General features: G+C 44.4%; 14 protein-coding genes and 1 pseudogene across 20 annotated transcripts in view; 2 read left to right on the top strand and 13 right to left on the bottom strand.

Moving 5' to 3' along the window:
- Nucleotides 1–4495, bottom strand: part of sntb2 (syntrophin, beta 2) — a 12193-nt gene extending 7698 nt beyond the window's left edge. Inside the window, exon 1 of the mRNA XM_083666354.1 lies at nucleotides 3606–4495. Coding sequence (XP_083522480.1) covers nucleotides 3606–4335 — 730 coding nt within the window. The 5' untranslated portion in view covers nucleotides 4336–4495. The remainder of the gene's footprint in view (nucleotides 1–3605) is intronic.
- A 1845-nt stretch (nucleotides 4496–6340) lies between these two features.
- Nucleotides 6341–19933, bottom strand: spire2 (spire-type actin nucleation factor 2; the record flags this gene model as incomplete). Its single annotated transcript, XM_083666351.1, has 15 exons — nucleotides 6341–6692; nucleotides 8637–8734; nucleotides 9625–9652; nucleotides 9904–9971; nucleotides 10157–10294; nucleotides 10523–10650; nucleotides 11727–11949; nucleotides 12096–12262; nucleotides 12559–12679; nucleotides 12841–12927; nucleotides 13192–13356; nucleotides 13611–13691; nucleotides 13920–14312; nucleotides 14566–14615; nucleotides 19627–19933. 15 exons carry the CDS (start codon nucleotides 19931–19933, stop codon nucleotides 6428–6430), a joined length of 2319 nt encoding a protein of 772 aa, XP_083522477.1. The 3' UTR covers nucleotides 6341–6427.
- A 2799-nt stretch (nucleotides 19934–22732) lies between these two features.
- Nucleotides 22733–24200, bottom strand: chst6 (carbohydrate sulfotransferase 6; the record flags this gene model as incomplete). Its single annotated transcript, XM_083666027.1, has 1 exon — nucleotides 22733–24200. One exon carries the CDS (start codon nucleotides 24198–24200, stop codon nucleotides 23007–23009), a length of 1194 nt encoding a protein of 397 aa, XP_083522153.1. The 3' UTR covers nucleotides 22733–23006.
- An 8727-nt stretch (nucleotides 24201–32927) lies between these two features.
- tmem231 (transmembrane protein 231) lies at nucleotides 32928–36483 on the bottom strand. Its single transcript, XM_083667395.1, has 7 exons — nucleotides 36064–36483; nucleotides 35716–35882; nucleotides 35447–35575; nucleotides 34896–35039; nucleotides 34057–34138; nucleotides 33722–33827; nucleotides 32928–33395 (listed from the first exon to the last, which is right to left on the bottom strand). The coding sequence occupies exons 1-7, from the start codon at nucleotides 36200–36202 to the stop codon at nucleotides 33233–33235; spliced, it is 930 nt and encodes a 309-aa protein (XP_083523521.1). The 5' UTR covers nucleotides 36203–36483; the 3' UTR covers nucleotides 32928–33232.
- A 130-nt stretch (nucleotides 36484–36613) lies between these two features.
- gabarapl2 (GABA(A) receptor-associated protein like 2) lies at nucleotides 36614–40994 on the top strand. Its single transcript, XM_083666148.1, has 4 exons — nucleotides 36614–36806; nucleotides 37747–37802; nucleotides 38798–38970; nucleotides 40443–40994. Exons 1-4 carry the CDS (start codon nucleotides 36773–36775, stop codon nucleotides 40534–40536), a joined length of 357 nt encoding a protein of 118 aa, XP_083522274.1. The 5' UTR covers nucleotides 36614–36772; the 3' UTR covers nucleotides 40537–40994.
- Nucleotides 40995–41100: 106 nt separating this feature from the next.
- Nucleotides 41101–47640, bottom strand: adat1 (adenosine deaminase tRNA specific 1; the record flags this gene model as incomplete). The annotated part of the gene is made up of 10 exons (XM_083666147.1): nucleotides 41101–42413; nucleotides 43769–43855; nucleotides 44149–44248; nucleotides 44966–45111; nucleotides 45666–45930; nucleotides 46017–46385; nucleotides 46765–46895; nucleotides 47083–47137; nucleotides 47293–47361; nucleotides 47499–47640. The coding sequence occupies 10 exons, from the start codon at nucleotides 47638–47640 to the stop codon at nucleotides 42281–42283; spliced, it is 1497 nt and encodes a 498-aa protein (XP_083522273.1). The 3' UTR covers nucleotides 41101–42280.
- A 2226-nt stretch (nucleotides 47641–49866) lies between these two features.
- On the bottom strand, nucleotides 49867–75852 carry wwp2 (WW domain containing E3 ubiquitin protein ligase 2). 2 transcript variants are annotated; one of them, XM_083666846.1, is made up of 24 exons: nucleotides 75799–75852; nucleotides 74692–74773; nucleotides 73758–73914; nucleotides 73109–73230; nucleotides 72569–72706; nucleotides 69739–69817; nucleotides 68306–68475; nucleotides 67422–67653; nucleotides 67196–67285; nucleotides 64822–64996; nucleotides 61171–61225; nucleotides 58863–58944; nucleotides 57709–57837; nucleotides 56546–56624; nucleotides 56244–56315; nucleotides 55765–55853; nucleotides 53830–53989; nucleotides 52617–52750; nucleotides 52221–52361; nucleotides 51966–52086; nucleotides 51596–51700; nucleotides 51386–51482; nucleotides 51140–51212; nucleotides 49867–50927 (listed from the first exon to the last, which is right to left on the bottom strand). In XM_083666846.1, exons 2-24 carry the CDS (start codon nucleotides 74759–74761, stop codon nucleotides 50828–50830), a joined length of 2670 nt encoding a protein of 889 aa, XP_083522972.1. In that variant the 5' UTR covers nucleotides 74762–74773; nucleotides 75799–75852; the 3' UTR covers nucleotides 49867–50827. The 2 variants fall into 2 exon arrangements, with proteins under 2 accessions (XP_083522972.1, XP_083522973.1); XM_083666847.1 differs by lacking the exon at nucleotides 57709–57837.
- A 618-nt stretch (nucleotides 75853–76470) lies between these two features.
- LOC310802191 (diacylglycerol O-acyltransferase 1-like) lies at nucleotides 76471–78357 on the bottom strand (annotated as a pseudogene). Its single transcript has 7 exons — nucleotides 78344–78357; nucleotides 78144–78230; nucleotides 78035–78075; nucleotides 77852–77925; nucleotides 77640–77695; nucleotides 77415–77556; nucleotides 76471–76508 (listed from the first exon to the last, which is right to left on the bottom strand). The product of its transcript is annotated as a diacylglycerol O-acyltransferase 1-like (transcript).
- A 99-nt stretch (nucleotides 78358–78456) lies between these two features.
- On the bottom strand, nucleotides 78457–81372 carry polr2c (RNA polymerase II subunit C). The gene is made up of 9 exons (XM_083667422.1): nucleotides 81237–81372; nucleotides 80780–80829; nucleotides 80567–80635; nucleotides 80399–80451; nucleotides 80144–80272; nucleotides 79909–79960; nucleotides 79604–79772; nucleotides 79384–79458; nucleotides 78457–79090 (listed from the first exon to the last, which is right to left on the bottom strand). The coding sequence occupies exons 1-9, from the start codon at nucleotides 81320–81322 to the stop codon at nucleotides 78946–78948; spliced, it is 828 nt and encodes a 275-aa protein (XP_083523548.1). The 5' UTR covers nucleotides 81323–81372; the 3' UTR covers nucleotides 78457–78945.
- A 352-nt stretch (nucleotides 81373–81724) lies between these two features.
- Nucleotides 81725–85356, bottom strand: coq9 (coenzyme Q9 homolog). The gene is made up of 9 exons (XM_083665778.1): nucleotides 85261–85356; nucleotides 84382–84634; nucleotides 84122–84257; nucleotides 83844–83983; nucleotides 83580–83664; nucleotides 83116–83220; nucleotides 82629–82784; nucleotides 82401–82454; nucleotides 81725–82118 (listed from the first exon to the last, which is right to left on the bottom strand). The coding sequence occupies exons 1-9, from the start codon at nucleotides 85316–85318 to the stop codon at nucleotides 82083–82085; spliced, it is 1023 nt and encodes a 340-aa protein (XP_083521904.1). The 5' UTR covers nucleotides 85319–85356; the 3' UTR covers nucleotides 81725–82082.
- An 842-nt stretch (nucleotides 85357–86198) lies between these two features.
- ciapin1 (cytokine induced apoptosis inhibitor 1) lies at nucleotides 86199–91076 on the top strand. Of its 3 annotated transcripts, none has more exons than XM_083665955.1 (10): nucleotides 86199–86245; nucleotides 86411–86506; nucleotides 87279–87441; nucleotides 87598–87741; nucleotides 87973–88052; nucleotides 88537–88705; nucleotides 88823–88899; nucleotides 89215–89333; nucleotides 89506–89593; nucleotides 90484–91076. In XM_083665955.1, exons 2-10 carry the CDS (start codon nucleotides 86504–86506, stop codon nucleotides 90592–90594), a joined length of 954 nt encoding a protein of 317 aa, XP_083522081.1. In that variant the 5' UTR covers nucleotides 86199–86245; nucleotides 86411–86503; the 3' UTR covers nucleotides 90595–91076. The 3 variants fall into 3 exon arrangements, with proteins under 3 accessions (XP_083522081.1, XP_083522079.1, XP_083522080.1); XM_083665953.1 differs by having other exon boundaries at nucleotides 87270–87441; XM_083665954.1 differs by having other exon boundaries at nucleotides 86230–86272; nucleotides 87270–87441.
- A 73-nt stretch (nucleotides 91077–91149) lies between these two features.
- prmt7 (protein arginine methyltransferase 7) lies at nucleotides 91150–97306 on the bottom strand. The gene is made up of 17 exons (XM_083666641.1): nucleotides 97088–97306; nucleotides 96569–96605; nucleotides 96181–96330; nucleotides 95832–95940; nucleotides 95584–95696; nucleotides 95212–95447; nucleotides 94827–95007; nucleotides 94420–94547; nucleotides 94138–94270; nucleotides 93809–93892; nucleotides 93626–93673; nucleotides 93450–93539; nucleotides 93055–93216; nucleotides 92332–92406; nucleotides 92012–92172; nucleotides 91757–91853; nucleotides 91150–91512 (listed from the first exon to the last, which is right to left on the bottom strand). The coding sequence occupies exons 1-17, from the start codon at nucleotides 97180–97182 to the stop codon at nucleotides 91354–91356; spliced, it is 2058 nt and encodes a 685-aa protein (XP_083522767.1). The 5' UTR covers nucleotides 97183–97306; the 3' UTR covers nucleotides 91150–91353.
- Nucleotides 97307–97505: 199 nt separating this feature from the next.
- On the bottom strand, nucleotides 97506–104275 carry exoc3l1 (exocyst complex component 3-like 1). The gene is made up of 13 exons (XM_083665973.1): nucleotides 104097–104275; nucleotides 103241–103416; nucleotides 102691–102910; nucleotides 101979–102418; nucleotides 101382–101671; nucleotides 101122–101239; nucleotides 100566–100691; nucleotides 100135–100235; nucleotides 99821–99937; nucleotides 99391–99661; nucleotides 98934–99092; nucleotides 98597–98733; nucleotides 97506–98136 (listed from the first exon to the last, which is right to left on the bottom strand). The coding sequence occupies exons 1-13, from the start codon at nucleotides 104134–104136 to the stop codon at nucleotides 97950–97952; spliced, it is 2382 nt and encodes a 793-aa protein (XP_083522099.1). The 5' UTR covers nucleotides 104137–104275; the 3' UTR covers nucleotides 97506–97949.
- A 2262-nt stretch (nucleotides 104276–106537) lies between these two features.
- anln2 (anillin, actin binding protein 2) lies at nucleotides 106538–117896 on the bottom strand. The gene is made up of 24 exons (XM_083666484.1): nucleotides 117826–117896; nucleotides 117046–117167; nucleotides 116673–116852; nucleotides 116245–116331; nucleotides 115694–115872; nucleotides 115417–115509; nucleotides 114468–114588; nucleotides 112466–112572; nucleotides 112214–112423; nucleotides 111812–111912; nucleotides 111210–111351; nucleotides 110939–111074; nucleotides 110554–110733; nucleotides 110214–110340; nucleotides 110032–110080; nucleotides 109881–109934; nucleotides 109621–109653; nucleotides 109454–109475; nucleotides 109172–109278; nucleotides 108580–108633; nucleotides 108238–108324; nucleotides 108042–108149; nucleotides 107727–107872; nucleotides 106538–107392 (listed from the first exon to the last, which is right to left on the bottom strand). Exons 2-24 carry the CDS (start codon nucleotides 117137–117139, stop codon nucleotides 107242–107244), a joined length of 2568 nt encoding a protein of 855 aa, XP_083522610.1. The 5' UTR covers nucleotides 117140–117167; nucleotides 117826–117896; the 3' UTR covers nucleotides 106538–107241.
- A 2979-nt stretch (nucleotides 117897–120875) lies between these two features.
- The window catches only part of LOC310802475 (septin-7-like), a 24387-nt gene continuing 10262 nt past the window's right edge, over nucleotides 120876–135000 (bottom strand). For 2 of the 3 annotated variants that reach the window (XM_083666852.1, XM_083666853.1), the window contains exons 3-13: nucleotides 134098–134204; nucleotides 131414–131514; nucleotides 131021–131155; nucleotides 128791–128908; nucleotides 128559–128651; nucleotides 127630–127726; nucleotides 124688–124739; nucleotides 124310–124435; nucleotides 123784–123919; nucleotides 123517–123662; nucleotides 120876–123203 (exon numbers count right to left, since the gene is read on the bottom strand). In XM_083666852.1, coding sequence (XP_083522978.1) covers nucleotides 123164–123203; nucleotides 123517–123662; nucleotides 123784–123919; nucleotides 124310–124435; nucleotides 124688–124739; nucleotides 127630–127726; nucleotides 128559–128651; nucleotides 128791–128908; nucleotides 131021–131155; nucleotides 131414–131514; nucleotides 134098–134204 — 1151 coding nt within the window. In that variant the 3' untranslated portion in view covers nucleotides 120876–123163. The remainder of the gene's footprint in view (nucleotides 123204–123516; nucleotides 123663–123783; nucleotides 123920–124309; nucleotides 124436–124687; nucleotides 124740–127629; nucleotides 127727–128558; nucleotides 128652–128790; nucleotides 128909–131020; nucleotides 131156–131413; nucleotides 131515–134097; nucleotides 134205–135000) is intronic. The other variant, XM_083666854.1, reaches the window with a different exon arrangement.

The following is a 135000-nucleotide window of genomic DNA, read 5'->3' as shown; positions in this document are numbered from 1 at the left end:
AAACTGATTACAAGTATTGTAATCTGAGTGGTGAAACCAATATGCACACAAATACCATCAAATAAAAGCTGAAAATCTCTACTTTCACCTCATAGTAATTGTTTGATTTTCGAACTTTTGGAGTGTAGAGCCAAAAGAAGAAAATTTGCTTGCTTCACAGTCCCATTACTTACGCAAGGGCACTGTATGACAGACTCTACAGCGGAAGAGAGAGGATGTTTGTTTTACAGCCTTGTTTTACACTATTGAACCTGATTGACTCCTTTTCATTCTGAATGAAGCATTGAGGCTATTGTTACAGATGTTGTTACAGATACTGCAACAAACATATATTCTCTTGAACTAAACCAAGAGAACATATCTCGTGATCATGGAGTGAAAGGTTTCTCATGTACTTGTTTCCAGAAGTGTCTCAGTCTCTGTCCCACTCTGAAGCTGTTTAAAGATCTCATTATGACTGTCAGGTTTGTCACTCAGCTCCACTTCTGCTTTTAATTAGGCCAGCACACACAGGACAGAGTTTGTGTGTGTGTGTGTGTGTGTGTGTGTGTGTGTGTGTGTGTGTGTGTGTGTGTGTGTGTGTGGGAAAAGGGAGGGGGGTCCCTAGAGGTGCCATCCAACATAGCCAACTCATCTCCTTCTCGCCATCCCTCTCAGCCCACAGCGACACCAGGGAATTAAGAGAGGAGGAAAGAGAGGAATCTGTCTCCAACTCATACTTGGCTGTAGGAAGAGTTGTGGTTCAAACTCATACACACATACTCGTACCCCCTCCCCATTGTGGTGTGATAGCATAGCATGCATCCATTTACCCTCTCTCTCTACTTGTAGTCGTCATACGGTCTTATGGCTTTAAATGCTGAGGTTACACCCCAGACTCTTACCACTGTTTTTCTACTGACCAAAAATCCCCCTGTGGTTCGTCCAACTCCATGCTGCTCTACCCCCACTCTCTCTCTGTCGCCGCTCTCCTTTCTCTCTCACTCCCTCCCTCTCTCGCCACTCTCCTTTCACTCTCCCTCCCTCTCTCTTCTCACTCTCTCTCCCCACTCTCCTTTCTCTCTCTCCCTCTATCTTTCTTTCTCTTTTGCGCTCTCTCTCTCTCCCCACTCTACTTTCTCTCTCCCTCTTTCTTTCTTACTTTCTCTTTTGCCCTCTCTCCCTCCCTCTTTCTTTCTATTTTGCTCTCACATAGCACTGACTAAAAACTTTGAGAGAAACTAAACAATGGCCAAGCAGGCCACAAACCTGCAAAGAAAAGTTATCAAGGACGGGAAGAAGAAGGAGTCTTAAGTTGACAAATGGCAAGGCCCACTTTACATTTTTTCTTCTTCTCTGTCTCTCTCTCTCTCTGTCTCTCTCTTCCCCCTCCCTCCCCCTGCCCTGTGTGCTGCCAGACCCCTAATGAGAACAGTGTGTCAGACTCCCCACATGGGGAGGGGGTTAGAGGGGGTTGGATGGTTGTTGGGGTTTGTTCTATTCCACTCTGGAGAGGCTCCGTCTGTTGTCCCTCTAAAACACACACGCACGCACACACGCACGCACGCACGCACGCACGCACGCACGCACACACACACACCACAACACACACACACACACACACACACACACACACACCACAACATAACACATTTGCTTCACCTTCAATCATACAAATACACACCTGACCCCTCCTATCCTTGTTTTTTACCCTGGATCACAAAAGGAGGGGATGACAAACGTATGTTTATATTCTGTATGCAACCCTTCCATCTGTATCATAATCACATACTGTACACATGCTGCTAACACTCTTCCTCTGATGCGTCATGTAAACACATGTCTGAGGTTTACTCTGTTTACACAGACATAAACATACAGTCCTTGAAAGATGGGTGAAAGAGAGAGAGGGAATTTGCGTGATATTTTAGGTGTCAACCTGACACTGGACTTGTTTATCTGGGCTATGGGGAAGCTTTGCAGACTTGAGTCATGTTACACTGGAGAAACCAGTGAAATGTTCAATGGTCAGAATGTTTTGGCTTGTGAACAAAAGAAAAGAACTGTCCCCTAATCAGGGCTGTCCTCATTTTATCAATGGCCTCTTTGTCTCTTTTTATTCCTCCACTCGCCCAAACAATGGTCTCATCCTCAGCCCACCGATGACCATGCAAACTCAATAGGACAAACATAGTCGATGACAGACGTTATTCAGTCATTACATAAGGCCATGCTCATGTGACAACTTTCATCTAATAACTGCTAAATAACGTAGTGATGATATTCTTCATATTAGTGAGAAATGCAACATCCATATTATTGTGTATATAGTAGGTGCCAGTAGGATGATGTTACCCCTAGACACTAGTCTTAATGGTTAATTTTAGGATTTGGAGAAGATAAGATGGTCCTAGATCTGTGTCTAAGGGCAACTTCACCCTGAAGTGAGAAGCTGTGCGAGTCTTGGAATAGCCATCTGATCTGACGCAAGTCCTGGACGCAACTGGGGTCAAGAATGTGAGGTGACTAATGGCCAAATAATCTAGGCTTTATGTTTTGTGTACATGCGACAGTGGTCTGGAAATTCAAACCTCATTCCGACCTTATGTCTGTCTGTGGTAAAGCCTATATGGGAGACAGACAGAATGTAGAGGGATTGGAATGGGGGTCAGTTTACAAACACCACAACTCACTTCTTGTCAGACTAACAAACAATGACAAGCATCTGGCACATTCCTACATCAAAATCCCAGGTTTGTCTCAGAGGAAAGGAAGAGATTATAGACTCTTATTTTACTATGGTGTCAAAGAGAAGGTTGACAAGAACTTGAAAGTAGACTACCACCTTATTCTATTCTGGGTCTAGTACACATACCTTATTTGACTTGCTAAATGAGACAAACTGCCTCACATAGCAACTCTCAATTCTACCTTATTAAGTATTCACAGGTCCATTCCAAAACATTAACCACACCATGCTTTTCACCAGTGACCAGTTGTTTCCAATCCCTGGGGCTCTACACCATACCCTACTACACCAAATTAGCCTGACTCTTATCTAAATCAAAGGAGCACATATGTGATTACTCAGTTATACAATGACCTCTTATCTAAGAACACAACCTGATACAATATTGCTAATTCTGTTACCACTGTGGTTACTTTCCTGTTTACAGTAATGATAGACTTGATAACGTTGACCCCGCCCCCTTTATAAACCCATCAACAGTTGTGGAGTGTGTGGATTAGTTACATTTTATATACAGTTGTTACATTGTAATTATCTCTGCTGCTGTCTGTGTTTCAAAATCATGATGTTCATATTTATGTGGGCTGGTGCATCGACAACGAATTGTCAAAAGGAGGCTGAGCGTCTAGGAAAGTTCATCATGCTGACTAGGCAATCTGTTCACCAGTTTTCTCATCTTTAGGCCACTGCAAACCTTGGCCTATAAACTACCCTTCTATTACCTGACAGCTGAATGCAAGCTATCACATGTAAACCCGTATAATTATGAATGATTGGTAGAATTAAGCTCGACAATAGTAGAGCCTGGGTTGTTTACTAATAGGCAACTGTCAGCCCTGGCCTTTGCAAATCCCCGCTATCGCGTTGGCGAACTTACCCTCAAGCGTAACCTCTTTTCCGGCCTTTTTAAGAGCCTGCACCGCTAGATCATGCGTAGCGTCCCTGAGGTCATTCCCGTTGACAGATAGGATAGCATCGCCGACCCGGAGAGCCCGACTCTGGTCAGCTGCGAGTCCAGGGAAGATCTTGGATATGAGGATGGGCATTCGGTTTTCCCGACCCCCCTTGATGCTGATACCCAAACCGCCAGACTCTTGTTTAACAACTCGAACTTTACGCACCGCTTCCGATGCGCCGGATTCCAAATTAATGGGAGTTTCGCCATGCCTGGAGCTGAAACTAGACCCAGGACTACCGTAACTGGAACCCGGGCTGCCAAAATCAGAGTTCGTACCGTTATCACGATTGTATTTGCCCGAGCCAGGGCTATTTAACCCGAAGTTGCCGTCGTAGTGACCCCGGCTGATGCCCCCGCGCGCTGGGCTACCGCTTCGTCCGAGCGCACCGTGGTTCGGATGTTGCTCTTGGTTCGAGTTTTGGACACGGTTCGAATTCCCCGATGCGAAACCCGGGTCGTTTCCGTTCGACATTCCATTTCGCAGGCCCGCGGAGGAGTTGTAATCCAAATTGTTCCCTTGCACGCTTATCTCTGCTTCGGCCGCTAAAGTGAAAGTCTCGCGGGTCAATTCGGCCGCCACTCGAATCCAACGGTCCCGGAGCAGAAGGTCCAGTTGACCGTTTTTGTCCGCTCGTGTCCAGACAGCCATCCTGGTACTCCGGGGCGGGTTTCAGACTAAACTCATGATGAACTTTTTCCTCTTTTTCAGAGTGCGTACAAGCACTACACTACATTGACACACCCACTTACGCACAGATTGCGGGAAACGAGAAAAAAATCCAAAAAGAGAGGAAAGGAAGGAAACAACTGCCTCTGATGGGCTGTCTTGTTATTGAGCACCCTGGAGCCTATGGCTGGAGCGCGCTATAGCGGGCTGTCTGGAGAGTAACAACTCGGACAGAGACAACCAATGAATGCGTCGGTTTGTGGATTACTTATTCATGACAGAGGCGGGGTTTGCAGGGAAATAGCTGGCATAGAGTTATACTGTATGTCTGTCTTCTGAGGGCCATGCATTCATTGGCTGTCTCTGTCTTCCGGCTCATACAAGAATTGTAATACACTGTGTAATAGTCTCGCAATGGCCTAGTAATAGCCTTGTGAGGAACTTCCTCTGCTGCCCCCTGATATCCTGTCAGACCATGGCTGTATATTAAAGCTTTATAAAGCTTTACAATTTTTCACAGGTGACCCCATATGCATGGTCAGCAATGTCTTCCCTATAGTTCAAGGCTGGAGTGAGGGCCTTTGGAGTGAATGAATGAATATATAATGTATCCTTCCCTTTTAATCTCCTCATATTATATGTGAAGTCGTTTACCCTATATGCACCATGAGAAGGTCAAAGGTCACAAGTAGGCTATGTTGTGTTTAATTAATCTCTGTCTTTTGTTGCATGGTCTTAGTTTAGGTAAATCAAGAGCTATCACAGCATGGTGAGTTCCTAGTAGCCTAATTTAGCATACATCCAGGGAAAGCATTCACATGACCAGCAAATGTTAAGAACTCATCCACATCATAGGATTTCATTTTTGGAAGTAGATTTATTGCAGTTGAGGTTTACTGAGTGTTTACAAAACCAGAACAGATCAGACACACGAACAGGACAGGACCTTGGTTGAGAGTGAAAGAGGGGTTTAAGACTCAGACGTCACCCGAAAGCAGAGATATGAGGAGGCTGGGGTCCACTCAATGGGGTACAGATGGTACAGGTCAGGTGGGTTCCATTCAGAACCACTCCTCCTCACCCAGGCCAGAGCTGATAGGCAAGATTCAAACCCGGTTCTCTAACATGGAAGACCCAAATATAAGGTCAGAGGGCTACACTTGAGTTTACATGTCTCAGACAGGAATACCCATCAGAAGTGGGTAATTCCAAATCACCTTCACTACACTGACCCATACTGGTCCTCTTGGACCCGTTTACATTCAGACAGTCGGACAGTATTATCATCACCATGCCTCATATGGTTGGATCACAGAGACTTTCAAAGGACATTTTCAAACTCGAGGTACTTTATTTATAGACTAACAATTCAAACTATGTCCATTAGGAATACTTCTGCTATGCAGCCTGTCTTGGAGTCATTTCAATGTGCTACTACTGCTAGTGTTTCGGACGAGGACGAGGTGTGTTTACATTTCAGATGTGTTATGTTGTTATAAGAGTAAAGTACATTCATAACTAAAACAAGGCAAACAAGGAGCTAAAATGTTTAGCTTTACCCACAACTTTGCTCCTATCCCCTCCCAGCATCCCTACCTCCTCTCTCACAGTCTCACCTCTCCTCTCTCATCTGTCACTTCTTTCCCATTTTTTACTACGACCCTTTGCTCTTCTCTCTTTGTTTCGCTTCTACTATTTTCTTGCCCTTCTGTTCTCCCTCCTCTCTTCTTTCTCTCCTCTCTCTCCTGTCCTCTCTCTTTCCATCTCATGTGTGCAACAGGGCGTGAAGTCATAGGTGTGAATGATAAGGCAGACATTGGGTTGTTCCTGGGGCCACGTCCTCCTATGAACCTCTACATAGAGGAGGGGGGAGGAACAACCCCTAACAAGCACTTCAGCTAGGGGAGGGAGGGGGAGAGAGGTGGGGAAGGGCGGTACTTGCAGGCTGGGGGGTGTGGGGATGGGGGGGGGGGGTTGTTCAGGGGGTGTTTACTATACAATGAGCTAGTGCAGAGCAGGAACAACCCCTGTTAAGGTGCTGGGGGAGGCGGGGGTAAACCATCATTCAGTCTATTCACTTGTTCTTCCTCCTAACAGTGGGCGGCTGTGGTGATGATGCATAGGGCTGGGGGTGGGGCTGGATGTGTGGGTGGGGTTTGGGCGTGGCGCTCTCCTTCTTGGGCGTGTTGTTGAGGATGTCCAGGCTGCGGCGGCTGGAGGAGATGACGTCAGCGACGAACTTGGTGCAGTCTGCGCAGACGTCGCGCAGACTGCAGCCGTGGGTGTAGAGGTGTGGGAACTCCTCCTCAACGGAACGTCGGGAGAGGCTGCGCAAAGACCTGGGGAGAGGGAGTGACATAATCAGTTCTAGTCACTACAAAGCCATGCTACAAAGGACAGAGATCTGTGAAAAGGTGGTTATCACTAGATGGCCATGTTACAAAGCATAAAACTGTCTATGATGTCAGAATTTTAGATTTTAACTATATTTCTTAATTAAAGGGTAGGATTAGGATTAAGGGTTTTGGGCCAGATAGTAACTGTAGGCACGACATAAAAGATCTGCATCAGCATGAAGAAGGAATGATATTAAAGACAGACTGCAGGGTGATGGAGAGGAAGTGTAATTATTATATAATGGGTGCTTAGAGGGCTGGGTGAAGCGTAGTCATTACATAACAAACACTGACAGATCTGGAGAGGAGGAAGTGGGGGGGGGGGGCAATGATTGGATTGAGCATGTGATTAATTCGCTATTGGTTGGTGTAAGCAAAGACAAGATTGCCTCTACTTAGGTTGGGACAGTTCCAGTTGGGACAGTTCCAGTTCATTAAGAAACTATAATAGATATACAGACAGATATACAGACAGACAGATATTATAGACAGTGCCCTGCGTAAGTAATGGGACAGTGAAGCATTGTTTCTTCTTTCGGCTCTACACTCCTCCAAAAGTTTGAATTCGAAATCAAACTATGAGGTTAAAGTAGAGATTCTCATCTTTTATTTGATGGTATTTGTGTACATACTGGTTTCACCATTCAAAAATTACACCACTTTTTATGCATTGTCCCCCTATTTCAGGGTACCCAAAAGTAATGGGACAAATGTCCAAATTAAGCACTCATGTTTAGTATTTCGTGGACAATCCTTTGCATGCAATAACTGCCTTTGCATCCTGAAGACTGCAACCCACTGACCCCACCAGACACCAGGTATCTTCTATGATGATATTCTGCCAGACCTGTACTGCAGCCATCTTTAGTTGTTATTAGTTTTTAGGTCTTTTTGCCTAAAATCTTATCATCAGGAAATGAAATGCATGTTCAATTGGATTTAAATCTGAAGATTGACTTGGCCAGTCAAAACCTTTCTACTTTTTGGCCCTGAAAAACTCTAGTTGCTATGGCAGTATGTTTTGGGTCATTGTTTTACTGTATCATGTAGAGCCATCCAATGAATTTAGAGGCATTTGCTTGCACTCGAGCAGACAAGATGTTTCTGTACACCTCAGACTACATTCTGCTGCTGCTGTCAATCATCAATCATCAATCATCAATTCATGTTTCACAGATGAGGTGGTGTGGGGTCAATTTTGGGCAGATCCTTTTTTCTCAAAACGTATATTATAATATTATAATATTCATATTTTTCAGACCTCTGCAGGCTTTTTTGGTACGTTTTAGCAAACTGAAACCTGACCATCCTTTTTGAGGATAACTCGTGGTTTTCACCCTGTAGTGAAGTGTCTGTAGTTTGGTTGGTGATGTATTCAGCGGATGGTAGTCTCTTCCTGATCTGTGGGACAGTTGTTTTGGGGTTTTTCTTAATTATGGTGAGCAATCTTCAGTCATCCACTCCAGATTTTTCAACCTAATAATGGCTTCATTGACTTTCATTGACAACTCTTTGGTCCTCATGTTGACAGACACCAATAGCAGACTACAAAGGCAAATCCAAAGCCTAGAATAAATACTACACATTGACAGCTCATTTATACCTGCACAAATGATGTGACGGAACACATCTGAATTAACAGAAACACCCGTCAAGCCAATTGTCCCATTACTTTTGGGTACCCTAAAATAGGGGGACTATGCATACAAAATGTTGAATGGTGAAACCAATACGTACACAAACACCATAAAATAAAAGCTGAGAATCTCTACTTTAACCACAGAGTAATTGTTTGATTTAAAATCCAAACTTTTGGAGTGTAGAGCCAAAAGAAGAAATGCTTCACTGTCCCATTTCTTACGCAGGGCACTGTATATACAGACTTACTTGTAGACCTCACTCTTGCGGCCGTGGCTCTTTGGGCTGCTGTGAAAGCCCACAGTGTATACTGGTATATGGGCCATCTTCTTAGAGGGAATCTTCATCTGAGGCAGAGGGAGAATAGTGGGGTAAGGATGTGCATGGGTGGGGAGGAGTATGTACAGTATTTCAAAGAACTGAGACAGATTCTATTACAGTAACAGGAGTAAAGAGGAAATGGTAAACATGATGTGATTAGGAACAATGAGAAAAGACAGAGCTGCATACAAGGGTAGAACCCACAGTTACAAAACATTAAACCCAGATATAGAACCACACAGAACCACACAGAACCACACAGAACCACAATCCTTCATGATACAGAACCATAGATCAAAACATCTAGGAACTACAAGCTCACCCAACTCCAAACCCACACTGAACAGAAACAGAAACACACAAATACAAACACACACACACACACACACACACACACACACACACACACACACACACACACACACACACACACACACACACACACACAGCACAGAACTGCACAACATAGAACCACAGACACAAATAGCTCAGAACCACAACATACACACATCACAAAACCACATACAGTAGAACACAGAATCAAACTCACACAGCTCAGACCCATCATCCTACAAAAACATGGAACCACAGCACAGAAGAACCACAATCTCACAAATCAGAATTACAAACAAACACAGCCTAGAACCTCAAACCTACATTGCACAGATTCACAAATCCACATGGTCTGGTGACTGAGGCACAGACCAAAATAATAATTGACAGAATTAATTAAAAGCACAGAAATATCAGCCATGGGTTAGGGTTAGAATATGAATATGTTAGCCTCAAATATTTTGTTCTAAAATTATACTATTTATACCATACAGACCACATTAGCCAAAGCACTGAATACATACAGTACACTCAAAAACATGAATAAGCAATTTCACAATGACAAAGAGAGAGAAGGCAGTACCTTTGCACTGCACGTTCCACAGACAGACCTGGGGGAGACAGAACTCCATTAGAATAACTTCTAGGGGCGCTCATGAGTAAAACATGGTCCCGGGGGGGGGGGGGGGGGGTATTGTTGTCTCACACTGTAAATTGTGTTTTGTTGACCTACATTAATCCAAACGCACATAACATGCAGCACAAGAAGAATGTTGTTATTTCACCTAGACCTTCTACCTGGTTATGAAGCACATACATTATACTGTAGGTACCTGTACATACTGTAGAGTGTCTCTCTCACCTTTTACAGAGCAAGCAGGTGGATGGCCAGGAAAAGAGGGGGAACTTAATTCTGCAGCAACAGCACACCTGAGAGAAACACACACACAGACACACACACACAGACACACACACACACACACACACACACACACACACACACACACACACACACACACACACACACACACACACACACAGTCAGAATCACACTCAAAAGGAACATGAGGCATTGAGAGATCATTATCAGAAGATGTGATCATCTCTGCCTGTACCTTGCCTCTCTTCAGGTTGTTATACAGTTCTTTGCTCTGCAGGTACTTCTCCATCTCTGCTTTCACCAGCACGCGACGCACGTTGATGACCTCATCCACTGTTAAGGCAAGACTCTCCACTGGGTGACTGAACTCCTCCTGTACACAGAGAGAGGTATAGGGGGAGAGGAGGGAGTGGGGAGAGATGGGTTGGAAGATAACACTTGTCAGGTCAGGTAGAGGGGCCAGCAGTGAGGAGAGGTTATCTGTGTGTGGTGGCTATTATTGTGTAGTTGACATTTTACCGTGACATTTAAAAGTGAATACCTAGTCATTTCTGTACTGTAAAATAAAGTGCTCCCAAAAAGATGATTGCTGTTCACTCACCATCCACTGGTGCTTACTGCCAGTCTGTGAGCTGGAGGCAGTCTCCGTCCCCTCCGTAGTCTCATCTACTGAGCTGAGGGAGCAGCGGGCAGGAGAGGGGGGCACCCAGCCTGGCACAGGGAGGGAGGCTGGGGGAGGGAAGGGGGGGGGGGGAAAGAAGAGAGAGAAGGGGAGGCAGAGGAGAGAGCAGAAAGAGGAGGGATGATGGAGAGACAGAGGAGAGAGAGTAGAAGGAGGAGGGAGGATGGAGAGACAGAGGAAAGAGAATCATAGATTTGGAACACTTGTTAAGCAGTTCACAATTGATCTGCAGTGAATATGATACAAGCTGAGTTTTTTCTTTGACTTCCAACAGAGGAACTGAATTTGGTTCAGAGGAAATAACGTAGGTAGCCTGCAGGGGGAAAGTCTATGAGGACAACAAACAGGATTTTGAATCGAGTCTACTACCAGTAAACAACAACAACACATCCATAATTTGGATCAGCTGCCTATGACATTATTGTAAGTTCTGTGATAAACAAGCATTGACATCCCCCTAGTGCTGGAAGAGTGAACTACAACTGACCACTCTTGTTTTTGTTCTCTACTGCAGCGGCAGTAGGCAACATACAGTATCTCCCCCATCGGACAAAATAAGTGGCACAAGCAGGTTGGGATTGCAAAAAAGGATCCATTAGCTGTTGTCTTCCTAATATTTGACTGAGTTAGCCTCTATCAATACATCTCCATAAATTGATTAGTATCCCTCACAAACCATTACAATGAGGTTATATACCAGCGGTAATTCCATTCAACCTGTGCAACAAATCATTGTAAGCAGTTTACACAGTGGACCGACACACATCATGTGTGATTAATGGTACTCTATGTGGCTTTTATCATTCAGTAAGATATAAACACCAGAATAAATCATGGACTCATCATATATGAAAAGAGTGAAAGCATAACCTGTATGCTATGAACTTTAATTGCAAAAGAGATGCAGTATCAGATGAATAAAATCTGCAGTCAGTGTCTCCCCCTGCTGACCAAGAGCTGAAACTACATGAGGAGACTCAGGGACACACAGACACAGACACACACAGATACACAGACACAGACACAGACACACAGACAGACACACACACACACATACACACACACACACACACACACACACACACACACACACACACACACACACACACACACACATACTGACCTCGGTGCGTGGGTGGCATCCCGGCCCCTGTCAGCGTACGTGACCACGGTCTCTCCCCCCTCCGCAGGACAACCCCTCCCAGATGGGCGGACTCTGACAGCGAGGGGAGGAGTTCCCCCCTGAGATCAGCCAAGTCATGCTCAGAGAAGGAACGGTCTCGTTTGATGGGTGTGGGAGAACTCTCAACCCGGCGAAGCTCCCCGCTGTCTGGAGAGTCTTCGTCCTGCAGCAGCAACAGGTTGGAGGTGACTACTTGTGTGAGAGGCTGTAGTCTGCTTATGCATGTCGTAGTTATTCCTCAAATTACAATTTTCATTGATATGGCACAAATGATTCTCTTCCGTGTCTGGGTCAAGCACTAGCCCTCACCTCAAAAATATTCATCTCCTCCATCTCTTGCAGAGTAGGGGCTTTGAGTAGAACCCGTGGACGAGAGGGCTGGCGGGACCCTGCCTCCGACATTGACAGGTCAATGCAGGAAGTAGATTTGAAGTCACATGGGCAGGTGTGTGCCAGACAGGGCAGAGAGCCAAACGCTGGAGGATGAGAACCAACACACGACACTGAGCACATAAAAACAGTTAGAAGAACTGCCACTTAACACACAACACAAACATGAATGTTTGGGGGGATTCAAAAAGATTCCACAGATGGAGTGTAGAAATGCCAAGAAGATAACACATGAAAGTATCATACAACACTGATTTTCAATGTAGTACTCAATGGGAAAAAAAACTCAATGGGATGCTAATAATATGAACACTATGTGCTGCAGCCCCTATAGTATACACACAGCTCTCAATAATGAAACCAGTGTGAGGGATTTCCCTACATCTGTTGGAGCCAGGCGGGTCCACAGGCCTCAGTTTGCGCTCCTGTTTGATCCCAGCCAGGACACGCTCATGGAGGGACTGCTGCTCCTGGGGCGGAGGGCGCAGGTTGCGCTCAGACACCTAGCAGGGGAGGATAAAGAGAAAACATGAGGTAGAAATTCCCAAATAGAATTCCCTATTGACACGAATACGGTACTTAAATATTTACGCAACTCCAAAACACTTTGTTTTAATATGAATGTGTTTAGAGAGCTAAATGGCTAACAGCTAACTCCACTCACTGGTTTGAGTGGAGGCCGAGACCTGATGAAGTCCAGTATCAGCTCATGGGCATTTCTCTTCACTCGTGAAGGGATGTCACCATCCACCTTGACATGAGAGAGAGACGGGGTGGGAGTGTGATATGTAAGCATTTATGCACGTCAGGGTATGCAAGAACAAAACATGCTGATCACTGTTAGGCATAGCTATTACTGTATAAGCCAAGCTGAGGCAATAAATAACGTGTGTCTCACCTGACATTCTATTCCTCATAGAATAGAGGCTCAGGTCAAAATACTGCACTATAAAGGGAGAGTGTGTCATATGAGATTTGCTGCCCAAAGAATGACTTGTTTGGTTTCTCAGCTCACCATGACTTTGCGTAGCTGGAACTTGCGTAAGCGGATGTCCTGCATGAGCATCTCAAAGGGAGTGAGGCTGAACTCAGTGGGCAGAGGGTTGAATGGCTGCTCCTGGACCTTCTTCAACTTCACCCCCTGTCTCAGCTCCTTCATCAGTGCCACCCATAAACGGGCCTGGAGCACACACACACAAACACACACAAACACACACACACATACACACACACACACACACACACACACACACACACGCACGCACACACACACACACACACACACACACACAGTCACTAACACACACAATCACTAACACACACAAACCCATCTTCTGGCTCATTCACATCCAGTATTCCTTCATTAAACCAATGAGCACATCTCTCTCCTTCAGTGTAGAGGAGAGCTTCAGTTTATGTTGAAATGCCTCTCACCCAGTCTGTGTGTTTCAGTGCATCCAGCTCAGTCGTCGATCTATCTTCCTGAGGATCTTCTGTTCTAATCTTCTTCAGCATCTATAGAGAAAGAGATAACATAACTTAAAAGTTATGTTAAAGTCAACTAAGTGTTCTCGGTTTTTACAAATGAGTGCTCTGTAATCTCTCACAAGTCTTACTGTATATTGTTTTGTATACTGTAATATGTTTTTTACATGACATAATAAAGATAATCAATGAAATACAGTAAAGTTCAATCAATCATCTCTGATATACATTATAGTAACATATCAGGATCACACACACCTCCTTGGCATCTTGTATTTTAGTCAGGAAGGTCTGCAGCTCCAGAGTTTCGACAAACAAGGCGTGGCACACTGCCTGGTAGTGTTCTGGTGCCAGGGCAGGGTTGGACAGCCGGGAGGCACAGAGTGCCATCACCTGGTGGAACGTACACACAGGCCTCATGACCCCCTCTTCCTCCCCCTTCTCTTCCTCCTCCTCTTCCTCCTCCTCCTGACCACTATAGCCCTCGTCCATAGTTCCGTTGCCCCCGGTGCTGTCTGCCTCCTGGGCATGGTCGCCCCCCGCCATGCGCTCGATAAGACTCTCCAGCTGAGGGGTCAGCTCTCGCTCCTCGCTATCATCCAATCCCCAGTCCAGCGCCTGGTAGATGGCCACGCCTAGAGACTGCACCAGCTGGGGGGACAGAATAAGGCAGAATAGGATCAAATAGGATAGGATAGGATAGAATACAACAACTGTATTGCTAACTAGGAATGGGCATGGTTATTTGAATAATCGAATATCCAAACTGATAGGTTAGTAATGAATCTTGTGAGTATTTTGAAAGGCTAGGGTTAGGATTAGGATTAGGGCTAGGGTTAGGATTAGGGCTGTAGCTAGGGTGGTCTGTGTAGTGCAGGTTGGAATGAGTGGTTCACAAACTCACCTGGCGCTCTGCGGTGGCTCGGAGTGGAGGTCCGCCGGTGTCATCTTCATCTACAAAGAAAAGAGACAAGGCATACTGTACAGCTGCATAACCACAGGAACAAACATTTTCATACCCAACACTATTCTTTAGCTCTCCTGTCCATCTGTCTCACACATCTGTGACAGCCTACACTGATCTAATAAATGAGGTGATGACAGCTTACACCTGATCATAAAAGCCTACTTTTTAGAAAAAACAACAATTTTAGAAAAAACAACATTGTATTAACATTTTTGGTTGTATCGTTGTATATCGGTCATGACAAAAAATGGTATGGTGCAGAAATGTCTAAATAAAACATTGTATAAACGTATGGAAAAAGATGTTGATTCATTGTCTTGTGCCAACCATAGAGAGACGATGGAAAATAACTGTGGGACAATGTTAAAACCAAATGTTGCACAGTAGAATGTGGTAAAATGATCATACCATGTTGAGTTATGGTTGTCATTTGATTGGCATGATCCAATGTTGTAACATTGTTTATCATTGGTTGAAAATACAGGTTTTCAGAAAATTAGCATTTGATGGTCATCACACAACATTGTGACAAGGTTTCATGTGGACTGTAAAGGAAAGTTTTCTACAGGTTATTATTTGACAGTCATGATCCAATATTGTAACAAGGTTGCCCATTGATTCCTAACCAAAGGGAAGCAAAAAATAACACTTCATTACATGTATAGAACTTGATGCTTTACTTAAAATTGACATCAACTATATGAGTACTTTGTCCATGAACTAAGATTGAATAAATACTGTTCTTTAAGACTTAATTTGGGATTTAATCTCACAATCTTGTGGTTTGTAGTACATTGTTCTGTCCACAATGTCACTAGTCCACTGCTGCAACACAAGAGTTATAATGGGGTTCAGATTGTGCATCTGAAAAATTAGACTTGGGATAATACTTTCATTGAGATTGTAAAGACATTCCGAAACATTCCGACATTCCGAAACATAAAAGTATAACATTTGTAAGAAGAAAAGGTTTTCCTGTTGTAATAACCTTTTCAGCATGGTCTAGACTTTATCCTATCCTTTGCTATGCTCTTTTACTACTTTTATCTCTTTTGAAATAAATAGTCATTGTTTTGAATGTTTTCATTCTAGTTCTGTTTCTAACGTCATGCGCATGGAGTGTCTCGCATCGTTACATTATCCCATTATTGATGTAGGCGATGTATCATGTTCATTTTTTAAACTCCTTAACATTTGTGAGCCTAATGGAGGTGTATAATCTATGTTTCTGGAAAATAAACAATTTGATTTATTGTATAGTAATATGTGTTTATTATAAAACTTAAAATATCAAACAAAAATAAACATAAAATATATATAACTATACATTTTAGTAATGGGCAAGTAACATTAACAACGTTAAATAATGTATACACTATTATCACACTTTGAGGATTAAGAAATCCTCAGTATGTAATAGAATAGAATTAGACCCCACCAACATTAGACAACTATGCAGAAAACACTGAAGCTGTTGAAATAGATCTGTATAAATCAATTCAAACAATGGTTAGAGTGTAGATTAACTGAAACACTAAATAACATTGCTCAGGCCAATTTATAGAAAAGTGCAGATGTGTGGTCTTCCCAAAATGTAGTAATAAGGGTGTAGTTTAAAATCAGCACTGGCCTGGTGGCGTACAAAGTACAGCAATGCAATATTGCAAATGCAAAAGTAAAAATGTAATCCTGATTGTGAAATGCCAAATGTAATCCTGATTGTAAAAGATGCCAATGACACAATATAGGGGGTGGGGGGGGACTAGAACAGATAAAAAGAAATACAAAAAAGTATTAAGTATCCATTTGGTTAAGAAGTTCAAGTTACATCAATATTAGACTTTTGACGTTAGTTAGAGATCTAAACAGGATAAGACATTATGATACATTGTAGAAAATACTGATAAACGAGCACTCCCCCCTGGTCCTTTCATTAAGCTTGGTCTTGTTTTTCATTTCAGTGTCATTTTATATTCCATATAGCTCAGGTCCTGCAGTCACAACTCAGCAGGCCTGCAATGGCTCAGCTTTGTGTGTGTGTGTGTGTGTCTGTGAGTGTGTGTGTGTGTGTGTGTGTGTGTGTGTGTGTGTGTGTGTGTGTGTGTGTGTGTGTGTGTGTGTGTGTGTGTGTGTGTGTGTGTGAGTGCGTGAGTGCGTTGTGTGTGTTCAGAGGAGAGCTTGGCTCAGATGTCAGTAACCACCCCCGGGAGACCAGGAAACTCCTAGTTCAGCAGTGCTGCAGAGGAACCTGAGAGTGGAGAGACTGAGGCCTGGGTGAGGGGGTCAGAGCTGCTCATCTGGCCACAACAAAGCACTGCTGGGTTGGAACCGGAGAGCAGAGCTAGGTCCAGAACAAGGCTATAGGCCCAGACACACAAAGATCCTGCCTCCTGAATAAAGCTTCAGGGTTGACAAAGAGGCTGCTTGACACAGTAGACCAGTTGTACAGTAGTAGCATTCTCTCTCAGGGGGGTGAGGATGTCTCTAGTCAAGCCCCCATAGAAACAGGAGGATAATTGAGCCTTTCTGGACCAGTTAGACAGGTTTGATTCATGGGCGAACAGGGTCAGATAACGAACAACTGTGTTTTTTCCACAGAACATGTACAGGAAAGACAGGGCCCTCTATCTCTGATCTGATATTAGTTTTTTCTCTACAACACAGTGTTGTTCACATTTCATCTGCCTTTTGGTGTCACTGTGATAATTACCCCCTACGCTTTGAAGATGGACCTTGCCATCTGTTGCCATGGAAATAGGCAACTTTAAAGAAACAGAGTGGGAGGAAAAAGAGACAGGGAGATGCAGTGCAAAGAACAACAGAGAGAACTAGAGGGAACAGAGAAGAGAGAGAGAGAGAGATTGAGGGGGGGGGGGAGAAAGAGAGAAAAAAGATAAATAATGAACAAGACTTCAGACCAAACACAAACTGCATTATCTAGAGAGTCTCTGCAATCTACATATAGACATCAACTTCCTGGTGGTGACCTCACCCAACAACCAACAACACTCACTGTTAGATAGTGACCTTTGTAACATTGACCTTTAGCCAAATACATACATTGGGGGTGGGCCAAAACAATGTATATATGTATTCAGTATCAGTATTCAGATTCAACTTAATTCTCCATTAAGCTGTAAAGAAAACCCATAGCATGCCATCTACTCTCGTGTAGCCATACCTCCAAATCACGTTGTTGTCATGCCTCCTTTGAGGTCTGGAGAATTTTAGATTATCTGATCTGGTTTGGATTGAACTGGACAGAGTGATGGGAGAATGTGCTGGCAATTTCATTGGATGTCACATTCCAAGAATCCTCCCCCTCCATGCCTGTAGAATGGTTGCTTGTTGTTGTGTGCGTGGTCCTTTTCGACCGGGTAGGACTATTTTGCAGCAAGGTGTTGCGTATGCTAGCTTGCAACATTGAAGAAAATGGAAGAAAATGTAAGGAAAAGCTTAGTTGTTTTTTGGAGCTCTGCCCAAGCAAGGTATTTGACTGGTTAAACGTGTCACATGGCATCACTCATTTCAAACAGGTTTCCACTCCTTTTTAACTCATTTCTGCAGAAGAATTCCCCAAGCTTTCTAAACTTGAAAAGCCTCGTCTCAACAATCTACATGCTATCAAGAGGCATATTGAGAGGCCAAAAGCTACTCTAAACTGCAGTCAATGTAGTACAAGCCTAAAGGGTTAACAAAATGACCATTACTTATTCAAGCACTCATTTAATTGAAGGGCCTGGGGTGAGGAATTATGTATATATCTACTCTAGACAGATGGACAATGAAAATGTGATGAAACACTAGGCTACTAAAAGTCTAGCTACCAAGATCTGCATGTGCTTTGACCAGCTGAAACTATTGTTGTCCTGCATTATTCTGGGACCTGGATAACTTCTGTCATGCCATGATCTGGGACCTAGCTAACTTGTCCCACTTATAAACTGCATCAATAATGCATGATCATTTGGTGATTAGCAATGACACAACTGTAGGGTACAATAAACATACAGTAAAGTCTTCTGCAGTGCTCATAAAATCTATCATGTTTTGTTTATGACCCAACAAGTACAGAAACAAAAACACCAAGGACACAAGACCCCACTTCCCTCTATAGTAAACAGACCATAGGCTAACCACAACAACATCCACAGTAAACCTGTATCGAGCACTGACAGGCTTTTAATGAGTGAGACTTTCATTATCATTGCAGGCCAAGTGATGTTGTTGGTGTGGGTGACATACATCCTTTGTTTCTGGTTCACTTTTATTATTAGACCTACCTCCATAACACACAGCACCGAAATGGAGTAGAAATCATCATAAAATAAGGTATCATAACCCTGTTCTAGGCTTGGTCAACCTACATGTTGTAATACTTATCACCCATTACTATCTCTATAGGCCTACCTCTCCCACTTTATCTTATCATGTCAAACTGTGAAATGACTCCAGACCATAGGTCAGTTATTCATTATTTCCGTTAGCACCAACTCCGGCCGACTGGCGCTGTGGGGCCCGCAGTGAGCTTCGAACACGCATGTTCTTGGCATCCAGTGTAGCATATTAACCGAGCAGCTTATGAATGAATTAAGAAGATAAAACAACTGCGTAATAGCGCCCACCTCTGAAGTAAACCTAAACCTTATGCGTCTAGCAGATACAAGGGGAAATTGCGCCATGAATAATTGATCATTTACCGGCATAATCCACCCATGTTTGGGGAGGGAGTGCGACAAACGCATTTATGAAGTCTCTATTACTGTCTCTACTCAATCAATAAGACATCTAAATATATAGACCACATTATATCCATACATATATGCTCTAGATAAGTTGATGATAATTTCATATGAATTGGATCTGAATTAATATAGTATAGTCTAGGACAGTCAGGAAGTTGCGGAGATAAATAAGATAAGATAACAGAGAGCTCTCTCTCTCTCTCTCTCTCTCTCTCGCTCTCTCTCTCTCTCTCTCTCTCTCTCTCTCTCCTACCGTTGTTGCAGGGCTCCTGCTGGAGGGATACCGTCCCGTCTCTTAGCAGGAGTATAGAGGACGGGTCCTTCACCCGGGACAGTCCACCGCCGGTCACTGTGTCCGGGCGCGGCAGCCTTAGCCCCCTGCAGCATTGATAACACACGGCCCAAGCCTGCTCCTCGTTGATGGGCTGCTCGTAGGATTTCAGCACTTCCTCGAGAGACAGTTCCCTCGGGTCGGTGAGGTCACGCGCCTCTGCCCGGTCCGTGGGAGCGGACACTCTTGAATCTCCATCCTTGGCGCTTCTGTTTGTTGATCTGGCCATGGCTGCGGTACCGATGAGCCCATTCTTCACTCCGAGGGCTCCGGGGCCATTATCCGCTCACTCTGGTCTGGTTGCCCAACAGCAGCACAGCACGCCGACTCAACTGTCGCAGCTGCGAGTTACCATAACAGCGAATGAAAGCGATCTTTGATCTGCAGAGGAATGTCAATCAGCAGCAAGAAAAGGAGAGGCGGGAGGAGGAGATCAGACCTCTCGCCTGAGTGGCGCAATCCTCGCTGCTGCTGGATACCTGCAAGCCGACTGCAAGGAGAAAAGGGACAAACTTGTTGACAATGTTCAATCATCTACCCAGACATGTTAAACGGTGGTGAGTAGAGAGACAAAACCGGAGCGAATATAATTATTGAAAGAATAGACCTCACGCTCAGGTTGAGTTGGACAGCCTGGTCCCAGCTTCTGGGGCTCCACTGCAGCGCATCCCCTGTGCTCCGCCCCTGTCTCGCGCAGGCAGGAGCATCATCCAACCCACAAATAATACTGAACCCACAAATCAATCACAGTATAGTGCGACCTCAATGATATGAATGTTAGTCCTCCCATGCGCAGCATGTTATAAAAGGTACCCCTCTTCAGAGTAAATAATAATTCCAGGAGAAGTTAAACACAATCCTTCTTTTCACTTTTCTTTTTTTTTTAACAAAACAGGGTGAAATTCTACACTCCACTGAAAAGCCTAGCCGATACAATTTCTCCTCCTCAATTTCTTCTCCTCCTCTAAGCCACCATTACTGGTTTAAATAAAAAAATACATTGAAATCCAAAAGGCCTGTTCTGGTTTAGAACAGTATATTGTGTCATCATTACATTAGCATGTGTGGGTTTTACATGATTCCAAGCACACAAGTTTCATGTCAAAAGGAAACCATACCCATCAATGCTAGAATATGCTGTTGATATATTTGTTGTTTAGGTTTAGGTGGTGAGGTGAGAACCCACCAAAATTCACTTGATATTGGGGGAAATTAGGGCTGAGATTCTGTAGCCTATCATAAAAATGTCCATTATTGATTTACCTGTATGAGTCTAATGGTACAAACAATTCAGCCAGCAGATGGCGTACTTGTATAACATATTCACTACCATTTGGGCTTCATGTGCACAACTTTGTACCCTTTGACAGAACAAGCAAATCACATTATCATTTAGATTTTTAACTAGGGCAAACGGTAACCACAGACTATTTTCTCAGTGAAAAGAAGGATCTACCATTATCAATCAACATATTTAGTCCATCACCAATTAGCTAATTATATAGTAAATATTTGAAGCAATATATAGCAATATCATGAAGACAAAGAGTAACAAAGTACATGCAAGGGACACAGGACAATCAAATATTTATTGCAGATGAATCAATGTGTCAACAAGAATCTATCTAGATATCACCAGTACCTTAAAAATCAAAAAGTCTCTGCATAATAAAATAAAATCATCTGGTTATAAGACAATTACATTGGGGAAAATCAAGACAGTCCATCAGCATACTGTAAGCAATTGACATTGTCATTTGTCTAATACTAAGTACAGTAAAGCCAAGTCTAGGCGAGCAACAGTAATCAAGTGGTTGCATATGGAAGACTAACGTCATTGTAATCAAACATACATAGATGATGATTCCTTCACATTACACTGGGAGCCATATTGATTTCTTTCAAGCAGCGGTCTAAAACAAAATTCGTGGTCAGTATGTGCATGATTTGTTCGAGCACTAACACATCTGATTTAACTTATCAAGGTTTGATTGCAGACCATGATGAGTTGATTATCTTAGTGCTAGGCTTGCATAAGAATACACACACAAACAGACCCTCCAGGTCTTGAGTTTTAGACCAATAAGGCACTGCGTGGATTTAGCAGCACGCGTTTTTCATTTAGGCAAATCTGCCGTTCTACACACTGTGAGTCAACACTGTCTGTCACCTTAAAGTACCAGTTAACAACTTGAGAAGTAGTGTGGGGCATTTATGAGGACATCTTACAGTACATTTACAATACTTCATTGACATTCAACATTCCAACCTCTGTATGTAAAACAAGGAGCAGGGTGCATACTTCATATAAAGATAAAAGATTTGTTAAACATAACAAAGTTATAACGTGTCTCATTCTTAACAATGTTGTGTCAGCAAGTTTTCTATTTCTATGATGTGATGTTGTTAGTATAGTCTCTATATTGTTGATCACGAATAAACTCATGGTATGAAACAAAGCCACCGATCAATACTCATAATTCCTACTGTACTTTACCCTGACAAAATACTAACTTTTATAGGAACTGATTTAGATGATTCAAAAGAAGGGTGAAGTACCTGATTATACAATATTATATAGAACAATTTAACTCAAAAGATCATGTCCATAGAAAACCACATACACAATTGCAAACCTGCTGACACGCACACATGCGGGCACACACACGCACGCACACTGGCAAGCACGCTTGAAGTGTTTCATCTGGTGAAGGAACAACATGCTTATGTCTGAGAGCTCATCATCAGTCTTCAATGATGGACGGCGACAGCAGGATTTCTTCCAATCCAGAAAACCATTACAGAGAGGATCACAAATACTCTGGCTCCATGCTTACCAGTATGTATAGGTTGTAAATCAATGTGATTTAAGACGTCCTGCTGCCTAACTCTTCCATCCCCAGCTAGGCTCCAGAACTGTGTGTGCTTTACCCAACTCCTAAGACCAGCTGGATAGACAATCAAGGTTAAATCATAAAAGTTATCTCTGGGATCTGGAACCATCCCTCCCCCAGCCACTTTTCCAGTATGACATATGACAAGATTAAGAATATAGACAATAATAAACACATCATAACCATTGATCAATCAATCCCTGTAAACATAAATAAAAGCAGATCTAGATCTGTATTATTGACATCATGCATTATCTCCCAAGCAATACTCGACTCTAGCTCTTTGATCTCTGTTCCCAAGGGCTAGGTCAACACCCCCTTGTTGGTTTATGATTATTATTGTTCTCATACCCATACATAGGTTTGAGTGGGACCTCTTGGTCTCTGAAAACAATCAAGTCGCTAGGCCTACTCGTCATTTGGCTTGTCTGTTTTGGAGGGGAGCCAGCTGAAGTGATATCGTTCCTGGGGCGCCAGGAGATCCACGTCGAGTTTCTTCTGCTCTTTCTCACTGTCTACAGTCTTGTAGCCTAGCAACGACATTGCGCCTTTACACACTTCCTGGATACGCTTCACCTTGTCGTGGGATAGCGTCATACGCCAGGCCTGCGAGACTTCGGCAGCGTCCCGCGAGGTGATCTGGAACGCCTCCTTCCTGGTGCCTATCCCCTTCCCGTGAGTGACCTTATAGATCCACTTCTGCAGGTTCTCTGTCATATCCAGCCCCACAAACGTATACATCTCGTTGATCTTTTTCAGCGGGTCTCTAACCATGTCCTCGTAGCGTACCATCTTGTAGCGCCCTCGTAGGAAGTCGGGCGGCTTCAGCAAGGCCCTCTCATGGATGCGGATGTGGCTGCGGCAGATCTCCTGCATGACGCGAAACTGCGTGTCGGGCACCTCTGTCTCCCCCTGCTCCAGGACCAGGGCGTTGTCCTTTAGCAGTGAAGCGCTCGACCCTTGCCTGGAGCGGGCTACGGCTCGTGGGTCCCGGACCAGGTGGATGATGCGCAGGTCCAGGGTGGGGTCCTGTAGTAGGGGGTAGAGGGGCTCCAGTTCAAAGAAGCGCACTTCCTTCAGAACCACGTGGCTGTAGGTGCGGCAGGCCTCTTCCACCCCCTGCAGGCCGCGCGCGTCGCAGCGCCGCGCGCACTCTGACTCATTGCTGAACAGGTGGCGTGGTGTGAGTGGGCAGGCGGGCGGGGAGCACAGGGCACGACTGTGGCTCCACATGAACAGGTGCGACACGTTGTGCTGGTCCGGCGTGTAGGCGTCCATGACGGACATGTCGCAATGGAAGACGCTACGCACCAAGTCCCTCACTGCCATGCGTAACGCCCGGGCGCCGGGCTTCCGTAGCGTTTTCCACACGTGCCAGGCGGGCTCCATCAGGTAGAACACGGACGGGTGCTGGCTGAACACCTGGCCCAGGAAAGAGGAGCCCGAACGCCATGATGACAGCAGGAGCACATGGACCTTGCCCTGCACAGGGGGGGGGCTGTTGGGGAGGAGCCTAACGTACCATCCGAACAGCAGCACCAAGGCCACGCTCAGCAAGAGCACCTGGAACACCACAGAAGAAGTCAGTCTGCAGCGCGGCATGCTGCTTCAGGACTGCTTCAGGGCTTCACTCTCTCTCTGGCTGTCTGTGTGCTGCAGGGAAGGGATAGGGATAGGAAAGAGAGAGGGGGTGGGAGAAGGGTGGTGGAGGAGAGAAAGACAGAAAGAGGGTTAGGAGGAGTGAGAGAGAGGGGAGGTTGAAGAGAGAGAGAGAGAGAGACACAGAGACACAGAGAGAAAGCGTTAGAGAGAGATGGAGGGGGTGGGAGGCAAACGTTATTCAGCTAATGGATTACATGTGTGTTCCTGCTGAGCCCCTATAGAAGCTCTTGTATATAGGAGAATCACTGGAGAGGAGCCCTTGATTTGCAGTGTGCGAAATACAACTGGGGAACAAACATTCTATAGGCAAGCAGTTGCGTAATGGTTTCCATCTGAAATTGGAGATGAAGCCTTCTTTAGCTCTTTACTTCAGCCTAATAGTGGGGCACCAACCCTTACAAGCTCATTATTCGACAGAGAGACATTAGAGAGGAATTGACTATAACCAGTAGATCTATCCAATGAAACACTCGGATGATTTAAAGTAAAAACAAGCTTTTACTGTAACACAACTGCAATGATTCACTGGTCAATAGAAACCTCAAACAGATGAATACAATTATCATTATGACACCAACAAGTTGTGCACAAGAACTTGTGCAGACAAACTGTATCTAATATTGCACATTAAAAACCCCAAAACATGAGATTATCAATAAAGTTACAATGCATTTTGGTTTTTTTGCTATCAGAACATGCATATGAGTTACTAAACATAGAGATAATTACAAGCTAGATCTGGTACAGGGGAGGCTGGTGATCTACAATGACCATAAGAACTCTATTAGAACACACTGTAGATACAGTAGCAATGCATACAGAGCTGGACTATAGCAATCGACTACAACATCTCTTTGAAGTGCTCTCTCCATCCCATATACAGTATCTTACTGACCCACACCACTATAAGAGAGGGGGGGGTGGCAGTTTATGTGCGCATGTGAGTGAGAGAGACAGACAGACAGACAGACAGACAGACAGACAGACAGACAGACAGACAGACAGAAAGACAGAGGGAGAGAGAAAGAGAGGAACATTCAGAGGGATAGGAAAGTCTACTCTTCCTACAGCCTTCCGTAACGACAGATTGCAAAGAGGCATATCATCATTTTTGTGATTATTGAACAAGCCTCAACAAGTTCTCTCTCTCATCCATACACAAACCAGAACACATATACCATATCTCCTTAGGCACTACATTAGAGCAGCTCTACCGGGTATGAATTAGGCAATGCATTGTATTTGGGAGAACACTTTCCAACTGAGTGTAGATAGCATGGTGAAAATGGTAAACATTTTCACCACTGTAATCTAGTTATAACCAAAAAAATGTAACAGTAAACTCAGGAGGAAGTAATCTCTTTTGTCCTAGAACTACAACTATGCACAATAAACTATTATGTTGCACTGGGAAGTTATGTTACTCTGAAAATAAAAGGGTTAATCGAAGATGGACTAGTTTTGCCTGTTTCATTTCATATGATATTTATGAATGCCATTTAATCATACTGACTTCCTCCTTCTGCCAGAACCTAAAGAGCACCGGTCTCAAATGACTATCAGGTTCAAGCTGAGATAAAGTAACCAGAAATATGGTCAATTATTTACTGAAGAACAATAATCCAGAGAGAACTAATATCTGAATTGATGTAAACTAGCTAAACTGCTAAATGGGACAGGTCTCTGAAATCAAAATTCAATGGTATGGCTCCTTATAGAGATTGTTCAGGGGGACAGACAACATGAGACACAGAATGTCTTGTAGGCTGATACTGTAGAACAGATCATTCGAAGAAGATATACTGTAACTACAATAAAAGTTCATCAAGTATTATTCATAACAAGATATATAACATGATAGCTTTACAATAGTGATCATAAAGTTGACAGACATATATATATATATATATATATATATATATATATATAGAGAGAGAGAGAGAGAGAGAGAGAGAGAGAGAGAGAGAGAGCACAGTGGATGCTAGTTCTAAAGGGGTCGGATAACTGTCGAATACAGATCGCTAAAGGACTCTGTAGGCGACACGGTGCGTGTTGTGCCTGATTGCTATGCGTGCGTAATATGGTCTACCTGCATTTTCATAAATGTTACCATTCGGCTGGTAACAATGAAATAAAGCAGGATAACGTCAATAAATACAAGCAGACAGAAAACTGCCAGATTATTCAAACTCCGATCTGTGTCGCACGGACACATAACGAGGGTCGCCAAAGAAGGGCTCTTGGCGGAGGAGCTGGTCAGTCGGTCCCCCGGTGTTTTTGCCGTTATGTCTTACCTCCTTGGGTCTGTGTTGCCGGGCGACGAGACCGCAGTGTGCGTTGAGAGCTCGGAAAATAAAATGATTTATCACATTCCTGATCTTCAGAAGAACATCCACACTATCCCCTGTTTCTCAGTTTGTGTACAGAGAGTTTTGAGACGTGGCCATGAGAGTTGCGACTGGCAGCAGTGGGATGGGCGGGGGAGAACGAGGGTCAGACAGAGGGGTGGCATTGCAGGCGGGACCTGAAGCCTCTCTCAAGTAGACTTTCATGGTCGGGGAGCTAAGCACTTTTGGAAAATGGGAGTGCGTAAAGCGGCGTATTCATATTACGCCCAACTAGTGTCGTTTTATGATTACAGCTAATTTATGAGGAAATGGAAAATAATAATATTAAAAATCACTCTTCAAAATAATAGTATATTTTTTTACAGTCAAATATAGCCAATATAATCGCCTTCATTAAAATATCATCAAATAGAACACAATATAATAGATAAGAGCACAATAGAATATTTGTGACGCTTTGTTGCCAATCAATCAAGGTTGTAATCCACCTTGACAAAGGATACAGCTGGTTCCTGCAGCGCTGAGACTGACATCCTGCTCTGGTCAACACTGAGGGTGAATAATGGCTAAAGAGAGTTAGCAGAACATAACAGGCTATTGTTTATTATTCCACTAGTTAAATATTTCTCAACTACACTCATAACGTTTCCCAGCATACGGATGCATATCACACTGACCCAACCTTGTACGACGTCAAGTTTATTGACGACGTCATGAAAGGTATAGAAGAGCACTTTCATGGTTGAAGAAATGTGCTCTGCTCTGGACTGAGTAGAGTTTTACTGAGCTACAGTGGACGCGACTGTTACAGAACCGGTATGCTGTAGTGACTGCCAAACTTAATGAGCTAATTCACTGGTGCTAGACCAGAACTCAGTACTCAGGAAGAATGACAGTATGTTTGTGCTCATACACAGACACAGACACCCACAGACACACCCACAGACACACACACACACACACGCACGCACACACACACACACACACACACACACACACACACACACACAGAGAAAGACACAGAGAGAGAGAGAGAGAGAGAGAGAGAGAGAGAGAGAGAGAGAAAAGAAAGTGGCATTGTTTCTGAGGTAGAATCCAGGGACCAGAAAGACTCCAGGCCAATTGGCCATGTACAGTGTTCACTACTGAACAAGACCAGATGCCTATTATAATAGGATGTACAAGGTTGTATGAGTCAGTTGGACATGAGGGGGGACACATTTTGGTAGGCGGGTCCGGGGGCATGCCCCATAGGAAGATATTGTCTTAGTAAGCTTATGATGTGAGTTGGCTTATGATGCTGCTGAAACTGAGGCTGACAATAGCAGTGTGGAGACCTTTCAAAAATAAAAATCAGGCTATGAAACCGGCGACCTTGTTGAAGTCCTTGAAGTTCTATGCATTATAATCATATTATTATTTAGGGGGCAATTTTGCCTGCTTCTAACATTGAGGGGGACATGGCCCTCCTGTTTCCAACACCCTTGATACTATATGATACAAGACGCTAGTTACAACCACTTCTTCAAAAGTAGCAAATTTACATTATGTTGGTCATTCAATTTAGGGTTAATCTATTTATTTTGTTATGATAAATGCACACTCAATCACTAATCTCTAAACTTTAGATAGCCCTAAATACAACCCAACGTCATTCTGATGATGATGTTACAACTTTGCCCCTGGAGGAGGTTAACCAGCAGGCTACTGAATTTATTCATCAGTCAGGTGTGCTGATCTACCCCTGCGGTTAGGTGGACTTAATCAGTCACACATTACCAGGTAAGGTCAGCACCTGCGGAAGTCCTTAGAACTGTAAACGTACAATATTTCCTCTACAATAAAAATAAAACCCATAAACGCTGACATATAATCTGTTATTACGTACAATGCTTTTACATGAAATCGTCTTTGTTCTTCCTCACTGTTACGACTCAGCTGTGTCTAGGGTAAAGGGAAGTACGTAACAGATTTGACCAACTAAAGGCAGGAATCTTGAGCGCGTTGGTGTGAAATAAAGGAGACCAGACCAGGATGGAGTGAACTGAAATAGTGGTATTCAAGATTCAAGATTCAAGATTCAAAGTGTTTATTATCATATGCACAGTAGAAAACATGTTTCACTGTACAACGAAATTCTTGCTTTGCTGTCCGCAGAATGCCAACCAATGTAAAATATACAATACTAAAGAATATACAATATATACTAAACAAATGTTCAAGACAGCAAAATTTAAGGCATAAAATAAAATAGCAGCAATAATAATAATAAAACAGTGCAAATGTAGCAGTGCAATTATGCAAACTGGAAAGTTCAGTTATTGAGGTAGTACGGTCATATTAATCTCCTATGGGTTGTTTAGGAGTCTGATGGCAGTGGGAAAGAAGGAGTTCTTCAGTCGGGTGGTCCTGCATTTAACACTTCTGTACCTCCGGCCTGAGGGTAGAAGTGTGAACAGTCCGAGCTGGGGGTGGGTGGGGTCCTTGAGGATGGAGGCGGCTCTCCTGTGGACTCTGCGGACTCTGTATATTGTAAATAGTAGGGGGGGGGGGGTGTATGGGCAGTGTACACACAACACAACAGACACACACAACACTAGCAGCCCACAGGCTGGGGGGGACACGGATGTTGCCAAAGAAAAGAAAGTAACAAAAATCTAGGAGGGTTAGGAGAGGCTACTAACTGATCCTAACTAAACATCCAAACTCAAAATACCTCTCTGACTAACTAACTACTCTGACCAAGGACATCAAAATGTACATGGTTGGCAACCACCCCTTTCCTAGTGTATCTATACAATAGTTCCACCTACGTGTGAGAGTATAGAGGCCTCTGTCTTACCTGCCCCAGGGCCTGGACCATATAAACAACTACCACACACAATCAAGGTAGGGGGAAACAAGTGTCAGTGGGGATACACACATCAAAGTGTACAACAAAGCATGAGCTCAGGAAGAGAGCGACTGGCATGAAACACACAGCTTAAATACTAAATGAAGGGAGTTGATTGGGGTTGGACTGGGATGGCAGGTGATTAGGAGGATTGGCAGCAGGTGCAGAAAATGGGAGTGGTGATGTCGCCCTATAAAGAAAGAGGGAAAACAGAACAGACAAACCTACGTGGAACGTAACACTCACAAGCCTTGAGACATACTTATTATTATTATTATTATTAGGTGGGCTTGCTTCAGCAAGTCCAACTATTGTTCTTTGACATACAGTCACGGCCAAAAATATTGGCACCCCTGCACTTCTTTCAGATAATGCACCACTTCTCCAAGAACATTTTTGCAATTACAAATGCTTTGGTATTCACATGTTTATTTATTTTGTTTGCGTTAGAACAAAAAGCGAAATCATTCCACATAGAACTCCAAAAATGGACTGGACAAAATTATTGACACCCTCAACTTAATATTTGGTAGCAGTAACCCCTTGAAGAAATAACTGAAATCAATCGCTTCCTGTAACCATGAATGAGTTTCTTACACCTCTCTACTGGAATTTTGGACCACTCTTCTTTTGCCAACTGCTCCAGGTCTCTCAGTTTTGAAGGGTGCCTTCTCCCAACTGCTGTTTTGAGATGTCTCCACAGGTTTTCTATGGGATTTAGATCTGGACAAAGTATGCTTTGGGTCATTGTCCTGCTGGAAGACCCATGACCTCTGACGCAGACCCAGGATAGTGCGAGCTGACACTGTTGTACCCTGTGTCTGCAGGTCAGCTTGAATTTGTTTGGAAGTTGATTGAGGTTCTTTATCCACCATTCGAACAATCCTTTGTCGCAATCTTTCATCAATTTTTCTCTTCCGTCCACATCCACGGAGGTTAGCAGTACTTTGTTGAAGCACATTTGGCAGTGATTACAGCCTCAAGTCTTCTTGGGTATGACACTACTTGGCACATCTGTATTTGGGGAGTTTCTCCCATTCTTCTCTGCAGATCCTCTCGAGCTCTGTCAGGTTGGATGGGGAGCGACGGTGCACAGCTATTTTTAGGGCTCTCCAGAGATGTTAGATCGGGTTCAAGTCCGGGCTCTGGCTGGGTCACTCAAGGACATTCAGAGACTTGTCCTGAAGCTACTCCTGCGTTGTCTTGGCTGTGTGCTTCGGATCGTTGTCCTGTTGGAAGGTGAACCTTCGCCCCAGTCTGAGGTCCTGAGCGCTCTGGAGCAGATTTTCATCAAGGATCTCTCTGTACTTTGCTCTGTTCATCTTTCCCTCAAAATGAGTCGTCTCCCAGTCCCTGCCGCTAAAAACATTGCCACAGCAGCATGCTGCCACCACCATGGTTCACCGTAGGGATGGTATTGGCCAGGTGATGAGCGGTGCCTGGTTTCCTCCAGACATGACGCTTGGCATTCAGGCTAAAGAGTTCAATCTTGGTTTCATCAGACCAGAGAATCTTGTTTCTCATGGTCTGAGAGTCCTTCAGGTGCCTTTTGGCAAACTCCAAGCGGGCTGTCATGTGCTTTTTACTGAGGAGTAGCTTCCATCTGGCCACTCTACCATAAAGGCCTGATTGGTGGAGTGCTGAAGAGATGGTTGTCCTTCTGGAAGGTTCTCCCATCTCCACAGAGGAACTCTGGAGCTCTGTCAGAGTGACCACTGGGTTCTTGGTCACCTCCCTGACGATGGCCCTTCTCCCCCTATTGCTCAGTTAAGCCAGGTGGCCAGCTCTAGGAAGAGTCTTGGTGGTTCCAAACCTTTTCCATTTAAGAATGATGGAGACTACTATGTTCTTGGGGACCTTCAATACTGCAGAAATGTTTTTGTACCCTTCCCCAGATCTGTGCCTCGACACAATCCTGTCTTGGAGCTCTACGGACAATTCCTTCGACCTCATGGCCTGTTTTCTTTGCTCTGACATGCACTGTCAACTGTGGGACCTTATATAGACAGTTGTGTGCTGTCCCAAATCATGTCCAATCAATTGAATTTACCACAGGTGGACTCCAATCAAGTCGTAGAAACATCTCAAAGATGATCAATGGAAACAGGATGCACCTGAGCTCAATTTCGAGTGTCATAGCAAAGGGTTTGAATACTTATGGAAATGGTGATATTTCAGTTTTTTTTTTTTAAGAAATTAGCTAATTTCTAAAAACCTGTTTTCGCTTTGTCATTATGGGGTATTGTGTGTAGATTGATGAGGAAAAAATTAATTGAATCCATTTTAGAATAAGACTGTAACATAACAAAATGTGGAAAAAGTTAAGGAGTCTGAATACTATCCATCCAACCAACCAAACCATCTCTAACTTTATCCACTTCCATAATAAGACTATCTCACTTTCTTTTAACTACGCAGCAAATCTATCTCTATCGAAACATCTTTAAACTTTTTCCACTACCAAAATAAGACTTTGCAAGCTGGATTTTCTTTTTCTAGTTTTATTCTCAATTTACCTAAATTATTGCACGCTCACAAGAGGCCCACTCCTGCTTGAGGCCCCAGGCAATTGCCTAGGTTTGCCTTATGGTAAGTCCACCAGTGCACAATGTTATGTAAGCTGGTCCTTTAACTTTAATGCAGATGCACCTCTAATAGGATCAATTAGAAACTACTTTTGGCAAGTAGATAGTGGTCGTCTTGGGCCATGAGTAAACCATCTCAGCAACAGCTTTTAACAATAACGTGTAGAATATCCTGAAAAAATAAATAATGAATAAAAATATATTAAATGAAGTATGTTTGCATTCCTGTCTAAAATTAACAGTTTGGTTAATTATTGCAACTAAGTATGCACACGGAAGGGTAGCACAGTTAATACATAATCCAATCTCAGAATTAACATTGAATCCAATAACCAAACTATACCTCATTTTGAGAGAAAGTGTGAATAACTGTGCTACACTTCAGTTTGTATACTTAGTTGCATTGCTGTCCCTCAATTATGTGTATTTAGTTGCTAACCATAACTTCATATAATGAAGGCCAAGATAGGGTATGCCATTCTGTCCCAAGTCTAAAAGTAAAAGCCTGAAGCACATGGGCCTCCTTGCTTGGTGGTTGACCTGCTGAGTAACTGAGTTCCATGGTAACATACCAACATGGTAACATGTCCCCCTCAACCTTAAAGTATATCATCTACATCTGAGAAAATTGTATTTAGTATACCTTTTTCCGCTTGGGACTGATCTATGACCACAGTGCAATCTGTTCATTAATGCTGTACTTCCACCCCTCACACTGTGTTCTTATACTCCCAATCTCCACCATCTCCACTATTATACATTCTGAGGATGAAGAGATGAAGAGACAAAATGTACAAATGTATAAAATGTATTAACCACAAAATAATATAGTCAATAGCTATGTACAGTACAAAATAAAACTGATTAAACAACCAAATACATTGCTTTTCTACATTCACAAATAATCACAACTATATTTTCGATTGTGTGACATAACTCAAAATCAATTATTCCATAACAGTTCATAAACACAACAGGTATACAATTATTATTAAATTAAGTAATGTATGTTTGTTTTATGGATACAGTTTGTGTAGAGATTATTTAAATGTCCATGCAAAGGGGAAGAATATTTGCTTGTGTGGTCACATTTGTTTTTCTAATTCCCACCCATGACTATGGTCTATTAAGGACAGGTCTATTGAGTCAGGCGTGGTGTGGTTTCAGGAGTGGGATGCAAACGGTTTGCAACACCTGGTTCTGAAACACAAACATCTGAATCCGGTTAAAGACCCAGAGGAAAATGAGTAACACACTGACGTACTGGATCCAGGCAAGCTTAATTGTCTCCCAGAACCCCGGCCGATAGGTGGAGAGGATTAGTTAAGGAAACAATGCATCGCTCTTTTGTTACACTTTATCAATAAATATTTGCACTATACTCTGTCTTTATCCATCTAGCAACAAAGTTTTCACTGTGGCAAAAGTTTATATTGACTTTCCAAACCATAAAACAAAGACATTGTACAACTGGTTCGGTAGCACCATCCACAGTGTATATGTGGAAGAGCGAATAATATTCAAATGATTCTCAGTAATATTCTAATGATTCTCAGTAATATTCAAATGATTCTCAGTAATATTCTAATGATTCTCAGTACATGTGCATACATATGTACACACAATAAAGGATATCTGATAATCTCCACAGGATAGCGGATCTGTGCATTGATCTTGAAGGGAGACCCAGCAGCTCTTCCTACGGTCCATACTGGACTTGGACAGGACACAACTGTTGTCACTGTGGGGGAGAGAGTGACAGTGACAGTGACAGTGATAGGAGCAGACACACTGTGGGGGTTGTCAGGACAAAACCTGAGAAATTACTGGGACAGTTGTCTTTCAATTGACCACACACACACACACACACACACACACACACACACACACACACACACACACACACACACACACAGTTGTATGATGACCAATGAAAAGAACATCACATAAATAACATGATATCCACTCACAGTTTCTATCCTGATAGGTTCCAATGATGTTAGCAAGATCATACGCGCTTACAAATGGACTGGATCCGTCTATAACTGAGACCTAGAGACAAGAGTCACAAAGAGAGATCACTGATATAACTTAACATTTCCACTTCCAATAGGGAAATATAACATCCACTGACGTTAGGTGTATCACTGTCAAGTCAGGTGCAGGTGCACTGAAATATGATACAAATGTTAGACCTGTTTATAGAAGATTCAGTCTGGGCGCAATGTGTGGAGGTGTTGCCATTCCCTCTCCCCTTTTTATTTATTTTATCCCCTGAAAGTTGTGTAGTAGCCACACCATTAAAGTTTGGAGTCTGAAAGCACTGAGGTTGCATTGTCTGCTGTTTGTATCAACTTGAGGACCTTTGATATCCCACGGCCTCCCAAAATATTGATCCTGATGGGAGTGCTTATGCTCAAGTAATCTCTGCAGTGGTGTGGCAAAGTGATGAAGCTCTAAGCGTATTTGCTTTGGCGTGCAGATGGAGAGGGTAGTTGCCCCAAACCACTTTAATCACAGTCAGATTATTTTTCATTACATTAATGGTAATGTTAGGATTTCGGGTGTAGGGTAATCTGATGAGCTTTGGTTGAGGGCAACCTCTATCCTGAGTGACACAGTATGTTGTGTCTGTGAGTTGGGGAAAGAGAGAGGGAGGGAGAGAGAGAGAGAGTGAGAGAAATGACAGACAAACAAAGAGGGAAATTACAGACAAAGTGAGCGACCGAGTGAGACATTAAGACAGATAAAGTGCGAAATTAATAAAGAGAGAGAGACATTTAGGCAGAGAGAGAGGCTGTGCTCTCACATTGTACACAGTGTACAGGCCACGGTGAGGAAGAGGAGTTCTCTGCTGTAGCCTCAGATCTCCACTGATGAACAGCTGAGCACCAGGAACTGAAGAGGAGTGCTGGATGAAGGCCAGAGTCTGCATCACCACTGTGGACATCCTCTGGAAACAACAAGCACAGAGACATAAGAGAGATATGAGGGTGAATGAGGCAGTCAGAGGAACTATATGGACCAGTCTAGGAGGGGTTGATCCTGGAGAGCTACAGGATGTGCACATCAGGGATGTAGTGGAGGGTAAGCGCATGTTAACGCTTTAAAAAAAAAAAAAAGGGTTTATCCACCTTTTAGAACATTTTCTACTAGGCCTACTAAATCCTTGGTACATGAGTTTGATCCAACCCTACACTGACACACTTGATTAAGCTCATTCATGTCCTGATGAGCAGTTGATTAGTAGAATCATCAGGTGTATTAGAGCTGGGCTGGAACGAAAGCAGCTACACAGCCTGTAGCTCTCCAGGAGCAGCGTCACCCCCTGCTACAGTGAAGGGAGAGGGAGGGACATACAAACAGCTGGTAGGAGAAGGTGAGGAGGAGCTGGATGTTGTACACCTGTTCATCAGCCCTCAATGGTAGTTCTAGCCGGAAGTTCAGACGGTCCAACTTCCCGTCCCCATTCTGGTCTTCCTCTCGCACCTGCACACATTCAACAACAACATCAGAGATCAGATCGCGTTTTAAATGAGACATAGGAACTTTTGTTAACAGGACAAGAGACTGGTGTGAGTGGTCCCTTTAAATGACCTAAGTCAAGTACCCTGAAACTTAATTATTACCGAGATAGAAGGAATCCTGAGGTTATTCCCTTGCAGGTTGTTGAAATGTGGAAAGGTGCTCCATGCAACATAATCGCCATTGGTGCTAGTGGCTGCTATTATGATGGTCTGGTACTGGAACCGTACTATGGGCTGCTCCTCATACGTGCTCCTCTGCACCCAGAATCCTGTAATAAAGCAGCATAGGAAGATATAGAGAAGGAAAATTAGACAACATTGTAAAATATATTTTTAAAGGTTACATCCCAGGGATGCTGAACTGACATGTCATGAAATGTGCTGAGCTGAGAAGGTGCAATCAGTCTTCACTGAACATAAAAGAATTCAACCACAGTTTAACATTAATACCTTGGCTCCTGTAAGCAACCAGAAGGGGTGGGATGTATGTGAGGCACAAGACCATAAGAATAAACAATGTGGCTTTAGTGCAAACGCTGGTTTTGTACCGAATTAAAGCCGGGTGAGAATAGACTTCATAAAAAGCCATTGCAAGAGAGTAAAAAAGGACTTGCTCCCTCAAAGAAGCAAGTGGTTAGTCGGCTAAATATGATCAGATAGCTACTAGCTAAGTGGCTAGCATCGATTCCTACACAGAAGATTAGTAGGGCTTGCAGGAGATCCAAAACACAAGTCAGCCGTAGAAAAGCAATAGGCGGTTATCAGTTTCCGAGTTGAAATAACTTTTAAGAGGTCCATCGGAGAAACAAAATAGATTGCTTGACTTCGAATTCTCTAAAAAGGTCGCGCCACATTTCCCTCTTGATAGCTACTTCCTGTAGTTTGGCGTCTGGAGGTTACCATGGCTGCCGCTGGTTTCATGGCAACAAATCGTTGTCGAACGTCTGTTCCCCCTGCGTGCCCTTCGAAATGGTATGACCAGCCAGTGACATCACCTCGCTGGACTAGTCGAGTGTTCGATGCCTCCGGTTACATTGTTGACGTTTTAGTTTTTACATTTTCTTGTTTTTTTAGCTACATAAAATCGACAAAAACGTGCGTATTTACACGTTCATCGGTTCATTTCAGCGTCACGTCATTGCGCGAGGATTCAGCAAACATGAAATGGATGTTTAAGGAGGATCATTCCCTCGGTAAAGGGATTTTAATTGTTATGTCACAGGTTTTATTGACATAGCATTTCCTGTATACTTTCACAGATGTTACTTTCTGTTTAGGGTTTGCAATGTCAGGCCTCTTGATTCAGGATCGCAAGCACATATTGCTTGTAGATTCCTTAGATAATAGTTGAGCTGCCCATGTTTAGATTATGGATCTTGCACGGCAGCCTATATTTATGCGAATATGATGCATTATCAATTATTTGCTCACATACTGGCCACACTGATTTTGAGGAACTGAAATGGTGCATGACTGATGCTCCTTGTAGCCTATGTGCAACAATATGTTGAAGGCATGTAAGAAAGTATGGTCACATTAACTCAAACAATTATAAGCCAGGTTCATTAGGCCTATATCTCAACCTGAATATTAAGCCTAGTATAATGTATTTTGAGGTAGAGACATGTCATCTACTATGTTTTCATCTACTATACACCTAAATTGACTTATGTCATCATCAAGGAAAGTTCTGCTGTGATATTTCTAGGGCTCTATTTTTAATAGAGCTGTAATCTAGGCTAATTAAAGGGACAGCATTGAACCTCTATGGAATTATCTCACCTAGTGGTATGACATGGCACGATTATACGAGCATACCTCAGTGTCCGGCCGTTGAAGAGCAGTAGCCCCAGCTCTCTTGTACATCTAACACCAAAACGTACAGCCGTCTAGATCGGTTAAATGTCTGAAACATGAGTTTAAACCTCACAGACACTTGTGTTGAGTTATTTATTGCATTCCTGCTTTCACAAGGAACACTTAGAACAGTGTGTTCCCCCACATGTCTTTGGGGGATAGGCCTACCTCCAGAAAACTACTCCTATAGTATATACAGTAGCTTATACTCCAATAAATCACAGCACACTATACTCTCAGGGGATCTCATGCTCATTGTACTCCTCTCTTCCGCAGAACACAGATGTGTGGAGTCCGCCAAAATACGCAACAAATATCCTGACAGAGTACCGGTGAGTGAGTAACAGGGATATGTAAGGAAGAAGTGAGTGAGGGGAGGGAGAGGTAAAGATGGAGTGACTGACTGTTTGTCTGTTTATCTGAGAGGAAGCCTATAGTACTGACAGGATACTGGAGAGTGAGTGACAGGGAGAGAGGTAAAAATGGAGAGAGAGAAGGGAAGGGAAGGTAACGAGAGAGAGAGAGGGAGGGAGGGAGGGAGGGAGGGAGGGAGGGAGGGGAAGAAAGAGATGGAGTGAGTCTTTGTCTGTGAAGCCCATACCAACCATACTGACAGAGCCACGTTGCCAGACACTTGACACTGTGCTTCCTGTAGGCTAACTGTAGATCTGTGTTGTTCCTCATAAACAGAAGCCCTGTAGGTTTCCTGATATGACTCTCCCAGTGACCCAGTTGTGTTGAAGTCCGCCTGCAGTCCATGCTGATACAGTTGATTGGCTCGAAATTTCAAGACAATGACAAACTGTGGTTTTTAACACAAAATAACACTTTGCAAGCGAACAAAGTTTCTTCTGGAACTTATTTATTTAGTTGGTAAATAATATCACACTGTGTGACTCTCTTGTTTGGTAACACCATTTTAGTTAGCAACTGTGCTAATTGACTGCAGTCCTTAAGAGCTAACATTATTTTGCTAAATTCAGCCATTTCAGTAAGCACTCCAGTTACAGCAAACGTCAATATACAAGTTGATTCATTCAGAAAAATCCATATGTATATATTTTGCTCTGGAAAAACCCAATTACACTGATTTTCTTTAATTCCGGAATGTGAAGCTGGTGCATTGTCAAGGAATATGTGCCGATACAGATATTTCTATAAAAGGTCAATATCGGCCGATAATACTGGTGCTCCGATATATCTGTCAAGCTCTACTATATTGTCTCACGACTATGAGCTGGATGAAGATCAGGTTGGATAGATCAACAAAAATTGCATTCAGCACAGATTGTGTGTCTGTGTCTAATGAAGTGTGTATGCTTCTCAGGTGATCGTGGAGAAAGTGTCAGGCTCACAGATAGTGGACATCGATAAGAGGAAGTACCTGGTTCCCTCTGACATCACAGTGGCCCAGTTCATGTGGATCATCAGGAAGCGCATCCAGCTGCCCTCAGAGAAAGCCATCTTCCTCTTTGTTGACAAGACTGTCCCCCAGTCGAGGTGAGAGCAGTTTTTCATAAGACTAGGGCTTATGAAACCACATCAAAGAATCCATCACTCTCACAACAATTTTTATTGTTGTTTTTACTGACTGTGCTTTTGTTTTACTTTTTATTTATCTATCTATTGTTGTTCTCTCCATGGAATATAGTGTCTTTGAGTACTGAGAAAATCCTTATACAAAATAAAAGCATTATTATAGGGCAGGGATTCAATCCAGCCCTATAATGGCATTCTGGACTTTTTTTAATTTATTTTTTTAATATGTTTTTAGGGCATTTCTGCTTCATTGGGATAGAGACAGTAGAGATTGACAGGAAGGATGGGTGAGAGAGAGGAGGGATGACATGCAAGATATGTTGAGGGTCGGAATCGAACCAGGGACCTTGTGATTATGCAGTATGCACTTTAGTGTGCTATGCCACTAAGCGCCCCGGACTACCAGTTTCTAAATTATTTTTACAAATCAAACACACATGTAAGCGCAATGTGGAGAGCTGCTATCTGTAATGTCAATTCCTGGCCTATGTCACCTATGGATTTATTGTGTTTTTCTCTCGATCTGCCCCAGTTATGCAATTAGGTGTAACAGCATCCTGACTCTTGGACTATTGCAGTCATATCAGGTGTAACTCCCATGTTACTATAGTCTAGTTCATGTCCTTGTGGTTATTATTGGACAATACTTTGTCATTTCTTATAGACTGTTGTGATCATGCCTTACACTATACAGTATATTTCTGTGTAAGCATGTACAGATCTGTGTGTGTATGTGTGCACGCTCGCTTGTCAGTTGCATTTGTGTGTGTCCATCTCTGTAACTAAAGACCAGGAACATATGGTTTCCATCTGTGCGAAAGAAAGCGTAGCCACACCTGTCTCCTCTTTCACTTAATCACTCCTACAAATCTATACCTCAATCACACTCTACCTGGGAATCTATCTTAAACATAACCCATCAAATACAGTCACCTGCTTACGCATCGTCCAGGTAGACCATACACCTACAGTATGGCCTGTTCAGAAGGGACCCTAACGTCATAGAATATTCAGATAGAAATGTATTGTGTAGAACAGGTATGAGTGTCATGTTGAATAGGGAATCATCTGTCAGCTCTATACATTCCATTTCTATCTGCAATCTTGTTACACATTTCTCACTTAATACTCCCCTGATTATGGAGTTTGACTGATTGGATAGGCCCTGAAATCATACACTAAAAGCCTCTTTCTTTATGAAACAGATCTATCTATTCCCGAGACAATACCAGTGTTTGGTTATGTTTTCTAACATATCACAATAGAATCAGGTGTCTCTGAGTTCCTGGATGTGAATTGTGCTTGTGTGTGGAGATGCATGAATGAATGAAAGATCAGAATTCATGGTGAAAAGGTGTCTCTATTCTGTACTATGTATGAACATTGTGGGTAATGTATACTCAACATCTATGATCTGTGTCTTTGTGTTTCAGTCTGACAATGGGACAGCTGTATGAGAAGGAGAAAGACGAGGATGGCTTCCTGTATGTGGCGTACAGCGGTGAAAACACCTTTGGTTTCTACTAGGCCTCTGCACAACTCTGGGTTTACACTACTTTTCCATCTCACCCCCACCTGCCTCCACTCCCTCCATGCCACCCCATCACCCTGCATCTCTTTTAGACAAGCTTGATTGTACCATATAGAAAAAAATGTTTGGAAGCAAGAATCCCCTTCGCATTAATCATGTTATGAATGCATTTGTATGGCCTGTATCACTCATATCATATTGTATTGAGACTATAAATTGTAAATTTGATTACTTTTAAGTGAAATAAAACACCCTGTTTGGGAATGTTATGGCAGTATTATTAGTAGTGTAAAATATTAATTTCAGCTGTGATATACACAGTAATGTGTTTTTAATTTATCTATGTTGTTTGTTTTCTTTATTATCTAATAAGGTTATATACAGTATGAAGAATTTTGAATATTTGAAAGGTGAGGTAGCTGGATGACCTAACCAATAAAAACACATAAAATGCCTCATTCTTGCTTCACTTATTAAAAACATAAAACATTTGATTTAACATTCATAGATACATATCTGAAAGACAAATGTAGGAACAAACACACCATAACCCAGACCTCCGAATACATTGGAAGTGAGACAAATATACAGGAATGGAGTGATACAAGTGAACTAGAAAAAGAAGTTCCAGAAGAAACGGTTTGGACGATAGATAGATAGATTTGCTGGGTAGCTGAAAGAAAGTGAGACCATAGGATGGACTGATAAAACATGGTCTGAGCGTATCATATAGGCAAATAGAAGAGAGAAGGTTAGATACAGTGCAGTCTTCTTTTAGCTTTATACTCCCAACAGTTTGGATTTAAAATCAAATAATGACTATGGGATCAAATAAGAGATTCTCAGCTTTAATTCAATGGGTTTTTTTCCAGATTGGGTTCACCATTTAGAAAGTACAACATTTTTTAAACATACTCTCCTTATTTCAGGGCTCCCAAAGTATTGGAAAAATCTGATAATGTCCAAATAAAGTACTCATGTTTAGTATTTGGTCGACAATCGTTGACTTCATGCAATAACTGGCTGAAGTCTGCAACCCATTGACTCCACCAGACGCTGGGTATATTTTCTGGTGATGCTCTGCAAGGCCAGTCTTCAGTTGTTGTTTGCTTTGAGGTCTTTTTGCCTAAAATCTTATCATCAGAAAGTTAAATGCATGTTCAATTGGATTTAAATCTGAAGATTGACTTGGGCACTCTAAAACTTTCCACTTTTTGGCCTGAAACTCCCTAGTTGCTATGGCAGTATGTTTGGGGTAATTGTCTTGCTGTATGTATGTATTTGCTCGTACTTCAGCAGACAAGATGTTTCTGATGTTTCACTTCAGAATTTATTCTGCTGCTGCCGTCAGCAGTTCCATCATCAAGACAAGTGAACCGGTTCCAGTGGCAGCCAAAGGATTGTCGACCAAGCCTTAACACCCCCTTCACCATATTTCACAGATGAGGTGGTATGCCAGGGATTTTGCCAGTTCCTTTTTTCTCCACACCTCACATCACTCTGGTACATGTTTGTCTCATCTGCCCACAATACCTTTTTCCAGAACTCTGCAAGCTTTTAGGTACTTTTTAGCAAACTGTAATCGGGTTAACATCTGCCCATCTGGTTTTTGTTGCTAACTTGTGGTGTACACCTTGCAGTCACACCATCCAGTCTTGCTGTGTCTATCCCTCCAGTTAGGCTGTGTGTCAGTGGAAGAGCAACAGTGTGTGTGTCTGTGTGTGAGTGAGAGTCTGCGTGTCAGTGAAACAGCAGCAGGTTGCGGTCATTGCACAGCCACAAAGGGAAGGCCTGAGAGCGTAGCTGCAGCCAAGCCTGCTGGTAAGACTGGGCCGCCTGCTTGTAATCCCAGTATGTCTGCAGCTTCTTCCCCCTGTAAACACACACACACACACACACACACACACACACACACACACACACACACACACACACACACACACACACACACACACACACACACACAGACAAATATGGTGTCAGTCCATTGTCTTACGACAGGTGGTGTCAGTCCTACGTGACACTCGGGAGCCTCAACCGACGCTTTTTGATGAGTGGGTGTCAGCCATAAATAATTCACTTGTCATTGTTATCACAGGCCAGGTGGTGTGTTGTGGTAAGGTCGGGTGAGGTGAGGTGAAGAGAAGTGAAGTAAAGTGAGGGAGACTGATCCTAGACTAAGATGACCAATGAATGTGTAATGTAAAAAGGCCCAAATTTACAACTGTCCAGAGCCTGTCTTTCTGGGGTCTGTTCCTAGACTAGAGGAAATGAGGGATTCCTGGGTGAGGACATGGCCCTGCGGTCCCTCTGCTCTGTCTCTGATCTAATCCGCCCATCTGAATAACCATATTGCTGAGACCTATCTGGTTTGGAATCCAGTCCCCCCACCCGACATTGCACATTTGCACTCTCTCTCTCTCACACACACACACATATTTTGTATGTGAGTGTTCACAATCGAATTATCAGGCAACTTGAGCCTCTCAGACACGAGAAAGCTCTTATGAGGCAGAGTTATGCCGCTGACAAATAAATCACAACTCCCAATTGTTTTCAGCATTTCACCAAAACAGGAGAGACTTGTTTGGTCCTGTATTACCGAAATGGATAAGTACGTGTAGGACATAATAGTTTCCTCGCCATCTTTACTATCCTAGTTGAATAATCCCTGCTATTATATGAGAGGACACAGAGGCTGAGAGGTAAATTAGGGGATCTCAAGGGGGAGGGGAGAGGCAGGATCAGGTTATCAGCAGCACAGCTGAGGAACAGAGGTAGTCTGTTCCTCTGGGAGTGGATTCATTCACTCACACACTATGTGATCTTTTACATATGCTATGGACGTCCATCCATCAATCTATGAAAAGCATCAATCTATGAGAAGCATTGTTGTACAAGACAATAATACAATATTGTATTGTTGGTAATGTTCTTCAGCTCTCCCTTCTCTATCGGATACCAGAGCTATAACACAGAGTTAGGCAAACTACCGTTTATGTAATTGGCACCCAAAGTTCTAATTGTCACTCAGTGGAATTTCATTATTGGTTGGTGCTAACGAAGGTTAAGTCAAGCATCAGGCATATTTTCTTTACTTTTCCAACCAGTTAACATGTGTAAAACCTCAACATTTTGCTTACTAAGTTGTCAAAATATTCAGTGACTGTTGCAGCATAAGTGCAGAGTTTGCCAAACTCTGAAGACTATAATAGACAATCCTATTACCTGAGTGATTCGGGAAGCTGGGATTGATCAGTGGCAGCCTGCAGAGACAGGAAGGAATGGAAGAGTTCTATTTTACAGATCAGAGACCTGGAGAGAGAGGGAGGCAGACAGCTGTCAATCAAAAGCTCTGACTCAAACAAAATACACAGGGGAGGTAATGGTAGAAATGCAAGGTGATGTACTGTAGTAGTCTTTTTCTTGAGGTTGAGTGAATAGATTCTGATTGTGAATAGTAGCCATTTATTGAGATTAAAGATGATGGTGACTGACAGGGTGAATAAGTGAATATGTATAAATGTATTGGGAAAAGAGCTGAATTATTTATCGATCGATTAGATATGATAATAAATATGGGAGTTTCAAGTCTGGTCTAATGTTACCTTGCCTTAGCTGTGCCCAGAGCCTTCTTAGTCACCCCATGTTTGTAGCCATTAACAGTGACATCTAGTGGTTGATCAGACACAGCGCACCAGCTGATAGCTAAAACAGATATAGATGACATTTACTTTATGTCTGGATCTGCAATGAAACCATGACACACACACACACACACACACACACACACACACACACACACACACACACACACACACACACACACACACACACACACACACACACACACACACACACACACACACACACACACACACACACACACACACACACACACACACCCCATGTAGGCTGAGAAAGATTTAGGATGGATGAGGAGAAAGAGAGAGAGAAGGAGGTAAAGGTATTAGGAGAGAGAGAGAGCGCAGGAGGTAAACGTGTTAGGATAGACAGAGAGCAGGAGGTAAATGTGATAGGAGAGAGAGAGAGAGAGAGAGAGAGAGCACAGGAGGTAAAAGTGGGAGGGGGCATGAGTTGAAAGGGTTAGGAGAGAGAGAGAGAACATGAAGCAAAAAGGTTAGGATAGAGAGAATGCGCAGACAAGGAAGAGAGAAAATATGAGAGAATGTGCACAGGCTATGAAGAAAGAAAAGAGAATACTGTGGCTAGGTGAGGGACATTTAATTTATTCAAAGAAAGTGAAGGTGGGCTGAGGTGTGAATACAAATTAAATGTGTGAATTGAAAACAAATAGCCCATTGTTTTCCATGAGGATTTCTACAATCACAAATTTTAATTTGTGTATTAACTTCATGCATTGATCTAAAGTTTAAGGAATGGATCCCTAACCCTGGTTCCTACCTGCCCCACAGGGTGAGACCCGTCCCTGGCCAGGCTGGTGTCTGGCCTCTGTCTGGGCCTGGCTGTGGGGGAACTCCAGGCTGGACTGTAGGAGGTCTGGAGGGTGAACTGTGAAGCCAGCAAGCAGCTCTGACACATGGGAACACCTAGAGAAAAAGGCAGACATCACTCACATACACATTTAGTCAAACTTGTTCAGAGAAGGCTACTATAACATCCCATATTTTCTTCTCTCTCTCTCTCTCCCTCCCTCCCTCCCTCCCTCCAGATGTTGGTCAACCGAACCACTGACCTGGCGGTTCACACAAACGTTACACTAACAACGCCTGCCAGCTGAATAGCCAAACAGGATATTGACAACATGGTGGGATGTCAAAGAGTAAAATCCCTTACATTCAACCCTAGCTGACCCTCTGTATTTATTCGCTCTCCTTACAACCCCTCTGGAGTAGTCAGTGAGGCCATGATAAACTGTGTTCAACATATTTAGTGCTTTAAATTGTCAACCAATTTCCTAGCAATTCAATTTATCATAGTTTCTCATCATTACCACACATACATTTCCCCTTGCTTTGTTCGACCTCCAAAGTCTTCCTTTCCATATCTTTTTTGAACGTTCCATTCATGTGACCACAGAGATAGACACAGTTCTATACTGTAATATAATAATACAGTAATTATCTCGATGCCAGTTTCTCACCTGGTGACCAGAGCTCTCTCCATAGCCTGCTGGTTATATGGACACCTCCCTACCACCACTGCACTGAAGTAGATTGCCCCCTGCAGGTAGTGGGAGAGCAGCGCACCCTGAAACCCCAATACTCCCCAGCGGGCTAGCTTGTCACTGCAGGAGAGGGAGAGAGTGGGCTCCCCTCGGCCGGGCTTCACTCTGAGGACCCCAGGGGTGTGGTACCCTGACCCAGGCTGGAGGGAGTCCGCTGGGCCCCCAGGTACACACTTAGCACCTGTCAAATCAAATTGAATTCAAAGTGCATTTAAAATATGAGTAAACAGTAGACATTAGCATGCATAAATCAGTATTCATATGCACCTGTCCTGTGAATGTCTGAGGCCTGTGCTGTCACAACATTGTCCTGATGTTTTAACTCGATGTTGGTCAGTCCAGCCTCCCCCACTGGCCCTGGGCCTGCTGTTAGAGGCTGTGTTGTACTGTCATTAGCATTTCCACCAGAGAGTCCTCTCTGTCCAGGATCTCCAAACTGTGGCTCTCTCTCTTCTCCTATCTCCTGCCCCTCTAATCGAAGAAGCTTCCTGGTCCTGTCACTCTTTTTTTCTGCTCTGCGTTTTCGGTTTCTGCCCTCTAGTTCTTCATTGGGTCCTTCAAGGACCTCCTCCAACTTGACTGGCCGGCAGGGTTGGGACTGGCTGTCAGTCATGGGAATGATGGAGGCATCCCCACCTGGACAAACATTGGCAATATACTGATTCAATAAGCAAAACGATAAAACTGCATACACATATGTACACTATATACGTACACCATGTACCTTCAATCTTGGGTGATTCACAAAAGACTTCAAGCAACCAAAGCCTACATGTATAAGAGGTCTAGACAAAAATGTAGCCAATCACTTTTCTATTTAGATTCTTGGCATCATGTTAATGCTGATCTGCTGCAACTAACTAGGTCTCCTCTCTTTGAACTGCGTGATGAAATACAGGCTGACAAGCTGATCTGCCTACACTGGTCAATAACCCACACACAAGCTGATCTGCCTACATACAGGTAAATAAGATGATCCACCTACATACAGGACAGGTAAACAATCCACACTCACATGGTGTGTGACTGGTGAAAAACAGGAAGGAGACTCCAGGCTTCACACTCCACTTCCCCCTCTGGTCCCCCTGACAGAACACTGAGCTGTCCTCCCCACACACTGCCCTCTGCAGCTGCTCAGTTAGATACCTGCATATAGAAAGGGTATCATATGATTATGGGGAAAATCTGCAGGCACTGAGCTCAACATCGCTTGGAGACTCTCACACATGAAGAATGTTGAGCAATACACAGAAAACGACAAAATACACAATGCTCAACATCACACAGACAGATAGCTAGAAGCGCGCACACGCACACACACACAAGTTCTCACCTAATACAGCCCCTCCTGGCAATGACTTCTGCGTGGCTGTCATTAAGTACATCCCCTAAAGGAGAGGGACAGAGATATAACATTCTAAACGTATACAATATTACATTCATCTAAGTGATCTTACGCTATTGTCTGTCTGTCTCTATGTGTGTGTGTGTGTGTGTGTGTGTGTGTGTGTGTGTGTGTATACGTATGTGTGTGGCTACAAACCCTTTGTGCTCATGGCTGAGCGTCCAATACATTTGGTGCCAGTCCCCAAAGACACCACCAGCTTCTCAACTATGGAGGAGAGTTCAAATAAAACTTTATTGTAGGATATCGATTGATTCTGATTGGAATTTCATGGAACATAACCTATTTCATATTTTGCTAATAATAGCATGAATTAGGGAACAATAAAACGTAATTAATGACACCTGTATCTCGGTTCGGGGACACGGACACTTTTACAACAGCTGCCAGCAGCGTCCACTCTCTACCCGGCTCAGGCTTGCCTCTCTTGGGCAACTCGCTGAAGCGGTGGTAGCACAGCCGGGATATCTCATCAGCGGTCCACATACTGTATTGTATCTAGCAAGTAGCAATCGGAGAGTGTTAAACCAAGTAGCCTGTGAATTGAAGTACATAGAACGGTTATAAACAGTATGTATTGCAACTCCCATTCATTGAGAATATGATGGTAAATGTTCAAGCTAATTCATGTGCAAGGCCACGAGAAATAACATCCGGTTCAGAATTTCTTTTCACTATCACAATAAGAGTGTCCTAGGTGACAGTACGGTAATCCGAGGATGAATCAAAACAATTGAAATTGTATGAAGGCAAGTTTGATTTTGTCTGATTGATAAGTAAAAAGGCATCAAAGATTGCTCAGACAAATTAAGACCATTGAGAAAGCTTTTGTCACAGCAATAGTTAAAATGTTGGTACGGGCATGGGCCAGTGCAGAGGCGTCATGCTCAAAGGGGGCACAGTGGCACCTGCCCCCTCAGATTTTTCTGAATCTTTTCTTTTTAATTCTTTTTTTTTTTTATTTGTAACTTTTTTTCTGATGTTAAATGAATTACTTAACTTAATTTTTAAGCACAAGTTTTATCATAATTAGTTATAGGGATAAAATCTGTCCTACTTGCTAAAACATAAAACACAAAGCAGCAAGTGCCCTCATTGTGGGAGGCACTTTTCATGACCAGTTATGAATGTTTTCTTGACACGTGTACCTGAATCAAGAAAAGCCCTATATGCTGCGATGTGTAGACTGGTAGGATAGAAATCATTATGGTATTTGAGAGATCGATTGATTAAACATATTATGTTCAGTTGATGGTTGTGTTTGTAGTGATTATTCAAAGATAATTCATAGGATGTTTTATTGAAGATTTCAATAGCAGTCATGTTGTCACTGCCCTGTTTTCAAGCCATGCAGTCAGAATTGCACTTCATTGTCCAACTGAGGCTACACAGATACACTGCCCCCTGCCTTAATTCTAGTCGGGTTCAATTTTGAAGTCAAACAAGCTCCCCATTTAAATAGAGAGTCTGACGGCGCACCCATCCAAAAGTGCTGACAGAATGCACTACCTTGGATGGACTTGTATTACAATTTTCGACAGCACTTTTTACCTCCTGCGCCCCTTCGCCTGAATTCTAGTCAGGTTAAATTTTGAAGTCAAACAAGCCCACAGACTTCTATTACAGTGCCTTCAGAGTGAACAGAACAAGGCGAATGTAATCGAGCACTACACTGTGACATTGATCAGCCAATGGTGTGTTAGACACCCACTGATAATAATTAATACATTAATTAAATAGATGAAGGTGTACATTAATGAAGAAATAAATTAAGAAACAATTAAATACATATGGATTAGTAGACACAAATGAATAGACAAAAAAACACACCTTCATATTTTTTCACCCATTTATTTATGTGTAAAATTATTTATGTATTCACTTATTTATCAATATTGCAGGTTACTTTCCCGAGTAGTCTATTTGTCACAGGTGTGGTGGTGGACTCCCAACTCCACGACCATCTCAGTAGGGCGGGTGAGTGTCCCTAGCCGCGAGTGAACTGCTGTGTTTCCTACTCCCCTATGGACAGACATCCTCCTTCTCCTTGGGTGGAAGGAGCGGAACACAGCTGACTATGGTAGGCTCCAGGTTCTCACCTTACCTGAGTTCACACTGTAAATGAAACACCTACAGGACTGAGGCTTTCAGGATCTTCCAGGGAGACTGTGGCCGTTCTCATGACAGGTCCAAACAGTGTCCATTTACAATGGCAGCTGAATGCATAGTACATAGCACAGTTGTAATGCAGGTCAGGCTCGTGTTGCAGTTCATATTAAGGGAATTTACTTTGTTCACTTCACTATTATTCTTTATTTGGACATTATTTTTTTTATGAAGACATTGTGTAAATAGGTATTGTCAGCCCTTTTTAGTGTTAAAACATATGTTGAGATGTATCTAGTGTATGCAACTGTCAATGACTGGACTGAATGGCAACTTCATGAAATGCTTCCAATTAAATGTATCTCATTCTCATTATATATTGTATATTAAATAATTGCAAAAACATTGTCTGTCTGTCTGTCTTCTTAGCCCTAATAACAACTGTGCCAGCAGTTTAAAAGGGTCAGTGTCTCTCTCAGAGACTAACAGCATGGTACCAAATTGATGCGTTCTTTTAACTAAAACCATATTTATGGGGATTTTTATTCTCCAAATGGCAACAATGCTCTCTAGTATAATCACAATTAATGCACACAGTCTTTCATCAAGATTTGAGTCTAATTTATTTTCGCTATGTACAGAAAAAAAACGCAGAATTTCACAATTAACAGAAAATAAATCAAATCACATCTCTTCATCCTATCCTGTTAACAGAGGTGACTATTTCTAACTTCTTTTGCTCTCTCTCACATACAAGCACTTATGCACACACTCACGCAAGCACGCACATACACACACTCACGCAAACACAAGCAAGCACGCACTCACACACACAAATACACACTCTCTCCATCTCAATTTTAAATGTTCATTTTCTCTTTGATAGATATGATATATTTGCTGTAGCTGTGCTGTCATTGCGATTTGCAGTTGATATTATAATTATCTGTAGACATCCAACGTCCTGTTTTTATGTTTTTGGTGAGTCTTCTAGATCTCTAGTGGATGGGGGTCATAGGGCGGCAGAGGGGGTTTCTGGTCATATACAATATAACACTTCTCTGTTTGGACCATGCTCTCTAACACACAGGCTCTCTTGCACACGGACAGACCAACAGACAGACAGACAGACACACCTTCCCTGTTCTCTTCTCTGACCCTGGTTTTCTCTTATACTCCTTAGCCTCTTCCACTGTCTAATGCAGGGGTCTCCAACTTCAACGTTCTGAAGAGCTACTTGGGTGCACTCCAGCCCCGCACTAACACACAGGTTTTAAACAATCAATCAAACATGGTTTTCACTTTCATTCTGGACCTCCTTTACATGAATCAGGTGTGTCAGTGCTGGGCTGGAACAAAATAACTGCACGATATCCCTGGCCTAGAGTGAGGACCTAGAGTGGGTCTCCCAGTCCCAACCATACATGATCCTGAAGTGAGAGGTTAGATGTTCAGATGATCAGGAGAGTTCATATCCCTGTGATTAACAAAAAAAAACAACTATTTGAATGAATGACTCCTCCTTCTCTATCCACCTTCCCTCACTCCCAATAAGACTTCCTCTCCCTCATTCCTGCCCAAATCCCTCCGTCTCTTCAATGGCAAACATAAGCTTCTCTCTCAGCTGCTCCAGACTCCTGTAAGGAGGCAGGTCCAGACGATTGAAGCTGCAGGACAGAGAGAGAGAGACGAAGAACATATAGGGGTGAGGCATAGTTTGGTGGAACATGCATAAATCACCTCAGTGCGCTTGATTTACCTTGCCGGCTGTGATGTCAGTAATATAGTAAGTATAGTAAAATAAATGCTGTTTTGACGCAAGGTTTTACATGGACATAAAATACATTTACATTGGAATGGAAGAAAATGTCAGTCTCACCAGGTGTGGCTTCTTGGAAGCCAAGTCTCCTTCCCCACCTTGTCTATACAGAATTTCTGTGGTCCGTTACTCCCTAGAGGAAAGAGAGGACATGTTCAACACTAGGTCAATTACTCTCTGGTCTAAAGATACTTTGACAATAAAGGAGACTGGCAGAGAACATATTGTCTTTTGCAGCAATGACAAAGGGAGAGGGGAAGCGAGAGGAGAGGAGAATGCAGAGTAGAAAGGAGAGGACGACTGTACCTATGAGTTCAGCAAAGCCCCCAACCGGAAGACGACATGTTCCCGTGACAAATTGTAGTAGGCGGATCCTCTTCTCATTGTCCATCTCCTTGACAACCTGCATGTAATACACCACAAAGAGTTATAGGTGATGTGAGCGTGCCCATACACGTGCAAACGCATGCTCACGCACGCACGCACAGTGTTGTGAAGAGAGACCTCTGTACGTACCTGCCAGAACCAGTGGATCTGCTTGCTGTTCTTGGTGTAATGCCGATAGATGGTGTTCTTCTGCCAGTCACTCAGGTCGATCTCCTGCATGCCACACAGCATCAACTAGAGGAGACAACACAACAAGAACATACCCTTCAATCACAGCCGGAGGGGAGGAGAGAACATGACCATACCATTCAACAATGTTCAGGGTAGGGGGAGAGGACAAGATTATGCCATTCACTCAGAGGGGAAGAGAAAATAAAATAACAGTCATCTTGACCAATGAAAACGTTATCAACTAAGTCCCAGAAAGCTCCATCCAACCACATGGCTCCTCATTCCACCCGGCCTACTTCCGGTCCCGCCTCCCAGCCTTTGTCCTCACCTCCAGCTCCTTCTCATCAAAGTAGCGCAGCCACTCCAGAGGGACCACCTCGTTGAACCCATCCAGGAAGGCCTTGGTCTGCTCCTCAACACCACGAGTGAACCGCCAGTCCGTCAGCAGACTGAGGAGAAGAGACAGGAGTGTGAACAGGCGTTTTGCAACGGCGGACATTAATTGATATGAAAGTCGTGAAACCATGGAAATGTTAATGGTGACAGACAGACAAGGATTACAGTCGAGTTAGGGAGGTCTGACCTGATGTACTCCTCCTTGTTGTCCTGGGTAACCAGCTCGTTTTCTCCATTATCCTTCAGCTGGTGTGTGGACACCTTCCCCAGAATCTCCATGTCCTGAGCAAAGTACAGCTCCACCCCACACTCCTCTAGACTGTTCTCTCTTTGGGACGAACACACACACACAGAGTACATTGAATAATTCATTTAGAGCCACAGTAAAACATTATAGTGCAAAGGACCCAAACGATACTGTAGCAAGGGTATGACGTCCCACAAGGGAATGACGTCCCACAAGGGTATGACATCCCGCATGTATTCATTCGTTCATTCACCGAGCCAGCTGTTTTGCACCCACATGGATGTTCAGATTCCAACCTGGACACACTAGATAGAGAAGGGGTCAGGCTGTACTTACTTAACCCACATGATGGAGTTGTAAAACTCTGGGTCGATGGACTCCAGGTCCTTCAGAGTGGGCTTCTTGTTCAGCATTCGTTTGTAGAAGGGCAGAGTGAAGCCTGTATCAATGAACTTCCCATGGTACAGGGCCTAGAGGGAGAGGGTGCTTAGGATAAGTACTGAATACCAAGAGACAACACACGCACACACACACACACACGCACACACACACACAGTATATAGAACAGCAGATTTATTCAGTCCGTGGCTACCGCTGCGGTGGAAGAAGCAGACTGTTTAAATGTTAATACCACAGAGGGCCGAGTGTATGTAGCTATCCAAGAACAACACAGACAGAGACACTCTCCACTGAGTGACTCACTGTCTGTTCACTTCAGTCTGCCTTGCCTAGTCAGGACCAGCACTCACTACTTACAGCAACCGGACATGACACAAACACACAGAGGAGGGAGGAGTGAGATGAAGGAGGGAGGGAGGGAGGGAGGGACGGGGAGAAAGAGAGAGAAAGGAAGTGGAGAGAGGGAGGAGATAGAAGTTAATGAAAGAGAAGGAAAAGCACAGAACAGACAGAAAAGAGAGAGAGAGAGAGAGAGAGAGAGAGAGAGAGAGAGAGAGCGAGCAAAGACATGGGGTGGTAGAGAGTGGGGAGAGACAAGCATCTTTATAAGGGGTGTTTGTGAGAAGTGTGTTTTCAAACTAAATATAGGCCCATGTTGGCGGGTGTGGGCTGGGTGCGGCAGTGAGGTCATGTTCTGAGGGAGGGGGGAGGAGGTTGATGGGGGAGGAGGGGGTGGGGGGGGGGGTGTTGGTTTTGGGGCCTGTAGCTTCTGGATATTGTCCCAGAGAGAATTGGGCTTGGCCAGAAGGGAGGTGGGGGAGGGGAGGGTTCTCTTAATACAGTATAAAGAGATGTATTCACTTGGTCAGGGACACACATCACAAAAAAACACTTATAGATGCAACCACATAGACACAAACTGCATTCATCTCTCTTATTCCTAAAACATATTACGCGCTACACATTGGTGGTCGACAAATGAGTTTCCAGTTTACAATGCAGATTCACTAACTCCCACCAGACATTTACAGTCAATCCCATATTGTGAGAAAAGATAGCCGATGCCTACAGTGTGTGTGTGTGTGTGTGTGTTCAATGAGTTCTCCGTCTCAAAGACCCCTGAAGTTGTCAAGTCTCAGGCGTTGCTCACCATGGCGATGAAGCGTCCAATGAAGCGGAAGTATGTGAGGTGGTCTGGGTTGATGGAGGAGGCGGGGTTGATCTGCAGACAGTAGTTGTTCTTCCCAGCGTACTCAAACAGGCAGTACATGGGGTTCAGCACCTCGTGGGACAGCAGGAAGAACCACTCCCTGGATGAAAGGGGACACCAGGCATTACTAATCTATAATATAATATCAGACATCACTCATCTATAATATCAGGAATTACTCATAGGGACATGGCATGTCAGGCACTGCTAATCTATACCAAAAGGACAGAGCACGTATATGGATATGGATCGATATGGAGTATGGATCTAGATGGATCTAGGAGGTAATCTCTTCCCCAGGTTAATGCACGCATAAGGCTGGAATAACGACTCAAACCTGGCCTTGATGGGAGTGATTTTACTGAGTAAAATAAAAAATATGATTTGACTTTCGCGAATTATGTAAGGTAAAGCCAATGGCAATGCGTCTGGAATTTTTTTCAGATCTTTGTATTGGGTAAATGAAGGCCAAGTTTGATGCATCCACCAGACCTTCCGAGCATATATGGGGCGGAAGTGTCCGGGAACGAGATTAATATGGAGGGAATGTACAGGCCATCTACAGGCAATCTAACCCTAACCCTAACCATACTGGCTGTGTGTAAGTGAGTATAGAAGGCTCTCCTTTGTTGATTTGAGAACAGAGTGAACTTTTATGAGGACGCTACAGGCTATTATCATTACATAAACCAGAAAGACAGTCACATGATTATGTTAGGGAAACAACATAGGAATTATGAGGATCAATCACAAATAAAGACCAGCATAAATAACTTATCACACACTAGACCATTCTATTGTACAACATAGGATGACAACAGCAAACATTCAGTGCCATTTTAACAGCGCAAACAAGCGACAGTACACAGCATTACCAAATAGACTATATCATTATGAATACACTGCTTTCATACACTGTCAAAATGGGACCAAGTATCTGCCACCGCACACACAAATTACACTTGGAAACAAAAGCAAAACAACACAATTCTGCATCTAATAACCTTACAATCATTAGTGATGAATGACCTAAAATTACCACGATATGGAGGTTCATGGAATGGCAGTTACAACAGAGATTAGATGGTATGTATGGTTAGATTTGTCTCTTTGAAGATAAGAAGGTATTTGTGATACATATTCAGGACACACAAAACACACTGCACTACATATAGTACATATTCACACACACAAGCACACGCACACACACACACACATTACACTGCACTACAAAGACACACAGTACGGCACAATGTGGAAAATGGAATGCATGTAGAGAATGAAGCCCCGGCCACCAACAAGTCTCTGCCCTTCCCGGGGGTCGTCCGGTACCGGCCGGCCCGGGGCAGCGCGGAGGAGCAGACACCCCCAGGCATCCCGTCCGTGGTTCTACCCTGTGGTAGAACAGCATGACGTAACCTACCATAGGGTAAAACCACTGACGTGACACCGGAGACAAAGACACACGCAAACACAGAGAGGAGGAGGAGGAGGGGGAGGAGGAACAGGAACAGGGGGGAACAGAGCCCAGGATCCCACCGCTGACACCACGAGAGCTGGACACACCGTCACCACCACCAGTACTCAAACCAACAAAACACACAACGGACACACACCCCTGAAAAAAACAATACACACACACACACACACACACACACACACACGGAAACACATCCGGAACACCGTGGCACACACAGACACAGGTAACAGTGCAGGAGACAGGGGCTGTGAGAGACATGAATGATTGGCAATGGATACATACAAGTGAGCAACAGGGTAAACAAGAGTACTTCTACGGGAAGGGAGGAAAAGGAAGACAACAGTATTAGGAGGTACAGTAGACCAGCTGTGGCAGGTGGTAGTCGGCCGTCTCACCTAGCGATGCCTCCGTAATCCAGACCTTCCTCTCCTCTCATGATGATGTACAGTCTTCTACGCAGGTCGTACGGTTTCACATTCATGATCTGGACCAAAACAACAACACCACCACACATCACCTACAGTAACTATCCTATAAACATGTATAGGCAGTTCTGTTTGTTCATGTTTGAATATCTTGAAGAATGTCTATAAAATATGAACATAAGTAAGTCAATAAACAAACAATATCAACAAATCTACATGCTTCATCACTTGACATTAAAAGGTGGAGCATGTAGTTTTGCACTTTGGCCACACTGAAAGTCTGAAAAAAGTTTTGAGCATTGTTTACTGAAAATTCTTATCATATCATGTGATCTCATTCCTTGATTGCTACCGATTTATCAGGGCCATTTAGCACAATTTTAACGCTCAAATCTACATACTAGTCATTTAAGGACAAGATAGAGAAAGTATCTCCAGGTTAGCCTTACCTGCTGGAAGGAGTCTTCAAACAGAGTCTGCCTGGACACAGAAATCTTCACATGGCTGGGCAGGGCGTTGGACTGGAGATGCAGAGAGAAGTGTAGAAAACATCCATTTAATTAGAGCTAAATGACAAGGCAGCAAGATCTATAGAGTATGTCCTGTATACTGTAGGAGAGGAGATGCAAGGCAGAGCTTGGGTGTAAGGCAAGAGCTTTTCACCCCAGACGTCTAGGAGACAAAAGTGGATGGATGTGTGTGTGTGTGTGTGTGTGTGTGTGTGTGTGTGTGTGTGTGTCCGAGGACTTACATGGCACAGGAAGCGGAACTGGTGGTATTTCCATCTGAAGCTGCGATCGTAGGCCCCAGGAGAACCGCCCTGCCGTGACCTGCACAGAAATACAGTTAAGAGAGACCCTTTTTAAGAAATCCCCAACCCAGGTTTCTAAATCAGACATGTAAGGAAAAATAGGGGCCGGGCAGATATAGCTTGGTAATCATGCCAAAAATGGCTGCCTGTCCCTTTCCTTAATACTTCAGAGGCATGAAAATGAGCCCAGCTGCAGAGTTGAGCCCTAGTGCGGAGCTGAGCAGTGAGGACTAGGGCTTGGGCAGTATTGTAAGGAGGTGGAGAGATGTGCCGGGCAGCAGGAGTTAAAGAACTGGGTTAAGCCCAGAGATGGAGGTAGTTTAAGCCTGGGTGTGCAGCTGTGTTAGTACAAGCTCCACCACGGGGCTACAGACAGACTGGATATGTGCCTTGTCAGCAGAGGAGAAACCGACAGGGTCAGAGACAGAGAGAGGGAGAGGGAGAGGAAGAGGAAGAGGGAGAGAGAGGGGGAGAGAGAGCCTCTAATACTCTTTTATTCTCTGTGTTGAATGTGTGCCAGGCACATCTTGGTTTTGGTTAGGAAGTTGAGACCGCAGAGGCAACACTCTGGCTACAGATATGGACTGCAGCAGTATCGAATGTAAAACATTTAAGACAGTTTAAGAACCCTCTATGACCACTCGCCTAAAAATACAACATGAAGACCTTCATATGTTCAAGCATCAGCATGAACATACTCACTCTCTCTCTCAACACACACACACACACACACACACACACACACACAAACACACACACACACGCTGTGAATCTATTTGCCAACATCTGTGCATTTTTCAGACAGTTTTTTCTAAAATATTAGAAAATAAAGGCAAATCCCCTTTCTTTCATCTAAATCTATATACCGCCCCTGAAAATAGTCAACAGAAGTTGCGGCTGGTTCAAAGAAACAGAAAGATGACAAAGGAAAGAAATCAAAACTGATAAAAGCAGACTATGATGAGAGAAAATCCTTAATATATATATATATACATATATCATATATATTTCCTAATATACCAGCCCTGACAGAAATGATCCGTATGGTGACTTCATCAAGCTAATCAGGAACGTCAAGAGGGGCGCTATTTGATAATATTTACCCTGCCTCAAACCCGGGACGCGGGTCCTTAAAGGTGGTGTTGCGAGCGGTGTGATCCACAAAATATCGGACTCCCTCTGCGGTGTACTTCATTTCCCAGCCAGGGGGCAGGGGGGGCTCCTGGATCATCCTGCAAGAGGGAGAGGGCAGTGAGCAGAACCCCCACTGGAGGGAGGCTCGTCGTCCCCATACTAGGCACACGTGTCCCCCCTGCCCCGGGCCTGGTCCTGGCTCTAGGTCTAGCCCTGTGCCTGTTCCACTGACAGACCTGGGTTAAAGTAGTATTTGAGTTGGGGTTTTTTCAAATACATGAAGTGCGCTTGATTTAGCTGGTCCACCCCAATGGAACACATGGAACAGAACTATAAGTGCAGATCCCGGCCATCCAGCAACCTATATCAAGCGCACCTGAAGTATTTGGAGAAAAATACTATTTGGACCAAGGTCTGCCGACTACCAGCTCTCCCTGACTGGGACTAGATTCTAGAACCTGTGACCTCACTGATGATGCATCTGATCCGAGTCTGCAAATAGCAAAACAGGAAAAAAAAAAACGCTATTTACTTGGGTATGGGCTTGTTTGAATAGATTCAGTGGTCTAGATCGATTTAGTTCATATCTGGTGAACAGGAAGATCACAATAAATATGAGTGAAAAGAATGAAAATAATTCATAAAAGAGTAACGCAGCTTCCCTGGGGAAGTGAGTTAACTAGTTGATGGATGAATAAACCCACACATGCCCAGTCGTCTCCCCAAAACCCCAACCCTCCACACCACATACAAACGGGTAGAGCCACGGCTACTGCTGTAGTGACACTAGAATACAGTGAACAGAGCCATAGCTACATAACACTCTGAATGACATAGATTCATATAGGAAATCTTGACTTGCTCCTGTGATGGGTGAGAGCTGGGTGTGCTGCTCAGAAGAGCTGGGCCCTACAGTTACCTCTCCCTATCCTGTTGTGGGACACTAGTTGAAACATCACTGAAATCAGTGACATATTGGTGACAGCGTATGGTGACACACTTTCTCTGATATACCCGTGTGTACAAACATAAACACGTACGTACGTACGTACGTACACACACGCACACGCACACACAAGCCGTGGACACACTCACGTAGTGGAGCTAAGCAAGATGGGCTTACCCTTGGGTTCGTGGGTCCTCCCATTGTGTGGTCCGTGTGTTGTGGTTGACAAAGTACACCCTGCCGTTGTCCTGGCGTTTCTCTAAGGACGGAGAGAGGAGAAGGGACGACAGTTAACAACAGTTGATTCATCTGTAGCGTTACTGTTATTGTATTACGGATGATGATCTGTGTGAAGGTATTTGGTGTGAATGTCAACCGCAGTAGTAGGACTTGTATTGCACAGCCAGGGAGAATAAGAGAGGCGCAGAGGAGATAAAGGGGATGGCTGAATCTCACAAAGCTGATAGAAAACTAACGCGTCAGTGTGGCATTTCGCTCCGGCTTGTTCCAAAATACCTTTCTACAATCCACTTCAGCCGCTCTGAACTGGGGCTGGGGGCAGGGGGAAGGCGGGGGGGTAGGAGACTGTGTTTGAGGTTTAAGAAAGGTGGGGGTGGACTGGGTGGGTGGGGGAGGTGGAGGGGGGCTCGGAGAGAGAACGTGACTGAGGTGTAAAGGCCACAAGTTAAACTGTGTGTGAGATGGAGTGTGAGGGAAGGAGAAAAACTATTTGCTGACTCATTTCAATTTCTAGCAGAAGTACAATATGTCAAATAAATACAAAAAATAAAGCGGTGCCCATGTGAACTTCCCCCATGATGAATGTGTGTATCTGTGTGTGTTGGTATCTAGAAATCTGTGTGTTCTAGTTCTAGTCCTGACCCACTGCTTTCCTGACCATAGTTGGTGCCCCCCACTGCCTCCCTCCTCTCTCCAACCCCCCCCTCCTCTCTCTGACATCTTGTTCTCATTAACAGACGTGTGTGGAGGGAACAGAAACAGTAGCCCTCACATTGCAATTCTTATTTACCCTGCTTGCTAACCCCCCCCCCCCCCCCCCCCCCCCCCAACACCCCTCCTACTGTTCCCGCGCTTGCTCAAATCTTTCGACCATTTTTTCCTCTTGTAAAGAGTTTCTTTCTCTCCCATCCCCTCTTCTGCTCCCCACAAAGAAAAGAAAGTGACCACAGATGAAACAGAAATACATGAAAAAGAAAATTCAAGTCGACTTTCTATATAATTGAGGCTTTTGCTTGAGATACCGCAACATATTGAAAACACATCATGGTTCCAGAATATGAGTGTGCATTGGTGAGCGTATGTATGAGTGATAAGTATGTGAAAATGTGAGGTGGACAGGATGTGAGCTGAGTTTGTGGGAAAGCAGTGTATAATCCTGTGGTTGGGGCATATGTTGGAGGTCATGTGCACATCTCAGTTTACTTTAGTGCTTGACTGTGTGAGTACAATGTACACATTCATAATGTTAGTCGTAGACCAAAACACAGGGGAAAAAAAAAAACTAGCTACTACCAATAACTTGAGCCGACAACTAACCAACCACAGGAAAAAGGATGAGAGAAATATTTGAATCAAATGGAGATTTGTGCAATTTTCATCTCTCTTTGATGTCGGCTGAAAGATCTGATAGCTTGCTGTGAAGAGAGAGGGGATGTTTCTGGATATAAAAATAAGGGGATCTTGAGTATGATATTGTTTCATTGTAGCCAAGACAATGTGCCAGCAGAGGTGTGTGCGAGTACATACACACACACACACACACACACACACACACACACACACACACACACACACACACACACACACACACACACACACACACACACACACACACACACACACACACACACACACACACACACACACACACACCATTGAAAGGCATGACTGAGATTCAGAAACCACAGGGACAAACAGCTAGTGCCAGAATCTGGTCGATTTTATAACAGTTCCCGATGGTTCCCAGTAGAGCCACTGGTGTAACACAATGGGATGACTGGAAGCAACTGACCACTACCCTGGTCTGAGTGTGTATGGTAGTGAGTGATGATCAAGGGTGGGCTTCTTGCCTGCAGAGGGCCGGTGTGCCTGCAAGCTTTCGTTGTAACCAAGCAGTAACACGCCTAACTCAATTAATGATAGTATTGATTGAAGACTATGAGTGGAGAAAGTGCAATCAGGTGTGGTGCTGCTTCCACACACACCTGCCCTCTGCAGGTAAGATTGGCCCCCCAAAGTGTAGGTGTGTGTGGAGCAAACCTGGGTCACTCGGATGGGGCAAATACTTTAGCAGCACTCGATTTAGTTTGCTTGTTCCAATGGGACCAATAGAATAGTCACAAAAGTGCTTCCTCCAAACACCATGGAGCAGACCTCAAATACTTTCAGTAATTTACTTGACCCTGGTGAGGTCCGGTGTGTAGAGGAGTGTGTGTGTGTGTGTGTGTGTGTGTAGAGGACTTACCCCAGCCTGGTGGTAGAGCTCCCAGCGGGTCATTTTCCACAGGAGCGCCGGAGGACTGAGGGAGAAAGAGAGAGAGAATACGGATCCAGTTAGGACACTTTCTTCTCCTTCCTCCTTCTTCCACCTTTCTTTCCTTCTTTCTGTCTTCTCCTCCTCCTCACACTCTCCCTTCACAGCGGCGCGGTGTGAAATTCTTCCGTCCATCCGCACAGCTCTCCTCTCAGCTCTCCTCTCAGCTCGGTGTGAAGAGGGGAGGGGGAAAAAAAGAAAAAAAACAAAAAGAAAAAAAAAGAAAAAAACAACCCCAGAAAGCCAAACGGACAGAAAAAGGAGAAGATGACAAAAAAAAATTAACTAACGCAAAAACGCGGCGAACGCTTCAGAACGCCACCGAAAAACCACACAGATGAACAGCCCAGATGCGGTGGATGGAGCCGGGTGGAGCAGTGTGCGTAGCGTGGGGTTCTGCGTGTGGTAAGTCGAGGGTATTTTTTAAGGGGTCCTGCTGATGCTAACTAAGAGGGTACACCCCAGATGTCTGGAGGCTGAAGGGGGGGAAGGGGGGGGGTCCGCTCTGGTGCAGCTGGAACAGGAGACTGACAGAAAGCTCTAAGACGCAGCTCGTATGCCTTCCAAAAACTACACGCTCAGGAGGAGATAAAAAAACACACGCTGTTCCAATGAGCTCACTGGCTGGCCCCAGGCCCCACCCCGTCTCCTGCCTCCCCCACCCAACCTTCCCCCGCCCCCCAGCACCCCTCCCTACCCCGCCCATATGCAGGCAGAGAGAGAGAGAGAGAGAGAGAGAGAGAGAGGGAGGTCCTCCTCCTCTTCTAGCTGTGCTGTGAAAGTAAGCAGGGAGGCGCGATGTCTGAGCGAACTGAAGGAACATTCATGCCTGTTCCAGACTACCCACCCCCGCCTGACAAAAGCACCTTTATTCACCCTGCCCTGGAACCACTGTGGTTTACTCAGCCTGTGCATACACAGAGAACGTGTGTGTGTGTGTGTGTGTGGGACGGAAAATTTGTATATAGCAAATACTCATTCGATGTGTATGTGCTTATGTTTGAATCTCTTTCTTTGAGTGTGCGTGTGCACGTGCGGCCTGCGTGCGTGTATGTGCGTGTGTGAATACACACATATATTAGCCTGAGTGGAAAAGTAACTTTAAAAGATGTTTGCGAAGAGTTAGTACCCACAATGTTGGTTTTGTGAGTATGAAAGTTGGAGCTGTGGGTGAAAAAGTGTTGCACAAAATCCAAACCAATTCACTTTGAGAGAACCGTGTCACAAGTAGCCTGACTAGCTAAGCATCGTCCTAGCCACAAAATGTCGGCCATTTCATCGTAGGAAGAAACACAGCGGTCCTCAGGAAGACCAACCATGATGTCTTACTGAATGTTATGCCACATACGCCTTTACTCTGTAACGTTACAACATTTCCCCAAAATAATCACATTGTGCCCCTTTATGTGAATTCCTCGTGGAAACTCTGAGAGGAGCAGAAGGAATAACATGGTTATGATGACTACGCTAAGGGAAGAAGGAAGGAAGGAAGAGTGGGCACAAGATGGGGTTAAAGGGGAGTGAGTTTGTGTGTATGTGTGTGTGTGTGTGTGTGTGTGTGTGTGTCACTTGATCAACAGCCAATCTACTGTACGAGACCCACCCTTCTGTGTTTCTGTGACTAAAAAAGGTAAAAAAAAAAAAAGAATGAAATAAAGATATGACATCATCTCCTTTGCCCTGACCATTCAGTTCCTCACCAGTTCCAAGAGGGAGTGAGAGAGAGAGAGCAGGAAAGAGAAAGAGAGAAGAAAAGAGAGAAAACAAGGCTGAGAGAGAGAGAAAATGAAAGAGAGAGAAGGAGAGAGGAGGCGGGGTGGCAATAATGGGTATAATAAACTAAAAGTAGAGAAATAAAACACTATGTGTGTATATTGAGTAATACAAAGGAGATTATAGTTAAATAGTCACAGCAATAGTCACATTCTATCCCACTTCTGGACCTGATAGAGGTGACAAAGAAAAAAGATAGTTCTAGAAATCAACTCCATCTGGATACCTAGAGTAGCCAATATAGACCCACAGAGTCTGTGATACAAGATTCAGTTTCGTTTACAATTATACAGATTATCATTAACATTGTTAAGGGGGCCAAAAACTACAGGGGAGGCAGTTAATGACCCTTGTTAACACTTTTCACACAGCACGCCTAATCACCTCACAACAACTCTGAATCATCTATCAAAGTGATACGTATGTATGTGAAAGGTGAAGACATATCAATTATTTTCAGGAGTGCCATGTTGAGACACAGGTCCAGTTCTAGTGGTATGGCTGTATGTGTCCTTGTTCTAGTGAGAATGTACAGAGGGAAAGGGAAGAGGGAGGAGGTAGAGAAGAAGGGGGGATGTGGGGAGAGGAGGTGGAGAAAAGGGGGGGATTTGGGAGAGGGAGCCGGATGCAGAAGTTAATGACTCTGAGACTGCTCTCTCTGGAGTTCCTAACGAGCTGCAATTACTGGCCAAATGCACACTAACACAAAAAAACAGTGTGTGATACATTTATATGTGTGTGTGTGTGTGTGTGTGTGTGTGTGTGTGTGTGTGTGTGTGTGTATGTGTGTGTGTGTTGCCCACTACACTTATTGTGTTTGTTGTGTATTGTGTATGTCTGTGCACAAGCAGAATGTTGCAGTCAGGTGCCACATTTCCGCCCGAGCACATGACAATGAGCAAGGTCAGGGGCCACTCCTCCTGTAAATGGACCATGATATTGCAAATGTGCGCACGTAGGTGCGCACGTAGGTACGCACGCATGCACGCACACACACACACACACACACACACACACACACACACCATATATATATATATATATATATATAACAGGGCTAAATGTACAAAAAACAGGGACTAAAGTTGCTGTTATCTGTGCTGGAAGGGGGTGGTGACTTCAAACTCCCTGTGTGCCAGCTCCCCCCCAGGCCACAGGGGTAGTGTGTGTCACTTCCCCTGGCTCCACTCACTTTCACACACACCAATACTAAAAATACCCCGGCTATCAGCAGAAGAGGCATTCCAAAACAGGCCGAGACTATCAGCTGCAGACCTGCCATCCAGCTTTCTCAGGGAGCGATTGTTAGCATCCTTGAGGAGGTGGATGTTATTTCGAAGAGAGGCTCAGAACAGGGCCTGTTGTTGACGAGGGGGTGGGAGCAGTCAGGAGCGATTTAATGGGACCGTATAGAGTCCACGGTCGTTTCAGTAATCGCTGTAGCGTGATGGAACGCCCATGTCACAACGGTTTATTATTCTTATCCCGGAAACCCCCATGAACCCTTGCATTTTACCCAGAATACTCTGCTGAGTGGAAGGCTTAGAGAAAAAATACCTAAGGCAAGTCTTAAACCACAGACTATCCCCAAAGAGGGAACTATTTGGAAGAACAGTGATCAAAAGTGCATAACAAGGGGAATAAGGGGTTGCTCTGGTCAAAAGTAGTATCCTAAATGGGGATAGGATGGCTCTGGTCAAAAGTAGTATCCTAAATGGGGATAGGATGGCTCTGGTCAAAAGTAGTGCTTCGTAATAGAGTGTCATTTGGGACGTACAGTAGCCATTGTTCAACAGGCTGTATCAGTACCTGGTAGAGGAACCTCTGGCTGAACTGGTGCATGGCCCCCTGTAGCTGGCTGCGCTGGGATTGCCACTGTTCATAGTTCCTGACAGACTCTGCCGTCGGCCTCTGCCACGTGGTGGTTCTGGTGTTGTGGTCCACGTAATAGAACCTGCCGCGCTGGTCCACACGCTTCTCCCAGCTGGAGACGGGGGAGAGAAGGGTGAGAGAGATCAAAGTGAGACGTGACAAATGCGCAGATACACAGATGGATGCAATATACAGTCATCATCATAATGGACAGACAGACTCGCTGGCTTAAAAAAAGCCAGAAAGCACACACAAGAGCTCTCTCCAGAAACAACCTCTAGCCCCTACTCCATCATGGACACTTGTGTAGATGTGAAAGAGTTGGATACACATAAGCAAGATTGTAGTATCTCTACAGCACCGTGCCCTCTAAGGATAGGTAGAGCTTTGGCCTTTGTGCTTATCCAACCCTTTCTGATCTATACAAGTGTCGAGGGAGTTGGGGCTAGGGGGTTGTTTTTGGACAAGGCCACAGATATGTAGTATCCCACAGAGGAGCAGACACACGTACAACAACACATGAGCCCATTCCCTGTGTGGTGCAGCAGTGTTCATATGTGGAGGGAGGCTGCTGCTATTCTCATATCACTGACTCAACCAGAACAGAATTTGGAAGAGAAAATAACAAAGACTTCCGTATGCGAACAGACACAGACACACAGACACACAGACACACAGACACACACACACACACACACACACACACACACAGGCAGACACACACACACGGCAGTGTTGATATTCCTGAGAGAATAGGTCCCCTATAGAGAACTACTATGGCTCCAGTTAAACCCTCCACTGCTTGGGAACAACTAAAGGCCCATTTATGCATCCGCACACACACACACACACACACACACACACGCACACGCACACGCACACTCTCTCAAAAACACAAACACTCACTTACTTACTTACTCTCTCTCTCAAACATACACACACACACACGCACGCACACCACCCCTTTCATCTGAACACTTCTGCTGCAGCGGTGCCATGCTAACTCAGTCCAGACACGCAGCCCAGGCAGGCAGGCAGGCAGCACCAGTCCCTGCAGCTGGAGCACTAGCCAGCGTTAGCCGCTAATTGAGCCTCAGATGGGCCCATTCAGCGCAGCGCCGCACGTACGTCTGTAGCGCTCTAAGAAAGGCCTTTTGTTCTCTGGCCGGTTCCCCGTTCCCTCGATGTGGAAAAAGTGAGATGGGGGTGGGAGTGACCTTTCTCTCAAAAAGGCTCCCCACACACACACACACAGCTAGTGTAGCTGGCAAAAATCAATAAATAATCACCGAAATAAAATGGCAATAAAAGCCTTGGCTCTGGTGCCCCACAAAAGAGGGAGAGCTGTTATGTGTTTCCACACACACAACAATCAGTTAGTGGTGATTCACAGATGAGAGATCACTTATGTGTGTATGCCTGAACACATAAAACACACACTAAAACACATGGCGCACGCACGCACACACACGCACGCACACACACACACACATATACATATATATATATACACACTGTAAGGAACTCCCTGACCTGGGGGTTTTGAAAAAACTGTTTAAGTTTGGGTGGGGTCTTAATGAGAGCTTGTGACTAAGAATTCCAATGTATTCAATTACACAGTGACAATAAATGGCTAATAAAGTTGGCTAATAAACATTAATTGTGAACTTGAATTTAACCAAGCCAGCTTCTCACAGAGCAAATAGACCAGACTCAGCCACAGACCCCCAGGAAGGACCTCTACAGACCACATCCAGACCCGCAGGAAGGACCTCTACAGACCAGTCCAGATGCCTAGGAGGGACTTCTACAGACCAGTCCAGACCCCCAGGAGGGACTTCTAGAGACCAGTCCAGATCCCCAGGAAGGACCTCTACAGACCAGTCCAGACCCCTAGAAGGGACCTTTACAGTGCTGTGACTGCCACTCCCTGTGGGCCCACTTCACACCCCACCCTGCTGGGAACCTCTCACTCTGAGACATGCAGGGAATGTTCACGTGTGGGCTCCAGAGACATTACCATCGTGCACAGGGCTGGCACACGGTCATCACACCCCTCTAACTGCAGGCCAGGGTTACCATACATAGACCAGGCTTAGGCGGGCCACCCTAACTTAGGATTTGTCTCTGAACCACCTCCAAGGCGGAACCACCTATAAATTCAGCTAATTTAGTCATCATGATACCCACAGAGCGCCTACACTCACTGCTAAGCCCAGTTCACCACATGAGCCCTGTCAGGTCCTGTTAGATAGAAAACAGAGGGAGAAAGAGGGGATGCAGTAGAGGATAGACTGGATGGCAGACTGACCCAGGTGGAAGTGGTCTCTCCCAGGTGGTGGTCTTGGTGTTGTGGTCTACGTAGTATACCCTGCCATGGGGCAGGACCCGTTGCTCCCAGCTACATAGAGAGAGAGAGAGAGAGAGAGAGAATAATTAAGTCATTACATATGTCTGAGAGGTGAGACAGGTGGGATGTGGTCATGCACACGCACACACAATTTCTCTCTCTCTCTCTCTTTCTCTCTCTCTCTTACCCGTTGGGTAGTGACTCAGGGACGGGCTCGGTGGCGGAGGAGGGCTGGTCTGGGTTTGCAGGGGGGGCTGTGTCTGCTGGAGGTGGTGGGGCTGTGCTGTCTGGCCCAGGAGAGGGGCTGCTGCTGGGGGCTGCTGCAGGGGGCCGCACCGATGGGGAGAGGGGTGGGGGGGTGTGACGAGCAATGCTGCTACGACCATTCTCCAACCCATTGGCTGTCAGCTCTACTTTACCTGTGTAGGGTGGGAAAGGGAGAATCGATTGGTCCACACAGATTATCATGGAAAAATCTTTATTATGACAGTATGCAAGAGTTTATAACTGGTTTATGGGACTATTCCAATTCTAGTGAAAAGGATTTATGTCAGTCTAAAGGCCAGCTCAGACCTAACAGTTGAGACAACAAGGCATTTCAGATCACAATGGGCAAATTTCCACAAAGAAACATCATGTCAACATCAACCAGCTAGCTATCAAGTTAGTAATAAACAGCTAACTTAAAATAGAACTCCTTAAAACGATCCTCTTAGTCTTTCGCTAAGATTTGACATGTTGAATCTTGGAGGAGACAGAAGAAGACCTTCAGATGCATTTCAGATGCAACAAAAATTGCATTCTAAAACCGTCCTGTCTCGTGTCATGGTGGATGCTTGATCTGAACCATCCCTTTAAGGTTCCCTCCAGAGGATAAGGACAGACTGTGCCCAGAGGCAGAGATAAAAGCTGCTTGGCTATCCTCCAGCTTGGCACCAAACCTTCCATGACAATAACATTCTCATTTGTATTCTACCTATAATGCCATTGTCATTGAACACTTAGTACCCATGGAAATTCGAGACCTCAAATAGAGTTGTCGGACTTGTGTATCTATGGCTCTGACTGTACCTGCACTCGCAGGGCTGCTGTGGGAGTTCTTGGACGAGCGGTGACGAGCAGAGGACCCAGACCCAGACCCAGACCCAGGTTCCTCACTCAACTCTCCATTAGTCAGGGAACTCCCCCTCGACCCCCCTGGGGAGCCGCCTTGAGACCCCCCTGCAGAGTGTCTGTGAGACCTGAGAGGAGGGGGGGGAGGAGTAGAGAGAGAGAGATGGGGTTACAATCTCTAAATCTAAGCATTTAACATTTTGTTTCTGTGAATTTTTGCACTTGGAAATGTAGACTGTGATACAAGGGTGCTGCTTTGAGGACAGTGAAAATAGTAAAAAATAATAATAATAATAAAAAAAAAAAATGCATACACGCATAAATGCACACACACGCTCTAACATGAACACATAAAGAGGTGTCACTGTGAGCTCCTTTTTCTTTCAAAATATACTCATATTTTCCTAACGCTAAATATAGCTTTTCTTTCCTACAAGTACTTTTATACAATGAAAACATGTTGGTTTTTACCCCCCGGACATCGGAATGCTGAGCACAAACTTGGACAGTTATCAATGGAAACTTTATTAGAAAAAATGTATGAAAGTTCATTATTTTTTTAACAAACAGCCTTTACACAAAGAGGGACAAAACGAAAGAGTCATCCTTGCCACAGCAGGAGGACATACGTAAGCTTTAAGTACAACACACTGACACTTTTTCCCCCTTGGCATGTGTTAACATGAATGTGTGTATGTGTGTGTGTGTGTGTGTGTTTTTTGGGGGGAAGGGGGCACAGGCTTCCCGTCATGGGAGACTGCAGACGCAACACCAAAAAACACAGCACAGATCTATCCACTCTTCTGTCTGTGTCTCTCCCTCTCTCTACACCTCTGTCTATTCCTTCTCTCTTTAGGGACAGATGGCTGGAGCCGTTGATGTATGTGTGGACTTGCGGCTTCATCTTAACAGGAGGTAGTAATAACCCCCAGTGTTTTCAGGGAAATACCAGACAATACCACACATACATCAGGGTATTGTAGTGAGTCAGACTGGGGTCTCACAGTCTGCCTGCCTGTTATCTGTAACTTATCGTCCCCTTGATTAAGCCATCTCTGGGTTGTATCACTGCTTTGACTATTACATCCCAGAGGAGTAGATCTGTGTTTCAGTAAGAGTGTGTGTGTGTGTGTGTGTGTGTGTGTGTGTGTGTGTGTGTGAAGATAGGGTAGGGGTGGAGAAACTAGAGAGTCTCTATAAATCTATCAAGTGAACCATTGTGTGTTGTCTGGGGGGGTTGAGAGCAAAGCAGAGGACTAATTGATGTTGTAACATATGGACAAATAAAGAGCTATTCTATTCTAATAGTTTGTGAGCGTATATGTGCATATGTCCTCTGTAGAGGTGTGTGTGTGTGTAAGTGAGAGAATGAGTGTGTGTCTTGTGCTCACCTGCCACGGGGTCCGGCTGTAGCAGGGGTCTCCTCACTCTGAGTCCTGCGCAGGTTTGGTCTGTCTGACTGCAGCATCTCTGTAAGAACAAGCGGGACAAAAACACACAATCAATACAATAAGTACTGTAAACAAAAAGTATAAAAAAATAAAAAAATAAAAAATATATATATATATATATATTTGTCCACCCCCTCATTGGAGGACCATGTTATTCTGTTCAAGAAACTTAATTTCTGATGATCAATAAGGAAACACACACATACTGTATAACCCAATCATTACAAAGACAATCAATAACACTGAAATCGGAACGCAACCATGTAGGCATAAAAACTACTGTTACAGTTTAAGAGACCATTTTCCCGACTACAGTATGTGGTCTGTGTGTATGTGACTATATGCTCATTCCCCACCCATGACTAAAACCACAGCCCTATATAATATGCTTTTCATTAGAAAACACACACACCCACACACACACACTCACACACTCAGTGGAGCACAGCAGTCATAAGTCCGTCTGTCTGTCTGACACACACTCCTGAACCATGACATCTTCAAAAAGTCAATGTGTTTATAGATAACTACGTTCCTGCCTTATGTAAACAGGTAGTCATTGAGAGACACAAGCCTCTCTGACTTGCCCAGAGCCCAGGGAATACTCCTGCTTCCCCCACAATGAAAGGACCTCTTTTGAGAGTCAAATGGACATTAAGTAAACACTCTGCTTGAGGACAAACCATTGTGTCATACTGGCCTCTAGACATCATCGTCCAATGACATAGTAGTCTAGCTGTTGTCCCTGTATACCTCCTGAGGGACATGAGACGGCTCTGTGTTTGTTTGTGGAAGGCTTAGCTAACTTTCCGAGGACGGAGAAGACATAGTCGCAGTAGTTAAAAAAGGCCTCTGTCGGGTTCAAATCTTTTCAAGTCAAAGGAGCAATGACTTGAGCCAAAATGGCTTGCGTTTCATGTGTTCCCCTAAAATCTCTTATTGAAGAGAACTATATCTGCAGCCAGCATCTACTCCCTCTGCTTACCCCACAAAAAGAGCAATGTTTCCATATGGTTTAACAGTTAAACAATTATTCTGAACATAACCGGTAGTCTGTTGACTTTATGTGATGTGTATACCCGTATATGAGAGAGAGAGAGAGAGAGTGTGTGTGTGTGTACATGTATAAGGGAGCATGTGTTTGTCCATGTAGGCCTGTATGTACGTAGAGGTGAGTTCTGTCTGGCCTGGATCTGTTTTTCACAACCTGCAGCACAAAGGCCTGTTTATGGTCGCAGTGTGTATGTGCGTGTGTGTGCGTGTGTGTGTGTCAGTGTGTCAGAAAAACTGCCAGGGGAAATGAGGAAAAACACTAAACTAACAGAGCTGCCTTCAGAGGGAACACAGAGAGCCTTAACACACCTTCCCCTGCTACAAGGACGCACACTTAGACCTTTATACACCTCCCTGCCAGAGAGCACACACTCCAGACCTTACACACACACACACACACACACACACACAAAAACCTGCCCTCAGAGGGCACACTCAAGACCTCTGTTCACTAAACCCCCTCCAAAACACACACACACACACGCATACACACACCACCACTAAAGCCTCAGAAAGCCCATATTCATGTACACCTCTCCCCCCCTCCCCCACATCCACAGGCCAACAGTTAGCCCCTACCCCTGCTAGTGGGGAGAGGAAACCCCCCCCTCCCCCGTCCTGGATCATAGGAGCCAATTGTCCTGCAGAGCTGAGAGAAACGAGACTCAATTACGCAATTCTGAGAAACAAATTACACATAAGCACTCCTGCGCGTGTGCATGTGATGGGAGGGTGTGCATGTGTAAAACAGAGTGCTCATGGAACACTACACAGGTCTGTAGGGCAGTCTGATTGTGAGGCCTATTCATCGCTTAAAGTACAATATTCACCTTCATGGACACACAAGGACACACACCATATGCTGGGCCCCGACCCTGCTTTGCCTTATGCTGTGTACATTCACAGGGACACACTATGGCCCTGTGACTGTATGAAAAGGCCTGTGTGTTATTTCATACACAGATGAGAGATGCATGAACCTGGTAACTCCTGCCGCCCCTATAACTCAGTTCAATGGGTTGTTATTCATTAAAAACACCAACTCAAGTGGAAAGAGCGATCTTTGTTTACTGTTTGGAAACGGAAAAAAACTGTGGACAAATTTGGAGAGAGTTTGGGATTTTCTTTTCTCCACTGGCCTTTGTACACATGCAGTCAAGTATTTATTTGTTTGCAACAACACTATAACTGTCACTGTTTCATCATTCCTATCGAATGCAATTTCAACTAGAAGGTCAAGTGTTTTAATACGTTTGAATAATAATAGCATGCCTTACCACATATCAATAACTGAAAGGGGGCACCTCTGAACTTGTGGAAGACCCTATTGAACCTGTCAACGACTACATGTACATTGCATACAAGCAACAAGGTGCCTCCCAAAATACTCCTACAGTCCATCACATTAGAGTCACCTCCACATGATCAGAAAGTATATCCCATTTGGCTTTTTCCAAATAAGGCCCAAACATTTACCTTGGGTGGAGTCTGTAAAGGCACAAATATGAGTCCACACACATTTTTACTAACTGTAGTGTGTTTGTGTGTGTGTGTGTGTGTGCGTGGGGGCATTATCAGAATGTACTGGAAACCAGAGAGAGAAAATGAAAGTGTATGAGGGAGGACTTTGTTTGTATTAAAAAGTTGTGTGTTGCGTCTTTTTTATAAGTGTTAGTGTGTGTGTGTGTGTGTGTGTGTGTTGTAAGGCGGCACTCACTGTCTGTTGCTGTGCTGCCATTGGGCAGAGATCCCAGGTCAACAACCAGGCCGTCCAGACAGACGGTGAGCTCGCCTCCTGCTACAACCGAACCTTTGTTCTCCGTTTGCAAGACCAGACTGAGCTGCAGATTCTCCACTGCACAGGAAGGCGGGAGTGTGGTAAGGAGGGAGGGAAAGAGGGAGGAGAGAAAAGAGAGTGAGAGAAAAAGTAGAAAAAGTAAAAAAAAAATAATAATAATAATAATAAATAATAATAATAATAAAAATAAGTAAAATTGAGTTGACAGGAGATAATATAAAAAGAGTAGCGTTCTCTGTCATTGACATAAAGGAACCGAAGTCACCTCCCTTCTTTGTACATGTTTGTTAAAGAAAACATGCTGAGTGAGTTCATTTCACAAGTGTTAACTTGATCTTTCAGTTCAGCAGAGGGTAACTCCAAATGTTTCTGAGATAACTGGGAGTCCATATAGTCACTAGCTGCAAACTATCCGTGGACATACAAAACAGTAAAATCCACTTTCAAGTCTGGTCTTACTCTTGCCATCATGTGTCCGCAGGGTGTCCAGTAGGTCGATGGTGGCACTACCCAATAGCTCTTTCCTCAAGGTGTGGCAGCTCCACAGTTTCAGATCTAGGCGGCTCTGAGGCGTTACGTTCCTAAACGAGAAACAACACCACATTAGGTATCAGAAATAATAATAATAATAATAATGGATACTTTTATTGATCCCTGAAGGGAAATTATCTTTTTGCACACCTTCCTCCAAGACAGCACACACACACACAGCACAGCAGCACAACACACTGTTAGGCAGAACCCAGCTCTGGGCTCTATTGCACAGGGTCAGCCCCCGACAGGCGCCCCTGGAGCCGTTAGGGGTTAAGTGCCTTGCTCAAGGGCACAACGGCAGTGGTGGTAGGATACCTTAGATATGATGCCAGCAACCCTCCAGTCACCAGCTCACATCCGGCCCCCTCCCAAGGAGGGGATTGAACCAGAGACCTTCCGCCCCAAATAAGAGGTTCAACAGCACTGAGGAGTTGTCAGAAAAAGGCTAAACCTGGATCACTCAAACACCTGAACGCGAGCACACACACACACACTAACGAGTAACTAGACCATTCAAAGCTTCTTAGGGGTTAGATACACAGTGAGTACGGTTGAGAGGAATTGGGGGGCTCACAGGGTGAGGTCCTCGTTCCACTGTAGCTCAAGGTGTCCACTGCGTTTGCCTGTTTTCTTGGTTTCACTTGACAGGCCATCAGCTGTCACCTCCACAAAAGAGCTGAGTCTGGAATGGCGGTTGGGCAGTTTGGGTGACTGAGGCTTTGCTGAGACCACTGGGACAAGAACAGAGAAAAAACAACAATAAGACTATTGATGGACATATCATAAACCATAGAGGGAATTACAGTAATACGCCCATCTCCAACCTAGAAATCCCAGCCTAGAATTAACTATTCATTGGTAACAGCCCTGGCAGCAGCTTTATATAACTGTACTGGAAGGGAAGCAAACACTGAAATGCAAACATCGCCCTCTAGCTGACACAAGGAAAACAAGGTGGATGTTTGGGGTTAGGGTTAGTGATGTTAGGAGCAGTCCAGTAATATCCCCCTTGATTCACCTTTTCAATTCATAATATACAGATTCTTCCATATCATTGTAATATACATTTGGCCAGCAAAGTCTCAGTACTGTCTGGCTTCAGTGTCTGTCGGTGGACTGAATCTATGAGTAGTGATGAGTGAGTGTAAAAGTACCTTTGTTATATTCACAAGGAAGGAATCAAGACAGATCTGAAATCTTATGCTTCTTTTTAACTGTCAAACTGAATCAAACGTCATGTTTCATCTGCTCTTTTGACAGGACGGGTGAGGAAGAGGGACGGGTGGTAGAATGGTGCTTGAGAATTTCTCGGACCAAGAAAGAGAAAGAGAGGAGAAGAATAGCCAGGGAAGCAGAGGGAGAACTTCAACATCATTGTGGATGAAATGGTGGGGCTGGTGAGTATGAGAATTGTGAGAATGTCAGATAGAGAGAAGACGAGGAGTAGGACTTGTTACATGGAGGGGAAAGTGGAATATTGGCATTAGAAGCTGTTGGGCGATTATTACCTTTCAAGGTCAGCTGGGACTTATCTGTGGTCTGGACACAGCCAGGTCTGGTCACACTGGCAGCTGCCATGACATCACAGCCCTGAGACACACAGACAGACAGACATACAGACAGACAGACAGACAGACAGACAGACAGACAGACAGACAGACAGACAGACAGACAGACACACACACTCAGTAACAAAGGCTAACTAACCTGACATAGTAAATCACTTCCTGCACAACTACAAGTGAATATTTCCCAGTGCCTTTTTCTGTGAAATAGTTAATAAGTGTTGGTGAATCCTTACAACAGACTTTGATTGGCAAGTCTCCAGATATACGATGCCTCATTTCATTCTCACCTTGAGAACAGCTTCTTGGCACAATGACAACTGGCAGCAGTCTCAACTTGCTCTATAAGACAATAGACAAGCCTGTACCCGCCAAGTATCTCCAGTAGTTTCGGATAGGTTTACCTATCAGTGATCACGTCCAACACTACCAGTCCTCTCCATCAAGCACAGTAGTAGCTAGCCAGGATAATCCTCCTGGACCTTATAAACGTGACATGTGTAGCAAATAGCTACATCAACGCTATAGCTATAGGTTGGATGGTTTACTGGATTTGACAATAGATAACTTGGATCGTGGCCTTGTGAATCACTAAACGATGGCAAGCTAATGGTTAGCATGATGCTAACTTAACTAGGTAGGCAATCAACAAAAGAAGAGATGAGACGAGGACCATCAACATTCATGAGCGCAGCGCACTAAAAGACCGCTATTCGGGTTTATTATACCCAGCTAGGCATCTAACTAAACTTACATTGAGTAGACTCCATACACAGCATATTTTAACAGACGTATTGTTTCCATATTTAAATACCCTAAGCTGGTCATAAAAACACAAACACGGAAGACGGTATGCTGTATTTTGCTGCCTGCTAAGCTTAGCACTGGCTAACAACAGCTTTGGGAGGATAAGGACATATTGACAGACACCTTCCCAAATGAACGTAGCTGGACTACATAGACTACATGTACAATCATAGACATTTGTGCTACCACATTATATCGCTTGACAATGATAATAACCCCTTTTGTTTATTTTCTCATAGCTACCTTTTCTCAGCTGTGATCCTCTGGTATCGCTAGTTAACTTTCATTTCCGCCTCAATGACAACGTCATGTGATTCACCGTAAACGATGTCGCAATGAATTGTGGTTAACAACAAATGCAAATATTACTTTTACCGCATTTACCGTTATAATAAACCAAACACAACAATGAAACGTGTTCATTCAATCACAAATGTACATTTATTTAATGACTATCACAACTATCATTGTGTTACACTTCACATAATCCAGAGGCTTCCAGTAAAATTATGGTATTTTGGGAACAAAACCACATGTTGCCAAAGCAGAGCAAACATTTCCCTTTTTTGTCTGTGTGGAAATTGAATTCCACACAAATTTTGGCCAGAAATATTGTTAAACAAATACTGTGGCACATCCTACTAATCTAACTTCTCTAACAGTATAATCTTGCTGTACTACGAAGTGAAGAGAGTTCTAATAAAGTTGATAAATATAACATTTGAACAGAATCAAAAGCTCAGCTGTAAGGGGTGACTATCCCCCCACAAGTGGTTCTCACCAAAAAAAGTTTTTTCCCAATATTGTATTGTGTTGTAGTTAGAATTGTTCAGGTTTTGGACCACTGCCCAACTGGAAAGATGGCTTTTGGAAAGGTCCAGACAGGCTACATCCAAGGCCAATCAAACTGATGTATCAACCCCTAGCCTCTACCCCTGCCCACTCTTGTAGATCTGAATGGATAGGTGCAAGCAATAAGGCAGAATCAGGGGGGCATGAGATCATGAGGCTGTCCTATCATTACCCCATAAGCGTGTCTGGGGTAAGGGCCAGGGGTCTAACTCTGTAATGTAACTACACCACCTAATATACTCAAGTAAAAATGAAGAGCTGCTAAAATGACAATTTAATTACCTTGATATTACTAATGAGACCACAGACCATCCACAAGAAGGGATAGGTGTTCTCTGTGGAATGGTGGAATAATTATGTCCAGATTCTACCATACAGTACTTTTAATCAGAAGTAATTGCAGTAAAACAATGGCAATTACTGTGCAATCAATAAGCTGTTTTAAGTAGTGCAACATTTTCTAAAATGTAATCTAAAAATCTAACCAAATACAATATGTTTCACCTTAAACACTAAAAAACAAACTGTTCCACAGATGTAGCTGAATATGAGGCCAACCCTGGGCAGCACCAGTTGTTCTCCTGGTTGGAATAAAGCTTGAGCCCCAGGATAGGTCCAGAGAGAGGCAAATGTGCCACCTGGTGGACAGACAGTAGGACAGTCACCATAAAGGATTGGTCATCTCTTTATGCTGTAAATCCCAAGTAACTAACTACACTCACTGAGCACTTTATTAAGAACACCTGTACACCTTATCATGGTGGATTATCATTGAGTATTGTTGCTGACCATGTGCATCCCTTCATGGCCACAATTTACCCATCTTCTAATGGACCAGAATCTCAAAGGAATGTTTCCAACATCTTGTGGAATTAATGCCACGAAGAACTGAGGCTGTTTTGAGAGGAGGTCCTACCCAGTATTAGTATAGTGTTCCTAATAAAGTGTTCGGTGAGTGTATATGGCAGCTAATCTATAGAAAAAGAGATCTAAGAAACTGGATTTACACATTCTGGTCAACACCAGCACAGATAGATGTGGAGTATTTGATAATGAATTATCGTGCAGAATGACAACAGCAGGAAACGGTGGCAGCAATCCCAGGTTCCCCACGTGTAAACAGTGCCCTGCTCTGGAGGACAGTGTGCCCTACAACAGAAGAAAACACATTTATCAAATGAAGTAGTGTCGTCTCCCCCTGCCAGGCTCTCTGTCCTTGTATCATAATACACAGCGGCTGTGGAGAGCCTCTGTGTGACAGTACTATCTCCCCAGTAGCAGTTGGCAGCTACAGGAAGGTTGGAAAAACACAGAGGATGGCTGACTTTTATCATACTCATATATGTTTTATTATTAACTAGTCTATCAATTGTTATTTGAGTAATGGTATACTGTCATGGTAATGGTATATTGTCATGGTAATGGTATATTGTCAAAGCCTCACCAAATATAAGGTTAACGGATGGTCAGTTGTAGTTGTCCTCCAAGACTTTCCTCAAGTCTATCAAGAAGCTATGTCTGTTCAAAAGAGAAGACATCAGAGAAATAAAGTAGTACATATGAGCTGTGTGTGTGTGTGTGTGTGTGTGTGTGTGTGTGTGTGTGTTTGTCCAAGAGAGAGACTCGCTGTATGAAGTTCTGCAGGAACAGGTGAGCGTGAGTCAAGATCTATAAACCAAATACAAATCTGCTCTTTGTCAGCATGAGGTTGATAAAGCTCAGTGTTCAGGAGAGACCAGAAGGATAATTATCCAGTTGAGGATCCCTCTGTAGTCTGTGAAATGGCTATCAGAGCTCAGTATGAATCCTGGACACTGTGACAACTATTGGGACAAAATTAAGTTGATAACAATGACATTAACAATTCAATCAATGACAATAAAAACAAGGATACATCTCATGACTTCTTTGGATATTGGTTAAATGTGAAGTGTACCAGAACATGTCCATGACTCCGTCAGGGTCAGTAGGTATATATATATATAAGAATGTATGTAGGTATGTAGTATAAGAACCAAAGAAACATACAATTTGATGAAAATTGGGGTTTATTGTTAAAAAACATTTTCTGATTTATTTTTACACAAAATAAACTACCATTCACCAAAATGGTAACAACATAACAATGAGCTTCATAACAGAAATAGAAAGTCAAAAAACCTCCATACAGTAGCAGACAATGTAAGGACAAAACAATGGAGTAGATCGAATACATTTGATTAAACAACTGTTGAATTCTGCAAGTGAACTCTTGGATAATGTCAGTGATCTTAACTGATGCTGCAGTGAGCCACACTGAGGTCTGAGATAGCAAGTCTGGTCAAGATCTTTGACAAGAGCTGAAAATGTGTTAGAACACATCCGTTTTTCCTCATGCTATCCTGCATCAGTTATCTGTCATCAACAACTCTGTGAGGAGGTGGAGGACTGCCTGGCTAGTGCAGCAGGTCTCAGTGGATGATCTAAAGCCACTTCCTCTCCTTGTCTCCTCTCCTTATCTCCTCTCCACTTTAGACTTATAGAGATGTGGCCATGGTGTCAGTTGATGGTGAGCACGTCGCTCTGTATCTCGTGGCTCAACTGGGTCTGGAGGTCACTCAGTTTCTTCTTCAGCACGGCCAGAGCGGACATGACGATGGTCTCGGGTCTCAGCGAGCCGCACGACTCCACGTTGTAGTAGAACCTGCGAAGGGATCATGTGACATTTCAGAAATGAACAATGCAGTCTTTTGTCTCCGACATTGTCCTTATTATCGCCACATACTACTTTAACATCACACATCTGAGGAATGCCAAACATCCAAGTCTTCATCACTTGCAGTCATTTTCATGATCTCAGTCATAGTATCAACATAAAGAATGAACAGTGATCGTGCACACATCCTAATGCTCCTTAACAGGTAACACATTATGCTGAGTTATGGACTCAACCAGACAGCCTACAAAGGGGGCAAGACCATATTCACTGACACCAACCTCTCTGGTTTGCCATTGGGGTCGAATGGAGCTTGCACCTCATCCTCCTCGATCTCAGAGTATTCACTCTTTGGCCTGAGACAGAAAGGAGCAAGGTAAATCTACACAGGAAGGAGTCAACGTGTGTGTGTGTGTGTGTGTGTGTGTGTATCTCAAATCATTCTGTCATTGAACACCCTCACGCCTCTTCCTAACTGAAGCACATTAAAAAGGAACGCACCATTCCTCTGGCCGTGGGAACACAGTGTGCCTCAGTGCATTGTCTGGGTCGTACTCAAAAGACACCCCCGCTGTTGGGTTCCACTTGGCGTGCTCCTTGCCAAAGCCCTTCTTGGCATAGGCTCTCAGACGCAGCTCTTGACCCTTACGGAGCTTCACCAGCAAAATATCTGATGAGAGGAAAGAGGCAGAGCCAAGAGGGGAGGGGGGGGGGATGACAAAGAAATGTGTGAAGACTGAAGCTTAAGAGACCAGGGATTTCTCACAAGATGCTGGTACAGAAACCCATGTGGTAGTTCAGCTTACCATCCTGCTCCACATAGTCATTAGGATCATTATCTCGACTTCTTGACGTCACCTGAAGATCATAAAAAACAGACAAAGTCAACTCAGTCCTGAAGAAAACAGTGAGCACTATTGGGAGGAATATCTGTGTGTGTTTCACTTTTTTAACCAGGAAGACCTATTGAGATTAAAATCCTCTTTAACAAGGGAGACATGAAGGCTGGGAAGGGAAGCAGGTGTGTGTTGAATGACTAACAGGGATGACTCGAGGGTTGTTGGACAGCAGGTCTCGTGAAGTCACGTGACGAGTCTGGTCCTCTGTACAGCGAACGTCCATTGTCAGTTCAACTGAGCATTCTGGGCAGAAATCATCACACGTGCAGTCCTAGGGTAGAAGGGAGGAAAGCAGGAGAGGAGTTTAATGTGTCATCTTAAAGTGAGCGTGGTTAACAACAATGTTTTGACCATTTCGTCTGGTCTTCGTCAGATGACCATGCTTCGTCATGCTTACCCTGGAGTACTGCAACTTGTCCACAATGTCATCACTAGTAAGCGGGATAAGACCTGGAAATGTAATCACAGACACTATATTAAAAGAGTTATGATATGAATGAGTATAGTATTGGTATAAAGGAGGGACTTTACAGCAGACAAAGAGCTGCATAACTACAGTACATACCCACTCTGTGAGCAATGAACTCATCGTGGAGCACAGAAGAGTTTGCATCAATTTGAATCCAATCAATTGCTGAAATGACATTCATGCAATTGTTATGATTTATATCACCATAAGTATGTGCTAGAGTGCGGAAAATGTGTGGAGAATGCATGCACATGACTGACATGCCATACAGAGTAGTGACTGGTTCACCCATACAAAGGGTTGTCTTACCTATTGTTGCAACCTCTGACATAAAAACACGTCGGATGGAATTGGCAACCCTGTAGGGAGCACATGCAAAAGAACACATTAACATATGAAGATAAACATAACACCAGAATATTTCATATAAACAGAAGAGAAAGATATAAATGCTTATCATTGTTACTCAACAATTGTAGTTAATATTGTAACTAGCATGCCTTCCAGGCTGATTGTAAGAACGTTGATCTAGCCGGATAGTGCAGCGTACAACGACTTGGCCCTCACTCTTCTCTAGACTAGCTAGGAAGCTAACTTCTAGCAATATCATAAGAAAGTTAAATTGCAGCAGATCATGCAAAATGTGACACTATTTCTGAATGAATCATAGTCAACCATCTTCATATGTGATGGTTATGGAAGCTAGCTAGGTAGCATTGTTAGCTAGCGTTACCTAACAAGGACAAGTTGCTGAATAGTTACTCACGACAGGTCTGTGTTCTCAATGATAAATTTGACATTCTCATCAGTCAATTCTGTAATCTTTACTATTGGCTGATTAGCGTACGGCATGGTGAAAGTACTTTAAACGCGAAATAGAGTAAAGTTAGCTCCTGATCTCGCATACGCTGCCGCTGCTTTCGCTTGAAGGCCTAGAGATTAACATATTACTACCATTGGCCAAAAAAGGTAAATAAGATATGTGATTGGCCATATGGAGAGAGTGGGTGGGCTCTTTTAAAATGTCCGGGTCACCCATTTCTTTCAATAAAAGTTTTTTCAAAATAAAAGTGTAAAATATCATCGGTTTTGACAGATATCCATCATGCAATTCAACAACCCCTATGAATGGTTGAGTTATTCCTGAGATGGAAATGTTTCACGTAATACACAGATTCAGAAGTATTTGTTGTAGACATTCAGCTACACCTTTCCCCTCTACATAAACTGAAAGAAAATCACCCAAGACATTGATAACCACAGAACTGTTTAGTTTATTGAGGAAATCTCAATGGTGCCAGACACAAAAATAATCTAATACATATACATTTTTGGATCCTTTATACAAAAGGAGAAAGGGTTAGGAGTGGACATGAGTGAAAACTGTTTAAAACAAGAGGCAAGTGAACCCAACCCACTCTGTTTGCAAATGGACAGACCAGACCATGGCATAGTGAATCCTGTTTTTGTGAATAAGTGCCCAAAAGCAGGGCAACATACCAAACCCCATATGGTATTACAGGTAAGAAAAATGCCTGAGAGCTGTGAACATGTGGAGGCTGATCTGCAATGTCACATAAACACCTGACAGGCGGGGATCAGAAGGGATGATTCATCGTCGCTGGTTGACCCCGGTCAGGTTCTTCAGCTAAAAGAGAGAGAGAGAGAGAGAGAGATGAAATGTCAACACTGTCATTAAGTTAGAGTTACACCTTAAACTCAATTATCTCCCCCTCACTAATACAACTCTTCAAAGTATGAATGTACATGAAATGGGAACTAAACAAATACAGTATATGGCATTAGACCAAGAGAGAGTGAACAGTATAATGCTCATGATGTTCAATCATTTCATTGCATTAGTCTCTCTAGGAGGACCACTGTGGGTCAACTATGGGGCAAAGAAACATTTTATCTCCGTAACACTCACAGTAACTGCAGCTCCCATGAGCCCCTGCACCACTGCTTCTCCGGTGGACTGCACCTACAGGACACAATAAGACATGAACTGAGAACTGAGATTCTAGGTTGTATGCCGTCTAATAAAGAGTTTAATCTGAAAGAGGCTTTTTGAATATACTTTCTCTTGAGAATATTTTTGACCTTCATCATGAGTGACCTTACATGAGGGACTATGCGAAGGTTGAGGTGAGAGTACCTGTTTGGCTGTACCAGCCATGTTGACTACATCCTGAATACGGTTGTCGAGGAAGTTCCAGGTGTCCTCGAAGTCAGGGGAGGAGTCCTGCACCATCACAAGCTCTGTGGTATTATATATCCCTGTCAGTGCAGCACGTTTCGTGTACCAGTTTAACTGTGATGGAAATGAGACAGACATATTATACAACCACTTCCATCAAAAGAGATTATAAACATTTTCTATGAGATTGATTGACTGGTGTATGTAACACACTAATACAAGGCGTGATAAGTGAAAACAAGAGGGATTATAGCACTATATATAATAGATATAATAGGATTAAAAATTAGAGGGGAAAAATGGTGGAGTTAAGATAACAGAGTGCAGTGCAGGGAAGGTGAGTAGTAACCTTGGCAGAGGCAGGACGGACAGTATGGAGTTGTTGATGAAAGGGGGAGAGGAAGACATGGGGAGAGGGATATTTAGGTTGCGATGACCCACTCACATCTGTGGAGCGGTCTCCGGCGTAGTACCAGATATCATCCACCAGGGTGGAGAGGTGCTTCAGACTGTCTGGGATGTTGTGTGGTAGGAGCAGGATACTCATAGCCTGGAGAGAGGGGGGGAAGACAAGACTATTAAATTAGCAGAAAACGACAGATAACAGTTGCCAAAAGTCTGAGTGCGATAAGGAGACTGTCTGGAGGAATGTCTAGGAGAAATTGAAAACGTGATCAGTAGAGTGCTTCATTTGTATGTACTGCACATCTATGCACAGTTGTAATGAAGGGTTGTCTCTACTAGTGTGTCAAGATACGTTATCAAGAGGATATAATAAAATTACCTTCTCTGCCATTAGGCAGAACCTAAATAAACCAGTTCAAGGTTTAGGGATTTAAGTCATGTGGCTTAAGGTCTGGGTCACAGGTCACTGAGGTGGACTTATGGTACTGTGTCCATGGAAGGTACCTGTGGCCATGTATCAATGTACGGGGTCAACATCCTCAACCGGGTCTCTACGGCATCCCTTAGAAACACAGCCGTTTTCTTTGGTCTATAAGAACGCAAGAGATAACGGTTTAGCACCTTTTTTTTTACTGACAAACAGCAACAACAAACTATAACCGTGCAGGTAAAACATGCTCAACATTAGAAGTTCAGATTGTGTTATCACACTGATCCCTACTAATTGTGTGTATGTGTGTGTGTGTGTGTGTGAATGAATGTACTTACTCCACCTGCCCCAGCTGGACTTGGTTGTGCTGTTCTGCCATTGTCGCTGTTAGTGCTGCATTACACTGAGCGATGAAGTGCAAGACCAGGTCTCCTGCTCCATTGAACATTCCACTGGAAGCTGTTGAGAGGCCTAGGGTCTGGTTGGTACACAGAAAAATGGGCAATAATGAACTCATCCAGTACATATTAAATTCTCCCAATATCTCCATCTACATCACTGCAGTGTATCCAATTCCAAGCCACTCTTTCAGTCAGTCACTCCCTGACTCACTCACCTCAGCCCCTGCTGCAATGGCCTCAACAGACCAACCATGTAGTGGGACGAATTCCAGTGCCGCTGTAAGGATGCGTACTTGGAGTTGCTCCTCTGTCTCATACTCTTCGCCTTGTTCTCCACTCTGGTCTGTATAGCTGCAGTCACCATAGAGTGGTGCGTTACAATACAGTTGTTATGGCAATATTAACACAACATGGTAATGTTACAGTGCATTGAGTAGATGGCTATGTTGCAGTGTCAGTTGGTTTGGACCCTCACCTAGTGTTGGACTGGGGAGCCTCCTCAGCAGCAGGCTCAGATGCACAAGCTTCCTCTGAAGTTGTGTCGATTTCTTGATGAGAAGGGTGAGCTTGGTAATGCTCGTGGTAGGTTGTAGTTGAGGAGGAGGCAGAAGAGGAAGATGGGGAGGCCTGGTCGGATTTGGAGTCATCTTGAAGCCTTCGAAGAGCAGCACAGTGGAAGCCTCTTCTCAGGCCATTGCACTGGAGATTGGATGATGTTGGACCCACCACTAGAAGGAAATAATAGTCAGAGAGTAATGCTGCACCATTATAGACATGTCAAGACACTTTTGCGTGTGTGTGTAAGGCACTGTAAGTAACTTGCAGTAATGATGTCCCTCCTTTGACAGAAATAGCTAATGCAAGAGTTCTTTCCTGTACAAAAAATTATATGCAAATCTAAAATCTCTATTGATTTGAGTCACATCATTACTGTACAAATACATCTCCGAAATAGAAATGGGCATTGAACACCTTCAGGAGGACCTGGTTGGTGAACGCACTTGTTGCACAACAAAATGTAAAGAGACACGAGAACGCAGACCCCCCCCCTCCCCATCTGTCAGAAGATAAATCACCATGTCATGTTTGTTTAAAAGAAGGAGACCATATAAATTGCATTTAGGTTAACTACATGCAAATGTTTTCTTAGTTTGCTTGCAATAGAAGCCAACATTATGTAATTATGTCCTTCATGATCACCTTCTCCGACCAGTGACATTGGTTAGCTAACAAGTTAGCAAGCTTGTTGTCGTAAGAGCATGGCCTAAATAGGTCCAAAACATTACCAAAACAATTCCCTGTGCAACTGGATAGTGACTACGTGACAAAGACCAACTATCAAGCCCTAGCTCACCGCTGCCAAGCCCCCGCAGGGCCCTTCCAGCTCGTATTCCTCTTAGCAGCGCCGCCATATCCAGCTGCAACTGCGCAAAGAACTGCCGAATGTTTGTTTTTTTGACACCGGATGCGTCATTTTTACGCGACTCTAGTAGAGCGGCAGCTATTAAAAAACGTCATTGTTGTGATCTGTGTTCTCTGAGCTCTAATAAGCTCCAGCTAGCTCCATTAAGACTTCCGGTTTCGCTTATCGTCGTTTTCGCGGCTTCAAAATAAAAGCGCGAGGTAAAACATGAATGGAAAGTGATGTTATCACAATATTTTCTCTTATTTTTGCTGAAATAAGCACAATTTACGCTACAAGAAGTATATACAATTGTGAAAAAGTAATTTTGAGCTTCAAAATGTACATGTTGGTCGAATTACATTTTACACATTTTACACATGCCAATTATATGAACTGTGTAGGGCACATATAATGGAGTGTACAAAATTATATTTCAAAGATTTCAATACTTCTCTGGTACCACTTTGCTCCTCAACACTTCTAGAATGCACATCAAGTGAGTTTGAATCTAGAGCAATATCATTGCAAATGTAGTTGTAAGAGTAGAGTAATACCAGAGAAGTACTGACATCTTTGAAAAATAGCTCTGATGTGCATTCTGGAAGTGTTGAGGAGTAGTGGTACCAGAGAAGTATTGAAATCTTTGAAAAATAGCTCTGTACAGTCTGTGTCTTACACAGTCTAGATTGGGTACTCTGAGTACCCAATCCAAACCCTTCTGGGGCAATACAATATTATATAGTTATAACTGATATATATTTGTTAGGATGATTAGCATATTTGCGGTTCACTGACCCCTATTTACCATGTTTAAATTTGGGCTCTCTTATTTTGAAGAAATCCTCATTTACACACGGTTACATTGACCGGAAGTAAATGGGCGGAGTTCCAGTATTTGAGCTCAGAGAACACAGATATTGTTGTGACCGGGGAGGTGAGTTAGCATCAGCTAATCTTAACGGTAGATCAAGTACCGCTTTCCTTTATTTATATTTCGGAAAAAATAGAAAGTATATAAAATAGTTAAGCATCAGTGGTTATCATTATTTGAAACGAATTGACATTTGGAAAGCATCTGATCTTTTTTCTGTCTTTCTAGCTATCTTGCACTACTGCGTCACACCACCTGTGTTATTACGAAGAAGAGAGATTTCTCAGTATTTCATTGACTGGCTGGGAGCACTTCATAAAGATGGTGAGGTGGTAAAACAATAGTTGAAGTCGATGGCTACAGACTTTTCTGTCTAGACTTTTAGACTACAACATCCAAATGTAAAAAGTAGTAAGGCTAGTCACAAATGGGGCTACCCGCCTGCTGTCCTAGCAGCCGTATAACGTTGCTCAACCCAGACGTTTAAGGTTTCGGTGTTATCCATATCCTAGTGCCACCCGGAAAATTCAATTATCTGAAATCGTTTTTTTGTTTTTTTTAAATAAACTCCTTATTCCGTGTCTATGCTAGTTAGCTTTATCCACCGCAGCCATGAATTAGCCGAAGTTCACAGTAGTAACCGTTCTACATTGTCCTTAAGGTGCCAAATCATTACATTATGGGATGAATGTCTGTTTTGAGGGTTATGAAGTGGGACAGTATGGTGTGACCGATCCAACGGAACTACGACAATCTCAAAATAAATCGACATTCTGTATTGTTACGTGACTAGTACAAGGTCACATTTATTTTATTCCCTACCCTGTTTCTGACAGCTGACATCAGGCAGCGCTTATTCATTGGGTGGTGGAGTATACTTTTCTGTCCACGTGCGGTGTTATAACCATATGTCCCCTCTCCGCATGGGTTGGGCCTATCTCTCTCAGTCTGGGTGGAACCAGATAAGGGAGAGGAGTCATTGCAGTGTCTTGTGGTTGCTGTGGCGTCTTTGTTTTCTCTCTTGTGTTGAATTCAGATGTAGAAACATACTATTGAGTGTGTTCATTTATCTCCTGGAATGATGCAGTGTTTGCAGAAGGCCATGGGAGACATTGGCATCAAATCAGGGGACAAAGTGATGCTGGTGTGGAGCCTGCCATCTTCACCAGCAACACTGAAGGAGCTTGCAGAGAGTCTATGGGCCATTGTTGGCACAGAGGGCCAATTGTCACTGGAGAATATGGACAGACTTCTACTGTGTATGTCATTTTCCCTTGTGTGATTGGTAGTCTTCAATCAAATTACTGTGTTGACATGTCAGATAGGCTATACCTTGGTAAAAAGACATGATTACCAATTATGTCACTGAATATTGAATTGGTCACTAAAAGGTCTGTCCTCTCTCCTCTTCTCAGCCTCACATGTAGCATCAAGCTATGACTGGGTCCTCTCCAGTCTTATCTCTGATAGCTCGACCGTCCACAACTGGGACACGCTAACAGAGATTGCCAGAGTCATCAAGCCTGGCGGGAAACTAGTGCTGGAGGAAGCAGTTACAGGTGGTGTATGTGTGTGTGTGTGTGTGTGTGTGTGTGTGTGTGTGTGGGGGGGGGGGGCGGCGGCGTGTTGGCATGGGCAGGAACAGACTGATTACAAAAGAGTTGTAAACAAGAATGCATTTAATAACTTGGGGAAACAATGTATTGTGTGCCCTGGTCATTGTACATCTTCTACATGGTAGGCATGATGTTAGAAGTCCGATTCAAGAAACATCTGTCCTCTTTCTGTAGGAACCGAGGACCAGATTGTGAGGACAGCTGAGAAGCTGATGTCAGCCCTAAAGTTGTCTGGCCTGGTGTCTGTCACAGAGGTGAGTATCCTATAGTGCCGTCCGGAGTGTTCTGTAGGAAAGAGTGGTGCCAATGAAGCCATATATTTCCTTTACATTATACCAATAGAGCATGTCATTGGTAAATCAGGAGGTTTAACAAGGAAGCTATATGAAACTACTTGAAGCTCATTGGTGCCACCCTTCTAATATAACACTCATGTGAAAAATAGCTCTGTACAGTCCATTATATGTGTCCTACACAGTCTAGATTGGGTACTCTGAGGCGTATGGCCGCAGTAAATAGCCAGCAACATTTGCAATGACATTGCTCTAGATTCAAACTCACCTGATGTGCATGTGTTCACAAAGTGTCTCAGAGTAGGAGTACTTACCAAGGATCAGGTCCCCACCTGTCCATATAACCTTATTCATTATGATCTAAAAGGGAAACCTGGCAGGGACAAGTCCCTCCAGATACAGTAGCTCATTCCTGCATCATTGTACTATCTCTTCTCATTGTCAGGTCAGTAAAGGAGCCCTGAGCCCAGAGGCAGTATCCGCTCTCAGGTCTAACACAGGCTTCCAGGGGAACACCCTGTCCAGGGTCCGCATGTGTGCCTCCAAACCCAGTTATGAGGTGGGCTCCTCCAGCCAACTCAAGCTGTCCTTTGGGAAAAAGACCCCCAAACCAGGTGGGTACTGTAGTAACCCATCTTTTACCATTTCAAATTGATTTGTCATGCTCCTCCAGTCTCTAAATATGTGTTTCTTCATGATGGTTTATCGTCACACTTCTATGTTTTCTTCAGTGGAGAAACCTACTCTTGACCCCAGCGCTGCCAAGATGTGGACCCTGTCAGCCAATGACATGGGTGATGACGATGTGGTGAGTGTGAGAGTGTGAGTGTGACACGGAAGCCACACCGACCGTGCGTATGCCAACGTGACAAGCGTGTGCGAATGCTGAACGTTTAGGTTGTCCACATCAGACACGCAGGAGAAAACGACTAAACCAACTCTGTGGGCAGGTCATGTGGTAACTTTGCACCTTTTTCCGTCCCTCCCACTATTTTTCAATAGTACATGGACGGCATGTGTGTGTGTCTTTGTGTGTATATCTACTATATCTGTGTCTATGTCTGAATTTCTTGCACTAGATGCAGACTTTCAATAAATCCCCCTCCTGTCATTTTCTCCTCAGGACCTGGTCGACTCCGATGCTCTGTTGGATGCTGATGACCTGAAGAAGCCAGACCCCGCCTCCCTCAAAGCTGTCTGTGGAGATGGAGCTGCCAAGAAGAAGAAAGCCTGCAAGAACTGGTAGGAGGGAGGATTCTCACATCATCAAGAACATGACACTAATCGGAGCTGGAGAATCATGAACAGCAGACATGACAGTTGCACCTTTTTAGTCTTTATTGAATACCCTACATGCGGTTACATGTGTGATTATTGGCCTAATGTACTGTGCTGTGTGGCTCCCTCTATATAGCTCGTGTGGTCTTGCCGACGAGCTGGAGCAGGAGAAGGAGAGCAGTGGGGTCCAGAAGGCCACCCAAGCCAAGTCCGCCTGTGGAAGTGTGAGTTTCACCAGAGGCTACTATGGTCCTAGACATCCACCATGACACTCCATTTGTGACTCTTCGGGCCCCCTGTTTGAATACTCTCGAAATGGGACCTTCCTTCCTTGAATAAATCACTAATCTGATGTATGATTGGTGAAAGCAATGCAGTGGAAAGGTTTGCTTTGACCAATCCAATCATGTTAGGTCAGTGATTAAATCAGGGAAGAGAGGAAGGAAGAATAGGAATACAGGGAGAATGTAGTTTCAACGTATTCAAACAGGGCCCCAATCATCTCTTTTATTTCATGAAACCTTTTAACCCTTAGTCTTGAAATAAGTGACACACTTATTTCCCCTTTTTCAACTTTTTAGGGCCTGAATTCACAACAACGTTCTTAAGAAAGTTCTTCATAACTTTAGTCTTAAATAAGTCTACGATAATTTGTTGTTTTAATAATTTGTTGTTCTTTACTCTGTTCTTAAGTTTCTTCTTGAGAAAAAACAGGATTCTTGAAAGTGTTTCTTATTAAATGTTCTAAACTTCAAGATAACTCAACCCTTGTCTTAGATTCATAGCTACAGTAGGAGAGAATAAAGCTCATAAAGGCGAATTGATCATGTTTAATTTAATCTAACATGTATAATATCAATCTTTGTGTCTCCAGAAATGGTTTCTACATATTATATAATTAATTGGTTAGCTATGTGTCCTGCATTCAATATGCTAGCTAGCTGGCTCATCCACTGCTGTTAGCTGGTTGCTATGGTGGTCTTCTTAAGATATCAATTTAAGAACTTTTTAACTTTCTTAGGAAGATCACCATCAAGATATCCAGGCCCAGCTCTTTAATAACTTTGTGAGGCCAGTCCTTGATTGTTGACATGATCTTCTAACCATATTCCAGTGCTACCTTGGCGATGCCTTCCGATGTGCTAGCTGTCCGTATACTGGGATGCCGGCCTTTAAGCCAGGGGAGAAGATTATCCTGGCCAACACGCAGGTCCCTGATACCTAGAAACCTATGCTACGCCCACCACAATGTATTCTGATGTCACCTAATATACATTCCATCTGCCCTGAGTACCTCCCACTGCCTGAAGCTCACTGAGATGATAGGAATATAAAACATCTATTCATGCAAATGTGAGCAAAAAGAGAGCATTGAATGAAGGTCTAATGCACTGTTATTGCTGGTTGTAATATGTCAGTACAGTTGTCATATTTATAAGGTAATACAAGACAGGAAAATTAAGTATTTGAATATCACTGTAGACATTATGATAATGAATGCATTCATCCTCCCATCAGGCTTTTTGACCATGGTCTAATTAACTGAAAACTGCATCCCACAGTTAAGATTTCACAGACCCATATCAAGTACTATTTCAAGCTGTATGACATGACAGCTCACTGATTATCCACACAGAAATCTTGTGTATATTACTATATCTATATAGTGTTTTCTGCAAAAAAATAAAATTCTGTTAATCAATGCCACAGGTGTATTTTTGTGTGTGTAACAAACCCAGAGGAATGCTTTGTTGTTCATTCTTTCCAAGATATAGTTTATTCACCATTATCTCACTTTTCAATCTTACACACTCATCATTGCAGCAGCTATGAGAATTACTGTACTACACAGTCACAGCTGTTTTAGCATAGGAATATCATATAAAGGGCAACAACAATATAAACATTGATAAAATGTTTGTAACATAATACCACAGTATTTAGCATGACTGGATTCATGGAAAATGTTTGTCCTCTGTTAGGTTTACTGAGAAGCAACTGTGAAATCCATTTTGATGTCCCCGATGCTGGGTTCAAAGGTGAAACTGAAGGACACTGAGGCCCTTTCATCCCCTGAGCTCTCCAAAGGTTCTATGAAGAAGTACACTCCTTGTTTCCGATGGAGACTCCACTCACAAGCACCCTACAGTGAAGGGAGGAAAGGGGATAGAGTAGTAGGGAGAGGGCAAAGGTGAGAGGGGCAAGAGGAAGGTGAGGGGAGAGAGGGGGGGAAACCAGATGAGTGCATCCCATGACCAGACGAATGAGTGACTGACATTAAACAATGTGTGGTTAGGAAAATGACAAGATGTATTTACCTCAATAAAAGCTAGTTTGGCAACTGTATACTAAGTCAACGTGGGAATATTCAAACATTTGCTGCTGACCTGCTCAGTGACTGGTCTTGTCAGGCCCATGCTAACTGTGATGTCATCAGTCAGTTGGTATTCCATCCACAGGGCGACGCCATGACAACACCCGGTCCTGTACAGGAAGGAACACAGAAAAAACAACTGGTGGACACAAATACAACTTCTGCATTGTTATTACACTGCCTTCAAGCCTTATTAAAAATATTCATCATTCCAGTTTGGAACGTAATTGTCCTTGTGTGTCATGGATACAAAGAGAAGAGCCCTTACCTCATCAGTGGGACTGATCCCTGACTGCTGATTGGCTGTTGAGGGACACACTGTGTGAAGTCAAAGGACATGACCTGTCTGGGTTGGGTCAGGGCACGACAGGGGTACTCCCACAGAGGGTGGGGCTCCGCCTCACGAGACTCACGGAAATCCATAGATTTCTGAGAGGGGAAAGACGAAAGGGGGGGAGGGGAAAGGCGAGAACAGAATAAGTGGAGAGAATGCAACGGTTCAGGTGGTGAAGATGTGAGAATCCCATGACTAGATGAATGAGTGAATGAAAGATGAAGGGATGAGTATGAAAGGGATGAGATTCTAACCTGAACCATGTCATCCATGGGGCCAACATCAAAGCCTTTACATGTTCCACATGGTGCTCTTATCCTCCATAGGTCCTGAGAGAGATGGAGGGAAGGAGGGAGATGGAGTTAAAAACAAAACCGCACACGCCCTTCTACATGCATGTCGACACAATGACATTATTTCCACTATTTCAAGCATAAAAGATAATTAGAACTGACTCTTCCTGATTTGAAACAGGCACTCAGTTTGGAACATGCCCATCTCAGTTAGAATAATATAAGATGTCTTCTCAGTTAGAACAATAGATTTCTATGCTTGTAATACTGGAGATGTTTATAAGTAGTCAAACTGAGAGCCCCGTCCACTTCCACTATAGGGATTGTGCCTGTGGCCAAGTCCAGCAGTGGTTGCTCAAGAATGCGACTTTGACCAAAACAAGTGTCCAGGTGAGCCTACGACATTCCAAGTAAGTGGAAAATTAGGTACAATATTCAAAATCCTGAACTAACACTTTAATGTCATAATCTATTGCCATTACAGTATTTGCATGTTGTATTTATATCATGCAATTTTGTTAGGGTGTATTTTAGCATTTAGGAAGTTTTATTGTATATTGTGTATAATAACACTGTTGAGGCCCTGTGTGAACTAAGCATCTCATTGCTCTGCTCGCAGAGTATGTGACAATAAAGAACTTTGACTTTATAAACGTGGACGTCAAACAATAACCTTGTCTCTACCTGAAACTCCACAGCAACCATGTGGAGAGTGGCAGAACAAGGCAGGATGGTAGCGTTGGGTTGTAGCAGGCGGGCCAGGGCCGTCCGACAATACCAGAAGTACAGAGAGTGCCAGGGTAGTAGACTGGTACTGAAGTAGGGTTCTCCCATCAACACTGATATCTACAGGACCAGATCGTACAGGGAACAGAGGTTAGAGCAACACAGGTAAAGAGCAGAGACAAGGCAGACACAGTTCAGATTTAGCAGGTTTCTCCAACTGACTCAATGAATCCTGGCCCAGACCATAATCAGTTTATTATTTGACACAGATGTGTTAGCGCTGGACAGAAACGTAGTGTCTACTGTAGGCTGACATCACTGACAGCATCATCCCCATTGTTGTTGAGTTGTACCTGTTCTCCACCCAGGTCAGTACTAGACAGCTGGTCAGGTCTTATCCCCAGAACCTGGACTCCTCCTTTCAGGGAGTTAGCTTCCAGCACCTGCAGAAGCAGACAAATGTTAGCAGTTAGCTCCTGTGTGTTCATGGGGTTATAAGTTAAAGCTTTGTTCAGGAGTCTCCACTCACTTGTTCAATAACCTGCTTGGACATTCCGGAGCTTTCTAAACTGAACACCTGGAATGACACAGACAGACAGGAAATAGGGTCATTAAATACTATCCAAACAAAAAGGAGGGTGTGAAAAAGAACAAAAAGGAGTAGTAGAAAAAATAGAAGTATGAATGTGAGGTAAGGGTCAGGAGAATATACCTTCTTAGCCCCTAGCATGTGAGCGAAGACAGGAAGCAGACTCCCATCGCTGACTGCTAGACACACACTGTCTGCTTTCAACATCTTTAAAGCAGAAACACAGGAAATGAGTGCAAGTGTTATGGTGCTAAAACAAGGATGAATCAAGGATGATAATAAAATACAAAAACAACAAAAACATTTGGAACGTGACACATAGCTGGTGTATTCTCGATTTATGCAATATATTCAACATAAAACCACACGAACTGTATAGAATCACCTTATCTTTTACAGCACAGCTACATGCAGGCCCTGATCCCCAAACCCCCGGTCCGATAATAACTCACGCTGCGTAATGCGCTGGCGTAGCTGTCTGTGCGCTGGCGGTCGTTGTGCTCTCCGAAGCGTGGGCGTGTCCACACCAGGTGTGCCTGGCAGATGCAGCACGGTCGACACGTCTCTGCTTCGCTCACACCGCCCCTGAAGGACACCATTTGGAGCATATATGATATAAAATGCTGGGTGTCTGTATAACAATATTAGCACTTTTGAGTCAAATTTGGCAACTACCGCCAGGCTTGTTCATCCAAGTAGTGCAGAGTTGACAGGTGTATCACTTTAGTATTTACCCGGCTGTGTCTAGGCTGTACCAGAGGCTGTAGTCATCATGTGATACAGTAAGACTAAGCTCCTCCCCCTCCGTCACTCTCCTCTCAGCAGGAAGGAAGTAGACGCTCTGCATCCAGTGATCCCGCCACTGACCACAACACAACACAAAATGCATCCCTTTGATAACTCAGTCAACTGTACCAAGTCAATACACACCATAAACACAGGACAACACGATATCAGTGGCAGAGTAGTTTTAAACTTGCATGACGTTACAGAAAAAGAGTTACAGCATACAGCAAGCGTTTAAGTTAATTTAATCTCGGAGCCCAGAATCATTTACAGAGAGTTTCACATAGTGGGACTGGTTCATTCAACTGTATCATGTTGATGTTTATAAAACACCACCAGTGGAAGCTGCACTCACAGGAGCGTCCTTGGGTTGTGGGTAGGTCCAGCTGGGTGCGATGGAGCAGACGATGGTTCCACTGGGGTCCATGTCGATGTCCCACCAGGACAGGACCACCTGAGCCCGACCACTGGACTGGGCTGAGAAGCTGGAGGAGTGGGCCTGAGAGGCACTGCTCACAGGCTTACTGAAGTCCACACTGGGGAGAGAGAGAGAGAGAGAGAGAGAGAGAGAGAGAGAGAGAGAGAGAGGAGGAGGATAGAAAGGAGCATGTATTGCATCTGATTTCTAAGTGATAGAATTTTAAGAGAAGTTTCGATCATTTATAAAAGTATGCAAGATGAAGATAATACCAATTAAGAATGCAAGAATAGAGACCAATGTGAATCAACATTCATCTCACCTGAACATGGTGCAGAGAGGTCCTAGGGGTGTGAAGCTGTGTGGGGGCACCTGGCTGAGTTGGATGTCACACACGGAGTGTGCTCCAGCACACGTGGCCACCGCGGGCGGGGGCAACAGCCTGCGGCCAGGCCCATCCACCTCAATGGGCTGAAGCTGTGCCCAGCTCCACAGCTGCTCTGATTCTACCAGCTGGGCATACACTGTGGCACGGTGGGGTACAGCCTCACAGCCCTCCTATGGGGGGAGATCAAGGGGCTGCTTCATGCATTTGATCCAACAAACACATGTACAAACACATGTACACACACACATACACACACACATACACACTCAGTCACTCATTCAGTCACTCACACACTCTCACACTTACCTGAACCAGGTGCAGGTGAGCATGTTCATAGCTGGGTAAGGCTCCTTCTCCAATGAGCTCAGTGTCAAACAGCTCTGTAACCAGGACGTTGGCTCGAGTCTGCATGTCTCCATCTGCAGGGACAGACAACACATACCGTCTAACCATCTCATATCTAACCATCTCATTGGAACACACATACTGTAACACATGTAGCCTATTTCAGTCATAGGTAGGTGTGTGTGTGTGTGTGTGTGTGTTTCTCTGACCTGCCCCCACTGTCACTTCTGTAGAGTGTTTGTTAATTATTTTGATCTTGTCAGAGAAGCCATTCTTCTTCACGATACGCTGTGCAGCCTCTGCCATGGGCTTGAAAACCTATTCGGTCAAACAGACACATCACAGTAAGAGACATTACACAGTATAGTGTTCCTTTGTCCTTCTATCCTGTCATCGAAATGGACTGCAACGATGTGGCTATGGTGTGTATGTGTGTGTGGGTTTCAGCTAACCTAGCTCCAGACCTGCATGTTCTTTAGCCAACTCTTATGACGATTGCGTGAGAGAGAAGCTGGCTAAAAACACATGCAGTAGGTAGGAGGGAGTGGTCGTTGTCACCTCGACTGCATAGCAGTAGTCTGCCCCTGCAGTGACAGCCATCATGGAAAGCAGTCCCGTTCCAGTGCCGATGTCCAGAACTATGACCTTTTCACCCCGAGCCTTCACCCTGCTCACAGCAGCCCGGATGCCCTGGTAGTACTTCTCATTCTGTAGAGAGAGGGAGACGTTACACACAGACCTGGGTTCAAATAGCTGCACTTGATTGAGTTTGCCTGGAACCAAGGAATAAATGGAATCGTCCCCAAAGTGCAAACCCTGCACATCAGGCAGACTAAAGGAAACGCTCAACCCAGGTCTGGTTGCACATACATAATATGCAGGACTTGATGAACACTGTCTACACACACTCTGCTTCATACAAAAGGAGAGGAGGAAACCGACTCACCCTGTCGTGATCATGCAGCATATCAGCATAGCTGGACCTGAGGGGCACACAAGTGATCATGATTTGAGCTAACTGCAAACCGAGTCTGCATCACACTCGGGTTGCACACAAATACATAGACGAAAAAGCAGGTTTTTATTCAGCGATAGAGTGCGGCGGTGTGTTTTTCTGTTTATGTCTATATATATATATGTGTGCAACCTGAGTGTGATGCAGACTCAGGTTTAAGTTAGATTTGAGCAGGAATTGGCCGTCTCTACTGCTTTCTCAAAGCTGTACATAGTTGGATGATGAGTTTCCTAAATCAAAGTTGTATGTAGCAGGGCATTTTGATGACATGTCTAACGAAAGCTGTGTGTCAAGTTAAACACAGAGACAGCTAGATCGCAAACATTATTGAGAAGTAGAGATCTGTGAAGTATGTAGTCGTGCAGCGCTTTTCATAACCATTTAATTACATTATATTCATGAAGACTTTGTGATCATGGCTGAAGTTGACTATACTGCTAGCATTGCTACCTGGCTATCTCTTGATGATAGTCATACTCCTCGCTCTCTTCGACCCAGTCCAATGCGCCCGTAGTCGGGTTTGCTCTCCCACAAAACGTCTTCATCGCTACAGAAGTAATAACTAGATCGACCCTGATGGAGCTTTCTGTTTACAATGTATAGATTATATACAACGCGATATGCAAGTAATCCCCAGCTACCAATTCCGATTAATGCAGCATTGCCTCAACGGGGGCAGACATGTTTTTCCGAAACGTCACGCAACCGCCTGGTCACGTGACCTGGCTGTCATATTAACCCCTTGTGAGAAAGAGTCCTTCTTCATTTATTATATGCAGTGATCCACACAGTTTTGTCAAAGTTTATTATAATCACCATCTGTTATTTTGATAAAAAAATCACACCGTGATTTTCATATAGCTTTTATTTGTACACAATTCAATCAGAATGTACATACAGTGATGACAATGACACATATGTTATGATATTACAGGTTGATCATTTTGATCATTTTTTTCTCCCAATTTACAATTTGTATTCAGTTCTTCACGTGAAACAACAACATGGAACATTACATTACATTGCAGGCTGATCGTCCTATGTGGGTCCATAGTCTCTTATTGTATATCCATTTAGAAATGTAATGTTAATATCTCCATTGTACAAGGACCACCTTGTGAAGTCTGCAAGAGCCATCACAGTCATATAGTTCTATCATACAGTTTAGTAACATATAACACAAGCTGTGTGTGTGCGCGCGCGCAAGTGCATGTTTATGTGTGCATGCATGCGTGCGTGTGTGTATGTGTGCTGTTTGGGAATAGATTGTTCCAGACCAGAACCATCTCTCTATAGCTCTGGTTTGTTCTAGTCAGGCACACTTGGCAGTAGGCAGACAGAAAGGCATGCTTGAAGGGGGCACCAAGATGTCGGTGAAAATGGGCCGGTAACCGGAAGGGAGGGGCGGGGCGCTCTGCTCCAGAAGGTCCAGCACTGTCCCTCTCACATCCCTGGAGACGTCGCCCCTGACATCCAGCAGCACGGACACATGCTCCTCACTGAGGGCGGAGACAGAGAGGAGAGTACTCAGTGACACCCTGGTTGTGTCCCAATAGTCTTTCCTCTATTTCTTGCTTGATCTCTCCTCGTTTCCTTCTCAAAAAGCATTGGAGGAGAATATCTTAGGGGAGGAAGCTCAGATCTTCTCCTCCAATGCATTTTGAGGCAAGAATGCGAGGAATAGAATATAGACTATTGGGACACACACTCTAAAAAAGTATATACATCACTGAGGGAAGGTACTATGAAGAGGCAGTAATGTGTACAACATGGATTGTTTGATACAGTATGTTATGGTGTGATATGGTGGAGGTTTTTAGCACCTATGGTCAGAGACTATCCACATCATTTCTGGTGCAACTGCAATGGAATGTATTACAGTATGTATATTCAGATGGAATTGTGAACAATAAAACGCATATGAAACTGTCTGTCAGACCAGAGGTTTATGTATTATACCTTATATCAGGGTACTTGGCCACCAAGCCAGACACTTCCAGAGTCAGCATGCTGGGGTCTTTCAGGCGGATGAAGTCGGCTAGAACAGGCAGCAGGGCCATAGGATTCACCTCAGCTACTACAGATCCCTCACCCTCCTAAACACACGACACCAAGATATACTGTACAGTAGAACGATGCTGAATAGGAGGAAGAGAGTAGTGCTGGATGTCTCCTTCGACTAAGTATGGGTAAAGCACATTCTCAGATTCAGTGGCCTGGTCCCAGATCTGTATAACAAGTCGACTAAAGCACATACTGTAGACAAACAGCTGGAGGACCAGCTATATACACTTACCAACAGTCCCTGGAAGAGGTCCCTCAGGTGTTGGGCGTCCTGTGAGATGCGTTGTGCCAGCTGTCGTCTATCCTCTGCCCCCTTACAGACCAGCCTCTTCTGCATCAACGCTCTGACATATTCCACCACCGTCAGCCACTGGCACTCCTCCTGTAAACGCTACAGGAACACACAGAGCACTCAGGACACACCACACACTGGTGGACATCAGACAGAATGTGTCAGAATAGACTAGAATATCTGTTATAGAATAGAGGATGGAATAGAGAAAAGTAGAACAGAATAGAGTAGAACTGAAGAGCACAGACCAGTACAGAATAGAATCGAATCTCAAACCAGAGGAGTATTCGCATAGAATCTGGCGTGCTGCTATGATAGAAAATGATATGAGATGATATGGAGATTATGGATCCAGATTCAGAGACAAACTGGACGGAGTAGGATTAAGGGGTCTGACCTGTCGGCAGGGTGGGCGGACACAGATGTACAGCTCAATGTGTCGCTCCAGAACCCCACAGAGCTTAGGGGTGACGTCACCCTGGGCTAGCCAGGACCGAGACATCAGGCCCTGCAGGAACGGCTGGAGATCCAGGAGAAGCTGATCCATCACCAGACGACAAGCCCGCCTCACGGCCCGGTCCAGAGCAGCCAGGGGACAGGGGGGCGTCCGGGAGAACCGCCCCGCTGACCGGGATGACTGCTGATGCTGCAGACTCTCTGTAGAGGTCCTGAGGAGAGAGAGAGAGAGACAGGGGGGAGATATATCAACATCCAACATCCAGCATAAGCATGCACGGATGCGCGTGCACGCACACGCACACACACACACACACACACACACACACACACACACACACACACACACACTGTATTGTACACCATCTCACTTAAGGATGATGCAGTTGCTGATGGAGGCCAGAAGATAATGGAGGTAGAATTTGTTTTTGTTGGAGCTCTGTACCCTTCGGTGCTCCTTCCCAAACTCCACCAGAGCCTCCCGAAACCTGGAGACAGAGAGAGATGGAGGGAGAGAGTTGGGCATAGAAAATAATTGTAAGAGAGAGGGGAAACTAAGTGTGTGATCGTATACTGATCCAGAAGATACCGTAGACCTTACTGAATAGAATGATTGAGTAACCCTAAGCTAAAACATGCACATATCTGGTAGCACACAAGCACACATAGAAAACCACAACATCACCTGTTGAGAAGGTTCTCCATCTCGTAGAGCCCCATCTGTATGGTCTGGTCCCGTAGTGATACACTGATCATCAGAGCCACCCGCGCGTTCTCCTCCAGCATCTAATAGACAACGCCAACACAAACACCACGTCACCACTCAACTACAGTCATTTGTTAACATAAACCCAACACTTGCACAACATCGCCACAGCTTAGTCGCACATATGAAAAGAGCATCTGTATAGCAACTAGCAACTACAATGCAAACCTGACCCTTTGCCCTGCCACTCACAAAGTGCCCTCCTGGTTGTCCACACACCCCCCACCATGCCTTTTTTGGGGGAAAAAGCACCTCCCCTTCCGTAAGTCTGTGCATGTCCCTGAGTAGGAGTGAAGAAAGGTGTGTGTGTGTGTGTGTGTGTGTGTGTGTGTGTGTGTGTGTGTGTGTACCTGTGTGATGATGGTTGGCAGACTGGTGTGGTAGAACCCCTCATGATCAGTGTCTGGTTCCTCATCTCTTTGCCAGTCTGTCAGTTCCACCTCCAGGGCCTTGTGCATCCACTCAGACACACTCTTCTGCGACACAAATACACACCCCACTCAGACACACTCTTCCAGGACACAAATACACACCCCACTCAGACACAATCTTCTACGACACGAATACACACCCCACTCAGACACACTCTTCTAAGACACAAATACACACTGCACTCTGACACACTATTCTACGACACAAATACACACCCCACTCAGACACACTCTTCTACGACATAAATACACACTGCACTCTGACACACAAATACACAGTGAACTCAGACACACTCTTTTATGATACTGTAGATACATTTCGTTCACACTCTTCAAGTACACAGTCCACCCAGACAGACGGACAGACAATCCTGTACACAGATAGACAGACCAACAGGGCTATCCCAGAGGCAGACAGACAGAGAGACCGACTTATACAGATGCATAAAGACACACGTACATAAAGAGCTCTCACCCGCACACTGTGTACATATTTGTTCTGCAGCTGTTCCAGCCCCTCCTGAGAGATCAGGGGGCCCAGCTCTTCTGACTCGATCTCTGCTACCAGGTCTTCATGCCCCATCATCTCTGGACTGCACACACACGCACACGCACACGCACACGCACACGCACACGCACACACACACACACAGGCAATTTGAGTTATCATGGAAAGCCTTCACTACTTTGATATGGTGGCAGAATGTATACAATCTATACACATCATTCTCTCACCTGTTGTAGATGTGAAGGACCCAATTAAGGACAGCGAAGATCTCTCCGCTCTCTAGCTCCCAGGTGCTGATTTGTCCCAGGTGTGTCTGTAGGCAGCGATGGCAGGAGCGCAGGTAGGCCCTGGTCAGGTGGTAGTGGGGCGGGACGCAGTGCTCCAGCAGGTGACGCACCGTGGCCAGATCCCCCATGAGGCCGTGTTGCAGGGCGGACAGGTGACCTGCGAGGCCCGGACCACGCGTGTGCAGGTAGGAGACGCTACGGAACCGTGCAGACACCGCCTCCTCCAACACCTGAGATCAGAGTATAACATCGCTGTAAAACACCTGAGAAATACCACTGCCTGTCAAAACAGGACATAAAGGAATAATACATCTGTGCTAATACAGTTGGTGAATGTTGTTTATTGTTTCTGGAACTTTATTGATTGAAATCGTTGTATTGCATCATGATGTTCTGCATGTACTCTAAGTATATACTGTATCGGTTTGTATTATTCTTCGCATTTGCTTAGCAATGTGTAGATATTTTCATGACTTTGAGTCAATTCATGTGCTCTGTTTAACCCAGGTATCCCTCTTTTTCGACAAAGTGACATACTGTGAAGAACCGTTCCCTCCAGCAGCGAGGCCTCCCAGGGGGCAGAGGTCGACTATGACCCACCCCATCTCCTCTCTCCTCCAACAGGGCCTGGTCCAGGGCCTCCTCCCGCTCCACTATTCTCACTGCAGACACAAACGGTGTGGGGTTCTGTCGGGCCAAAGCCAATCCACTGCCCACCACCGCCCACAGTTCCTTGCCCAGAGCCTCCACCAGCCGCCCCACGCCTGAGAAGTAAGCCCTGACTAGCTCCTCGTCCTGGGGGCTAAGGGACGGGGCTGCCCCTGCTGCCCCGGAGGATGTCCCGGCTGTGGTCCCTGCTCCACGGAGCTGCCACAAGACGTCATCCTGCCAGCGCTCCAGCTCCATGAGACGAGCATGAGCCTCCAGGAGCCGACGGGACTCTACCAGACGCTCCGTCTCTGACACCATACTACGGACTGTGGAAGGGGGGGTGGGAGTGGGAGTGGGGGGGGTGGGAGTGAAGGGGGTTGAGCAGAGAGGTGAGGGGAAGGTCAGAGGGAGAAAGATGGAGAGAGGGTAGGAGGGGAAAGATGGAAGAGGGAGAGGGGGAATAGAGGGAGACAGGGAACAAGGGAGAGAGGAGAGGAGGTAGTGAAACTAAATATAAGCTGCAAGGTTCATCAGATTTTCCCAGGAGAAAATGATATGGTTTGATGTGTCATACAACGTTATTATCAAACAAACTCACCAGAGTAGAGACGTGGCAGGTTGCTAACGGCAGCCAGGAGTTGACAGTGATTGATTGACAGCTCTCTTAGTTTCTCCAGAGCTTTGACCCCCTCTGCATTTATGCTGGACTCCACCCCTGCTTTCTGCAGGGCATGAGACACCTCCTTAAGCTCCGCCCGTGCCTCGCGAAGCTGCTCCAGACCCCAGCCCACCCCCTCCAGGTAGGACTGGACCACAGACTGGAGAGAAAACATGCATGGGAACACACATTATAGCTAGTCAAATAAAGTATATAGTCTCTTTATTATAGCTAGTCTATAGCTAATATATTGTCTTCCTACAGCCACTGTGTCTCACAACACATCTAGGTTTATGAGTTTGATATGTGAGACTAGATATCATGTTGATATTGATACAGATCAGTAATATAAAAGTTATACCATTAAGTCTGTATATAATAGGTGGAATGAGGGATGAGACTAGTGAGCAGGGATGTGTGTGTGTGTGTGTGTGTGTGTGTGTGTGTGTGTGTGTGTGTGTGTGTGTGTGTGTGAGTACTTCCATGATACCTTGAGTCTGGAGTGGATCGAACAGGTCCTCTGGCTCTCTCTTTTCCTGTACTGTCCCAGTCTCTCCAAGTACTCAGGGCGACAGAAGACCCCCGATGCCCACTTTAGGGCAGCGCCCCGTGCCAGGCACTCTGCCCGCTCCACCTCTGGCCACACCTCAACTGGGAGAGCAGCATCTGTCAATCAAATGTAAACAATATCAATTTACCAGAAGTCACTCGATCAAACAATTAACAATTTGAAGTGGATCCACACTTTTATCTGTCTTTATGATATCACTAAGAATATCATATTGATATAAGAATATCACTGTGTGTTTGTGTCTCACAATGTCTTGTGAGTTTACGTGAGTGTGTCGTCATGAGTCAGCGTCGTGCAGAACTGTGTGTGTGTGTGTCAATTAGACAAAGAGCACCGTCTCTGTCTGAGTAGTGGTCATGGGACACTGAGATATTGCTCATGGGCATTAACTGTGAGAGCTAAATGTGACATCAGTAATTCTGCGCAACAATAAACCGATAGAGCTCTACCATGCAGAATGAACCTGATGAATTCGTAAACAGCATCATCATGGTCAGAAGAACACAGCCACAGCAGAAACGCTTTCTCAGAAACAGTTAGGCATTACCACTGTCTTTCACACAGACTATATTCCACTTGTAGAGGCAAATACAGTAGGCTATATTCAAACACACTTACACTTACATTGTACGCTGTATTAAATACCACTCCATAACAGTCATGTATTCTCTCTGCTCTTGTGAGAGTTTGTCAGATGTGGGTGTTGGTCAGTGTTAGCTGGTGTACTGTTGGTGCTGGTTGTTAGTGAGCAGAATGTAGACTGTCTGTACTGTACCTTCAGGTTTGTCACCACCATTCTGGTCTCCGTCTGACATTTAAGTTCAGTTTCAGCCGTCCGTCTGGCTGTCCGCCACCGAGAGTGCCCTACCCCGAGGGCCAGAACACCACTGAGACAGAGGGATGAATACAGACAGAGAGAGAGAGAAAGGGAAAGAGAGGAGGAGAGAAGGCACATATCCATTCTACTGACGGCCTTCCTCTCTCACACTCCCAGACACATCCTCTAGGCAGAGGCCGGCAGGAAGGGAGGGAGAGAGAGGGGGAGGGCAGAAGCATAGGGAGAGAGGGGGGGGCACGGATGAAGAGGGCAAGAGGGAGGGAGAATGGGGTAGGGAGGGGGAAGGCGAGAGGGAGGCGGGTGAGGGGGCAGGGAGGGAGGGGGGCAAGAGGGAGGGAAGTAGAGGGAGGGAACTCTTGCCGTTGCCAAAGAAAGAATTCAGATGAAGGGGGGAGAAGGGGCAGAGCGGGTGTGTTGTTGTTGTGGCCTTATGTCCAACAGTGCCTCTCTGTGTCTGAAGATGTGCTTTCCCTCTATTTACCTTTCCTCTATTTTACACATACTGCATATGCTGTGTATGCTTTTTAATCAGAAAAAACACTACAACTACTACTAACAAAGAATAACCACAGTCAGTTCATTACTATTGTAAACCTCAGTCAGTTCAGTACTATTGTGAACATTTAGCTGTGCCTTGAACTTTGTGCCATTGATGTTCTTCTCTGATCCTCTGCAGCTGTTGAATTCCAAGACAAACTGGGGAGGGAGATTTCACAACTGCTACAATACCTCTGAGGGAGGTTGTTTGTTTGTGTACCAGTCAAGGCCTCTAACCTCTCCTCACCACTGGTGTTTACATCTCCCTGTTTCCCGGACCTCTTCAAAACACTTGCAACTATGCCAATTGGTCCAGAGGCGGGGGGCCAACAATAACACACTCTCCGGGGTATCACTACACTACTAAAGCCTTTGTATTAGTTATGAGATTCCTCCTTATATAACTATCTATTATTTGAATTGAAGATGTGCCAGTTTGGAAATCTGTGTAGTGATTCGGCCTCCATATATCAGTGAGACGTGCAACTGGAGTTCAACTGGGGGGTATTCAGTGAGGGGAAACGTTCAGAACATTGCAGATAGAAATGTGATTTATACCTTAAACTGTTTAGAACTGACATGACTACCTCGGTAGTCTCTCGATTTTTTGGTTCCGAGGTTACTCCCTTGTCCACATGACAAACTGTCATACCTTTTACAGAACTGTGTAATGGTGTGTTTTTAGAGAGTCGGACTCTCTAGAAACACGCCATTTCATGTGTCTGTGTGAGAAAGAGGGAATAGGAATTCCATGTAAGGGATTGGGGAGAGAGGATGTTATATTGACTTATCTCAGGGTGGGACTGCACTGTCAAGGCCACTGACCCATTGTTCTGACTGTATCAGACTGACAACAAGGATCACAGGAGTCAGTGGATCACCATCATTACTTCCCCTATAGGCTAGATAGCATTGGCCTTGTAGTCAACACACCACTGACAACCAAGCCCAGGGCCCTGTTTGAATACTGCTAAAATGCATCCTTCCTTCCTTTGTAATGACTGATTTAACATGACTTTATTGTATAGGATTGGTGGAACAGCCCATGCTTATACCAATCCTATGCTTTTAAATTGTTGTAGGAGAGTGGACAAGTGTACACTTCAGGGAAAAGGATGAATAATTGGGAGGCAGGAAAAAATGTGTCTCTGTGAGGTGTTGGAGTGTACAGCTGTAGAGGGCTAAGACCACTCCCCCACTGTCATCACCTTGAGCTGTACTAATGGCCACACCTCAACCCAGAGGGGCTTCAGGGAACAGGAAGTCTATTTCTGTAGCAGTAACCAAACACAGGGAGGACTTCCTGTCTGACATTCCTGACCTGGGCCGAGTTCCTGCTCCACTTAAACCCATTCACTTCATCCTTCGTTCATATTTACATTGTCAATGGCTCGCTCTTTCATATGCTAATTTAACTAGCTCTGTATGGAAAAAGATCATTCACTGCATTAAGTAATCTTTCAGACCATGGAGACTATTTGAGCCTGTAGAGCTTTGAACTCTCTTAGAATCCAACTATTCAGTTGAGTGAAATAAGTATTTCCTCTATAATCAATTTACTGTATTGGGCCATATTTTCGCAAAACATCTCACTATTCTGCCACAAAAGTACCCCATTATATCTTCCCCAGAAACTTTGGCTAAAGCCTTTATATCAGCAAATAAAAAACACTCTGAACACCTACAAACACTCACATGTATGACCCAGCTGTAAACCGCAAAAGCAAAAGAACATCCAGGGCTACTCATCAGGAGAGCGTGATTCCAAATCCCCTCTGCTGTATGAGTATGCTGCACAGGGGCTGGAGAGAGTCTAATCAGACACACTAGATGCTGTTGGAGCCACTTTTATTGCCCTGTCTAGTACCTTCAATCAAGTGCATGTAACAATGCTGACAACATATAGGAACATCATTCATGTACCAAGAGAATGTAAGGAAGTAGAAAATGGACAGTAAATACATGTAAAAGACAAGGCAGAAATAAACAGATTGACTACAGACAGACAACAGTGTATTCATTCATCTCCCTCTAGAATCCTTCATCAGGCACAGATCAAACGTGTCACCAAACATCTACTCCTACTCTGTACTGCAGGGGGTATAGCAGCAATAGTTAAGCACTGAAACATTAGCTACGGTGTGCTTTGTAGTGCCTGGCTTAGTAAAAAATCATAACTAACTCCTGGACTAATTAGCTAGCTTAGTAGTATTAGGACTATTCTGATATAGCATTGATATTCATAAGTAGTGCATCTATATAAACGTTGATACTTATTAGTAGTGTATCCATAAACTCATTGCATACACCTGTATACTGTATATAAACCCTCTAAAAATAAAGCCAAAATAAGGTGGAGCTCTACTTCAAAAAGCTCTGTAAAGTGACAAATCAAACCATGGCAATTGATCACAATACATAAAAGAAAACAATCTCCCAATAGTAATCATCAAAGCCATATATTACAAATGGTATATTTATGGCTGTGGTAATCCATTTTAAATCAAAAGTTCTATATATTGCACAGCAGCTTTCTTGAACTGAGTTACAGGATGCTCTCCCTTATGTTGCCACTGCTTCCTTGTGTGGCGGGGATCAGAGGTCGGCGGTTCCAGGTATGGAAGTCCAACAGAACCTGGTTCAGCTTCTCCATCCATTCAGCACTGTCCTGCCGCGTGTCTGCTGAGAACCAGCACCTGATGGGCAGAGAGGACATGTTCTTTTAAATAGTTTTAACTAAACTTGTGCCCTTACTTACACAGTGCCCTGTGTAAGTAATGGGACAGTGAAACATGTTTTCTTCTTTTGGTTCTACACTCCAAAAGTTTATGTTAAATTAAACAATTACTATGAGGTGAAAGTTGAGATTCTCAGCTTTTATTTGATGGTATTTGTGTACATATTGGTTTCACCATTCAGAACTATTTTTACGGTACACCACATTACTGCCAGGCAAGTTACATAAGTAAAGGGATTACTTTACAGTCCAAGCCATGATACAAACAAAACCATGAAAGATGTGCATCTTACTTGGCCTGAGGGCTCTGATCATCCTCCTGCAGGGTCTGGATGCTGCTGACTAGTTCAAACGTGAACGGGCGAGCACAGGAGTCCCTCTTGACTGGCTTCACATTCCGACTGTGCGAGCTAGACAGAGAGATGCTGCCTTCTGCTGCCTGGGAAACGAGAAGACGGACAGAACAGGAGAGAATTCAAAGGTCAACGATGTTGACATGTATCAATATCAATTCTTTGTATTTTGTAAAGCCATTTTGTTGAGCTGACAAAAGAGCTCAGCCTCTCCCCCTCCCTGTCCAAAGGCAGCTCTGTGGAGGTCATGCCCACCTTGGTGCCCCTTTCGTTGGGGTGGTTCCAGTAGGACAGATAGCTCCCCTCCAGGACGAAGAAACAGCGGTGCCATGCCCCAAAGCCGTTCACCACCTCGAACATGGTCTGGAAATCAGAAGTTGTAAATTGTATTCTAGGTTCTACAGGTGAGATGCTTTTAGAGACAGTTTGACCCAACAGTAATCTAACTCACCAGAAAGCCTTGGTGTGAGACATTGGAGTGACTCTCACTGTCTAGATGCAGGTAGATGTTCCCTTCTAGAGGAGACAGGAAGGGCACCTGGAGACAGAGGAGAAACATGACCATGGACACCTGGATGGGGCTTACATAGGAGGAAATGAACAAACATGCAGAAGAACACACTCACATGCTGGAAAACTTAACACACGGCGACACGTTGACTTTGTTGACTTCTTTCAGTTTAAGTTCTAGATAATACACGTTCCTAGAAACATGCAAGTCCTCCCCATGTGATGGAGAAGCAAAGAGAATAGAGGAAGAGGGTGAACAGTGAGAGTAGTGAAAGAGTGAAACCTTTTCCTGAAACTCATCCCCCAGGAGTCTCCTGATTTTGCCTTCAAATTTCATCTGGGTGGAGAGACACAGAACAGGAAGTGACAGACCAGTTACATCATCACGGACCACACCCATGTGGAACAACTCAGTGTAAAACAAAGACGTCATGATGCCCATGGCACTCGCTATGTTTTATTCCCAGTTGCAATATTTAATGTGGGAAAATCTTAACAATAAATTAAATAGATTCAAAAAATGGTCGTGCTCATTCTCAGGTGACAGTAAGTGAAATGCAAAGCCAGTGTTCATGTGGTTCAAGAGAGGTAAAAGAGGAGGCAAGGTAAACCATGGGATGGAGTCATGGTACCAACACACAGTAGGTACAGTGTGTGGAAAACACAGTCATTACAGAGTGATGCATAACAGGTGTGCGAGACATCCATGTGAGAACTAGTCCAGATGTTGTAGTCTGGGAACTGCATTCATCCTCACCTGACATACTTCCACTCCTGGAGCTGCATCCAGCCAGGTGCATGGTCTTAAAACAACTACCTAACTCACAACGCCACACACGTTATGATCAATTATGATCTATTGGAAAAGAGCCTACCTTGTCCAGGGGGAACTTGCTCTGGCCCAAGGAGGCCAGGGTGATCTTGTGAGAGCCAACCAGAGAGAAGTTACTGGAACGACGGGTGCCCAGGGCAGGCAGGGCAGCTGGGGGGGGGAATCATGATTGTAGATATTCAATAAGAAACTGTCAATACTTAGGATCAACGTCAACTTGAAAGAGCTGAACAGGAACAGGAATATGATCATGTGACCTAACCAGGAAAAACTACAGCCCAGAAACTTAAAAAAACATGTGACAAAAAGGTAGAACACTACTTACAAGTCACAGAGTGGTTGGATCTCTGTTGAATAGAAAGTGACAGAATTTTCAGAAGAGGATCGAGTAAAATAAAGAAGCAGGGTACATAATGCATCTCATCAGCAATGTGTCTAGTAGTACACAGTGAATGGAACATTTCAGGTACAACGTGACGGCAGAACACTTACAGTGATGGTGTTGAGAAGCTTCTTTGGGGTGACCTAAAAGAAGAACAATATGACCACAATGATCCAATTTGAGAGATGTCAGGTGGAATCCTAAATCGAGGTCCTTGCTTTCATGTCAACAGGAAATTTGCACGATGACTCGATTTAAGATTCCACCCTTTGAGAATATCACCAAGATGCATAATTCAATTGTCTGGCTCATCCGTTGAAGGTTGTATAATATGTCTCAATCAGAGGAGAAGAGATGAAGTCTTGTTTACCCGTGACCTCGTGGAGCGGCGGTCCACATGGCTAGGGTTCCCTGAGGTGTGGGACTGTGTAAAAAAACAAAACAAAACAAAAAAACATGTTGTAAACACAGAAAATAAGTATTCATAAATATCATGGTAAATAAATAAATGTCCATCTCACCAGGCTGTAGACCTCCACATCAATCTCAAAATTGGAGCGAATGTCCTGCCTGAAACATTAACACATAAGGACCAGAGTTAGAGTCGAGGACAAGAGACGACTAGTGGCAATTTCACAGAGCACACGACGTGACCCTCTACCGTCCTCCTCGTAACTACATGTCTTCATTCTCTGGGACTTACAGGGTGATGGAGGTGGGAAAGGAGATGGTGTCACCATTCTGAGCATCAGCAGCTGTGGCCAATGGGGTCGCAACAATGTTGCAGGGTCCGTAGCGAATCAGGACAAAGAAGTAGTGGCTGGGTCGACCTTGGGGAAGAAATAGTTAAGTCTGGGGAGTTGTTCATCAGCATGTGATTGATTGAAATGGGTCTTGACCATTAATGAATGACATACCCTACTGTTATATGCATTTAAACATGCTTCATATCTGCTGCAGCAAAGTTGGGTCAAATGCTGATAGCAAAATGAACCACATTAAATCACACAATAAAGAGAGGAATCATTCGTATGTGACAGTACCTGAGCGTGTACGAGCGGAGCACACAAACTCCACCTTCAGGGGGAGCTGGACACTGCTGATGCCGACTGTGCCCCTGCAGGGCTGCTGGGAGTTGGAGTCCCCTTCGCCACCCTCAGGCTCCCCAGAGCCCCTCTCCCTCAGCCTTGCCACCTCCGCCAGCAGTGCCGCCCGCTTCTCACCTGAACCAGCCCACACAGAGAGACAGAGAGAGAGAGAGAAGAGGTGATAATCCTATCCAGCCTGTCACCATATTATCACCATATCAAAAGGCAAGGTGAAACGATGGCAATACTGGGTAAAGCACTAAGGGGGGGGGAGGGGGGGGGATTGCTTTAGGATTCAGGGACTGAGATGAGAGAGAGAGGTCAAAGGGCAGTGGCGTACAGGAGACCAGCAGTAGTTTCTCAGCCTCTGCCTCCTCCAGAGAGCCTCTGCCGTGCACCTCGTCTGTACAGCAGCTCAGGGCCTGCAGGGTCTGAGTGATCACACTCTGCAGCTTGGCAGCCTCCTCGTTCAGCATCTGGACACGCAATTCAGAGGAAGAGCAAGTTGCACATCATCTGTATGGTGTCAATATTATATATATATATATATATATATAGGATAGACACAGACAGACACACAGTTCGACAGTTATAATACTGCTACAACTCACTATGATCCTTTCCTTGGTGTTGACAGAGGGCTGGGGGCAGGACTTCTCCGGGGCCCGCCTCTGCACCCCTGGACTCACACTCTGAATGGCTGGCAGGGTGCCCTGTCTCTGCGTAGTACTCTGAGTACGGTAGGCATCAATGCTGCCAATCAAACACACAAACAGATTCCCATTAACAATCACAGGCACAAATGGTACATTGGGATCGCTTTTTTGGGCCAATACCGTTGCTCGTTGACAGTGATTGCCTCATACACACTGAAGAAGGGCTCATACCCAAAGCAATAAATAATTCATTTAGGTTTATTCACCGGAGTGCTGTCCTATTTTTGTTCTTTTGATTATATACAAGGATTTAATTGTTAATGACGTTAGTTGACTACTCTGTGTCAGTTCTGCTTCATGTTCTGCAGGGGGCACACTGATACCATAATAACCTGTAAAGAGGGGCAGACCGATACCGCACTGACCTGTAGAGAGAAGCAGGCTGATACCGTACTGACCTGTAGAGAGAAGCAGGCTGATACCGTACTGACCTGTAGAGAGAAGCAGGCTGATACCGTACTGACCTGTAGAGAGAAGCAGGCTGATACCGTACTGACCTGTAGAGAGGGGCAGTATCTGCGGGTGGGGTTGCCAGCAGTTTAGGGGTCAGCAGTAAGGATGAAGTGTTGGCTAGCTGACTGGCTGCTAATCTCTCTCTCTGTGGGAATATCAAAAACTGACATGTGAATGTGTAAGGGATGCAGCAACAAACAGTGGTTACGTGAGTGAGCTCCTATCAATTTGATTAAGTGAGCAAAGTGTACATGCACAAGTTTCATCAATCCAACAAAGTGGCAGTTTCATAAATCTAACTAATATACATTCCAAATGTTTTATCGTTCAAACTCATTCTGGTCTTACAACTAGCAAGGCACCAGGTTCATCCATCGATATCCTTCTGGTTCAGCATTAAGCAACCACAATGACTGGCGACCCCTGTCTGCAGAGCTGAGTCTTACCATGGGAGTGACCACAGCCTCCACAGACTTGCTGAGAGGAGAGAGGATACAGCTAGGATAACTCAGCAGCTCATCTCCACTGGTGTCCACCTCTTTGGTCTCCTCCACAAATTCTTCCTCCTCCTTAGTTTTCTCCTTGTCCGATTCAGGCTCCATTTTCTCTGTCATCCCTGTGCTTGTGGCTATGCCACTGTCATGATCCTGGGTTTCTTCTTCCTCCTCCTCCTCCTCCTCCTCCTCTTCTTCTTCTTCCTCCTCCTCCTCCTCCTCACTTCCCGCCCCAGCAGCCATCAGAACCTCCTCAAACATCTGGTCAATCATCTCAGCTGTGTTGGTCTCATCGTGTGAACTCAGTTCCTCTGTGTGGAGGACACACCATAAAAGTGTTCAAAGTTACATTCAGATGCAAACTAGGGCCCTGAGATTTCTGCAACTTGGTTTCTCAACCTATAACAAGTCAATCGCTGTGATCAACTAAAAGTTGTCAAATGTATAATCGAAGTGCCATTATTTGCCTGTTGACATTTGCAGAAAGTGGCAAGAGGTGACAAAGTACAAACTGGTGTGACCCAAGGCATTAGGATATGACCACCAGTGTATTTGAAATGTGTGCAACCCAACATAGTCTCACCTGCCTACCTTGTGTCTCAACATATGACAGACTTGCCTACCTTGTGCTCAGGTGTGTGTTATCCAACAAGTCTCACCGGCCTAGCTTATGCATTGCCCATGTAAACAGTATGTGCGTAACCCAGCATTCTAGTGCCTCACGTGCCCAGCTACCTACAGGATAATGAGTCCTGGTGTGTGCTACCTTGTGCCCACAGGCTAGACAGCAACGTAAAACCTCACCTGACATACTTCCACTCCTGGAGTAAGCTGAGGAGTCCAGCTCAGACACAGCAGAGTCATTGATCATCTCAGGCTCCAGGATGAACGTGACTTTCTTTAACGTGACTCCTCTGGCCTTTGACTGCTGCTCTCCTGTCTGTTCCTCATCTGTATGGGCCTCCATGTCAACCTGGTCTCTCTCTGCCTCATATATGTGTAGCTCCATACCTCCATGTTCTTTCTCTGACTGGGCCTCTAGATCTCCCTCCTCTCTCTCTGCCTCATCGTCCATGTCTCCCTGTTCTCTTTGTGCTTCACCATCTACATGTAGCTCCGTAACACCTAGTTCTTTCTCTGAGTCATCATCTGTATCAGCCTCCACATCAACTCGTTCCATTTCTGCCTCTGTGTCTCTCTGTTCTCTTTCTGAGGGAGATGATGAGCTCTCTGTCTCCCTCTGGTTTTGACCTGAATGAGCATCACCTGAGGAAGACTCATCCTCACCCTGGACCTCCTGAGTTAAATAAGACTCCTCACCTAAAGAAGACCCGGTCTCTGCCTGTTCGTCACCTTGCTCTTCAACTGAAGAGGTTCTCTCTTCCTGTGTTTCCTCAAGACAGGACCGCTCTTCCTGCTCCACATCTAAACTAGCATTTCCCTCCCTCTCTACTTCAACTTTCAGGGACTCCACCTCCTCCTCACCTACAGAAGCCCCCTCCTCCTCCTCCCTTTGAGGACAGTCCACTACCACCTGCTCCTCACAGGAGACTGATTCTGACTCCATCTCTTCCTGCTGGCCACCTGGCTGGCCTGGAGACTCCTCCACTACAGGACTACCTGCCTCCTGCTGTTGATCTGATACAGGCTTTTCCTGACAGCTCTTCATGTAACAGCACTCCTCCTCCTCCTCCTCCAACTCCTCCGTCTGCTGCTGCTGTTTGGTCATGGCTGTCTCCTTCACCTCTTGAGGTGGGACAGCCATGTAAACTGAGGTCTCTGCCTCTTCACCTGTTGGATAGTCACACTCTCACACCTCTGTTCTACACTGACAGACCTTCACACAAAACTCTCCCTCCTCCAATTATTGACTATAATGTACTGTATCTATACAAACACCCAAATGTGAATACACAAATATCAGTATTTCGGTTTAAATATAGGCGTGTAAATGTATTGTAAATGTTGCAGTGCAACTGCATGTCTGTCTACGAGAATATCTGTATGACACAGAAATAAACAATTTCCTAACCACATACAATAAAGTCATCATCATGTTGGAGTTTCTCTGACAGCATACAGCAAAAATAACTTAGCTTCTGACTGCTCCTCTTAGAGCTCACCAATAGAGATAGAACATATAGCCAACTAGTTATAGATATGTAGATACTAGATAGATAGCACTGTATCCCAACTATGGTCTCACCTGTGTCCGTGACCTGAGGCTCTTCACCAGGCTCCATAGCAGTGGCAGTGAGGTCGTTGTTGTTCTTCACTGAATTAGCTCCATCATCAGCAGACGCATTACTACCAGCATCAGAGTCTGCCTATTGGACAACCAAAACAGTTAGCCCGGGTCCCCAAAACCATTGTTGTTGTAGTTGAATAAAATGTGTCACTAATTGATTAGTTGAAAAGAAAGGCTGGACGACCCACATCAGCCCCCTGTGGAAGATACCCATAGATAATAGACACCTCAGTCTCTCCTCACACCCAGTGCATCCATAGATAAATGTGACATAGAAACATCTCTAGTCTCTCACACCCAGTGCACTGATACACACAGATACACCCATGTCTCTCCTCAGACCCAGTGCACTGATCGAGTCCATAGGTAAACTAACTCACATCCCAGGGACGTAGCGGAGGCCACTGCAGTCTCGAGTTACGCCTTGTCATATAGGGGGAGGATGCGGAGAAGGGTGGGGGGGTCGCCCTCTGGTGAAATCAGAGAGGCTGAGCTATGGTAGCTGATCACCAAACAACAAAAAGGCTAGGCTACCATACTTCCCAATCTGTTGTTCCCAGAGTACGGTACTCACCCAGCTGTCGCACATTTTCATTCTAGCCCTGCACTAACACACATGATTAAACTAATCACAAAGTTGATGATTAGTTAGTTAAATGGCTGGTCTATTCAGATGCTTGTGCTGGCTTTTGAAACATTGTTCTAACAAGATACAGCTGGAATCTATGCCACGGTATTTGAGCTTAACAAGATCACAAACAATAATTCCTGGTTGTGTTCCATTATCCACACTTGCGTACCACATAAAATTAAGTATTGGTAATGCATTCTAAGTGGTACGCTATTGTGGACATTAGAACACAACCATGTCATTCTCAATTCAAACTGCAGGTAACACTAAACTTACCTCAGCCAGTGACGGGTCAGACCAGCTTCTCTTCAGCCAGACATTGTCACTGATTGGCTGAACCCGTAAAAGGCGTAGCTCCTCCTCCCTCTCCTGATTGGTCAGACAAAATTCAAGCTGTTGAGATAGAAACTTCAGAGGAATCTTAAGAATTGAGTGACATCGTCTGAGTACGCATTGCATACCCCTCCCAGGTAAAGAGTCGGTGAGAAATGTTGGAAATCTCACTTCACTACCAAAAGCGTACCTTTACAGTGAAGGGAGTCGGGACACCCACCTGACGTATGCGGGAGGCCTGCTTGGAGCTTGGCGTCACGTTGCCCTGCAGTTTCTGCTGAATGTTGGTTACAAAGTTGGACAGGGTGGCTCGTGGGCAGGGGTTGGCTGGGCCAGGGCTGGCCTGGGGAGTGGTGGGGGCTTTGAACCGCTCCACCCTTGAGCTGAACTCTGCTTCACCTGAGAAAAACAGCTCAGATCAGATCAACCACCTCCTCACAGCTTACATGTGTCCTATTCATTGTGCATCTTTGTTGGAATATAAGAGAACAATCTTCACAATAACACATAAGTACATGTATTTGACTGTGACCATCATGAAGCATGCATGTGAATCATCAACTATCATCTGAATGTTATAATAGAGACAGACACAAACCAACTACGAATTTGCCATCAATAAATGTTTATTATCAGCTTCTGAAAACATGACTTGTGAATCTACAACTATTGCCTGAATGTCATGATGAAGAATGTCGCACACATGCACACCTCTTCATTTGCTATCAAAACATATCTATTCTCAGCTTGTGTCATCTCTGTATGACTCACCAATGAGATGATTCTCGTCCTGGATAATGATAGATGGTCCCTCAGAACCAGGATCAGACAGACATCTCTGGGCCAACATGGGCCCTCCTGTAATCAACACAACCAGAAAGTTCAGATAGATAGAAATGTGTTAGAAATGTACAACTTTTTATTTATTTGTTTCCTTTTTATATGTGTATGTCTCACAGGGATAACAATCACATATTTTACAAAAGGTAGAAGAATTATTGTCTGGGTAAAGAAAGCATTCTGTGTTTCAAATTCAACAGTTATGCCTGTCTGTCATGGAGAATAGGGAGTCGTCATCTCTAGCTGAGACGTTTCACCTGACTGAACACACCCCAGATCCAATTGTTGCATAACATTGTAGGACTATTTTATCTAGGTTCTGGATTGGCCCATATTACAGGAGTGACACTTTTTCTTACCCTCCCGCCTCTGGGTGAGCTGCTGTACTCTGGAGCGGACCGAGGTGATGGCAGGGGTGTCAGGCTTAATCTCTAGTTCATTGAAGGGTCTGGATGAAGTGGAGGGCTTAGGGCTTTGGTTCTCCTGACCCAGCAGCTCCACACGACGCCGCTTCTGTCCATCTTTAACCCCTGTTACAACTACAGACAAAGAGGACACACACACAACATAACATAAGACCAAATTCAGATCTCAAAGCCTAAATATAACACCAATAAATACTTCCACAGCTTTTCAGGTGCGCTGCCCTTATGCACAAGCATGCATTGCTCACACACATATCCTCTGAATATTCTCTCTCTCACTCGGCTGGTGACATTAACATACACTCACCAGAAGTTGAGGGGACATTGTCCTCTGTGTCAGACAGGGGTTCCCTTTGTCTCTTGAAAGCAGTTGAGTTCCCGTTACGATCATTCCCATCCATCCTGGGATCATTTGCTAGCTAACAGTTTCTGTAAACAAATAAATGACAAGTTATGGCTTGTCAAAAGCTGCAAAAGAAAATAAATGAAAAATGAGCGCCACCACCCATAACTTCACCTATGCACGAACAAGTTTTTCCAGCACACAGTTTTGATACCTGCTGTAGTGTTGCATGTTGGTCCACTGTATTTCAAACAACATGTACTCACCACTGCGTTGGTTGCTTAGGATTCAAAGCTACTCTCAAACAGCCTAATTCATACTCTTAAAGTATGTTTTCTCCAAGATATTGATTTATATATTGCATGACAAGACACAAGTTCGGTTTACTGCCACACAACCTAGGTTGGTGGAATTTGTTTTCATTACAGCATGGAGGGAGAACTCTACATTCACTGACATACACTGCAATGATACATACAACTGTAGATTGCACTCGGTCTGTTAACACGGTCCTCTAGATTGACAAATTGCTTACTAGCCAGCCAGCACTGACAACAGAGCTAGCCTGTCACAATCACAGACTAGCACAGTGTTAGTGGCTAGCGAGCTAGTTAGCTGGCTAAGTAACGTTTGCTAGAATGACTGAATGAGTCGTTTAATCCACCTTCGACATTTCAACAACAAATGACCGAAGAAAAACACTTGCTACGGATTTCTTTGAAACAGGTAACGTTTTAGTCTTACCTTAACAGAAGAAGTGTCCACAAAGCAAACACTTAAAACAAGATTCAAAAGACTTGCTGACGCCTCTCCTCTTCCTTCAAACTTTGAATTTCAGCGGGTCTTCTGACGTGCTTCAAAACTGGGTTCGGTAGAAGTTGCAACTAACTGCTGATACAGGGTCAGATATTATTTCACCCTCGTCATCCTTAAAGCCAGTATTGGAGTGGGATAATCTGATCCTAGATCTGTAGTCGGGGGCCACCCTCAAAATTACCGTAACACAAAGTCTAAACACGCAAATGATTTTGCTATTCTACCGTAATCACAATAGTACGTAGCTAAACGAGCTGAGAATCAACTTTACTTGTCAATAAAGGCATTATAACAAGTACAGTCTCAATGGTACAGTCATTATTTTCATCAATACGAAAATAAAGGACAGTTGTCTAGTCTAGTCTAAGTTGTTTTCGGCAAATTGCAGTTTTCATTTCACAACACAACAAATTATGGGTTTTTTTTTCATCAAGGGGAATACATTTAGGATCAGTGAATTTAATCTATGCCACTGTTTTACAGTTAGGATCAATGAAAACACCACTGTATTACAGTAGAATTTAAAGTATCTTCAGGAATATTTCCTTTGTTTTGCATGTAGATTAGAGACAGACATAGAGATTTGACATAGAGATTTGGGGGCCTGTTTCAAATCCCCCCCCCCCAAAAAAATCCCCCTCTCTATGGAAATTAGGTTTGTAAATAAGATATGTGTAGGTAGTGCATGAGTCACCCCAAGAAGAGGTCAATCTGCAGAAACATTGTACTGTACGTGTGAAAAAGTACCCAAGATCTGTATCTGCTTCCTCCTCACCATCTGTCACTCAGTTGTGACATTTCCACTGTTCTATTCTAGTTCTTCAATTGAATCTACTTGGAGGAATGAGAAAAACACAATGAGTGAAATGAATGACATTATAGAGCAAAGATACAAAAAAATCTAATATTGGGGATTTCCGAAGTTATTAACAATTCAACTATTCAAGCTAACAGCATCACTTGGCCAATATACTTTTAACTAGGCAATGAGGCTGATGATGCAGTCAGATAGGGATGTCACTATTAAAACATTTCTGTGTCAAATTATGTGAAAGGACTTATCATTATCAATGGCCTTCAACCATGCCTATGTAAATGTCTGTGCCTTTGTGACATGGTGATGATTTTATGGTTTGTGTTATATGTGTATATGACCTTCTGATAAAGAATTTCCCTTGTAGACAATAAACAATTCTATTCTATTCTGGGGTTCAAACCCAGATCTCCCACATGGAAGATCCAAGTGTCTACTATTATCCCAAGAGGTCATCCTCAAGGTCTAAGGGCGACACTGGAGTCTCTACTGTATGTCTCAGGCAGGTCTACCTCATCACAAGATCACGATTCCATATCACATCCACTACTATCACTCCCCTTTGACCTCCCCCTCCACGGGAATACTCATCCGAGTATTGTGACGGCCAGGATTCGAACCTACACACACACACAGGTCTTCTCCTGAATGTACCCCTACAACTTCACCCACTATTTGTAATGGCATCTCTTTGCCTCTCTGTTGATAGAGGGTTACTGCAGACAGGGAAGTTGCATAGGGTGCGGTGATGCTGCAGTCTTATCTTAACATCGTCATGTCTGTTTTCCTTTGACAATAAAGGAAGTGACACGGCAACGTAATAGACAAACAAAAAGCTGATTGAGTTGTGGTCGGCAAGTTATGGGGGTGTGGGGAAATATGGTGTGAATGCAGTCGTATCAATTCTTCCAAGAATTATTGAAATACCACACAGACGTTCCAGGATGGACAGTATTTATATGGGGCGCTGCAACTGTACAGGCTCAGACTACAGAGGAGCCAAATCATCAACTACTAAGACATACACAGACCTTCGACACATCCCCAACCAGAATGAAGACTATCTGCTTAGCTCTTGGGTTAATGCTGCTGACAGTGTACAACTCCAATGCTTTTTGTAAGTTCATTCATTAAGTGTGTGTGTGTGTGAGTGTGAGTGTGACTATAACTGTGATCATGGTGATAGTAATATGCTATGTTATTGGCAGGTTTTCATATGGGTTAACAAAACAGTATGTAACCAATGTGTGACCACAGAGAATGTGCATACTGGTTTATATTTGTTTACTGCCCTCTGCATCTTGAATAGGTTAATCTTCTAAAGATTTTGACAAGATTATCTTAGCATGTTTTATTAGGTTAATTGCCTCCCAGTTTTGTTTGAGTTTAGTTTAGTCATCTCCAAGGATTCGCTTGCTTAGTGATCCATTAATCTCATCTTCCTCACAGCTTTTGGACTGGATACGACCCCTAACAACTGCTGTTTCAACTTCTGTAGGGGCAGGGTGCCCCGAAATAAGATTGTCTCCATCGAGAAGACTTATACAGGCTGTCCGTTACCTGCATTCATGTGAGTGTTTGATCCTCTTCAGAATAAAACATTTTACGTTCCAGGTTGAGAACAAGAAGAAGAATATACCCCCAGCATTGTCCTAAGAGTGAATTATTGACTCACTGACTTGCAGCAGATGAACAAGGACTATAAATAGTAATTTACCTTCTACTATTATTTCTCTCCTTCAGAGTCAAAACTGTCGCAGGGAAAGCCAGTTGCTTCAAGGCAAGTGAGCCATGGGTGTTGAAAACCATCAGACTCAAGGCCTCAGACTCTTCCTCATCATCACCCAAGCAACCCTACTAAGCTCAGTGAAGGCCACTCCACTAGCATTGTCATTTCCAGTAGTTGTCATGTATAGTAGTTCTCTCTGGATGATGATTCTTAACTTTTGGTTTATTTTATTTTATTTTATTTGTACTTTAAACTTTGGTCTTTGGATAAACCGATAATCTCAAAAAAACAAAGAGAAGGAGTGTTCAGTATTTAAAAAAATGTTTTTTGAAAGCAGGTATGAATGTTTGTGTGTACAGTATGCTTGTATTTAAATGATCATTGTAAACTTCAATAAAACTTAAACTTAAATAAAACACACTTTTGGCTTAAGCATAACCTTCTCATCTTTAATATTAATAATATACAGTTAGATAGAGAGAACAGATGATAATAAAATGAAGCACAGAATAAAGCTGCAAACAAGTGTACATATAAAAAAAAACAATAAAAAACAACTCCTAAACTCATATCTACCTTGAACAGGGGTTCCTGGATAGAGGGGAGTGATTAAAGAACAATGTAGGAAAGGTTTGTCCCAGCGCTTTAGCACTGCTGAGACTTTAAGACTTGTTGGACCATAGACTAACTCTGATTCAGAGACCTGCAACAAGAGACCGGTCCTGAGAAAGTATACCCTTGGCATAGTAATGTTGTGTGTGTGTGTGTGTGTGTGTGTGTGTGTGTGTGTGTGTGTGTGGATCGTGAATCCTCAGAGGGAGAGTAGGTAACCAACAACAATTTACAGTATTTATCTGAACCAGAAAGGACATGGTTAGATGTTAGTGTGTGTGTGTGTGTGTGTGTGTGTGTGTGTGTGTGTGTGTGTGTGTGTGTGTGTGTATGTATGCTTATGTGTCTGTGTAGATTCTATGTCCCTTTTGCATTTTGTTTTTAGTGCATCATTTAAGCCTCTAGAAGTTCGTAAAAATGAAGACTCTACTAAAATAATGGATGCATCTACAGTATGACCCACGCAACAATCCTACTTGGTTTTAAGGGATCTTAGTTCTTCAACCATACGTACATTATTATTATATATGAAAATAAAACATGACAGTCCTCGGAGAGGTAAGGGGTCAGGGGTATCCCACAGTGTGACTCAGTCTCAGAGACTCTCCATGAGTTCAGGACAATCCCATGTTAACTGAGCTCTGCACCAGGGTTGGGGTCGCTTGAATTTCAATGAAGTCAATTAAGGAAGTACATTGAAATTACAATTCAATGTTTGCAAATTGGGCGTTCATTTACTTCATAAGATTTTTCAATGTTGCAATATTTACATTCAAAATACTTCCTGAATCGACTGAATCGAAATGGAATTTGATCCCAACCCTGCTCTGCACAGTCTCTCTACCAGAAAAGGTACAAGGAGAGGGGGTTAGGGCCATAGGGTTAGGGCTTCCACAAGCTCCATCACTTCACAATATAAAACATCGTCATAAATCACTGTTATCATTGACACCCATGCGATTTGCATAACATCATCTATTCAAATAGGGACACAATTATCTGCTTTTGTATGCAGAAAATGTTGCAATGACACTGACAACGTTACAGTTATCTTCTATTAGTAAAAATTAGAGTCTCATTGGTGGTTCTGATTGCATTATCATTATCAGGCAATATCTATGACCTCAACCACATGGTTTACTGTTGAACACACACACACACACACACACACACACACACACACACACACACACACACACACACACACACACACACACACACACACACACACACACACACCTTGATGATAGGTCATCCCTTGGCTAGAACCTGGCTTTCTTTCATCTTGACTTGGCTTTCAACTCATTTCAACTCCACATCATTCCTTTCCTGTTTCCCGTACACTCCAACCTGACACAAACCCTTCATTCACCTACAGTCTCCCTCCCTCCCCCCCCCCCCCCCCCACACACACACACACACACTCAGGTGTGTGTTAAGCATGCACATGTCCCAGGTGTTCAGGGAATGTTCGAGCGTGTGTGTGATGATTACTATGTGTTACACATGTCTCAGTTGAGTGTGCTTGTGAGTGATCAAACACTGGAGCTGCCTCCTTAGGTAGAAACAGGCTATTAGAGTGGCTGGAAGAGCAGCATCAAGAGAACATACAGTATAGCATATATGAGTGTTGAGAATGGCTATGCATGGGGCCTGCCATGTGTACAACTCAGTAGATCAGAGGGACAACATTTTCCTCCTTGTCGAGAATAGGCATTGACACTCACAAATAAACACATGCATTCCCACAGAACATGGAACAGTTTTGGCAGAACCCCTCCCAAAGAGGGGTGTGTGTGTGTGTGTGTGTTTGTGTGTTTGTGTGTGTAGTAGTATATGTTCAATAGGGGTATGTAAGTGATGTATGTATAGGTTGTGATGATGCGTGTGTATCTATGTATGCATGTACATATATGTACAATGTACAGTACTGCATGTAAGTGGGACATACACCTGGAATGTTGGTATGGAATGTCTAAAGTACAGTATATGTGTGTATAGCGTGTGTGTGTGTACTGTATGTGCGTGCATGTGGTTTGAGGGTCATAGATCATGTGAGCATCACAATGTAAAAACGAGTTTGTGGTGTTTAATTGCAATAGGTTGAATTCCTAGAAGATTTTTCCTTTCTTTTTGTTCTTTTCCATTGTCCTGTAAAGAGAGAGAGAGAAATTATAAGAGAGAATAATGTGGGGTTGTATCACATGGGAGTCCTGTACAGACCAGGGTCAAATATACAGTATATGGAAAATACTTGAAAGTGCATAATGTGTGCTTGATTTATCTTTGAGTTAGCACGTTTTAGTCTACCCCATTAATTCAATTGCACCATGAAAACAGGCACGAAGTCTACACTTAATAATACATTTATAAAAATGTCCATGTTACTTTTTTGTTTGTATGTGTGCGAATAAACCAGTAAAATCATTTACAAACAAATCAACTGAATGTGTCAGATACTTACTTGGAGGCATCAAGCTTTTGCTGCTCCAGAATACGCTGTTGTGCATCCCAGTTGTTCTTCTCCCCCTCAAAATGGCGTCTCTTCTCCTCCAGTTCCTTATACTGAGCCTCCAGATTCTTCTTCATCTGCTCGTGACGTCGCTCCAGCTGGGGGGAGGGGAGAGAGACATGAAGAACACACACACACACACACACACACACACACACACACACACACACACAGTCTCTGTCTCTCTCTCTCACACACGCGCACACACACGCTACATACCTCAGCCTCAGAGTCCTTCAGTTTCTGTTTCTTTTCTTTGACCTTCATCTCAAACACCTGCTCCATCTCGGTCTCCATCTTTTTCATCTTCATCACGTGCTCCCTCCGCTCCTCCTCCATCTGGGCCAGGGGGCTCCTAGAGGGCAAAGGCCAAAGATAGCATGCATCACTAATAGGGACCAGACAAGAGCATTACAACTATTACAGTACAACCTAATCTAATCTAATTACAATACCGTATCCCTGGCATTTTCCGACAGTGTGATGACAATGACTTGATTTTTAGTTTATTCAAATTCGCAAGAGAATCAAATGAAAGTTAATAAGAATGTATCTATCTCCAGTTTAGCTGTCTGCATGTACAACTGTTTGTCTCTAGGCCTATTTAGCTAGAACAGTTACTGTAGGCTTCAGCTACGTTCTAGAGAGGTAGACTGTTTCTCAGTCTCTCTCTTCGGTCTCTCTCATATCCAATAGTATTGAATCAGTAGGACACGTTATGTTCCGTGTGTGTGTCCTCTCGTACTTGGTCAGTTGTCCCTTGGCCTTGCTATTGTCCACTCCGTTGCAGGTGACAGCAGCCAGCTTCCTGCTGCGGTAGTTCTCATAGTGGACGTTGTTGGTGACGTCCTTCAGGTCCTGCATGTGGGTCCTAGAGGAGGAGATGAGCATCACCGTCACAAATGTTTCCATACATTTTAGAGACTATAGATGAGTATTACTGTAAATTAACAGTGATATCAATCATAGTTCTTATTACTCCAGTATGATACACGTTTGTAGTGTAAAGTGGATTGAACCGTTCCTCTGTCTCAAATGTGCTATATCAATGTTTTTGATCTATATTTTGACATTTTGATTGATTGACTGATTATACTGCTGATATGTCTTCTCTGTCTCTCACCTGATGAGCATGTTCCGTAGCACGGTGAAGTCACAGTGCTCGCCGTTCTCCACTGAAACAGGAAGTGAGACAGAATACGTCAGAGTCCCTCAGAGGATAGCGTGAAAACACCTTCCTAATATGGCTCTCAATAAATACGTCTCTCAGGTCTAAGGGACAGCCTTAACTCGTGGAGGGAACCAACAAGCACATGGTCGCTAGTGTAACTGCAAGATCCCAGCGTGTTAGCTAGTGAGAACGTGAAGCAGCCAAACGTAGACAGGACCAAGAACCACCACTAGTCATACAGTCTCTAACTGACAGAACAGAACAGCATAGTAACACAGACATGGTCAAGATGCTAGACACACACACACACACAGTTCAACCACAAACACAGACAGACACTTTACAGGTGAGACAGACAGACAGACCACTGCTCAAAGCAAATCAGTTCAGGTAGTTAGATGGCCAGCTAGTAATTCTCTGCTCCAGCACATACAGACACTGTTAGACAAACACATGGGATTCTGGAAAAGGACCGCAGAGACACCGATCTACTGCCTCTACTGAGGACTTCACCTCTGCCTTGAACCTAAACATGATGACTCCTTCCTGCAGAAACCCTGCTCCACCTCCAGCCCCACATCCACCTCCACCTCCACCGGGGCTTCAATCTGACAGCTGTCAATCAAATCACCCTGAGGGGATGGACTCTGGAGTACGTACCGTACACCTTACTCGTGATGAGGTGCATGCAAGAGGTCCGCCCCCACCTGCTGTCACCTACCTGTCCTGAGAGACTTGACGGAAGAGAGGAGCTCTGGTCTCAGTGAGGATACACCCCAGGAGCCCCAGGTCCCGCCCTGGTCAACCCCATAACATCATGTGACCTGTGTCCTCCACCCTAACTAGGGGGGGGGGTTACATGAGGTGGTGGTGGTGACTAGCTGGGGGCGCCAGCCTCAATGGGTAATGGGACAGGAAGGGGAGGGGGGGGGGCGGGATGTCACAGGGTCGTAGGGACACGTCAAAGCAGGGTTGTAGCTCTAATGGGATAAACGCCTTAAACTAGGCCCCATGGCAGAAAACTCCTGATGCATGCTGATCTGGATGGCTTCTATAGTAAACGGTTAAAGAGATCTGGCATTCGGACTATGTTAGAGCAAGATCACAGGAGAAAGCAGGACTGTCTGGTCAGTCGCCCATCAGGAGTTTTACGCCAGAGTGGCTTCAGCTATTAACACCTATTAGGTCATGATGTTACCTGCATGGATGTTTCTATGTATGAACCATGAGCAATGGATAAGTCTGTCTAGAACCAGGAGGTTAGCGTTGTTGAATGGAGAAAAGCCTCATTGTAAACATGATGATGTCAAATACTGTATGTGTGTGTGGTTGACCCCCTTGACAAGGAAGGAGAGGTACAGCAAAGACCAATTCTATTTCTCGCCCTTCACTCTGAAGTGTGCACTTATTTACTCCCCCTCGTGGATTGAAAAGAAAAGGACTGGTGTGAGAAATAGTGTGGAAATAGATTAGTGGGCGAGTGAGCAAGTGCACACTTGGAGGATAAGGGGGAGAAACGGGCTAAAATGATGAGGAGAGGCAAAGAGTGGGATAGAGTGAAGCTGTGTGAACTGTAGAGTGTGCATGCCTACAGAGTGTGTTTATATAATGATCCTGTGTACCTCTTCTTTAGTCTGTTATTCAATCAGCAGCCCGATGATGACTAAAACCAACGAGAGGTGGCATGCGGTTCTGGAAAAAGGTATGAACATAAGTAGGAACATACAGAACCTATGAGTTAGAACAGTGGTTTCCAACTCTGGTCAAAGGGTTGCAGGTTTTTGTTCTAGCCCAGCACTCGCACATCTCATTCAAGTTATTCAAAGGCTTTATGAACTAATTCCTGCAACCCATTTGGGGTCCCCCAGGACCATGGTTGAGGAAAGCCTGAGTTAGGGAGTGACGTGGCTTTATTCTAGGAAGTGCCTCAGCACTGAACAGCATGACTTGTCAGAGCAGCACCTAGACCATCAATCTAAAGACCATCTGGCTCAAATACATACGTCATACATTGTCAAGGTATATGAGGTGCGCTTGATTTAGCTTGGGGATTACAGTTTTGGGACTATTCCATTGGTTCCATTGTACTAAGCAAACGAAATCAAGCGCAGTTCATGTATTTGAGAGTACTCATGTATGTATGTGAGTATGTGTTTGAGCCAGGTCTGCTAAATGACAGCAACAGAAAGGTGAAGAGGGGGAGGGGAGGCCTGAGGGAGAGGAGGAGTAGAAGAGTGAGAGATGGTTTTGTTTACCAAAAATGCCCTCTGTCAGTCATGGAAAAGAATAGACAGAAAGAAAAAAAGAGAAAAAGAAAGAATGAAAAAGTGAAAGACTGATAAAACGGTCAACCACAGAACAACAATTGAAAAAATAGTTTTTCAAAGGGACTAAAAAAAACTAATGAAAACCAAGTGGAAAACAACAACAACAACAACAACAACAACAACAACGACAACAACAACAACAACAACAACAACAACAACAACCCATTGTGGCCAATGGTGAAAGAGGGTGACGGAGTCTCTCTCTCACTTTCTGATGTCATTGGGGTGGTACAGTACAGTGCCGGCTACCAAAGGGACGACAATACTCAGGTTGCACCCTGTCCCACTTTTCCAGAATCCCTGTCAGACACACTATCTGGGGTGTGTGTGTGTGTGTGTGTGTAAGTGGAGCGGGGAGGGGGGGGGGGGGATGGGTGGGAGTCGCGGTGCCCTTGGAGAGAGCATGCACAGTGTCCCCTACACAAGTGCCTTGCTGCATCCACAGAGTGGACTTGAAAAACTGACCTTCTACAACAACAACACAACCCCCTTAACCACAAACCAAACACCATGCCCCTGCCCCCCTTGCCTCCCCCACAGAGAAGCCATGCCCATGCTGGTGCCTACCTTCTGCCACGCCCCATGGGTACTGGCGACCTCGCACCTTACGCCCGTTGACTTCGATCACCACGTTGCTGCCGACCACCGCCAGAGGCATCTTTTCCTGCCACAGAGGGACCAGGGACAGTTAATCAGTCAGCCTGCTGTACAGTATATATCTATGACCTCTGACCTCGTAGATAATACTCCTAGAGGGACCAGGAGCAAGGCACAGTTAGAGGGGGGGGCTTTACACACTACAGGGCCGAGACGAACCGTACTCTGCTGGCACGGCATATTTTCCCTTCACATTGTCCTTTTCCAGCTCTGTTCCCGGCGACTACGGTGGATGCGCAACCAGGCCAACACCATACAGCTTATCTCAAGCTCGGCTTTGTTGTCTGATTTGGGTATTAGTCAGTAGGTCTGTAATTATGGTCTGTTTGTCCTTTTAGATCATTCTCTCCTGCCAGTCAGAGAAAGGATCAGGGACAGTTAGCCAGAGACAGTTATCCATGTCCCTGTTAGATAATCTGACTGACAGACAGGAGAGAGTGAACAGAATGACATAGGACAGGGGACAGTTAGTCAGTAGACCTCTACCTATGTCCTGTTAGATAACTCTCTCCGGCCACAGAGGGGCAGTGGGGGATCTGTATTGATGACCTGTTAGATAACTTTCTCCTGTCACAGACGGACCAGTGACAGTTAATCAATCAGCCTGGTGTGTATATCCACATCCTGTCAGATAATCTGACTGACAGGGAAAGGGACACGTGGGGACCGGTAGAGATTAATTCATTTTGTTCCTCTGTCTCTCTCGCAATCAGCATCATCATGGAATTAGTTTGTGATATCCAGTAGCTGACAGTCATCAATTCATAATATCCAGTTGTTGATGTATTGAGGTGAAGCCAAAGTTCTATTGTATTGTATTGTTTTTTATGACGCAGTACCTTGATCTTGCGGATGAGCTTGCTGTCCTCGTCATCCTCTGTGTCTGGAAATTCGTAGATCTTGATTTTGTGTTCCTGGATTTCCTTCATAATCTGAGGAGAGGTGACAGCAAAAAGGGACATGAAACCGATGAACTGGTGAACCCTCTCTCTCTCTCTCACACACACACACACACACACACACACACACACACACACACACACACACACACACACACACACACACACACACCTGTTTCTTGAAGAGTTGGCACTCCTCAGGGGTCAGGGTGTCAGCCTTGGCGATGAGGGGGATGACGTTAACCTTGTCATGGAGACGTTTCATGAACTCAATGTCCAGAGGCTTCAGACTGCAGGGGAAATACACAGAGAGAGCCATGACGATGATGATCATGCTTTTTACACACTCGATCCTGGGATATGCCTCACAAAATCTCTACATTACCCTACATTGCTCACACTGATGGCAGTTCACAGTGTCACCACCAGAGGGCTCCCCAACAACAACATGGTGGAACAAATCAAATAAAAATCTGAGAAACACTCACTTGTCTTACTGTATATTCATATCATTTTCATGGATGAGCACTACATCATGTCATGGTGGGTTGATAAGGGATTCCCTTTGTTAATTCTGTCTGTCATTCTCTCCAGGCTTGGGGAGTGAGAGGGAACAAAGGAGCACTTCTTCTCTGTGGTCTGAGATAGTGAGCTGAGCTCTGTCCAGGGCCAGGGGTGGGGGGTTGGGGGTGGCGGGGGCTGGCTGGAGGGCAGGGGTGGTGGGGGCAGAGCAGTAAAAGGGTGGGGAGGGTTACGTATTCCAGGAATGTAGATAAACAAACCAACAGTGCAACAGATCAGCTGTCACAAGCCATAAGGGTAAGGGGGTGTAATGAGGTGATGAAGTGTCAGGTGAGAGAGACTAGGAGAAGTCTGGGAAGGTGAGGAGTAGTCAGGAGGTGGGGGAGAGAGAGAGAGAGAGTGAGAGACAGAGAGAGAGAGAGAGAGAGACAGAGACAGAGAGAGAGAGAGAGAGAGACAGAGACAGAGACAGAGACAACCGACCTAGCCGAGGAGTAGTAAGGTCATGTTCTGAATCTCTGCCCTGACAACGTGTCTGGAGAAGATATGAGCAGGGGTCTGAGGTACGGACTGCCATGACATACATTCTACACAATTAACATTCTCTCCAAGAATCTCAGGATATATCATCATATTAGATTCTACAGAATGTCATAATAACCAGTTGTCCTTCCAAATGGTTACATACAATTACATGGTTTCTCCTGTTTATTATACAAGCAATTACAGCAAACCATTCTAACGAAGAGTAGTGATTCACAAGATCGGGTAAGAATTTGTTGTGGATGTTTTTTTAGGGGGTTCAGAGAAAACCGACTACATAATTTGGGCCTAGATGAGGGAATGTTCTAGGCTGAAAATAAAGCATCTGAAGGATTCTGTGCTCAGGGCTCCTCAGCCTCAGTGAGCTGCATCTGCCTCCTGATTGGCTAGCTCAGTGATGGTGAGAGCCATCCCATCACATCCTCCACAGAGCGTGCTCAGTGCTCAGTCTAGTGGGTGTTATGTAACCTTGTAGGTCACAACGCTGCCTGCCAGCCTACATCTCTCTCTCTCTCTCTCTCTCTCTCTCTCCCACACATACACATACACACACACATACACACACACACACACACACACACACACACACACACACACACACACACACACACACACACACACACACACACACTATCAGCATGCACACAGACACTATGCACCCACACATGCATGCACGCATGTGAATATGCGCACACACACACACACACACACACACACACACACACACACACACACACACACACACCTACACATGCTGACCTAGCCCATGTCCTCACACACAAAGGCAGTTGGCACACGGAGATGTAGAAAAAGACACACAATCAAAAACACACAGAAATAGATGCACTGAAATAGATAACCTATGCCTTATGTAACAAAATACAGCTCCTCGTGGGTAGCTAGCCACTCATAATCAGAGAGAGTATAATCTCGGATTTATGGGATCTGTGTGTCAGTGTGCAGAAGTCTCAGAGAAACATTAGCTCTATCCTGAAACAACCTCTTCTCTGTCACCGCTTGTAGATCTAAAAGGGTTGGACAGATACAATTATAATGCTAGTATCTCCCTTTACACAAGAGCTTGTGACAGGGTGGGGCAATTTGACTTTCTTCCTTATTTGAGGCAAGGAGGTAGGTAGGGAGTGGTACAGTTTGAAGTAAAAAAAGGAGCTCATACTCATTTTAATTTACAGTACTGGTGTTCATATTTTAAGAGTAAATATTCTATTAGAGTAAATATTATTTTTGCATTTCACTGTATACTTGACAAATATGTGACAAATAAAGAATCTTGAATCTTAGAGGTGCCGGTTCCCCAAAGTCCTGTCAGTACCTACCCGTGGCCAGAGGGGGCGATGAAGTAGAGGCAACAGTGAACCCTGTTGTCTGGCATCAGTCTCCTGTTGACCCTGGACTCAGCATTCAGGAAGTCCTCACACTTGCTGTCAATGTAGTTAATGACAGGCTGCCAGCTGCATGAGAGGGGTGATGAGAGGAGAGGGAGAGAGAAGGATGAGTAAATGAAGGAGAGAGGGATGAAAAGAAAAGAGAGAGATGAGGAGAAGAGAGAGAGATCAGAAACATGTCAAGAGAAACTGTTACTTTTTCTTCATAAGGGTTTTTCTCTGGCCCATACACTGTCAAACATATCTACACTTTCACACAACATAGAACCTAGGAGTGTACCATTCACACATCCTCACATTCTTCAAATACTCACTAGTACTCACCAGTTACTGTTGTCAACTGCATCTCCAAACCCTGGTGTGTCAACGATGGTGAGTGTGAGCTGGACACCCCCCTCCTTCACCAGGACTTTGGACTGTTCCACCTGCAGCACAGAGACGCAATTCTAGAACAGGTCTCTATAACTTATAGCTCATCCACACAAACCATGCAGTAGCTCATCTCATCTATGTGTGTGTGTGTGTGTGTGTGTGATATGGTGCTAGTTGATATTTCACACTTTAGGTGACAGATGTATCACTTCCTGCTGCTATTTCAGCTGCTCTATGTTAGACAACATACTTTCACAGAGCTGTTTTTTTAGGATGACCCTGTTCAGTTGAAATACAGTCTCTAACACTCATAAACACATTCTTTAACTTCCAGAACCCCTCATATACTGTTTTATTTTCCAGAGAGGGATACTATATCAAGCAGCCACTCAAAATACGTTCATACAAGTGTGTGTGTGTGTGTGTGTGTGTGTGTGTGTGTGTGTGTGTGTGTGTGTGTGTGCTGTGCTCACGCCAGTGAGAGAAAAAACAGATGAGGAAAACCTCAAAAATGTCCACCCATCAATTGGGTGAAATCTGAGAGGAGGGAATGTGGCCCTTTTGACAAACATAAGAGATTGTTCTAGATTATAAATACTCTACGTCTGTCTCTTTGGCCCACAGCAACCACAGCATAGCAGACAGCCTCTCACGGCACCCTCCATAACCCTCCATAGTTACCCTACACTACAGTACCTACCCCTCCATAGTTACCCTACACTACAGTACCTACCCCTCCATAGTTACCCTACACTACAGTAACTACCCCTCCATAGTTACCCTACACTACAGTACTTACCCCTCCATAGTTACCCTACACTACAGTAACTACCCCTCCATAGTTACCCTACACTACAGTAACTACCCCTCCATAGTTACCCTACACTGTGGCTGTGGCCTACCCAGCACATTCATCACTGTACTGAAACACTGAGGCCTTGTTCCAACACTTGAGAGACACTTTCCTCCTTCACCGCCCTGAAGTAACCACTGACCTAATGATGGTGGGATTGGTCAAAGTAAGCTTCCCACTGCATTGCATTGTCAGATCAATCATGTCAGATCAGTCACTTCTTCAAGGGAGGAAGGAAGGAAGGATGGATACATTTTCAGAGTATTCAAACAGAGCTCAAACCGTTGGACACACTGAAGCACACAAGGTACCAGGAGCCCAGAGGGACCCTAGAGAGATGACCAGGAATCTCAGACCTCTACACATCTGCTAAATACATTACTATTGTACTGACCCAGCCCATCTAGTAACTACAGTATACTGATCGCGTATTGCTACACATTTTGTTTCATAGCTTTGGATCAGTGGCACTCATGCAGGAGCATTCGACTCTCCAAAGTGACACCAGCCCCCACACATCAGCGCTCTCAGTGTGTTAAAATCCAAATATAGCCGCCAAACGTCATCCCTCTGTGTGTGTGTGTGTGTGTGTGTGTGTTTTCATATGAAACAACATAATTACAGTAGGCCAGAGTGCCTCAGATGGGGCTTTAGTGATTGGTGGGAAAGTAACCAATGTGTGTGTGTGTGTTTGTGTGTGTGTGTGTGTGTGTGTGTGTGTGTGTGTGTGGGAAAGTCACCACAGGGTGTTGAGTTTCATGGGAACATTCCTGACCTCCTACTGACCCCTAGAGGCCCCAGAAGGAATCGGCCCTGTGTCCTCCTCCCCTCTCCTCCTCCATCCTCTTCCTCCCTCTCCATCTCCCCCCTGTGTCCCATCTCACTCTCCTCCATCCTCCCTCTCCTCCCTGTGTCCCACCTCCCCCCTCTCCTCCCCTCCACCTCCCTCCCCTTCTCCTAAACCCTTACAACCCCCCTCCATCCTCCAACCTTCCTCCCTTCCCTGCCCTCTTCTCTGACCTCCCTCCCCCCCCCCTCCCATGTCCCCTTCTAAACACATACTGCGCAAACCTCCCAACACACCATCAAGTACATTCCCCGTTCTCCTTAACCCCTCCCTACTCCCCCCCCCCCCCCCGTGTCCCTCCAGATGCAGTCTCTTCACTTGTCCCTGTGCTGTTTATCAAGGCCATATAAGGACATAAAAACAGTGTAGGCTCTGGGCTCTGGCCTGGGTCTCTGGGTGTGTTGGCTCTGGCCTGGCTGGCCTCAGTGTGACCGTCACAACCTCAGCAGTGGTTATTGGGTTTGTTTGCTTAGGTCTGATTGCTGTGTGCTCTCCCAAACCGGCCGTGCACTTAGACATGTGGAGGGTGATGGAGGTGGGGGAGAGGTCGAGGGTTGAGGGAGAGGCAAAGGGGGAGAGGTGGCAGGTGATGGAGGTGGGGGATGGTGGGACGAGGGAGTGGTGAGAGGGATGGAGGACCACTTTATAGATGGGTTGTTGTGAGAGGCAGGGAAGAGAAGGGGAGTCTAGTATAGTGTTTTGGTCCTAACTTTTTCCACAATGTTATTTACTATTTTGCGAGACTCAAGCGAGTGAAGAGGAAACTCAGAAAAGAAATCACAACAAATGTGTCTGTAACCTTCGACAACATGCCAACATTTACATCAAAAATATAGATTTAGTTCAAATGTAACATTTAACTATGCAGACATGCAAATTGTGTGGCTTCAGTGTCTAACTAGGGAGCCCAGTATTGAGTAGAGGTGAACACAGTACCTGGACAGTCTTCTTGATCCGTTGGGAAGGACCAGGGTAGTCCTTGGAGTACAGGTCAGTCAGGAAGAGGGAGTTGATGAGTGTGGATTTACCCAATCCAGACTCACCTATGGGAGGAAAGGGAGACGTACAGATCAGTCATCATCACAATGAGATCCTTTAACCCCACAGGAGAAGTGAACAGACCAACTATAAATGTACTGTATCATAGATAGAATTAGGAGAAAGGGAGACCTTTTGATATAATCAAAAGGCATAAAGCAAAGACAGCCAGACAGCCAGACAGCCAGCCAGCCAGCCAGCCAGCCAGCCAGCCAGCCAGCCAGCCAGCCAGCCAGCCAGCCAGCCAGCGAGACAGACCATGGAGCTTTACACCCTGGCCAACCTGAACCAAACAGTACTGGCTCCCTTTTACATTGTGACCTTTCCAGCATTGTTACAGCAACTATGGTGGAAGCGTAACTAGGCTAGCACGGTACAGCTCAGCTCTGTAGTTTAATTAGGGTAAGAAAGACAGACAGACAGATGCGCGTGCGCACACACACACACACACACCCTGGAGTGACATAACGGTATTCTCTCTGTTCCTGAGAATCACAGCACAGGAAATAAAGCTGATTCATTGTCTCATTGGGAAAGGTCAAGAGCTCATCTGCCAGAGAGTAGGCTTTCAGTTAGTGGGAATAAAACGTTTCCTCTCCGCCTGTGTGTGTCTCTCTCTCTCTCTCTCTCTCTTTCTCTCTCTGCCAACTTTCCTCTCTTTTTCACCCCCCCTCCATCCTGCCTCTCCTCCCTGCGTCCTACCTCCCCCCCTCCTCTATCCTCCTCCCTCTCCCACACACACACACACACACACACACACACACACACACACACACACACACACACACACACACACATACA

Source organism: Argentina silus (genome assembly GCF_951799395.1).
Source record: "Argentina silus genome assembly, chromosome: 3".
Classification (NCBI taxonomy): Eukaryota; Metazoa; Chordata; class Actinopteri; order Argentiniformes; family Argentinidae; genus Argentina; species Argentina silus.
Note: the sequence above shows the minus strand (reverse complement) of the source record. Positions and strands in the feature narration are given on the sequence as shown.

Bases quoted from the DNA above. Each gene is read 5' to 3' on its own strand.
- tmem231 (XM_083667395.1), bottom strand. From the start codon at position 36,202: ATGGCTTTTTATGAAGTCTATTCTCACCCGGCTTTAATTCGGTACAAA. The intron at 33,828-34,056 runs GTGAGTGGATAT...TCTCCCCCACAG, and splicing joins AACCTATCAGGATAGAAACT to TGACAACAGTTGTGTCCTGT. The intron at 33,396-33,721 runs ATATCCTTTATT...AATCCTCTCCAC, and splicing joins TATCCTGTGGAGATTATCAG to CTATCGGCCGGGGTTCTGGG.
- gabarapl2 (XM_083666148.1), top strand. From the start codon at position 36,773: ATGAAATGGATGTTTAAGGAGGATCATTCCCTCG. The intron at 36,807-37,746 runs GTAAAGGGATTT...TCTCTTCCGCAG, and splicing joins TAAGGAGGATCATTCCCTCG to AACACAGATGTGTGGAGTCC. The intron at 37,803-38,797 runs GTGAGTGAGTAA...TATGCTTCTCAG, and splicing joins AATATCCTGACAGAGTACCG to GTGATCGTGGAGAAAGTGTC.
- wwp2 (XM_083666846.1), bottom strand. From the start codon at position 74,761: ATGGCAGCTGCCAGTGTGACCAGACCTGGCTGTGTCCAGACCACAGAT. The intron at 56,316-56,545 runs GTAAGTCCTCGG...CTGCATCTCCAG, and splicing joins AGTTCCGCTTCCTGTGCCAT to TCCAACGCCCTGCCCAGCCA. The intron at 51,483-51,595 runs GTACGTACAGAG...TATTACATGCAG, and splicing joins AGATCCACTGGTTCTGGCAG to GTTGTCAAGGAGATGGACAA.
- polr2c (XM_083667422.1), bottom strand. From the start codon at position 81,322: ATGCCGTACGCTAATCAGCCAATAGTAAAGATTACAGAATTGACTGAT. The intron at 79,961-80,143 runs GTTAGTCATTCA...TATGATCTTCAG, and splicing joins ACAACCCTCGAGTCATCCCT to GTGACGTCAAGAAGTCGAGA. The intron at 79,091-79,383 runs GTTGGTGTCAGT...ATCCCTTCGCAG, and splicing joins CCCAATGGCAAACCAGAGAG to GTTCTACTACAACGTGGAGT.
- coq9 (XM_083665778.1), bottom strand. From the start codon at position 85,318: ATGGCGGCGCTGCTAAGAGGAATACGAGCTGGAAGGGCCCTGCGGGGG. The intron at 83,984-84,121 runs GTGAGTGAGTCA...TGTACCAACCAG, and splicing joins CCATTGCAGCAGGGGCTGAG to ACCCTAGGCCTCTCAACAGC. The intron at 82,785-83,115 runs GTGAGTGGGTCA...TTTCCATCACAG, and splicing joins CCGGAGACCGCTCCACAGAT to TTAAACTGGTACACGAAACG.
- ciapin1 (XM_083665953.1), top strand. The intron at 87,442-87,597 runs GTATGTCATTTT...TCCTCTTCTCAG, and splicing joins TATGGACAGACTTCTACTGT to CCTCACATGTAGCATCAAGC. The intron at 89,594-90,483 runs GTGAGTTTCACC...ACCATATTCCAG, and splicing joins CCAAGTCCGCCTGTGGAAGT to TGCTACCTTGGCGATGCCTT.
- prmt7 (XM_083666641.1), bottom strand. From the start codon at position 97,182: ATGAAGACGTTTTGTGGGAGAGCAAACCCGACTACGGGCGCATTGGAC. The intron at 95,697-95,831 runs GTCAGAGAAACA...CTGTCCCTGCAG, and splicing joins AGAAGTGACAGTGGGGGCAG to ATGGAGACATGCAGACTCGA. The intron at 91,513-91,756 runs GTCAGCAGCAAA...CCTTCACTGTAG, and splicing joins CAAGACCAGTCACTGAGCAG to GGTGCTTGTGAGTGGAGTCT.
- exoc3l1 (XM_083665973.1), bottom strand. From the start codon at position 104,136: ATGTCAGACGGAGACCAGAATGGTGGTGACAAACCTGAAG. The intron at 100,692-101,121 runs GTGAGAGCTCTT...TTTGTGTCGCAG, and splicing joins AATATGTACACAGTGTGCGG to AAGAGTGTGTCTGAGTGGAT. The intron at 98,734-98,933 runs GTAAGTGTATAT...TCGTGTGTTTAG, and splicing joins ACCTCTTCCAGGGACTGTTG to GAGGGTGAGGGATCTGTAGT.
- anln2 (XM_083666484.1), bottom strand. From the start codon at position 117,139: ATGGATGGGAATGATCGTAACGGGAACTCAACTGCTTTCAAGAGACAA. The intron at 107,873-108,041 runs GTGGGCATGACC...CTCGTTTCCCAG, and splicing joins CCAACGAAAGGGGCACCAAG to GCAGCAGAAGGCAGCATCTC. The intron at 107,393-107,726 runs GTAAGATGCACA...TCTGCCCATCAG, and splicing joins GATCAGAGCCCTCAGGCCAA to GTGCTGGTTCTCAGCAGACA.